The sequence below is a fragment of the Salmo trutta genome, chromosome 14 (genome assembly GCF_901001165.1).
Source record: "Salmo trutta chromosome 14, fSalTru1.1, whole genome shotgun sequence".
Taxonomy (NCBI): domain Eukaryota; kingdom Metazoa; phylum Chordata; class Actinopteri; order Salmoniformes; family Salmonidae; genus Salmo; species Salmo trutta.
The window spans coordinates 28746324-28890502 of NC_042970.1; the positions used below are offsets into that span (position 1 = coordinate 28746324).

At 41.9% G+C, this 144179-nt stretch overlaps 4 protein-coding genes across 12 annotated transcripts in view; 2 read left to right on the forward strand and 2 right to left on the reverse strand.

The window, feature by feature from the left end:
• Positions 1-30091: 30091 nt before the first annotated feature.
• Positions 30092-89504, reverse strand: LOC115207741 (paired box protein Pax-7). Of its 8 annotated transcripts, none has more exons than XM_029775191.1 (9): positions 89003-89504; positions 87424-87659; positions 86786-86915; positions 86424-86552; positions 62730-62917; positions 49343-49508; positions 48545-48738; positions 31903-32152; positions 30092-30751 (listed from the first exon to the last, which is right to left on the reverse strand). In XM_029775191.1, exons 1-9 carry the CDS (start codon positions 89085-89087, stop codon positions 30636-30638), a joined length of 1494 nt encoding a protein of 497 aa, XP_029631051.1. In that variant the 5' UTR covers positions 89088-89504; the 3' UTR covers positions 30092-30635. The 8 variants fall into 8 exon arrangements, with proteins under 8 accessions (XP_029631051.1, XP_029631050.1, XP_029631047.1 ...); XM_029775190.1 differs by having other exon boundaries at positions 62730-62929; XM_029775187.1 differs by having other exon boundaries at positions 87424-87698.
• Positions 89505-105625: 16121 nt separating this feature from the next.
• On the forward strand, positions 105626-107733 carry LOC115207743 (28S ribosomal protein S16, mitochondrial). The gene is made up of 3 exons (XM_029775192.1): positions 105626-105776; positions 106576-106842; positions 107051-107733. Exons 1-3 carry the CDS (start codon positions 105725-105727, stop codon positions 107170-107172), a joined length of 441 nt encoding a protein of 146 aa, XP_029631052.1. The 5' UTR covers positions 105626-105724; the 3' UTR covers positions 107173-107733.
• Positions 107734-134350: 26617 nt separating this feature from the next.
• LOC115207745 (mucin-3B-like) lies at positions 134351-137859 on the forward strand. Its single transcript, XM_029775196.1, has 6 exons — positions 134351-134574; positions 134740-134905; positions 136641-136799; positions 136933-137003; positions 137105-137217; positions 137492-137859. Exons 1-5 carry the CDS (start codon positions 134499-134501, stop codon positions 137212-137214), a joined length of 582 nt encoding a protein of 193 aa, XP_029631056.1. The 5' UTR covers positions 134351-134498; the 3' UTR covers positions 137215-137217; positions 137492-137859.
• Positions 137860-139870: 2011 nt separating this feature from the next.
• LOC115207744 (ERBB receptor feedback inhibitor 1) overlaps positions 139871-144179 on the reverse strand; it is a 9997-nt gene continuing 5688 nt past the window's right edge. For both annotated transcript variants that reach the window (XM_029775193.1, XM_029775195.1), the window contains 2 exons: positions 143659-143741; positions 139871-142999 (listed from right to left, as the gene is read on the reverse strand). In XM_029775193.1, coding sequence (XP_029631053.1) covers positions 141852-142999; positions 143659-143741 — 1231 coding nt within the window. In that variant the 3' untranslated portion in view covers positions 139871-141851. The remainder of the gene's footprint in view (positions 143000-143658; positions 143742-144179) is intronic.

Genomic DNA, 144179 nt, shown 5'->3' on the forward strand with positions numbered 1-144179 from the left:
CAAAACAGTGGGACTGGGATCTTGTAAATGTTGTCATATTAGATAAGTGTTACATGTGAGATTCCTTTGATTATACACAAGGGAAGGTGCAGGCCTATGAAAAGGGAAGAGCCAGTGTTGATGGAGAGCCGTGTACAGGACAGGACAGGTGAACCATGCAGCTGCTGCTTCCTCTGTCACTCCCCAAAAACACAGCATGACCGATCAGGGCATGGCTCTCACACACAGCAGCCCACTTTTCACACGATAGCTATCTCAGGCCACGTTACGCACATCTCTAAGTTGGCTCACGCTGTGGGTTGGGTAATGTAATTTACTGTAGACCCCCAGTCTATGCGCTACAGACATATGGTGACTATCAATGTTCTCCCTTCTTCAATACAAAACCCCAAAATTATGGTCTGTTTCAGGTCCTTTCCCCTCCTCAAGCTTTTTGCCTTTTACCTTAGTCACGCTAGTGTGGATTCACACGCCAGCAAGGCCCACGGTGTGTGGAGGAAAGGCCAAATTCTGTTAATACTTGGCTAAGCTTACATGTTCATTCACACTTGATTATATGGAAAAGCCGATGCTTCTAAATGTTGATTGAAGTATATTGGTAAGGCAGAGAAACAGAGGCCTCAATTCACTCCCTCTTCTTATTTCTTATCATATCCACAGAGCGTAAAGAACTACACTAAAGATTGACTGTATGATCATTTGGATCACGCTAAAGTATGATACATACAGTGAACTCCAAAAGTATTGGGTCAGTGACACATTTTTTGTTTGTTTTGGCTCTGTACTCCAGCACTTTGGATTTGAAATAATACGTAATACAATGACTATGAGATTAAAGTGCACACTGTCAGCTTTCATTGGAGGGTATTTTCATCCATCTCGGGTGAATCGTTTAGAAATTACGGATAATCCTGAATGAATCGTGAATAATGATAATTGAGAAAGTTATACAAGCATAAATATCATACCCCTCTCCGACTCATCATTACTCACAATTCATTCAGGACTATTCGTAATCATGGTCGCAGCGACATTAATGTAGAAGTGTTTTGAAACATATTCTATTATTATTTACAATAAATGTGACTCCAAAATGACACAATGCATTATTTACCATTCATTTGTATTGGGCACAAAATAATCTGAAACACAACCAAAACAAACTGCAAATGCATCCAACAAGTTTGTAGAGTCACAAGCTTGATGTAATCATTGCGTACCTGGAATATGGGACCAAATACTAAACTTTTTACTACTTTAATACACATATAAGTACATTTTTCCCAATTCTTTTGGTCTCCTAAAATGTTGGGACTATGTTCAAAGAGTTCTGCACATTTTACACAGTTCACCCGATATGGATGAAAATACCCTCAAATTAAAGATTATAGTCTGCCATTTAACCACAATTCAAAGTCCTGGAGTACAGAGCCAAAACAACAAAAAATGTGTCACTGTCCAATTACTTTTGGAGATAACTGTATTACCTCATTGAGTAGCATCCCACTGGGTAAAAACTGATTGAATCAACGTTGCTTCCACGTCATTTCATAAAAAAAATGAAATATGATGATATTGAATCAACGTAGAAAACTGATTAGATTTGAAAAAAGTTATCAACGTAGCGGAATGTTGTCTTTTTTTCACCCAAATGTTCACCTAAATCCAATGATTTGAAATGTTTTGTTGATTTAACGTTGAATTCACGTTAGTTGACAACTCGACCAAATGTAAATCAAAACTAGATGTTGAACTGACGTCTGTTCCCAGTGAGATGGCTGTGTGTAAGCTGGTTCTACAAATAACAATTGGGTCAGGTACCCCAGCTATTATTGATAAGGGCTGAAATTTGGAGGTAAAATATTGTTTCTTACTTTCTTTGTATTTGGAAATAATTGTCCTCAACCAGGGGCTTTGTGCAAGCGAAGAGGCATGCAGGTTTATTCTATTTTTACCAGTATAAACCTTGTAGATTAACATAGTTTACCTGTCCCTGGTATGCTTTTGCCATTCTATCCACTAACTCCAGCTCAAATTAACCGCATTCCTCACATTTAATCCCACACTTTTTATAGTAAATGTGACTTCAATGTCTAAAACATTTCCAAACAATTTTCCCTCAACAACTTCTCAAAACTAGCATGAAAATATTTTCCTGAAATGAATGCTCTTTTTATTATTGTTGGAATGGACACTTTCAGCTTGGAGTGTAATTTTTCTGGCATTTGGATATAAACTACCTATGGACAGATACAGTGGTATCTTAATTATGTCAGTTTTTTTCTTTCTATTCACATACTTTTGATTTCCACTTAAAAGAGAAAGGTGATATATTCCTATGATTGGAAATGTTCAATGCCTCTTCTTGAAGGGGGTGCGCTGTCCTGTGCAGATAAGGCTGGGCATGCGAGATGTGCCTGTCTGAAATGAAACCCTGACAAACAGAAGAGCGCTGTCTTCCCAGACACAGTGGGAGAGGATGAGGCTGGGATGGAAGCCTTTGAGAGCAGTGCCTTTAATATCTGCACTGCTGTAACATCAGTAAAGTGACATTTCGGCAGCACCATCGAGATCCAACGGTGGCCATGCTGCTCCCACAATCAATTATCCATGCATAACATCCTGCCAGTGTGCGGACATGAATCAGTCCAGGACCAGGCCTCTCCTCCGCCTTGATTCACAAGAAAAGAGATGGGGCCTTTCATTCGACCCCCAAGAAAAGAGAAAAACACTCTGTTTGCTGATAAGAGGGAGGAGAGAACTTGCGGATAGACCTAAATCATTTTGGGATTATTCAGTGATGGTCAATGTGATTGCTTCATCAATGGTGCAATCTGATGGGCACTGGAATAATAATGACTATAAATGGAAGGAAGATATTCTTCATATGGCTCAATAAGGTATTTCCTGAAAAAACGGATAACTACACAGATAAGAAAACATGTTACAATAGGGAGTTCTCAACAAAAACAAATACATAGATTGTTGCTATAGATAGAATGTACAGATAGTTTCAAAATGTGGCCCTTTTCCATCTCTGCTATTTCACTTTTCACTTCAAAATGTAGTGTATTTAGGGCTCTAAATGAACATTTTGGTGCTACCAATTTTAAAAAGTTAGGAGCACCAGAAAATAACATGTTTTAACTTCCACTGAGATACAGTATTGCCTATATGAATTCTAGCTACTTCTGAAGCACATGATGTGCCCTAGAAAGTAATATATAACCATGTAAATACAAAAATATTTATACAAATACCTGTCATTGAAATTAAAAAGTAATTTGTGGAATATTAGGATTCTACATGATGTGAAAGCACTATTTTCCTATTGAGATGCATTACTATGGAAAACTGTACACTGTCCTTTAGAATGTGTGTGATGATGACGTGCAAGAGAGCTGTCTACGAGGGAGTTTGATTCAAATGAACCACGGTGCACCGGTCTATGGCCCATGACGTGAAGGCAAAAGAGGTGAGGGAGGAGTGCCTTTCTCAAATGGAACAGTAGGCCTAATCTGTGCCGCTCGTTCATGTTGTTAACAAGGCAGGATGGTGTATCGTTCAGAAATTATTTCAATTTCAACATATATGTTCACATTTTCAAACTAGTTTTCATTGGGAAGGTAGATGAATAATTATCTGGGTGATTTATTTTAGAGACACACTTGTGCTCCCATATAACAATTCCAGGTCGCACAGCAAAATGGTGGCACTTTAGAGCCCTGAGTGTACTGCTTTAGTGTCTTCCATGTATAACTATACAATTATTTGTCTTAAAACTGTGAGGTGTTTATTTGTTTATTAGGATCCCCATTAGCTTTTGCAGAGGCAGCAGCTGTTCTTCCTGGGTTCCACAAAAAAACACAAAACATGACAAGGACAGTCACATACATTTAAAATACTACGATATACAAACAATACAAACATTTTGTTTTATATAATAATACAAACAATACAACAACAAAAAAGAATGTGTCTGTGTGTGCTTGTGTTTGTTTGTGTGTGTCCCCTCACTGTCCCCGCCATTCAATGAGATGTTGTGTAGTGAGGTGTACAGTATAGGAGTGGGAGTGATACTTTTATAGTCACAGTAGGCCTATATGGATGTTTAGGTAATGAGTTGTGTTACAGTGTGTACCACGTGCAGCTGTGTGGTGTACATTGTTTTCAGTGATGAGCAGTAGTTCATCAGAAGCCAAGCCGGCTGTAAAATTTCCAGCATTGTATAGTACTGCGAGGACTCAGACTCTGCAATCAGTCAGCCAGCCAGCCCTGCTGTTTTTGACAAACAGAACCACTCCACTTCCCTCCACCATTTCATTTCCATCTGTATGCTATCACTGGGCTGTCAGCGGCCGGATTGGCCTGTAGTTCGCAGGATGAAAGGGGGGAGATCCTGTTGAGTGAACAATCTTGCCAGTTTACAGAAGAGAGTGGATGTTGACTTGATAGGCTGTGGGTTGGTTGCACACAGATTTGGGATTCATGGGCAATCCCATAGTCCCTTTAAGTCTGGACGTGTGAATGTGAAATCAATGGTACATCCATACAACAGTTTGTTTGCTGGGCTCTGAGACGCTTTGAGATGAAAATAAAAGTCATGGATCTTCACCTTAAGGCTTGAGGACATGGAAGAGAGAACCTTAACATAGCATTTAAGCATTGAATATTCCGTTCTCTCCAACAATATGTGGAATTTTCCTGTACTATTTAAATCTTTCTGTATTTTATAAAACAATACAATTAAACTAATAATTGTATACTTTTTTTGTTTATGGTTGTTGGCATAAAAGTAGGCTATACATGTAAAGTGGACCTCAGACAATACAACATACAGTGCATTCGGAAAGTATTCAGACCCCTTGACCTTTTCCACATTTTGTTATGTTACAGCCTTATTCTAAAATGGCCCCATAACGACAAAGCAAAAACAATTTTTTTGAAAGTTTTGCTAATTTATAACAAATAAAAAACAGAAATACCTTATTTACACAAGTATTCAGACCCTTTGCTATGAGACTCGAAATTGAGCTCAGGTGCATCCTGTTTCCATTGATCATCCTTGAGATGTTTCTACAACTTGATTGGAGTCCACCTGTAGTAAATTCAAGTGATTGGACATGTCAATGTGTGTACAGTACAGCCGTCTAGTTTTGCTAAGGCTCCCCATATTATGCTGCTGTTTACTTTATATGCAAAGTAGGTCTGCAGTCTGTTGTGCTCCATGATCCCTGTTTAAAGTACTTTACTCTGAACATAACCCAAAGTGGCAGCAGCAGGATCAAGGCCAGGAGCGAGGTGGCTCTCTGTAATGTATAATACACTTAACTACTCTCCCTATTGATTGTCTGCATTATCTGCAAACAAACAGGAGGCAACGCAAATAGGGATGCTACTTTTCATTACAGTTAAACAGTGACAACATCAGAACAAGTCTTTCATTACTGTGTAAGTGGCCCTCCCATTCACATCAAGGTGTAAGCAGAACAGAATTGATGACTACTTACAGTGGTTATATTATTTTTTGAAACTTAGTTGTACTGCATTTAACTGCAATTGAATATCAATAGAGGTGGGGGGATCAGTATACTGAAATCTGACTCATGAAATCTGAATTATGAATATATATGTTGACTGTTAAGACGGATACATTTAACCTTCCACCACACCCTCCACAACACTGCCTTAAGCCCAGTACGGGCCTCTTTCTTCCCAGAGTGCACCAGTGCAGACCCAGGCCCTCTCCAGCCAGCAGTCCATGCCACAGCAAAGCGCTTGGAGGAGAGCATTATTAAATTGGCTCTGTGTAGGGCCTCCAGGTAGCTCCCAAGACCAGACGCAGAGAGAGTGGGAGGGGGCTGTTTAGTTGCTTATTATTAAGATGGATGGAGACTTAAGCCCCAATACGGAGCTTCAGCTCTTTTTCCCAGACAGGGGCCCTTTTCCCTTTTCCCCATTTCTCTCTCTCTCTCTCTCTCTCTCTCTTTCTCTCTCTCTCTCTCTCTCTCTCTCTCTCTCTCTCTCTCTCTCTCTCTCTCTCTCTCTCTCTCTGTCTCTCTGTCTCTCTCTCTGTCTGTCTCTCTGTTTCTCGCTTCACCCAGCCCGCAGCAGGCCTATATCAAAACCCTGGCCGCTCACTCACAGACATGCAGCACAAGCCCACATATTCTTTTTTTCACTTGGCTCAGCTTTCGCCCTCTCAAAATACAGAGCCTGCATGCTGGAATTCTACAATTTCCTTTATCTTCCGTTATTATCATCAACAAGCCTATTTGTAGTTGGCTCAACCAATAATCAATGATAGTCATTAATAATCATTAATAATCATTACCACTGGAAAGCAGTGGGACAAATTACTAGAAAAACTTTGTGTGTGCGTGCGTGCGTGCCTTTATGTTGCGCATACATATGCGTATCTGCATCTGTCTGTGAATGTATGTGTGGGCTGAAGTGTGTCCCACCCAAGGTTTAGGAATAAGAGGAAAATGTGCAACAACAAAAGGAGTAATGGTTACACCTCGAGCAGCTCACACACTTTCTCACAGTTGTGTATATTGGAGCCAGCTGTCCCTTGATGACATAACTTCCTCCTCCAGCTGTAATGGTACAGTGACAGTAACATGTGTAGGCTTGCTTTTACACTGACACTGGAACACACAACATCTGCTCTCAACAAAGGAAATGAAATCAGGAAGAAAGACCCACAAACCCCCAAATATCACTTAACTCTGGCTACCAATGTTAACCTCACACCTTTCTGAAACTCTCCACCACCTCAACAGTAGAACATCACAGATGGGACTATTATGAATTGAGCAACTTAACAGGCATTCGTACAAAGGTGCTTTCTATGAGGTGCTACATGCTTTAAAGGTATAGTACCTTCATACTAATCTTGGCACCCAGAACCAAATCTTGTATGCTGACTGGCCAGCTAGTTGATTCATATGTTACGAGAGGCTACCTTTACACTGACAGTACTGGACCTGTAAAAAGTATGTAGGCACCTCAGAGAAAGTTCTGTCTCGAAGAATGCCTCTCAACTTTCTTGTTTCAAAATGGTCTCATCTGCCTGTAGGGCTGTGCTGTGTCAAACCCCTGTTGTCACAACTGCAAAGCTATACCCACCTGGCATGGCATCACTCCTACTTCTGTCTCAAACATGTGGGAAATACAGAGCTGGCACTGGGCATTGAGAGAGAGAGAGAGAGAGAGAGAGAGAAAGAGAGAGAGAGAGAGAGAGAGAGAGAGAGAGAGAGAGAAAGAGGAGAGAGGAGAGAGAGAGAGAGAGAGGAGAGAGAGAGAGAGAGAGAGAGAGAGAGGGAGAGAGAGAGAGAGAAAGAGAAAGAGAGGCAATGGAGGGAAGAATGGAGGGAGTAGAGTGGAGAGAAAGAGAGAGGGAGAGAGAGAGAGAAAGAGAAAGAGAGGCGATGGAGGGAAGAATGGAGGGAGTAGAGTGGAGAGAGAGAGAGAGAGAGAGAGAGAGGAGAGAGAGGGAGAGAGAGAGAGAGAGAGAGAGAGAGAGAGAGGGAGGGAAGGAAGAATGGAGGGAGTAGAGTGGAGAGACCCAGCTGTTGTGCTGTCAGAACCCTGGGAAAATCTTCCCTCTCTCTCTCGTCTTGCCATGCAGGTCCAAATACTGTAGTTTTTCATGTATAGTGAACAGTAACACCTCCCTACTACACCAGCCTGAATACTTCCTAACACCCATGTTAACAGGCGGAGAACAAGGGAGAGGAGGGACATGGCAGTTCTCTCCTCGTTGCCAAAATGGCTATCTCATATAATTGGCAATGGTTGCATGTGAAGTACTGTAATACCACAGATAACTTTTAATGGCCTGGGTAAAATATAAATAAAATAAACAACAACACAATAATATTTATCCATGATTCAATCCAAATGTGTGACATAAGCTTTCAGTTAACTGAAAATTATGGTTTATTGCAATATACTGATAAAAATAATGTTCAATGTTGTAGCATTACAAATCTCTCCTAAGGTTTTCTAAGGTGCAAAGCAGGGGGGGCAAAATATTATATACAGGCTTCTCAATTTCATTCATGTTTCATTGAATAAAACAAACACTCGAGACACTCGATCTACTTCTGTCCCTAACGTCTGAAATGAGACTTTATGTATCATACCAACAGCATCTCGGTTCCACCAATAATCCTGCAAATGAAATCGATTTCCCCTCTCGCTCTTCCAATTCTGATCACAGCTGGGTTTCCCATATGGTTTTAATGGGGTGGAGCAGCCAGCTCTGATCTAAAGCCGGGGTATTCTGGGCACATCACTACATCAAATCCCACTGTAATTACCTTCATGTAAACACAGGGCCCTCTCCTACACAATATAGGTTTGAATAAATGGAATTTGTGGCCATTGTCTTGATGGTAAAATAAATCTTGAAAATTGTTTGATGCAGTTTGTAACATACTGTTGCAATGTGCAATATTCACTTGGATTAAGGTAGACCACCAACCACGATTTGTGCTGGCAAGGCATGCCTTGAGAAAGCTAAAAAACAAGCAGTAAAAAATCTTTGTGAGTCCTGTAAATTCCAATTATAGAGATGTAAATGCAATTGGTTTAGTTTTTTGCTTGACATGAAATTCTTCAAATCGGAGGTGAAACTAATTTTCTCCATAAAGATAGGTTAGCCATGGGATCTTTCCAATGAGTTTTTGTGTGTATTTTGAGCCCAATGTTGGCACAGTGAATGAAATGTTTTTTTGTTGTAACATTGGTCAGTTTATATTAGATTAGGCTGGCTAACGTACAGCTATTGTTTGAGTGGCCTCAGGCACCAGTGGAGAAAAATCACTAAATATGTGGAGGGTGAGACTATATCCCATCTCTATCCCATCATCCCACCATCCCACCATCCCATCCATCCCATCATCCCATCATCCCACCATCCCACCATCCCATCCATCCCACCATCCCACCATCCCACCATCCCACCATGCCATCATCCCATCATCCCACCATCCCACCATCCCATCATCCCACCATCCCACCATCCCTCCATCCCACCATCCCACCATCCCATCCATCCCACCATCCCATCATCCCACCATCCCACCATCCCACTATCCCATCATCCCACCATCCCATCATCCCACCATCCCACCATCCCTCCATCCCACCATCCCACCATCCCATCCATCCCACCATCCCATCATCCCACCATCCCATCCATCCCACCATCCCATCATCCCATCATCCCACCATCCCATCCATCCCACCATCCCACCATCCCACTATCCCATCCATCCCACCATCCCACTATCCCATCCATCCCATCCATCCCACCATCCCACCATCCCACCATCCCATCCATCCCATCCACCCCATCCATCCCATCCACCCCATCCACCCCATCCACCCCATCCATCCCACCATCCCACCATCCCACCATCCCATCCATCCCATCCATCCCATCCATCCCACTATCCCATCCATCCCACCATCCCACCATCCCATCTATCCCATCCATCCCACCATCCCATCCATCCCATCCATCCCACCATCCCACCATCCCACCATCCCACCATCCCATCCATCCCATCCATCCCACCATCCCACCATCCCACCATCCCATCATCCCACCATCCCATCCATCCCACCATCCCATCATCCCACCATCCCATCCATCCCACCATCCCATCCATCCCATCCATCCCACCATCCCACCATCCCACCATCCCACCATCCCACCATCCCATCCATCCCACCATCCCATCATCCCATCCATCCCATCCATCCCACCATCCCACCATCCCACCATCCCACCATCCCATCCATCCCACCATCCCACCATCCCATCCATCCCATCCATCCCACCATCCCACCATCCCACCATCCCATCCATCCCATCCATCCCACCATCCCACCATCCCACCATCCCACCATCCCACCATCCCATCCATCCCACCATCCCACCATCCCACCATCCCATCCATCCCACCATCCCATCCATCCCATCCATCCCACCATCCCACCATCCCACCATCCCACCATCCTATCCATCCCACCATCCCATCCATCCCACCATCCCATCCATCCCACCATCCCATCCATCCCATCCATCCCACCATCCCACCATCCCATCCATCCCACCATCCCTCCATCCCATCCATCCATCCCTCCATCCCATCCATCCCATCCATCCCACCATCCCACCATCCCATCCATCCCACCATCCCATCCATCCCACCATCCCATCCATCCCACCATCCCATCCATCCCATCCATCCCACCATCCCATCCATCCCACCATCCCATCCATCCCACCATCCCTCCATCCCATCCATCCCTCCATCCCATCCATCCCACCATCCCACCATCCCACCATCCCACCATCCCATCCATCCCATCCATCCCACCATCCCACCATCCCACCATCCCACCATCCCATCCATCCCACCATCCCATCATCCCACCATCCCATCCATCCCACCATCCCATCCATCCCATCCATCCCACCATCCCACCATCCCACCATCCCACCATCCCATCCATCCCACCATCCCATCCATCCCATCCATCCCACCATCCCACCATCCCACCATCCCATCCATCCCATCCATCCCACCATCCCATCCATCCCACCATCCCATCCATCCCACCATCCCATCCATCCCATCCATCCCACCATCCCACCATCCCATCCATCCCACCATCCCTCCATCCCATCCATCCCTCCATCCCATCCATCCCATCCATCCCACCATCCCACCATCCCATCCATCCCACCATCCCACCATGCCATCATCCCATCCATCCCACCATCCCATCCATCCCATCCATCCCACCATCCCACCATCCCATCCATCCCACCATCCCTCCATCCCATCCATCCCTCCATCCCATCCATCCCATCCATCCCACCATCCCACCATCCCATCCATCCCACCATCCCATCCATCCCACCATCCCACCATGCCATCATCCCATCCATCCCACCATCCTATCCATCCCACCATCCCATCCATCCCACCATCCCATCCATCCCATCCATCCCACCATCCCATCCATCCCACCATCCCATCCATCCCACCATCCCTCCATCCCACCATCCCATCCATCCCACCATCCCTCCATCCCATCCATCCCTCCATCCCATCCATCCCACCATCCCAACCGTCTCTGTCTCTCCAGCAGGTGGGGGTGGTCATGCACTACGCAACAGGACCACGGTGGCTAATCTGCATCTTGAAATGACGACTTCCTCTGTCTGTCACACTAACTTACTGGAAGAGAGATGAGTTGGTTCATTTCAGGTACTGTAATTTAAACAAACTGAATAGGCCAAATATTTGAGTCTGAATTATTCAAAAGTCTGAATTATTCAATAGAGTCCTGACCTTTTTTTCATCACTTCCATGGCCATTCTATTCACCGTAGGTTAGTGTTTCTGTATTTGAGACGGAAAATATTCTTACGGCTAATGTGAGTGTTGCAGCGAGAGAGATAAAGAGAGAGAGAGTTTGTGAGTGCATGCATGCGTTTCACCTGCAGTATATCTTTGCAGTCTTGTCCGTAGTAAAGTGTCTGACCTGGTCTTCTGCTCCGGGGTCTCAGGTGTGTGTTATCTCTGTCTGAGCCCCTGGGAACAAACCATCCACAGATATGCCTGTCAGTCAGCCCAGCCAGGGTTGAACTGCCTTGTAAATGACTCACTAAACAGCCCTACACTGGATTCTGCATTTGGAGGAAAATCAATTATTTTACACCCCCCCCATACATTTCACAGTCCATTTGGAGCATGCTAGGCCCAATTACACCCCAGCAGAAAGACCAGTTTTTATACCATTCCCACAATGACCACCATCTAGCAGCGCCAGACGGAGCACTGCTAATGCCCACGTTACTAACCTTTGGGCCAATGAGGAGCGTGCTAATGCCCTGGTTACCAACACTTTAGCCACACAATGGACACAGCAGTGGAGAGCACTGGACAGCGCTGCCTCATGCCGCTCGTCCGCTGTAGTGTCTTGGGGCTGGGAGGTGATCGCCCCGTGTCCAGTGGCGGTGTGCGAACGGCGTTGACGCTTTGACAGGCCTAATGAAAGCTGATTACCAGGAGGCATCTATTAATTTGTCACTAATCATGACAAAGAGAGTTGCTGGCTAACAGCTGTGAAATGGCAGCCGCCGCAAGGAAATGAGGCAGGGGGAAAGGCCGGGGACGAGGGGTTAGGGCCTGCGCCGTCATCACCGCCTGCCATTGTGTGTGCTCGCTCAGAGCTTAGCTACAGGTAACTCAGTAAGCGAACACGCAGGGGACTTTATACCAGGTCTTTGTGAGGGACCATCCTGGAGGATTCTAGACGGCTGGGGAGAGAAAGAGAGGGGATCGGTTTGCATGGCCTGAGTAGGAGCTCTTATGATCCAGGTGAGAAGCTGACTGTAACAGGTTTAAGCCCTCCTCCTTTATCTGCTGAGAGTAAGGGATTTGTCATGGACTCCGTTCTCAACTGAATGTACTGAGGAAGCCAGTCAGTGTGGAGTGTGAGGTAGAAGACTGACCTTTGGGCAGAAGGTTAGAGGGCTACTGTTAAGAACCACATGTTGAGTCAAAGCTTCTTATGGGCAATTCATTAACCTCAGAAGAAGATGCTTAAATTAATTTCCTAATATCCAGAATTGAATAATGATGTAAATTAGGATTGTGCCTGACAATAAAAAAGAAATATCTCGGCCTACATATCCCATGAACGGTATATATAGACATCACCAAGTGCTAAGTAGCATGTTAATGGAGTTATTAAATTCATACATGCTGAAGTGTGTGTTTAATAAGTCTCCAAGTCTATGCTCGACTCTCCTAGCGACCAGACCACTCATACAGAACATTTTCCCATCCCTCATTCACAGATGCACTGCAGTTTGGTGTTCAGGGGAGGTCTCCTCACATAAGCCTAAATCAACTGCCTGGCTAGTGGCTAATGTGGTTTATAGGACCGTAGGGAAGCCCTTTTCCATGGCTGTCATTTAAGGCCTGCGATCTTACAACACACAGAGCGTTTAACCAACACTGAGCATTTCTCATTCTCCTCCTGATCTTCTTATTGTGCCTGTTGGCCAAGTAGAGAAGAGTTGGCCAAGCCATTGGCTCCTCTCTCTCTCTCTCTCACACACACACACACACCCACACACACACACACACACACACACACACACACACACACACACACACACACACACACACACACACACACCCACACACACACACACACACACACACACACGCAGACACGCACGCACACACGCACGCACGCACACACGCACGCACACGCACACACACGCACACGCACATACACACACATAAACACACACTCACCGCTAAATACACTCATGGTCCCGGGCACAGCAGAGGGGAGGGGGTGGATAACCCCCCCTGGCAGAGACTGGCAGCCACAGCACAGAGCACAGTTACCTTCCATTATGGGCATAATTAGGGACCTGGGGTGCCAGGCTGCTGAAAAGAGGCTTTTGAAGTTGTCCCCTCTTAGTGTAGCGAGGGAGGGTGGGAATCCCATACCAGGAGGAAATCACTCCCAAGTGCTACAACATCTGAGAGTGTTGGAAACATCCTCCCACATTTAGGTAGGAGTAAGAGACGTGCATAAATAGTATTTAGCCTTGGGAGTTATTTTACTGTAAGGCTACATATTACAGTAACAAAATTATGTTTGAGCCAGAAGGTGTTAATAATTGTATGACCAATCGGCAATCCTTCTATTACGCCACAGTTATCTCTTTCGCTTTGGACAATTACTTGTATGTACCAACATACCTGTAATGGTAACACACCTACAATAAATACCGTTTTTTAAATCGCTTTGGTGCTATTTTCAGTACAAAACTGGTCACAATTCAAAACCTGTCATCGTGCATTCCTTTGGATTGTAAACATCTCTCACCATACAACTATTGATTAAAAATATAAGTTTATTCTGAAATGTAATGAGAACATTGGTTTACTCACCAAAACACAACTTAATTATATATTTTCAATTTAGTAGTTTTAACTACCAGTTCATCCAATAGCAAACAATGCAAGATACGTGTTTCAAATCGCCCTTAGAAGTGCTGAAAGTAATATGCTACAGTACTGTAAATTACAGTAGAGTTTTCACAATACCCAATACACTTACATTACCCATCAAAATGTACAGAAAATCTATCATTTCCGTAATACTGTATCTATCCAATGTGTAATCAAAGGTGTGATCAATGAACACGTCCTCTACAATCATTCATGCAAAAAAAGACATTAGATTTTTCAGATAATTGCTACATAGGTGTACTGTATGTAATCAAATGTAAGAAATTAAATGAAACAAATTAAATCAATGAAAACAAACATAATGTTTAGCACGCATTCATTTGCATCAAGCCTGTCTTGAGCATTTGGCCATACATTTTCATCCACATCACAGTGAATATCCTCATTCATGCATCGCGGGAAAAAGCTTTTGACATGGCGAATCCAAGCTTGACATTGGTCTGCGTTGATGTCATCGCATGCCTCATCCATGGCCAGAAGGAGGGTGGCACGCTCATGGGGATGGCGATATTAGGGGGCAGAAAATAAAATATGGGGGCAGAATCAGGGATGGGCCCGAAACAATGCCTGAACCATCTATGCATGGTGGATGTTATTCCTGGCCCTCATCATTTCCACCAGTCCTGCTGGTCGGTCAGCACACCACCACAGCCACCACCATGGGGTATAATATATCATACTGTAAGAATACTGTAACATGTTTGGTCAAATTGCATGCATTACAAAATGTAATTTACTGTAAATGTAATGGTAAAGCATAGTGCATATTCTTGGCGAAATGTTCTCATGATCGAATTGACATGGTCAACTACGATGGCCTGGACTTCATCAGACAGTTCCCTGCCGTCTGCCTCCCGCTCTCTGATGTCCACTTCTTTGACGGGGCCCGTGCCCACCTCTTTGAACTCTTTGATGGGGCCCATGCCTACCTCTTTGACCTCTCTGACGGGCCCCTTGTCCACAAGCTCTTTGAGTTCTTCCTCTCCCTTGCTGTCTATCCTGCTCCATGTTGAAAGAAATGTCAAGTTTCCATACCCCCCCTTTTATATGGTGACCAATTGTGGTTACCACTATGTGAAATGAATTAGACATTTTTTATTTTATTTTAACCTTTATTTAACTAGGCAAGTCTGTTAAGAACAAATTCTTATTTACAATGACGGCCTACACTGGCCAAAACCTGGGCCAATTGTGGGCCGCCCTATGGGACTCCCAATCACGTCTGGTTGTGATACAGCCTGCTAGTCATAACAAGTAGTCATTATTAATGGTTATCATGTATTATACATGTAATTTAGATTTTTATACTTTACAAACAAACATTTTATTTCTGTAGTTCTCAAAATCCATACACAGTAGACAAACCAGTTTAAATATATAGGTTCACCAGGTTTAACACTGATTAGGTTTAGTGAAAAAAGTTATTGTGATATTTTGTGTGTTGTACTTAGTCAATTGCATATGTGCTTAAAGTTTTGAAAAAACAGTCTTTTTGATGATCTGTTTTTAGTTTTGTACTAAGTATTGTGAACATTTTACCACATACCTATTAAAATAGTACCAAAGCAATAAAAAAAACTGTAATATGACTTTTGTTTTGGATTTAATTTGACAGGTTATTTTGCAAAGTACCTTTATTTGTACTTTTATTCTCTATACTGTATACTGTATCAGCGTACCTTTTATAGAAGGTGTTTGGAGGGCCATACATGGATATGATGGTGTAAGAATATGTAGAAAATAAATACACAACACAGAGACAGAGGACGAGAAGCTGAGCGTACCTGTGTGTTTTACAGAAGGTGTTTGGAGGGCCATACATGAATATGATGGCCAGGCCTGCCCTACAGTATTCCATGCATGTCTGCATGTTAGGCAAGACAGGATGTTGATAATATTCTAACTTAAGTGGGTTATCTGATAATCATATGTTCACGTTAACAATCTCATCCTAATCTCTCCCTGGTAGTATTTCAAATAGTTGCAATTACCAGATAATCTACTCTAAGAAATTATGTTTCCTTCAGTGGTCTTATAACATTCTTCAATTAGCAACTCTTAGGTAGGAGTCTTCTTGATTCATCCTAAACTTGATTTAACAAATTAGTGCTTTCCAGAAATACTTCATGTAGACAGTCTCAGAGCCAGAAAATATGAAATAGCTGGGGAGGAGAGTGCAGAGCTGGGCTGTAATATGACAAACAAGGCAGAACATTTGGTTTGGCGTCATATGAATTAATCAGTCAAAATGGCAGACATGTTGAGCAAACAGTAATTTGAGTCTCTGCTGAGACGCTGATGGGGCCACTGATTTAATTAGAGGGCCCTTAAGACTCAACCAACAGGTCTTCTAGGCTGGGAGGGCCGGGGAGGGGACAACAATATGCAGCTGGCTATCAGGGGAACCTAATGCAGACTGACAGGCGAGGAGCACCATACTGTATGTTCCAGGACACTCGCTGCATATCACTTATTATATGATTGTTGATAGCAGCAGGAGCTGCATATCACTTATTATATGATTGTTGATAGCAGCAGGAGCTGCATATCACTTATTATATGATTGTTGATAGCAGCAGGAGCTGCATATCACTTATTATATGATTGTTGATAGCAGCAGGAGCTGCATATCGCTTATTATATGATTGTTGATAGCAGCAGGAGCTGCATATCACTTATTATATGATTGTTGATAGCAGCAGGAGCTGCATATGCTTTACCATTTTAAATGAAATAACATTGGGCTTAATTATGAATTCATTACTGGTTCATATCATGAAATGATAAATAAAACACATAATGATGTATTGGTGAATAAAGACTGCCCAGTGGGTACACCAAGTCAATTAAATGTCCAAATGGGGGTAATATTTGGTAGAGAAGTTGATCAATGATATTTCAACCTTTATCTACCCGCTCAAAAAGACAGCCAGAAGTTTGTTGAATTCCCAATGCAACTATGTATGCTTTCAACCGTCTACTATAAAAGCACAACCAAAGTGGAAAAACAATGTCTGATTTTTGGTTTAGCTGTTACCTGACTGTGTTACCACTGCTTTCAACTATTTACAACTTAATGTATTATCACAGTGCTTCATATAATAGCACAACCAAATGACCTGGATTGCGGTTGAGATTACATTAAAAGTACATAGTGCAAGTGATCAATGCCATTTGAGATTCTGCACAGATTATTCTAAGAAATTGTGAAGATCTTTGTGAAGCTCTCCACAGACCTGTGACATTTGCATGCTATCTTGAACATGCACTCTTTCTATGATGACATTAGAATATGTGTATAGTCACTGTAGGCTAACCTGTGGCCATGGATGTGTTACTCATTTTAAGGTTGAATAAATACTGTGACATTAGTATGTAAAATAGTCTTAACTTTAGGCTATTTACTTTCTTACAAAAGTAATATTGAATTGTGTTTGGTTATTAATGCAACCAAATATAAACATTTAAAGGATATCTAATGCTTGGATCGTTTCATCTGAGCCACTGGCTTAATCCTATTCTTTAACTGTAATGTTGGTTTAGTTGGAGACTTGAATCCAACCTATCATTTGTTAATAGGCTATTTACTCTATTGCAAAAGTGATATTAAACTGTGTTTGGTTGTCAACGCAACCAAATATCAACATTTGAAGGAGATATATACTGTGCCCTTGACTTAAATTCCAGTTTGTCTTCAAAGTAATAATTCATTTTTTATAACCTTTATTTAACTATGCAATTCAGTTAAGAACAAATTCTTATTTTCAATGTCAGCTTTGGAACAGTGAGTTAGCTGCCTTGTTCAGTGGCAGAATGACAGATGTCTACATTGTCACCTCGGGGATTTGATCTTGCGGTTACTAGTCCAATGCTCTAACCACTAGGCTACCTGCCACACATTTTATCTGAAGTGCATTTCAAGTTTGATTTGATTTAGTCCTATTCTTTCACTTATATTTTTGGTTCAGATGGAGACATGAATCCAAGTTATTAATTATTAACTTGAAAATGAAAAGTATAATCAAACAAAGCTTGAAACCCTAGGCCCATATCTATTGTCCAGTTTTAGTTTAACCCTGGGTTCAATTGAAACAAAAACTGTTGATGACTTTGCAAATGCTATTTAGGCCCAAATAGCATAATTTATGATAGATCACTTATAAGGTATGGTTACATTTCATTTGCTCTGTTAAACATACCCTTAAGAATGACTTTGATAGCAACAGGGAATACATTTAGTCATATCCGCGGGAAGTAGGGGTGCTGAGGGTGCTGCAGCAAGACTTAACAAGTCACATAATAAGTTGCATGGACTCACTCTGTGTGCAATAATAGTGTTTAACATGATTTTTGAATGACTACCTCATCTCTGTACCCCACACATACAATTCATTATCTGTAAGTTTCCTCAGTCAAGCAGTGAATTTCAAACACAGTTCAACCACAAAGACCAAGGAGGTTTTCCAATACCTCACAAAGGAGGGTAGATGGGTAAACAAAAACAAAAAAACAGACATTGAATATCCCTTAGAGCATGGGAAAGTTATTAATTATACTTTGTGTGGTGTATCAATACATCCAGTCACTACAAAGATGCAGGCGTCCTTCCTAACTTAGTTTCCGGAGAGGAAGGAAACCGTTCAGGGATTTCACAGTTACAGAGTTTAACAGTTACAGAGTTTAATGGCTGTGATAGGAGAAAACTGAGGATGGATCAACAACATTGTAGTTATGCCACAATACTAACTAATTACAGAGTGAAAGGAAGGAAGACAATACAGAAGACAAGACAATACAAAAAGTCAGAGTAGCCATTTGATTAGCTGTTCAGGAGTCTTATGGCTTGGGGGTAGAAGCTGTTAAGAAGCCTTTTTGGCCTAGACTTGGCACTCTGGTACTGCTTGCCGTGCGGTAGCAGAGAGAACAATCTATGACTGATATTGTACAATCTAGGTGTACAAAGCTCTTAGAAACTTACTCAGAAAGACTCACAGCTGTAATCGCAACCAATGGGGTTTCTAACATGTATTGACTCAGGGATGTGAATACTTATGTAAATTAGATATTTCTGTACTTCATTGTCAACAAATGTACAAACATTTATAAAAACACGTTTTCACTTTGTCATTATAGGTTATTGTATGTAGATGGGTGAGATTTTTATTTTACTTAATTCATTTTGAATTCAGGCTGTAACACATACGTCAAGGGGTGTGAATACTTTCTGAAGGCACTGTGTCTGTGTATTGTCCATTACTTCATTTCTGTTATGTCTCATTGATTATTTCCACAGGTCATGTCCACTTTTGACATTATTTCACCGTTTTTATAAGAAAACAATCATGTAATGCAGCTTTGGATAGAGAACTTGATCTGGTGCAACATTTCCCTTTTACTGATGTGGGTAATATTTGTTATCAGATTCTACAATATCTGCATTCTACTGTTTTCTGAAAATGTATTCAAATTGCATTCACTAGCTGTGAGGATGTCAAGCGTCCGTCAGAAGATAATAATAACATGGCCCGATGCACCATTTCTCTTAAGTGCACCTTAAAAGACTCTAAAGCACCGTTACCATGGCAGCCACACAGCTTTCTCAATGCAGCACTGCTTGTGTAACAGAAGTTGGAGTAGGCATTTAACAGTCTTAATTAGATCATTACAATAGCATACATCCTGGCTGCTGCGAAACACTGGGCCAGGAGGCCTACTTACATAAGTTAATGACAAGTGCACCAGTTTATTGACACATTGTTATAACCTGTGAAGAAAAGATTTGGTGATAAAAATGTCACAATACACATCTTAAATAAATCTAAAAAGTGCCTGATGAATCTTTAGTAATAAAGTATTTTGATATACTACATGATGGAGGTAGTTATGTGCCATTTGTAGGTTATACTTTATATCACTGTGCATATTGACGTTGGATTGTCAAATGATGGAATGTTGTGTGATGAGGTGGGTTGGGGGACAGGGGGGAAAGACGGTATTCATCTTTGGGGGGGGGGTTCTCTGGTGCTGCCCTTCTCATTCAAAAGAGGAGGCTCTCCTCCCATGCTAAGTTCGCAGAGTCCAATTTTCAGTTAATATGGAGGTCGTGACAGCGGGTGCACAGGGCCTGGTAGGACATAATGGCTATGGGATTGTAAATATTAGTTTTAGAGAGACACAAATGGGGGGCAGGCGGAGGTAAATTTCCATTGAATATGTGCCGGCATCACTGGAGGCCCTAGTGCAGCGGAATAGATTTTCCATTTTCTAGTGTGTCACATTAGATTTTCAGAGGTGCTTGGTGGCAGGTACATGTCATTAGTAACACTTTAGCGCGGTAATGAACCTTTTTATTTATCCGGTGCTTCTCTCATGAATGAATAAGGAACCGCTCTCCAGCTGTGCCCAGTCGGGAGCAGTGAGGAGCAGACAGGGGGAGGCAGAGAGACAGCCAGGGCCAGGAAACCAGAGGAGAGGAGAGGACAGACAGAGGGAGGCAGAGAGACAGCCAGGGCCGGGAAACCAGAGGAGAGGAGAGGAGAGGACAGACAGAGGGAGGCAGAGAGACAGCCAGGGCCAGGAAACCAGAGGAGAGGAGAGGACAGACAGAGGGAGGCAGAGAGACAGCCAGGGCCGGGAAACCAGAGGAGAGGAGAGGACAGACAGAGGGAGGCAGAGAGACAGCCAGGGCCGGGAAACCAGAGGAGAGGAGAGGAGAGGACAGACAGAGGGAGGCAGAGAGACAGCCAGGGCCGGGAAACCAGAGGAGAGGAGAGGACAGACAGAGGGAGGCAGAGAGACAGCCAGGGCCGGGAAACCAGAGGAGAGGAGAGGACAGACAGAGGGAGGCAGAGAGACAGCCAGGGCCGGGAAACCAGAGGAGGGGAGAGGACAGACAGAGGGAGGCAGAGAGACAGCCAGGGCCGGGAAACCAGAGGAGAGGAGAGGACAGACAGAGGGAGGCAGAGAGACAGCCAGGGTAGGGCTGGGAAACCAGAGGAGAGGAGAGGACAGACAGAGGGAGGCAGAGAGACAGCCAGGGCCGGGAAACCAGAGGAGAGGAGAGGACAGACAGAGGGAGGCAGAGAGACAGCCAGGGCCGGGAAACCAGAGGAGAGGAGAGGACAGACAGAGGGAGGCAGAGAGACAGCCAGGGCCGGGAAACCAGAGGAGAGGAGAGGACAGACAGAGGGAGGCAGAGAGACAGCCAGGGTAGGGCTGGGAAACCAGAGGAGAGGAGAGGACAGACAGAGGGAGGCAGAGAGACAGCCAGGGCCGGGAAACCAGAGGAGAGGAGAGGACAGACAGGGGGAGGCAGAGAGACAGCCAGGGCCGGGAAACCAGAGGAGAGGAGAGGACAGACAGGGGGAGGCAGAGAGACAGCCAGGGCCGGGAAACCAGAGGAGAGGAGAGGACAGCCAGAGGGGCAGAGGGCTCTTGGGACTTGTGAGGTGGGTTGAACAGTCATCACACACACACACACACACACACACACACACACACACACACACACACACACACACACACACACACACATACACACACACACACACTCTCTCCTCACCTCTGTTCCCTGGGGTGCTGATCTGACACTCTATTTGCACACTTTCCCCCCTCCTTCATGAACCTGACAGCCACTTAGCAATACATTACTCAGAGGAGCTCAAACCCAGAGGCTGGGTAACCAAACTGTCATCATCGTCTCTGTGTTCATTCACAAAACTGACACATGAAGCACATTCACACTCAAAACAGATAACATACATTTTTATAATTATAACATACAAATTCTTACATTTTGATTTAATGTTTTTTATTTCTTATTATTGTTTATATTACAGACATAGAAAAAGACACATTTTTTGATGCCCAGGAGCTGTGACATTGAGAAGTGATACAGCTACACCTTCGCTGATACGGCGGGTCTTTAAAGCAACGCGTCAGTCTAACTCTCAATTAGACTCTGGCTGTGCTGAGTGGGGCTTGTAGCTTTCCACCTGTGGGGTCAGTTTGTCAGTAGCTGTGATTGTAAGTCAGTTCCTGTCCCTCTAGTGTTTTTTTGCGGGATCAGAGGGCAGTTGGGTGCCAGTGTCTCAGGTGTGTGCCCCTGTACCACTCTCTCTCTAAACACCCTGTCCTGCCCAGTCTAGCTTGGTGAAGAGATCAGAGTGGCGTCCACTGGCGTGGTCAGGGTTCCATGTCTCCCCCAGCATCCTCACTGTTCATTTCCCTTCCATCTTGAGTGTGAAATTGCTGCCGGTGCGGCGCTGACCCCAGCATTAAGAGGTCAACTATTTCAATCTGATGTGTGCCTTTCTGGCTGAGGGAGTCTAAGAGATGGAGGGGAAAAGGAGAGAAGGATGGAGAAAAAGGTGATCACTGTCTGAGCCTGGACTGGCCAGGGAGGGGAAGGACAGAATTTATTTTCAAGTGAACTTCTCTAGGGCTGGGGTCTTCCACCCTATCCTACAAATAGGGAACAATAGCCTTGATTGACCACAGTGGAGCCATCACTTACTTCCACATCCAAGTAAGTTTGAGAACACATTATAATCTACAGCAACAACCTAGGAAATAGTTATAGGGGAGAGGAAGGGGGATGATTAGAAGCTGGGGATGATTAGGTGGTCATGATGGTCAGATTGGGAATTTAGCCAGAACACCAGGATTAACTCTTACCATAAGTGCAATGGGATCTTTAGTGATCACAGAGAGTCTGGTCAGCCATTTAACATCCCATCTGAAAGACGGCACCCTATACAGGGCAATGTCCCCAATCACTGCACTGGGGCACTGGGATAATTTTTTATACCGGAGGAAAGAGTGCTTCCTACTGGCCCTCCAACACCACTTCCAACAGCATCTGGTCTCCCATCCAGGACCAACCCTAATTAGCTTCTGAGGCAATCCATCAGTGGGATGCAGGGTGGTATGCTGCTGGCTGAAAGATGTACCACAACGGTCTGCAAAAATTAAACCCTGGCTCTCACTACCATCTAAATAATAACACTCAGTCTGCAACATACAATGCCCAGTTGTATAGGGATTTTCTTTTACAAATAAAATCATAAACTTTGTTTCTCAACTTCTTAATCTATTCTCAATTGAACGCTCAATCTTTGTATGAATCCTGTAAGAAAGCACTTATATGATACAAACATCATAACAGTCTAAGGTCTTGTCTCATATTTCCCATGGGTTAGACTTTCATCCCCCCCTCTCTCTTTCTCTCTATTTTCCTCCCCAGACCACTTCCAGCACCACTGCCCAAATAAGGTGCTTGTTCCATGCAACACCCTCCTCTCTCAAGAATCTCTTGAGTTCAGAATCTACCGAAACTTTGGATCTCAAACACAAAACATATTTTATTCAAAGGGTGTCCGTAATCACAAATAAACAGCATTTGTGGCAATGAACGCAGAGCAGAGCTGGAGGAGAGAGAGAGAGAGAGAGAGAGAGAGAGGAGCCTATCTCATGCAGGAGCAGATAGCTAGTAGATATGATTCCCTTGATAAGGAGCCGTAATTTGGCTTTTAGAGATAGCTCCGGGGGCCGCTGTGCAGAGCCACACCACTGACTTACTGTGTACCCATGTGTGTATGTTTTTATCTCTGGTGTTGAAGAGCTTTTCATCTCTGATGATTTTCTCTCTTTTTTATGTATTTCCCCCAGAAGGTGAGATCACAAACCCACAGAAGGCAGAGTTGCATGTTTTAAAGCGATGGACAAAATACAAATATTTCAAAATGTATTTCATGGTAATTATGTCAAGTTTCATGGCCCTGGCACAGTACTGAGGCACAGCCTCGATGCCTTAATTTGTATAGAAATTGTAATCATTTGTTCATTTCAAGGTGAAAATTGCATTTTTTAATTTAAATTGTATCCTGCGTGATAGGCTATTATCTAGAAAAATTGTCTCTGTCTATGGCGGTCTGTGCCCAGGCGTCACGCCTGTTAGGAGCCCACTTCTCCTGAGAAAGGACTTATGTATATATCTCCTGACTGAATGAACCGAGTTTGTTCTTTACTTAGGGGCCGCCACTGTCTGCACTCATTTCCATTTTTGTTATTAATATTAATTAGTCTGAGAGCACAGCACAGATTTGAAATGTAAATCAAGCTGGGCTTCACAGTGATTTTATCTCACTCTCTTAGATTTACAACTTCACTTGGCCTTTTTTTCTCCCTCATCTCCCTTTCAAACTCCTTCAGGGGGGAGGTGTGTGTGTGTGTGTGTGTGTGTGTGTGTGTGTGTGTGTGTGTGTGTGTGTGTGTGTGTGTGTGCGTGCGTGCGTGCGTGCGTGCGTGTGTGTGTGTGTGTGTGTGTAGGCGGGGGGATCCTAGAGGTGTCGAGCAGAAAGCTGCGGCTCAGGTACACAGCCTATGCTGGAATAATTACAGGATTTGGGGGATTATTATACTGTAAGTGCATTCATGGCGACAGCTGGGAGCTTTTTTAGTCCATATGACACATAAGCTCAAAGAATAAAACCCTGTCTTCCTAAAGCCTGTCTTAATCATTCCTCAGCATGTACATACACACTGCTTTGAACCCCTGCAGAGAATACTATTAGAATACTATTAGCATATTCCAGATTCATCACTTATCATTGTGGAGTTTTTAAATGCCCCCCAACGTCTTATTACTATATATTTGGATGATGTTTTGATGATTATTTTGGTCCCATAAACTTTTTGAGTTATTACAGGCAGAAGGTTTCCTCATGAGGGAGAACTCTCACTGGTTGTTTCCTTCCTACCTTCCCTCCTCATTCTCCACGCCTCTCAATCGCCCACTCTTCAATTGCAGGTCTTACATTACAGCATGGCCAAGGTCCTCAATAAGATCTGAATCACAGCCTTTATGACTCACTCTGGAAGTGTGTGGCTGGCTGGTTGGCTGTACTGTAGCACTGACTTCTCCATCTGTCCATCCCTGCCTCCTGAGTGATAGGGCCCCTTGGTCTTCTCTCTCCACTCTGAGGCTCAGGAGTTTCATTTCCATCCCTGTGATCTAAACAAACCCATTACCTCCAGCAGCCACGTAGCTCTGCACCAGGCAGAACACAAGCCCTGGGCCCAGGACTGACTCGCTGAATGACTGACACAGCCCAGAGCTAAGCCACCGTGGCACACCGCACAGCCACCTTCAATGGCCCTACGTCCGTATAGGAGAGCTATATAGACAGGCCCTCTGCACTTTATCTAAACCATTCCAGAGAGGCGAGGGGAATCGGCTCTTGTGGGCTCTGTTTATCCCCTGCTCCTGTAGTCAATCAATTAGGGGATCAAAGGAGGAGAAGAGTGAAGTGTCACAAAGCTGCACCCATACACCGCTGGCTGGGGCTGCCACCTCGACCCTCGTCCCTGTCTGAGTGACAGCAGCCCAGAGGAAAACAACAGTCCCAGGCTGGGGCTTCAGGACCACGTCAGACCAGAGAGGACAACTAGAACACATGCATGGGTTTGATCTGGACATCCACACACACTTTAGAAGGATCGGGTTTACCATGACACACTGAGGAAAGATCCTGATCACAATACACATTGGAACAATGTCAGGACAAAGCCACAAAGGTCCGTTGGCATATATGACAATTAGGGTTGGTGTCAGTTCTTTTAAAAAATCAACACAACAATACAGTTTTGTAGTGAATTGGAATGAACAAAAACAATAAAGTATGGAACAGTTTCAACAGCCAATTATTGCAGAATATCAAAGAACATGCAGTAACAACAACCACCAGTATTTCATATCTCAAATCATAGCACCATTTTCTCACACAACTCTTTTCAATCCAATTACATTAGATGATTTTAGATTTTAACAAATTCTATCAGATCATTTAAAACATAATTTCCAATTCCTCTACCAATTCCTTCAATTCTCTCACTTCAGAGTCAAACTCTTTTTCTGAAATAGATTTTGAAATGGACAATATTTGGTCCCAATGACATACCATTATTTATACCTTATTTACTGTGCAGAAATCTCCAAGCTGATACACTGTTAGCGTTTGAAATAATATTTTGTTGATGTGTAACACTTACTTTTTATTGTTTGATGACAACCAAGATATGAAGGATAAGTATGTGTTTTAATTGCAAATAAATAAATAAAATACACAGGATTCCTGCTGAGTATAAATACCTGTAGAATTCCTCAATTCGTCATCCATTGCATCATTAATTTCATGGTTTGCATAAATGACAGTATGATGTATTATAAATAAGTAGGCAATTGTATGCTGTATTTCTAAAAAACGAAATCACTTTGATCAGTAGGATCATTTAAGTACACTGCAACTGCTTTACCCAGATGAGATGTTAATGCCTTTGGGAAAAAGTATAGTGGACAGTTCATTTTCAATCAATATAATAAACGTGTTGTATAAGAGAGTTTGATGTAGTGTTTGCACTGCCAGTTAGAGATCACATATTACCCCGGGAGACAAAGGTTCAATCCCAGAGTTCATCACTTTACTCACTACAGTATGTCCCTCTCATTGCCCCTGTCATTCACTTCCCATCTGTCTCCATCAATACAACTATATAATACATTACGGTAATGGACTGCTGAAATTTGTAAGTGTTTTAAAATGAATGTATTTCATTGTGGACATACCTAAAGTGCTATCCCCATGCCATTTAACAGTGGGAATGGTAAGAGGAGCTTTGCTACTGTAATATACAGCACAGATGACAGTCCCAATGTCACACTGGACGGATTCCTCAATGCTCGTAGCATACCACTGAGATTTGCTGTGACTGTGTGCAAACATTAACAGACACCATTCCAGAGCACATGGGCCCTAGCCAGACCCAGACAGACAGACAGACAGACAGCTGGAGAGGAGATCATTGCTGGACAATGTACAGAATGAATGACTTCCTACAGCTGTGCTCTGCAACAGTCCTGTGCAGCTCCCCCAGCGTGCACCTCTTTCTGGGACTGCTCAGCTCTCTCTTGCTCTCTCTCTCAGACAATGCTCACTGTGATGGAAACAGACGTGTTCCCTGAAGCTCATAGAATGTAATACACATGTGCGCGTGTCCATTTATGCACACGTGTGTACTACACTACACAGAGCAAGTGGGCATTGTAGGGAAAAGAGAGGTGAAAAGTTCAGATGAATCCCATCAGGCTGAATACTCATGATACACATTTTTCTTACATAAAAAATGACTATTTTGACTGATACACATTTTTCTTACATAACAAATGACTACTATGACTGATTTGGACTCTATGTGACTTTATATTGTATTATTGTATTTTGATAGGAAACCTCAAAAAGGACAAAGCACAGCGCTGGATCTGTTTTAGAGCTTTAATTGATAACAGTTACGCCAGTGTTACAGTAAACACACCAACAGGCTGAAGGTAGTAAATACCAATACAAGTTCCCACTACTCTAATACTTCATACAGCAGAATAAATTATACCATGGTAATATCCACACATGCGGAACAGGAAGGGAATAAAGAAAAACACAGATGCCATAAAGCAAGTAAATAGGTTAGGGGTCAGAGGGAAGGTGGGGAGAGGAAGAGTCATAATGATTTAAATATCCAAATGTCGATTAACGCAGGTTTTAGAAATGGATTTGATACACTAAAAGCATTTAAAAAAAACTTTTTTTTTTATATACACAATAATGGGGCATTTTTTAAACAGATATTTTAGACCAGCTGGGTTCAGTGCTTCAGAGTCATTACTTTCAGTGAGGCGTTCTCCACTGGAGCCTGGCTGTACACACACATAGCCAGAGAACACACTGGTCGGTCCACCGTTCTATTCTGACTCCTTTCCCTGACAGGAGAGGTCACCATCCTTCATGGCATCAAAGCTGTGCTGCTGAGCCCCTCGACAATGTTTCACACTGAGAGGTCAGAGGTCAGATAGATATGTATGGTCCATGGTAAGGTCTGCACTCAGATCATGAGTCCATAAGATCAAGTGCTGGAATACACCTTCCAATGCTCCTGGCTGCACAGGTGTGGCATAATAGGCTCCATCTGGTCACCATCAAAACGCATTGGTCCGAGACTCTCTCTCTCTGTCTACTAACTTAAATCCACTCAGTTGAGTTTCAACCTCTTTTATACAATTATTAAACTGAGGAAATTTATTGGAATTTTTTCCTAATTTAATATACAGAATTCCTTACTTAGCTGGGCGCAAACACTGCATTTTGTTGAAAGAAACCAATACAATATAACACAACCAAAAACAACAGAAGGAAACCAGTAAATAAAAAAGACACTGACTTCCGCAGATCTCTTGCCTTAACTACCACTGAACATTGTTCTTGTTTTAGTATAAAACATACTTTTTATAATCAAACAATTCACAATCTACCCGTCTACTGTATCATGTCCATGTATATGCGACTAAGGACCAAATCCTGACTTGAAATATGCATACTTAACTCACTCCAACTTTTGCCAAACAATCACACACTGATGTCAATGGGAGTTATGCACACGTATCTCAAGTTAGAATTCAGCCCAAAATAGATTGTGTCAAAAGTCAACTATGAGTGCTACACAAATGTTTCATATTTGCTATTCTAAAAAAATGGTTTGTTTTAGTACATTTCTGTGAGTGTGTCGGTCAAAGCAGGACTAGGAGGGGGGCGTATCCAGTCAAGGCCAGAGAGGGGGCCAGCCAGGGCTGTTACCTGTGCCCTTTCACAATTGACTGGATTATTTAATTTGCCAAAGTGCATGTGACTGGCACAGCTTGTGTACTCTTAATCTCATCATGAGCAGAAAAGGAATGTGACTGAGTTATTCAACCATCCTGGAGGAATGTTTCACAGGAATGCGGACTTGGTCCAAACCAAAGTGGTAAACAGCTGCATGTGCCTTTAGAAAATGTCTTAATTACCCTAAGAGAATATAAAAGGTGGCTGGTAATGAGAACGGTCATTTTGAATTAGCTTTGACAGTAAGTTTGTGTCATTTAATCTCCTTTACTCTCTTAAAGTCACATAGAGTTCTGTGGTGGATGGGGTTTGGGGGATAGGGGGTTTAGTCCTCATTGGCAAGGTCCATATTTCTAAACAAAAAACATGAATTTCCCCCAATCCTGTTTTTACAAACAATGCCCTCCTCCCCATGAAGTACAGCTAAGGATGGGATAGATGTTGGGAGGGGGGAAGCCATTGGCCGCCAAACCGCTGCCAATTCCCAGTAGAATCCGCCCAGCCAGACTTCCCACAGAGTGGCCAAGTTCTTTAGGAATGTCAAGTTGTATATGAAAGTGAGAAGGTCAAAACGCTTACTAAGATTAGAGCTCAGGGAACAGGCAGAGGAACAGCAGTCTGGGAAACAATCAGGTATTGTATACTATGATAAAAATACTATAGTATTCACTTTAGGGTTTTTGTGGACTTTACTGTAGCATCTACTGTAACATTTACTGAAGTATACTGTAGGAATTACAGATAACTATAGTACTGTAGTAAGAAAAAAAGTATATACTATATGAATAAATGTTGTGTTTTTGGGAACTGTAGTATACTGTATAGTTTAGAAGTGGAAGCTTTCTCCTTGTAGGTAGGTAGGTAGGTGGATCTGGGGTCTGAGCAGTAGTTCAGAGAGTCTGCTCTCTTCTATAACCTGTAGGGGACATAACATATGTTCTATACTTGGCATGTAGGTTTTCACTTATGGGTGGCACAAATTACGATGTGGGGGGTTGGATGGGCAGGGCATATGCAAATTAAATACTGTAGTTTTTACTAAAGTTAAAAAAGTGTAGTGATTTTGCAGACTGTAGTGTTTTTCCTGACATTACTGTAGTATATACTACAAATTTTTTTCAGATAATACTGTAGTATCTCCAATAGTGTTCTACAGTATACTACAACATTCTATAGTAAGTACTACACATGGTCGAGGGATACTACAGTGTGTAGTATAGTATTCTACAGTATACTACAATTTACTATAGAATTTGACAGTAAGTACTGTATTATTCTATAGTAAACTGTAGTATTTTCTCATGTGGGAGCTTTTCTCTCTGACTGGGCCGCCACACGCATGAACATATGCACACACACACACACACACACAGACACACTCTGCACCACACTACACTGTATCCCCTCAGTCATCTGCTAGCATTTCACACTGACACTAAAAAGAGGCATGAAGGGAATAAAAAACAAAATCACATGAATCATAATCATAACAGCAATAATAATATAAACAATATTGATATAAAACAAGAGGGATTATCATTTGAATGACATTGGCTTAGTGAACTACTATAAACAACAAGGTCAATGTACATTTGGAAATGGCTCTGAGTGTGGACTGGACTGCAGCCAGGGGGCGTGTTCTCCATGCTGGCTGGAGCCAATGTCTCTGGGATGTCTGGACAGAGCCAATCAGGGGTGAGGATGGCACAGGGGAGGGGCAGAGCCAAGGTTTACACAGCCTGACTGCCTGCTGGGTGGGGGGCAGCAGTAGGGTGGTGCATGTACTGTAGGGGGGTGTTGAGTTTAGACTGGGTGGAGCCAGGCGGAGGCTGGGTGTTTCAGTAGGCCTGTCCCGTCTCCACCTGCAGCAGTCCCAGGACAGCAGAGTGGTCTCCCAGCTTCATCCTCCTCTGGGTGGACAGACTCACATTCTTAGCCAGGTAGTCCACTGCAGCTGTAGAGAACAGACACACAAAGAGTCACACATTTGCATGTGAGGGATACACACACACACACTCACACACATAAACACACACTCACACACAACACACGGCCAACCCTTATGTCCTTGTTGGTCACTGTTGTTCATTTCATTTCATCTCTCTGTTTCTGACTCTGTTCTAAATGAGTTCTGACAGAACCAAGTGGAGTAAAATGAGAAATAATTTGAAAACAAAACAATCTCTTTCCCATGCCATGTTTGAGGTTGGCATAGACTTGGCACGGGCATGTGCCACCTCATAGTGTCTCCATGCTGTCACTCAGCATGGTCCCAGGGTGTATTGTGTATGCCAGTCTTCATTACACTTGGCATCTCTGATTTCATGCCCTCCACACTTCCCTTCCCCGATCATTTTCATCAGTAGACAGCAGCTCTCTCTTCTCTCCTCCATTCATTAGCCAGCCACTGTGCTCAATCACTGTCTTAATTAACCACAGATCAGATCACATCCACACGGCCATCAGTCTCTCTGCTCTGCAAGCTGGCTGCAGATAACACTACTGTCACACACACACACACACACATAAACAAACACGCACAGGTATACACATGGGACCAAAGGAGGCTGGCTGGGGAAGTGTGCTACAGTTTACCCCTTATGAAGGGTTGTGACAGCATCAGTCAATAATTATGCTAATCTAATAGATCAGCCTGTTTCCTGCCCCGAGGTGTGTGTGTGTGTGTGTTTGTGTGTGTGTGTGTGTGAGATAGAAAGAGAGAGAAAGGGGTGGCTAAGAGGACAGTGTGGCCCCTCAGGGTGTGTTAGTGCCTTTGAAGTGGCCCTCTCCTCATTCCCAGCCAAGCAGAGTAGAGCATAGTGTGACTAAGCTAGGCAGCACCGAATGGGAATCAGAGGCCTTTATCAGGAGCACGTGTCTGCTCTGACAGACCAGGAGTCAAAGGTCAAGGGGCAGCCCGGCCTGGGAGGTGGTGGTGGCAGCACCATTTCCTCTAACTACCACTGGTCCCATGTAATATGAGATGGAAGACATGCAGGAGACTTGGAAGGAGGTCAGATGGGAAAGGCAAAAGACATCCACTCATATACAAACACACACACTCACTTTCTCACATTCACACATAAACGCAGATGCAGTACTTACTCTGTCCATACTGGCTGTACTGGTATCCGGCGGTGACGGGGTCCACACTGTAGCTGGTGGCGCTGTAGGTGGGGGGGCAGTAGGACTGGGAGGAAGCCAGGCTGTCCACCCCCTTGATGGAGTCAGAGCGCTGGCTGCAGCTGGCTGAGATGGGGTTGGAGGACTCCAGGCTGCCATGGAGGGGGGAGATGGAGAAGTCATGCTGGGACTGGGAGGGCACCGCGTTGGGGTTACTCAGGATGCTCATCACCTGGGGAGGGGAGAGGGGAGACAGAGGGGGAGTTAGAAAGGCTGAGGTCCTAAATAACACATGGATGAGATTGAGTGACTGCACTATTGAGTTGTACAGAGGCATCTTAAAAAACTGGCTTTTAACGTTGAAACATGGACCAACAAAAAAAGGGAAAAAAAGGAAAGTGGCGAGGGATGGGGATGTAGATGTAGGGAGATGGGGTGAGAGAGGGAGATGGGGTGAGAGAGGGAGATGGGGTGAGAGAGGGAGATGGGGTGAGAGAGGGAGATGGGGTGAGAGAGGGAGATGGGGTGAGAGAGGGAGATGGGTGAGAGAGGGAGATGGGGTGAGAGAGGTAGATGGGGTGAGAGAGGGAGATGGGGTGAGAGAGGGAGATGGGGTGAGAGAGGGAGATGGGGTGAGAGAGGGAGATGGGGTGAGAGAGGGAGATGGGTGAGAGAGGGAGATGGGGTGAGAGAGGGAGATGGGGTGAGAGAGGGAGATGGGGTGAGAGAGGGAGATGGGGTGAGAGAGGGAGATGGGTGAGAGAGGGAGATGGGGTGAGAGAGGGAGATGGGTGAGAGAGGGAGATGGGGTGAGAGAGGGAGATGGGGTGAGAGAGGGAGATGGGTGAGAGAGGGAGATGGGTGAGAGAGGGAGATGGGGTGAGAGAGGGAGATGGGGTGAGAGAGGGAGATGGGGTGAGAGAGGGAGATGGGGTGAGGGAGGGAGATGGGGTGAGGGAGGGAGATGGGGTGAGAGAGGGAGATGGGGTGAGAGAGGGAGATGGGGTGAGAGAGGGAGATGGGGTGAGAGAGGGAGATGGGTGAGAGAGGGAGATGGGGTGAGAGAGGGAGATGGGGTGAGGGAGGGAGATGGGGTGAGGGAGGGAGATGGGGTGAGGGAGGGAGATGGGGTGAGAGAGGGAGATGGGGTGAGAGAGGGAGATGGGGTGAGGGAGGGAGATGGGGTGAGAGAGGGAGATGGGGTGAGGGAGGGAGGGAGGGAGATGGGGTGAGGGAGGGAGATGGGGTGAGGGAGGGAGATGGGGTGAGAGAGGGAGATGGGGTGAGGGAGGGAGATGGGGTGAGAGAGGGAGATGGGGTGAGGGAGGGAGGGAGGGAGATGGGGTGAGGGAGGGAGATGGGGTGAGGGAGGGAGATGGGGTGAGGGAGGGAGATGGGGTGAGGGAGGGAGATGGGGTGAGAGAGGGGAAGAAACAGAAAGACTGTTCTATTAGTGTTGCCAGTGAGTTCAGCGTTAAATGCAGGGACAGTGTGGGGACAGTGTGGGGACAGTATGGGGACAGTGTGGGGACAGTGTGGGGACAGTATGGGGACAGTGTGGGGACAGTATGGGGACAGTGTGGGGACAGTATGGGGACAGTGTGGGGACAGTGTGGGGACAGTATGGGGACAGTGTGGGGACAGTGTGGGGACAGTGTGGGGACAGTATGGTGACAGTATGGGGACACTGTGGGGACAGAAGGGTCTTAGGGTGATAATAGAGCCACTGACAGACAGGCCCTGTATGTCCCAGAGCCTGGGGGCTGGAGGAGGCCTGAGGCCTACATCACAACAAGCACTGAGGGACTCCCTAATCCCCAGCCCCTAGCCTAGCCATCTCATGAATAGTAATGAAGTTGGAAGTAGTAAACGATCCTCTTAGATCAGATCCCCACAGAAATAGTCTCCACTAGCCTCACTGAAGGGCCTACTGCTAGTATGAGTTAGGGTTATGGCTAGGGTAAGTATTAGGAGTGTTATTTATACAGCATGAGTGCATTTATTTCAATACTCTGTAATCTCATCTAATATACAATGATGAGTTTTTTATTTTTTATTTTATTTATTTCACCTTTATTTAACCAGGTAGGCAAGTTGAGAACAAGTTCTCATTTACAATTGCGACCTGGCCAAGATAAAGCAAAGCAGTTCGACAACATACAAAAACACAGAGTTACACATGGAGTAAAACAACATACAATCAATGATACAGTAGAAAAAAATAAGACTATATACAATGTGAGCAAATGATGTGAGATAATGGAGGTAAAGGCAAAAAAATGCCATGGTGGCAAAGTAAATAAAGTATAGCAAGAAAAACACTGGAATGGTAGATTTGTAGTTTGAAGAAAGATTAAAGTTCAAATATAAATAATATGGTGCAAAGGAGCAAAATAAATAAAATAAATAAATACAGTAGGGGAAGAGGTAGTAGTTTGGGCTAAATTAAAGATGGGCTATGTACAGGTGCAGAGATCTGTGAGCTGCTCTGACAGCTGGTGCTTAAAGCTAGTGAGGGAGATAAGTTAACAGATAATACACTTGTGGTATGGATATGATTATCTCCATTAGACTGGAGGCACAGACCATCGCCACAATGCAGATGGAGGTTTCTACTGAGCTTCTGGCCTAAACTGAAATGTTAGAATTGGACTATAATGTCCCTTTTATAAAACTAGAAAGGGCCGGGGAGATTGTGAATGGGGGAGAATGGTCCCACACATGCTTCCTCCCCAACATCAGGTTCACGTTGTGTCTCGTTACGCTGGGCTGGCCTTTGGCGCTTTGGCTGCTAAACCAATTAGCCCATCATGGAGGTGGTTAAACACACACACACACACACACACACACACACACACACACACACACACACACACACACACACACACACACACACACACACACACACACACACACACACACACACACACAAAAGGTTTAAACACAGTTCACAGAGCCGATGCTGTGGTGCAAAATATCCTACAGAAGGACAGGGCTCCAGTCAATCTCCAGAGTGGACATCCAAGCAACCTTTATACTGTAGAACCTCTTCACCGCATACATACGCAGCCCCACTGCTCAGCAATACAGCCAGACACACACACCGGATAGGGAAAATGTATCTTATTCCACAAATTAATCCTATTCTGCAAAAACTGTCTCTGAGGAAATATGAAGCACTTGAGGCACATCAGAGACATAAAGGCTGGTTAGTGATTTCCTCATGTTAATTCTATCAGGATGGAAACCCCCACCATCCACCAGCCACACAACTTATTCAGACAGAACATGTGACATGTATCCATAAGAGGGAGATTTATGGCTCTCTGCATGCAGGACACATGGGACGCTCTCTCCCATGTGGACTGGAGCTGGAAAACAGACTCCTTCTCAGTGTGGAACCTCCTATACCCTGCTGTGCTGGGCTGTGCTGTACTGTGCTGTGCTGTGCTGGGCTGTGTTGTGGTGTACTGTGCTGTGCTGGTCATGTGACTGGGTGTGAGGAAGTGCTAGTTGGGGGTCCAGGGAGACAGCTGGAGGGGGTGGTGCCAGATATAGTCATCAGTTAATTGAAGCTTGATTACATCGCTTCCTTATTTAAACATGAAATAATAAAACGGCCAGCAATCAGGGGCTGTGCTAAATTGAGCCTAATTACTATTCATAGATTTCACCAGTTCCTCAACAGAGATGGCCACTTTTCATGGACAATGTTATAATTTCATTTTTTCCCCAAGATTGCAAAAAAGTTTGTAAAAAAGAAAGTATTGTCTGGACGGTTGTATCCTTGAGATGCCCTTCCTAAAATGGTTCTGAAGGTTTTGGTTAACTGATGCTGGAGGGGGGAAAGGTAAGCTCCTCGATTGAGCCTGGGTTCATATTAGCTATCTGTAATGTCCTACTGCTTTCACACAGCTAAATAAAAATCAATGCCATTTCACCACTTCCCCCTATTATCTGATGTGGGTAGAGATATGGCTGATGCTGAGTATCAGCTGCAGGGTGTAAAACACACCCTCAACAGGCCTTTAGACCTGCTCTGCTCCAGAACAACACCACTCAATACACACTTAACACCCTCACTCCCTTTCAGAACAGTCCTCCACTACACCCCTTCCTCCCTCTCCCTCTGTCTCTCCGTACAGCGTCCTCAGTGTTCGTTTGTTGTTTGACTTTGTGCTAGGGCTGTTGGAGGAGATAATGTGAGCCAGGACCAGTTTAAAGGACACTGCTCCAGGGCGTCCCCTGCCTCTCTCTATACAGATAGATTACTTTATAAATAATAATAAAAAACTAATTAATTCTCTCAACTTCTGAGCCCTCCAGCCCTGCGGCAGAGTGAACAGGGGACTGTAAGTTGATACAATGTCAATCCTTTCAGAAAAATAAATTGAGCATTTGCAACACAAAAATACATTCTTTTATACCCTGCTAATTTCCTTAACAGTCAAATTATATTTTTTTGTCTACTTAAATGTTTGACGAGCCTTTGCTCTTTGTTGGATTTGCTTCCTGAATAAAATAACTTGACTTACTGTGAGGAAGTTGACTGACTGAGAAAGCGGAAGGCAATATTTTCAAAAATGGAAAAAAGTGCATCATTTTCTTACATACAATACTCGCTAAATTCCCTACAGTGACATATTCAAGCCACATTTTCAAAGAGATGCCTTACGTCACAATGTTGTTTATTAACCTTTATTTTCACTATATATGGTCATGTAATGTGCTATGCTCATCTTAATCCTTGAATGACCACATCAGGTCAGCGTGCACCTCACTGCTCACCCAGTGACACGCACTAGTGATGGAAATGTTCACTATACTTTTTTTCATGTTCACAAAAATATTTCAGAGACAAAGTTTTTGCATCTGAAAGAAAGTGATACAGCATAAGGAAAATAAAAAAGAGAGTATATAGATATAAAGAGAGGGGGAAGGAAAGAGGAGAGAGAAGAGAGAAGAGAGAAAGAGAGAGTGAGAGTGTGAGAGAGAGGCTTTGGGAAGTACAAAGACTCCTGTAGGACTGAGTTGGCCTGAGGGCCAGCCTGCCTGGAGAGCTGATAGGACAGCCCTGTGTTCCATTCTCGGCGCCAGCGCCCTCGCCAACACACCCCACTCCACAAACACTTCTCTTAATCTGCGCAAGACTGGATTAGCTCCCCTGTCACCGATAGCTCCCGTTCTGCCCAAATCAAATGCCCCCAAGACATACCTTTAAGTTCGGTAGAGGTCACTGGGGCAGAGAGGAGAAAATAAGCACTCCAAATGTCTGGAAGTTATCTGAGCGGCGCAGAATAACATCGCGCACCTTGGCAGATCTGCCTGGCTGATACACACACCTCAGCTGGGAATGACTTAAGATCAGGGATGACGATGACACCAAATTTGGGTAGATGGTTTTTTTCAATGTCAGTCCTGGGGTGTGATTACAGAGAGTAAATGTTGAATTTACTGACCTATAAGTTAAGAAGTATGAGTACACTGAATGGTATTTCTTGGTTGATTGGAAATAATTCAAACTTGCGCAACGGCTAAAATTGGGTGCAATATTCCATATAAAATATTGAATATTTACAAATTATTTCTGAGAACTGATAAAAAAACATGTGATGCACATATTACTCAAAATCTAGTGGAAACATTTTACTGATACTGTACATTGAAGAATGCAGGGTAAAATTATTATGCACAAATCAAATAAACAACAGCATCAATTTCTTCATTTTGAAAACAACTAGGAAAGAGAATTAAAAAAGAAAAGATGAAGGAGTTTTTCTAAAGAGTCAATGGAGCAGTGCAACCCCAAGTCCACCCACCCTCCCCTCAGCCCTCCTTCTCACATGAGAGGAACAGCCCAGCGGGCACTAAGGCCCCTCATCTGAGCAGACATAATGACTATTTAAAAATAACAGCGATTGCATAAATTGAATTAGAGCGTTTTGGTCACGGTGGAGGTGATGGCAGTGGTAGGGGAGCTGTGTGGGGCCACGCCGCAGACTGACGTGAGGGTGGCAGGCAGCAGATGACGGGCCCTGGCCTATGAGTCAGTGCATTAATTGGCCGCAGCACGTTAATCAAAAGTGAAAAGTGTCTTCCGCCACCAATGCTATGGGACGAGGAGAGACAGAGACAGGATGAAGAGAGGGTGAGAGGGAGGATGGGAACTGCAGAGAGAGAAATAGGTTTTTGAAGCATGTGGGTTGTGGGTTGTACAGGTGGAGGGGGGGGTTAATTGTGTTCAATTAAGTGCCTGATTGGCACTGACAGAATCTGGGCATTGACAAGCTAGGCACAGATGAGGACGATTAGCGGGCATTGGAACAAGCTGTCACTTCTCACAACATGTTAGCCATACTACCACAGTGTCCCCCAGTCTCTCAACTCTGCTCTCTAACACCTCTCCCCACAAACACTGAGCTGCACTATTTTATCTAACAGCTAAACTCGAGACCTAAACACACACAATATCAAATGAAATTCCACATGATCTTAAAAAAATACTAATTCCGAAATGTTTCATAAAATGTAATTGGAGAATAATAGTTTTGACAAAATGCATTTTCTTCCCTGACTCCTTCCCCGGCCCCCACCCGTCTTCTCTAACCCTGTGTTCAATGGAGCACAGCTGCCTGCTACTAGCCAGAGAAAGGTCTCCCTCCCTCCTAAACATCCAACAGTGCGTGCAGGGCCCCTCACTAAACAGAGGTTAATATGCCGTCTATTGGGCTGCAATTGGAGAACGTGTGGGGAGCAATCCTCTATTCTCTGCTAGTGATATGCTTGAGTTACTGTGGGATGGATTCAGCCACCAGGAACAAGAGCAACCCCCTCCAATACGCAAACACACACACGCACACGCACACACACACACACACACACACACACACACACAGCAACTCTCCTCACCTCGCACCACCGTCTCTGCCAAATTAAACGGCAGATTTTCTGATTCCAGCAAAGTGGTTTCAGTGAGGCAGGGCTGTGTGTATGAGGGAGGGTGCAGCTCGGAGAGGACAGAGAGGCGTATCGGGGAGCGGGGAAGTCGGAGGGAGCTGGGGGGGGTTTGTTTGCTAAAAACAGCAGGGGCCAGGCCTAGTGAAAAATGTCAGGTCAAATTGTTCTTGACAGTGTTAATGTTTGCACCTCATAGCCATAATTACATGTAAATAAATAGTGAAATAGCTCTCAGCTGGAGACTGAGAGGAGTGGGCTGCAGCTCCAGACAACCAGCTGGGGACCAAACCACATCACACATTCTCATTTTACTGACCCACGAGAAAGAGGAAGAGAGAGCAAGGGAGAAAGAGAGGGAGAGGAAGAGCGAGAGAGAGAGCGAGTGAGAGAGTGAGTGAGAGAGAGAAAGAGAGAGAGTGAGCGAGAGATAGAGAGAGAGAGAAACATTCTATGTCATGATTACAGACATATCTTAAGTAACAAAATTATATTTTTGTTTTTAGCTTGAAAAGAATATGCTTTAATGTCCAAGGTTATCAGAACAATGTTCTAAAGATGCTGTAAAATATAACACTGAGCAATACTGGGCTCCATTTCACTTTGGTGGGAAGCTGAGATATGTGGGTGGTGTGTTGGATTAGGTCTATCTCTCCACTGTGCACCATAGGGTTAGACTGGGGGAGGGGGAGGGGAGGGGAGGGGGAGGGGAGGGGAGGGGGAGGGGGAGGGGAGCAACAGGGATAGTGTGCCAATGAAGGACTCAGAAAGAGAGAGAGGAAGAAAGAGAAAGAGAGGAAGGGAGAGAGAGAGAGAGAGAGATGACCAGAGAGGTATTAATCACGTCCATGCACCTGTCAGAGTGGCATCTGGAACTAACAGGAAACACATGCAGCCAGACAACATCCCAAACCTCCAGACGGACAGCTAGCAGGGCAGGTTGACTGCAGCCCTGCCCTGCTGCGACTCTGCCACCCCTGACCCCTCCCACAGAGGTCACACTGCGCATGCCTCACACACCACACACTTCACCTGCCTCCTTTCCTGCCCCAACAAATGGAAGGTATGAGACTGCATAATACTAATAATAAATAATAATAATAATTATAATAACAAATAAAATATTGATGATGATGATGATGCCGATAATAATAATGATAATCATAATAATCATAATAATAAGTAGAGGAAGCAAAAAACATTGTCAAGCGATGGAAAATAATGCAACAAATCTATGGAATAAAAACGTCTTGAGCATGTTTCACAGTGTACGCCTGTGTGTAATTGGTATTCAAGATAGGATTGATGTATGTGCCTATACTTTAATAAAGGCAATACCATTCTCAATCTTATAGGCATTTTGTCTGCGTGGGACACACAGCATGTGAATCAGTCTCAGTCATTTCCTACTTAAATCTTCTAGGATTTACTGAAATGTATATTGGCTGCCTCTGCAAGATAAATGTAAATCGCATTCCCTTATATTTACTATTTATCAGGATGCAGCAGCTCACTTTCTGCAGGAAATATCTTTTACCCGCACACAAACACCATTGCATTTAAATAGCATTTTTATTGTCGCCATAGCCTTTCATCTGGGCGTGGGGAGTAGAGCTGCCTCACCAGGGGGAGAGAGAGTGACGGAGAGAAAGAGAGAGTGAGGGAGAGAGACAGCCAGAGAGCGAGAGAGAGCGAGAGAGAGAGACCTATTAGCAGGAGTTGCAACAAAAAAAAGAAGGGGGACAGTTTGGTAGGTGAAAAATAGATAAAAACCACATCCAGAGATATTTATGTTAAACAAGAAGGCAAAGAGCGTATTGGTTTAACTTAGCTGTTCTAGTGGGGTTAGAGGTTGAGCTATAGAGAACACAGGCATGGAACCAACCACAGAGAGCCCACTAACTGGTTAAGAAATCTAAAGCCTGTTTAGTAAAAACTTTTGCCCTTGCATCATTTAACATACTCACACTAAAGGCACCTAAAACCCTATTCAATCTTGGCAGACAATAAAAATGCTATTTAAATTAGATACATATAGTCAAAAGCCCCATATTGCCAATGTGGGTATGTTTGTGACACCAGCAATCCTTTCCTCTGAGTTCAGAAGTGTTAAACAGGCAGCAAGCCCTAATAATCTATGCAGAAACATATAGCCAGTGGATATGATTTACACTCCCTTGATTTTCTTGGCAGCTGCCAAGAGCAGGTCTTATTTGTTGTATTTTTTTTGAAAGCCACTTATATATTTTTTTATACTTGCCAAATTGAAACAGTATTTGTTTTAATGGAAGTTCTAATTAACGTCTATGTATTCCCCCTCTTGCTCTGCGAGAAGCTGAGCTATGAATGCAGGCTATGTGTTCATCCCCTTTGATTAGTTGTCAGTAGAGCTTGCCAGCTGACATGGTGCCCGGTGTGAGGCTTAATGCCCAACTTTTAATAATGTGGGGGACTACATGAATCTCCCTCTCTCATTGGTATTCAGGTGCAGGATGTGTTGTTAGAAGTCAGAGAGGGGGGAGGAATAGAGCCAGAGCCTCTAGATTGTTCCTATATTTTCCCTCTCCCTCTCTCTCCCTCTTTTTGGCAACGACTAGTGTTGGTGTCTTAAATAGAATTCATCCCGTTTTTTAAAGAAGCGTCAGTGCTCGCTAATGGAAGAGAAGAGCGGCAGCGGCAGTTTGGAGTCTCCCCTGGCTTATCTATGTCAGACAGTTGTGGGGAGTCGCTAGCGAGGCGAGCATAGCGTGGTGTCAGCGTGCGTGGTGCGGTGCAGAGCAGCGCGGGTAGCCAGGCAGGCCTGGGGACAAGGATCAAAGGGAGGCAGGGGTGAGAGCAGCTCTGCCTGTCTCTGATCCCCTGTGTGTGTGTGTGTGTGTGTGTGTGTGTGTGTGTGTGTGTGTGTGTGTGTGTGTGTGTGTGTGTGTGTGTGTGTGTGTGTGTGTGTGTGTGTGTGTGTGTGTGTGTGTGTGTGTGTGTGTGTGTGTGTGTGTAGGCCCAGCCCACTTCCACAGCACCACAGGCTCTCCTAACACATGGCATCCATGGTCCCTCGCACTCCAAAACACACATCCCTTCCAGGACAGAGAAAAATGGAGAGCTAACTTACTACCATGATTTATTATCCAACATCCAGCACCAGTCAAAAGTTTGGACACGCCTACTCATTCCAAGGTTTTTCTTATTTTCTATTTTCTACATTGTAGATTAATAGTGAAGACATCAAAACTATGAAATAACATATATGTTATGTAGTAACCAAAAAGAGTTTAAACAAATCAAAATATATTTTATATTTGAGATTCCTCAAAGTAGCCACCCATTGCCTTGATGACAACTTTGCACACGCTTGGCATTCTCTCAACCAGCTTCATGAGGTAGTCACTTGGAATGCATTTCAGTTAACAGGTGTGCCTTCTTAAAAGTTAATTTGTGCAATTTCTTTCCTTCTTAATGTGTTTGACCCAATCAGTTGTGTTGTGACAAGGTAGGGGTGGTATACAGAAAAACCACATCCATATTATGGCAAGAACAGCTCAAATAAGCAAAGAGAAATGACAGTCCATCATTACTTCATGAAGGTCAGTCAATATGGAAAATGTCAAGAACTTTGAAAGTTTCTTCAAGTGTAGTCGCAAAAACCATCAAGCGCTATGATGAAACTGGCTCTCATGAGAACCACGACAGGAAAGAAAGGCCCAGAGTTAACTCTGCTGCAGAGGATAAGTTCATACCAGTCTCAGAAATTGCAGCCCAAGTAACACACACATCTCAACATTAACTGAGTCCAAATTTGGGATTTCTGGTTCCTACCTCTGTGTCTTTGTGAGACGCAGAGTGAACGGATGATCTCCGCATGTGTGGTTCCCACCGTGAAGCAGGGCGGAGGAGGTGTGATAGTGTCGGGGAGCTTTGCTGGTGACACTGTCAGTGATTTATTTAGAATTCAAGGCAGACTTAACAGCATTCGGCAACAATATGCCATCCCATCTGGTTTGCGCTTAGTGGGACTATTATTTGTTTTTCAACAGGACATTGACCCAACACACCTTCAGGCTGTGTAAGGGCTATTTGACCAAAAAGGAGAGCGATGGAGTGCTGCATCAGATGACCTGGCCCCACAATCACCCAACCTCAACCCAAGTGAGATGGTTTGGGATGAGTTGGGCCGCAGAATGAAGGAAAATCAGCCAACAAGTGCTCAGCATATGTGGGAACTCCTTGAAGACTGTTGGATAAGCATTCCAGGTGAAGCTGGTTGAGAGAATGCCAAGAATGTGCAAAGCTGTTATCAAGGCAAAAGGTGGCTACTTTGAAGAATCTCAAATATAAAATATATTTAGATTTGTTTAACACTTTTTTGGTTACTACATGATTCCATATGTGCTATTTCATAGTTCTGATGTCTTCACTATTATTCTACAATGTAGAAAATAGTAAAATAAAGAAAAACCCTGGAATGAGTAGGTGTGTCCAAAACTTTGACTGGTACTGTAGGTTATTTTTTTCAAGCTATTGCTCAGACTCCTTCCTAACACATAGAAGCCTTGAATTTTATGTCATGTTTAATAGTTTTCCTTTGCCCTAATCAGTCCTCTTGTGTGTGGACCTGTTTGATCCATTGCAGGTTTAATCAAAAAGGTCCAATATGTCTATTCATCATTTATTCACAGTAATAATTGTTGGAGGTACAGAAATGTGGTTTTAAGATGTGCTGTGATCAACAGCCCAGTACACCTGAGTGTGGGTGATAGACTGACTTGTAGCAGTATTTTCCTACATGGATTTATGTTATTTCACTCTGAGACAATGCATCGTGTCCCTCTGTATGTTATCCTCAACTTCAATATCCCTGGGATTTGTCTAAAAACATTGCAATGTTTGTATTTCATTACAGAGGGCTTCTTCCCTTGTAAGGTTTGAACACAAACTCTAACTCTAGCTCTTGGTACTGCTGGAGCCTCATGAGCAGCAGTTGTTTTCTCCCCTCTCCCAGCAGGTGTCCCTGTCATGCAATAAAGAGGAATTTAGCCAAAACGGCTGCCAAAGAACACATCTCCCAAGAATAACTAGGGCTTCAAAGGCTTATTTGAAGATAGTGGCCATAGAGTTGTATATGACCTGACATTGTTTCTGGGGAGGATGTAGACCACCTCAGCTTTGGATATGTTTCCTTTTACAGTGCTGCTGTTTCACCATGCCATAACCAGGTACAGCAGGCTCTGTAAATACAATGCAACTACCTGTGCTTAAAATGTGGAACAGATAAACAGTTCGAACTTGGAACAATTAGAACAAATGCAAGGCTACATTTTATTAGGACAAATGTACAATTGTATTTATTGTGCTCTAAGTAATTTCGTTTTTAAGGAATGGAGAGCAGAGAGAAGGGCATGTGTCGAGCTAAATTGTTGTTAATAAGTTCTTCAATCGCATGCCTTAACTATTTGCCCAATGACTTCCTGGTAATTAAGGCACTGTAAAAGGAATCCCAACAGAAGCTTTCGTCACAGCATGGAAAACTTGGTTACGGAGACAAAAGCACAGATTTGGATATTTATCTTGAAACAACTAGTTGTTTATATGTCACTATCCAGGTTTCCATCCAACAGTTTTATGCAAGTAATGTAGATGACAAATAAAAATAATCTTGCCCTTTTTTCCATAATAATAATCTGATCAGGTGCTCTCTAGCCAACAGTGTGCAGATGGAGCTGTTGGCTAGAGAGCACGTGCTAATAGAAGAGTATACACACTTGCTATATAACGCAAAAAATGTTGTGAGTTGAAAATGCGATGGAAACCAATTTAACTTGCATTTTTTATTAGATCCATGGGAATTTAAACGCAAAAGGTATTATTTGTGCACTTCGTCATCACGAACAGTTTTCATCTGCTACAATTTAATTTGAGGGAAAATGCTGATTTTTAGATATAAATGATTTAAGAATATTCACCAATTGGATGGAAACCTAGCTATTGTGGGCATTTAGGGTCATTTAGACTTCAAAAATATAATGTTTCAGAAATTAGTTTGGGAAATATTTGTTGTGAAAGAAATCCTATCAGGCCTTCAAACCAAAAGAGTGCCAGTTGATTGACACACACAAATATTTCTCCATCAAAAAAGCAATAATAATGTTTTCAGCCACTGCTGATATTTCTGCTCCCTGCCTCCACCTCATACTCCTGGCCTTTCCTCTATCCAACACCTGCTGTGACACTAGATGAAACAGGACCAACACAACATCTCTGTGCTCATACCTCTAGCCCAGCCAAGCACAGCTTAACCCACCTCCCCACCCCTGACATAGCTAGCGCCTCTCTCTCGCAAACCAACCAAATTTATATCCCACACGACAACAACCCCAGTGCATGTGCGGATGGCTTTTCCAGTGGCTGTAATGGGAAAATGTGCGCTGTCGGGAAAGGTTATGGGATTGGGATGGGTGCGAGGACCTGTCGGCAATGCTGAACGCAGCAGGATTCCATTATAAACTTGGCAGTTGGCCACCGCAGCCCATTTACTGGGAATCACAGAATTTTTGTCAATCTTTACCAGTAACGGGTAGCCCATCAATACCAGACACTAGAGAAAATAGCTCACACATACCAACACACAGGCATATCTCTTCCGGACAGATGCTGTCTGAAAAACCACAATATAAAATTCTCATTTCCATCACGATGGAGAGTCTATTTGTATAGTTTTCCATTACATAGAGGAGAGGAAGACAGGATAGTGAAAACATACAGTATATAAACAACCTAATAAAAATCCCAGTCTCAATCTATGTCAAACTAAATCTATGTCAACAACAAATCTCTAACATTCCAGATGAGTTGCCTGAATGAACTGGACACGACATCTGTTTAACTACAGATAGATAGAGTTAGACAGGCTGAGTTGTGTGTTTGTATGTGTGTGTGGTAGTAGGTGCGTTTGTTTGTGTGTGTGTGAGTGAGTGTGTGTATGTGTGTGTGTATGTGTGTGAGCACCTACTACAGCAGCAGGACATTGAGGGAGTGTGAACTCTGATTCCTCTGTCAGAGAACATCCATCTCTCCACAGTGAAAGAGTGATAGAAAAGCCACATGTTTTCCTGTTTTAAACATCACTGCTACATACTATTTACTTTACCACAAATATGACAACTAATACAATACATTAACTCACATTTAGCTTAAAATTAACTACCAAAAAAATATTTTCTTCTGGTTCAATATTTAAAAAAATTCAGACCCACTTTATAGACTAATTGAATATTGAAAATCCTGTTTCTACGATTATCCAAGGTCCTAATCCCCAGTGCTAAACAGGAAACATGTATTATCCAAACACATAGTGGAATGCCTAGGAAGAAAGGGAGAGAGCTGCTGTATCGTCAGCCCGTATTAAGTACTGGAGAGCCATTAATGGAAAAAGCATTCCATGTTCCTGGTGTTTTCTGCAGGTCTGCAGTGAGAGCATTAGCACTTAAAGCCCCTGTGCCATGATTAACAATCAAACACGCTGTGAGCCTCCATGTTATCCTCCGACGCTCCAGCAGGAGAGAAAATCTCTGTTTTGTCACCAAAATCCTTAATTATTTATTCTCTGAAGAAAGAGGGGTAATACCAAGAATGTTTCCAATCTGCTTTGAGAAATATTTGAAGAAGAAAAAAATCCTAATAAAACACGTCTGAACGAGGGGGTAATTGTGGACAAATGCAGCATTGAAATTCATTTTCAACTCTTTACACACCATTTCAATCTTATTTTCTGCTTGTTAACCACATCTTATTGGTGAGGGTGGGCAAGACTGGCCAGTATTGATGGGTAATTGTGTATAATTCACTTCTCAGACACGATTTACATCAATACAAATGTTTTTCCATTCTGTGCTACTTAAGGCTCAACCCCTTCCATAGAGTAGTGGTTTAAATGCTTATTAATGGAGGTGCCCAAAGAGGATAACATGGAATCCCCAGTTTTTCAGAAACACACCAAACACACGTTTGTTTTACTATCCTTTTAGGGACAAAACAATTGGTTCCCATTAAAAATCCTATTTTTACTAACCCCTAACTCTAACCCTAACCCTAAACTTTAACCCTAACCTTAACCGCTAACCGCTAACCTAACTCCTAACCCTAACCCTAACTCCTAACCCTAAACATAACCCCTAAGCCTAAAATTGCCTTTTTCCTTGTGGGGACTGGCGAAATGTGCCCACAAATGTTCCTTGTTTTACTATCTTTGTGAGGATTTCTGGTCCCCACAAGGATATTAAAACCAAACACACACACACACACACACTCACACACACTCACACACACACACACACACACACACACACACACACACACACACACACACCCACACACACACACACACACACACACAGGGGCAAAGCAATTGCATTTTATATGACAGAAGAGGATTGCTCGGTTAGAGGGGAATCTAATGCCTCCTATTGATTCAAACCCCAATTAGGACAGCAGCGCATCTAATTACTCTGCCTAATGCTCCACAGTGTTTTCACTGTGTGTGGAGGGCCGAGCAGAGAGGAGAGGAGAGGAGGGAAGGGGAAGCAGCATGACTGGGAGGGTTAGGAGGCCATGGAGGGCAGCAGAGTAGCCCTACACAGCCACCCATATATTCACAGCCCCTCCTCTACAAGCCTACTGTAGCTCTGTAGCTACAGATAGACCCAGTCCAGGCTGGGAGCTGAAGAACAGTGGTACAAGATGAATGGAATAACATAGTACTAAGACATACCAACTCCAAACAATTACTTGAAGAAGATTAAGCGCCTACATTTCTAAGCTTTAGCTAATTATTTCATTCACATGTGTTTCTCATGTTCTGAGTAAGATTTTGGTGTCCCAGGAAAGTGGAAACTGCTGTTTTGGAGCAGATGTGCCTCTATCAAGATTAATTTTAATTTGTTGATGTTAATCCAATTGTTTTAAAATTGTAGCAATTTACATGAGCCAATGAAAACCCAGAGCTTTAGAAGCTAGAAGAAAAGACCATGAATCGACATACAGTATTACTTATTAGTTGCTTTTGGTTCAGCAAATTGCAATTATATACATCATTTAAACCTTGGGTCATTGAATCATTTAAATGGTCAGATGGTAATACCATGTCTATATCAGATTTTTTGTTGTTGTAAAAATTTAACTTTATGTAGCTTACAGCAAAGCCTCAGGAAGTGAGGGTGCTGAGGGTGCTGCAACACCCCCTGATAAAAATAAAGAAATACAATTTTAAGTGAAAAAATTATGAAAATAACAATATACCACAAAATTTGTGAACTGGGCCTTTATTAGTCCTGTATTAGTGGAGATAAATACTCCTCAGCACCCCAACCCAAAACATCTTCCCACGGCCATGGCTTATGGTACACATCAATTATTGTTACTGCTTGGATAACCTAAACTACTAAAATGTATGGATTTTTTTCACCCATTATTTTCACACTGCACAGAACACCGGAAGAATTATCAATGTGAATTATCACTGTGAATCATTGTAATGTTTGTTTATGTGTCAATTAATCCAGTAAGGGAAGGGTTGCCAACTGCCGATTTTATAGACAAAGAAAATGTAATTCGATCATTCATTCATCAAAAGAGGTGATACGGAAGAAATAGGGAGACGTGCCCTTGGCCTTGAACTGACCTGTGGGGAGAGGCCATTGCTGACGGGGTTCATGTGATTGCTGGCTGCTGATTGGCTCATGAAGCTGTCTGAGTAGCTGGAGAAGCTGTGGCGATTGGACGAGAGGCCGTAGGCGGAGCTGCCGTCAGAGAGTCCTCCCTGGTGCATTGAGGACGGAGGCAGGGGCTGGGGCCGATGCAGCGTACTGCTGCCATCTGAACCAATAACAACAACACTGAGTGAGGATGTGAGCCAAGAGAACCACAACCAAATACACTGCACACATAAAGTTCAGCCTTGTTCACAACCCTGAAAAATTATTTACACACCCCAGCCTTTAGAGACTTATGTCCCAAAACTAACCACTAAAAGAGATACAAATGTTGTATTACAAAAATGCTCAAAAATGAATTTAAAATTGTAATGTTTTAGTGGCTTGTGCCTCAGACACCATGTGACTCTTTTTCATGTGCTTTATGTAGGTTAGAAATATTCTGCTCATGTAATTGGTAGCAAACTCCGTCAAAACCTTAGGCTGTTTCCCTGTCATCATGTAACAAAGACTTGGCTGTATGCTTAACAACTGCCTGTATGAATCCTATATGTAGCATATAACTGCTATATGATATAATATTCTGCTAAATGTCTAGCAGATATACCTTACATATTTGTAGCTCAAGTGCTACCTAGATTAGATGAAAACACAACCATATATACAAACATTTGAGCCTGAAACATAGCCTCTGGAATAAGCAGATGTGGAGGCTTGTGTGTGAGTGTGTGCGAATGTGTGTGTGCATGCGTGTGTACGGGTCTTACCCTGTGACAGTGTAGTGCCGGGGTATGAGGACTCAGGTAGCTGGTAGGTAGGTAGGCTGGGCATCCCTGTGGGCGGGAAGCCTCCAGGTAACAGGTGGTTGAAGGCAGCCAGCTGATTGGCTCCTGCCTGCTTGCGCCATCTGGCCCTTCTGTTGCTGAACCACACCTGGAGGGAAAAACACAGATGAGGACGATGGAGAGGACAAACTACAGAACGAGAAAGAGAGAGAGAGAGAGAGAGAGGAGAGAGAGAGAGAGAGAGAGAGAGAGAGAGAGAGAGAGAAAGAGAGGTACTTCCCCTCAGGTTTGCTCCTCTATGATAAACCGTCTGTAAGAGCTAAGCACTCTCTCTCAGCAACCCCTAGGTTGTGCATACTAGAATATCCATTCTCTTCCATTCATTCTAACACCATTCATCTATTACCAAATCGATATATGATTCTCAGAATACTCCAAATGAATTTACTGTGTGGTCCTGCCAGCTGTGATTCATCTGCCTGTTGCTGTGAGAAGTGGTGGTGGTGGTGGTGGAGAAGCTAGCTAGTCCCTGTGGGAGCCGGAGCCAGAGCCAGAGTCGGTATGGAGGCTCAGTGGTCTGTCCCTGTTTTTCTTCTTAAGTGGCTGAAGCTGTGATCTGTGTCAACAGGCTGCCCTAAGCCCTCTTCAGAGGGAAGAAGTCATTAAGGGGTCAGAGGTAGGGGCCACAAGCAGCAGCATCAGACATCTCAAGTATGTTTGTGAACCTATTAGACACTTGGAGGGAGGCCATAAAGAATGCCACTACAACAGTACACACACACTCTTACTCTCTCTCTCTCTTTATCTCTGTCTCTTTATCTCTCTCTCTTTTAATCAGATACATGCAATTGCAAATATATACCAAGTGAATTATTTCAATTATATTATAAAAGGTGGATGGATTTAGCAGTTTATTTGTAATCGACAAAAACCATAAATACATATTCCTTTGCACAGTCTAGCATGTAAATAGCTCATCCTGTAGATCTTAGTCTTCTTAAGATATCTAAATCAAATGTAGAGTTGTACCGAAATGCACACAAAATGTCCATCCCCATTATCAACTTTCAACCACGAATGCACAATGTCAACTCCCTGAATGGGAGAGACTAAAGAGGCTCCTTTTAAACTGCAGTGATTTACACATTTTAAAAAGGCTTCTGCTTCAACAAAACATGAATATAATCAGGCCTTTTGAAAAGAGCAGCCATACAGCCAGCAACCTGTTCCATTTAACCAAGACAAGGCCTGGGCCCAGTATGTGCTAAAGGTTGAAGGACACTGATCTATGCCTCGCACTGGCAATTCATCAGAGTTTAATACACTGTCAGTGCAGTTCATCTGCTGTTGTGTTTCAAACGGCCTGGCCTATTGTGAAGCCAGATGAAAGGATTGGACAAAAGGGCTTCCATACGCCAGGCAGAACACTGGGCACAAAGAGGGGGCGTCCCTTTTAAACAGCTCTTAAAGAGCCTAACTTTCAAGGGAGTAACACAGGGACACACTCACTGCTATTGGGGCCTCTCCTTCTCCTGAACACAAACATATGCTACACATAAACTCACATACACAGAGATCTCTCAATCACAAAAAGAGAGATCTCGGTTTGAATTGTGTGTTATACTACAGAGTCAACGCACTGTATCTCTTAGGCCTTAATCATGTCTGCATCTAGTTTCAATTTCATCAAGAGCGTCTCGTGATAAAAAAGTGAGACTGAGATGTCAAAATACCCCACTGTACAAGCACTCGCAAGAATCAAGCCTCACAACTTCTAACTCTAACCCCAACCAACAGGGAGCCTCTTCTGGAAGCAGATCATTTCCTCACACTTTCCATTCAACAAACAACCTCTTCCAGACCAAATAAAGCACTGCGAGGGCTCAGGGCTCTCCTAGTGCCCCCACTGATATGGCTGCTATTGGGATGTAGTGGAGCGTGGTGCTGGTTCTGAGCTGGAGCTGCTGATTTCCCGCTGGGCCCAGACAAACAGCTGCCTGCTTCCCGGGATTGGCATGGGGATACACCCCTTCCTTCCAGAGACGCCCAATCACCTGGCCCTGCATTGCCACCCTCACCTCTGACCTCTGAAGCACACCCCACCCCTCTTTAAACTTGCTTATTTTTATGTCAGCCAAGCCACAGGCAGGAGGTGTTCCATCATGCCATATACAAAACACACAGAAATGCTTTTGCCACTTTCTCTTGTTCCTTCACTTCACTTTTCTCTTTCTAATACTCTGTTTTGTTCTCTCTTTTTCCATCTTGCTCTCTCACCAAAACACATTACCAAACTCTTGTCATATGAAATCCTCAGATACATAATTCACACAATTTCCTGATAGAATGTCCCTCCCCTCCTCGTCAGTATATAATGACATAATAGGATGTAGTTCAGAGTGGTGTATGGAGATGTCTCAACATCTCACTCCCTGCCCTGTGGTCTCCATAGCCACCCTTCTACCTTAATGAGAGGGCAGCCTGGGAAGAGTATCTGTCTAAGTGAATTTAATCTGAGGCTTTGAACGAGCCCGCCGCGACGCCGATCTACTCAAGTCAACTAAAATGCCAAAGGCTGCAGCCCTATCGAGTTAAAGCTGGCAAACATTGGGCCCAATGTGCCCAGGTCAATACCGTATTGTTGGGCGAGAGGGGGTCATGCGTCACTGCTGCTTTAGAAGAGATGGAATGTTTTACTTCAGCAGCCATGGGTTTTACAAAGACATTTGGAAGTAAGCATTTAAATATTTGTTATTTGAAAAGACAAGTCGTTAAATATTGGAATGTATTTGAAAAAACTCAAATACACTGACTCAAATATACTCCCATGCATTTAACCCAGGTATTTGAAAATACTCAAATAGTAGACTATTTAAAGACAATTATTTGAAAATACTTCCAATAGAGGTAGTTGATTTGGGCCACATTATTTGAAAATACTCAAATACACAGAAAATGTAGGGACAGATCAACATTGACTGGGGAGGATGGGCTGGTCCAACTCCAGGTGTCATAAAAAATTCTATAAAAATTCACATGACCCTCCCCTTGTACTGAAAAATATACACCCTCCCCCATAGAATGAACTCAAAATAATGTTTAGGACCAAAAATAACAATAACTGTAGCGACCATGTGTTTATAAACGTGGATATCGACTTCGCCACTTCAGCATGCTTTTGTGGCACAGTCGCTGTCACGCAGGGCTACGGGCCAGAAGGTTGAGGGTTTGCTGACCACAACAGACAAGCTCACTCTCCCTGCCTGTTTCAATACACTACGATCAGAGCCGGCTGCAGACAATGATGAGGTAGGGGGGGAATCAGATTCTCAACATGTTGATGCTATATTGATAATTATTTCAAATATACGCAACGAATACCCCTCCAACAGGTTTCTGTGCCAAAGCACCACACAACCAATAAACAAAGCATACCAACTTCAGGCCCGTCAATATCATGGTTTGTGTTTTCAACACCACAATAAATAGACTATGTCAATCTCCACAAACAGAAACGACATCTCTCCCTACCTTTTAGGCTTCTCCAGTATCAAAGGCTTGGCTTGACAATCTCTGAATGTCATTAAAGTTTTTAGTGTTTTGTAACAGATGTCTCTTTCCATTCATCAATTGGCCGCTGCACAATTTGGATTGATTGATTGATTTTATTTGTCAGTTAAAAAATACACATATACTCAAATAACTTTTTAAGTGACCGGGATTGTACAATAAAGTCAGGGACTTATTTCCATTGTGGCCCCTATTTTTACATAAATACAATTACATAGATACAGACACATTACAGATACGAAAAAATGCTCAACCTCCAGATGAGTACGAGGGGAGAGTTTAAGTACAATTCATACAAGCTTGTTTGGCTGGTAGCGTATACTTTAGATGTTTGGGGCTGCTGGTGAACCATGATGTGCAGGCATAATCAAAGTGACGCTGGACTAGCACACTTGCCAGAGTCTATAGGGTGTCTATAGCTAGGTTTCCATCCAATTGGCGACAGATTTTCATGTGAATATCATGTAAACAATATGCCATTTCAGAGTTTCCTTTAGGAAAATTTGGCGCTAGACAACATGACAGGGAAGATTTTAATTTCCCGTACATTTGAGAAATGTAACGGACATCCATATGCATTCAGATCTGACCTTGGGCAACCAGCGCCATCAAAAACGAGGCATGTTGGCCAAATGAGACACATTTACATGTCCTTAAAAACAGCTATAACAAATTACAAAAACACTATTCTTTGTGTGTCGGTGTGTAGCATATGCAAAACTATAGCAAATTTATTTTTTTGTTTTTTATGCTACAATAATTGTCCACCTCACAGTTCAGCTGTAGGAGAGTCGGGAACTGAATGCATCAGGGCATTGCAAGCATAGGCCTATATGGCCTATATGATATGAATATTTTAATATACACTACCGTTCAAAAGTTTGGGGTCACCTAGAAATGTCCTTGTTTTTGAAAGAAAAGCACATTTTTTGTCCATTAAAATAACATCAAATTGATCAGAAATACAGTGTAGACATTGTTAATGTTGTAAATGACTATTGATGGAATATCTACATAGGCGTACAGCGGCCCATTATCAGCAACCATCACTCCTGTGTACCAATGGCACGTTGTGTTAGCTAATCCTAATGCATCATTTTAAAAGGCTAATTGATCATTATAAAACCCTTTTGCAATTATGTTAGCACAGCTGAAAACTGTTGTTCTGATTAAATAAGCAATAAAACTGGCCTTCTTTAGACTAGTTGAGTATCTGGAGCATCAGCATTTGTGGATTCGATTACAGGCTCAAAATGGCCAGAAACAAAGACCTTTCTTCTGAAACTCGTCAGTCTATATTTGTTCTGAGAAATGAAGGCTATTCCATGTGAGAAATTGCCAAGAAACTGAAGATCTCATACAACGCTGTTTACTACTCCCTTCACAGAACAGCGCAAACTGGCTCTAACCAGAATAGAAAGAGGAGTGTGAGGACCCGGTGCACAACTGAGCAAAAGGACAAGTACATTAGAGTGTCTAGTTTGAGAAACAGACGCCTCACAAGTCCTCAACTGGCAGCTTCATTAAATAGTACCCGCAAAACACCAGTCTCAACGTCAACAGTGAAGAGGCGACTCCGGGATGCTGGTCTTCTAGGCAATTTTCTATCTAAATATTTTGTATAAAGATAAGCATTATATTGTCAGATTATAGGAGTAACTCTGGCAGGCCTGAAACATTCTTCCTCACCTCAAGTTGAACTGTCGTAGTCAGTTGTTGCGCTGGGGCGGACTGCCTTCATATCATAGCCATGCAGTAGTTAAAACTTATGAATAGCCACACCATAACAAACCTTCAGAAACATTTTTTAAAACTTTATTAGGGTAATATCAAAAGTAAGTCAGGTCATTGTTTATAGGGAAAATACGAGCAGATGAGTGAATGTAAACCAGGGAAAAAATGCACTACCCTCCCCTGTGCCCAATAAAAACCACATGAAATTCCCAAAGCAAAATATTAAGTTTGACAACCCTCCCCTATTTTGGACCACCCTCCCCCCAGTGAATTTAGATCTGTCCGTAAGTATTTAAAAAACAAATACCAAAATATACATGTATTTCAATCCAGGTCTGTTAGGCAGGCATGCGTCAGACACACACACACGCACGCACGCACGCACACACACACACACACACACACACACACACACACACACACACACACACACACACACACACACACACACACACACACACACACACACACACAGCCTGCAGCTGAGGAGGATTTGAAGCTGTACTCTGGAACCCGATCACAAAGTCACCTTGGATGACAGATTCTCCTCTGCTCTCCCCAATCCGGTTTAATTCCTCTACACTACAGAGAGAGAGAGCTTCATCCCTCCTCCATGTCTCCCTCCATATGTACCTCAAAGTCTGCATCTACAGCATCCATGTCAGTCCTGTTTTGTTTTGTCAGTGTAAGAGGTTTGCTGGTTGCCTGGCTTCCTCTATACTGGGGCTAACATGGACTCTATGTGTGAATCCCTGCAAGATACTGGAGGAAGTTGGAGGGTGGGGGAGGGTAGAAAACCTGGGGAATCACCACATCTCCTAGGACTAGAGCTTACTGGAGCCTGGGAGACAAAAAGAGACCCGCTTTAAAGCGGTTGAGCTACTGAGCTGAGCTGAGCACAGACATGAAGGGGGTGGCAGGGACTGTAGTGGGGGCTGGGGGACATGAAGGTTGGAACGAATGTCAGGCAAGTTGAAGGTCCTGAAAACATGTCCCCGGGTCTACTGAAGTGAAGGTGGGGAGAGATAGGTGTCAACAACAGTTGCTTTGATGTGGCATATACATATCCTTTAATATAATATCTTATCTGAGAGAGTGGCATTTGCCTGGGTCTGTATTCCACCGTTTCCCTTGGTCTCACTCAATAATAAACATAACACAATGGAATCTACAGAGCTGAGGATCTGATTCGGTAATCACTGATCCTCGATAACACTAACACAACACTGCATGACATTACATTGCATTCAAACCCTTTCCAAAATGTCCTTTGTCTCAAATAGAATCTAATCGTCTTCATTTAATTTCAGACAATCGTGAAGAGCGTTTTTGAAAGGGAGTTATTGTAAGAATGGTATGTTTCTTAAGCCAACGGTGCCACATGTACACATTCTACAAAGTGAACAATACGCCACAAAAACAAGGACGAACCCTCCTTCTCATGTATCTTCAATGGCGCACTCCACAAACACACAACGAACACAGTAGTGCAAAGAGGCGAAACAACATAGAAATCCTCATTGGTTTTATACCACGTACTACCCACCCTCACTAGCTCTTGCTGTTTCTCTCTATGCCTGCCTGCCTCGCTGCCTGCCAGACTGGCACTATGCTAATTAGAGTAGCCGGGAGTGTGAATTTGAGAGGAGAGTGGGATTAGCTCGATAACTATCAGGAATACAGAGGGACTGAAGGAAAGTCATTTCATTTCTAATAATAAGAAACTGTTAGAACATTCACACAGATGCATTGCAACAATTTCTCCTCCACAATCTACATAACCCCTATTTATTCCTTTATGGAACCGACATAAAACCAGACTGGTGGAAACATTGATGACTGTTGGGTTGGGTGGGCTCTGCCATTGTTACTCCTGAATCCTACTATGCCGTTCTCTCCTGCCATTGGTAATCACCCAGCGGGACAACAACCTAGTAAATCTCTATTTAATCTCTATTTCACATCTCTATAGCATCATTATGTTTATCCTAAACTAAATGAAAGGAATAAACACTCAGTGGCCAGTTAGCATTAGGTACACCCATCTAGTTCCGGGTCGGACCCTCCTTTGCCTCCAGAACAGCCTGAAATCTTCAGGGCATGGATTCTACAAGGGGTGGTGTTCAAACGTTGATCAGTTGGTATCAAGGGACCTAAACGTGTGCCAGGAAAACATTCCCCACAACATTACACCACTGCCGTCTCCCTGAACTGCAGGCAGGATGGGGCCATGGACTCATGCTGCTTACGCTAAATCCTGACTCTGTCATCAGAATGACACAACAGGAACCAGGATTCTTCGGACCAGGCAATGTTTTTCCACTCCTCTGTTGTCCAGTGTTGGTGATCGCCTGCCCACTGGAGCTGCTTCTTCTTGTTTTTAGCTGACAGGAGTGGAACCCGGTGTGGTCATCTGCTGCAATAGCCCATCTGTGACAAGAACCAATGAGTTGTGTGTTCCGAGATGCCGTTCTGCACACCACTGTTATACTGCACCGTTATTTGTCTGTTTGTGGCCCACCTGTTAGCTTGCACGATTCTTGCCATTCTCCTTCGACCTCTCATCAACGAGCTGTTTTTGCCCACAGAACTGCAGCTGATTAGATGTTTTTTGCTTGTCACGCCATTCTCAGTAAACCCTAGACATTGTCGTGCGTGAAAAGCCCAGCAGGCCGGAAGTTTCTGAGATACTGGAACCGGCGCTCCTGGCACCGACGATCATACCACGCTCAAAGTCGCTTAGGTCACCAGTTTGGCCCATTCTAATGTTCAATTGAACAGTAACTGAATGCCTCTATGCCTGTCTGCCTGAGTTATATATTTATATATAAAAGTATGTGGACACCTGCTTGTCGAACATCTCATTCCAAAATCATGGGCATTAATATGGAGTTGGTCCCTTTTTTGCTGCTATAAAGCCTCCACTCTTCTGGGAAGGCTTTCCACTAGATGTTGGAACATTGCTGCGGGGACTTGCTTCCATTAAGCAACAAGAGCATTAGTGAGATTGGGCACTGATGTTGGGCGATTAGGTCTGGCTCCCTGACGGCATTACAATTCATCGCAAAGGTGTTTGATGGGGTTGAGGTCAGGGCCCTCTGCAGGCCAGTCAAATTCTTCCACACCGATCTCTACAAACAATTTCTGTATTGACCTCGCTTTGTGCATGGGGGCACTGTCATGCTGAAATGGGAAAGGGTCTTCCCCAAACTGTTGCCACAAAGTTGGAAGCACAGAATCGTCTGGAATGTCATTGTATGCTATAGAATTAAGATTTCTCTTCCCTGGAACTAAGGGGCCTATTCCGAATCATGAAAAACAGCCCGAGACCATTATTACTCCTCCACCAAACTTTACAGTTGGCACTATGCATTGGGGCAGGTAGCGTTCTCCTGGCATCTGCCTAACCCAGATTTGTCCATTGGACTCCAGAGAATGTTTCCACTGCTCCAGAGTCCAATGGTGGCGAGTTTTATACCACTCCAGCCGACGCTTGGCATTGCACATGGTGATCTTAGGTTTGTGTGTGGCTGTTTTGCCATGAAAACCCATTTCATGAAGCCCCTAATGAACAGTTCTTGTGCTGATGTTGCTTCCAGAGTCAGTTTGGAACTCGGTAGTGAGTGTTTCAACCGACCACAGACGATTTTTATGCGCTACGTGTTTCAGCACTTGGCGGTCCCATTCTGTGAGCTTGCGTGGCCTACCACTTCGCAGCTGAGCCGAAGTTGCTCATAGAAGTTGACCGGGGCAGCTCTAACAGGGCAGAAATTTGACAAACTGACTTGTTAGAAAGGTGGCATCCTATGACACTGTCACGTTGAAAGTCACTGAGCTCTTCAGTAAGGCCATTCTATTGCCAATGTTTGTCTATGGAGATTGCATGGCTGTGTGCTCGATTTTATACACCTGTCAGCAATGGGTGTGGCTGAAATAGCCAAATCCACAAATTTGAAGGGGTGTCCACATACTTTTGCATATATATATATATATATATATATATAATAGAGTGTCAATAATATATCCTGTGGCACTATAAATTTGGGGCGGCAGCGTAGCCTAGTGGTTAGAGCATTGGACTAGTAACCGCAAGGTTGCAAGTTTCAATCCCCGAGCTGACAAGGTACAAATCTGTCATTCTGCCCCTGAACAAGGCAGTTAACCCACTGTTCCTAGGCCGTCATTGAAAATAAGAATTTGTTCTTAACTAACTTGCCTAGTTAAATAAAGGTAAATATGAGGAAGTGCTGGGATCTCTACTTTTTTCAGTCTCTCCACAGAGGCCTCAGAGATCAGAGAGAGGGCACCACAGAGACAAACAAAGCAGGATCCTCTTCTCTCTGTGTTGCGGTTGGCATCAGACGCCTACCACACTCTCCAGTTAGAGGAAAACGTCTTGCCAAATTGATTTCTACGCTGCATAAAAGGCTACGCTTATACCTTATTAGATTCCTCTAACTATAATAGCTACATCTAGAATGTTTATTGGGAATGAAAGGGGATCTATGTGTCAGATTTGCTAAGCGCCGCTCAGATGAGCCTTCTCAGCAGAGGTGGGAACCTCAGCCTAAACAGAAGAGAATGTAATTCATTTCAAGTGTGAGGAGGAGAGGATTTACACTGATATACAGCATTAAGACCCAGCCTCTGAACTCCCTCCCTCTGTTCTCTGCCCTCCCTCCCTCCCTCTCCTTCCTTCCCTCCCTCCCTCCCTCCCTCCCTCCCTCCCTCCCTCCCTCCCTCCCTCCCTCCCTCGCTCAACAGCAAACCCCCCATCCACCTGGCCCATACCTCTGAAGGATAGACACAAGTGACGCTCTTTTCTGTTCTTAATACTCCACTGCCTGGTCTAGTTCGGAATGAGTGTTTTATTTCAGATGCAGAATGGGCAGCACAGAGAGTGGGGCGCTCAGATCAGGAGACAGCTAGCTAGCTTTATAGGGACAGGTAGCCTGGAACTAATGGCTGTGAGATATGGATCAGATCCCGTAATTTGTCAGTTGGGGTGATAAAACAGTAGCGGTTCCGGGGGGGCTGCTGGTAGCTGTGTTTTAGGGGGTGGTGGGCCTGATGAAGATGGATGAGATAGTGTGATTCAAGATGGCAGGCAGGGTCGGGGAGAGGAGGGGGTTTGGGTTAGCTGAGTTTATAGGGCAGTGAGTTTGGGCTGTGGAGTCACCAGTAAACCATACACTTGTCACTTCTCGTTAAACCAGGAGACCTCTTGAGCACCATTCCACATAATAACTCTCAGCTTGGTGTGGGCCCATATACCCTCACAGCCAATAGCAATATTACTATGTGTCCCTGCAGTGTAAACCACAAACACTGGTTAACAGATTATTACAATAACAACTAACAGGGTAAGCCGTAACCACAAATCCTACTGAAGAAGAGATGGATCTTTAAGATCCTACAACACTGCCCCTCTGCTTAGGGTTTCTGACTCACCCCTACTGCCTTCTTAGCCTCCCCACTCGCTGACATCTGGAAGATGCGTCATTGCAGCTGTGCTGGAGCAGGTTGGCTCTCGGGCCAAAGGTCCTTCTGTCCAGCCCAGAGATTGGCCATTTGGGCACCTATGTGAAACCCCAGCTGGCTGACATCTTCAAAAAACATGGACACTAAAACTGTCAAGTTCACACAACAAAATCCAGCCTTTGGCCCCATGTCTTTTTCAATGTATTGATTCAATTGGGAGCAGTTTTAGAGAAGAGGCTTTACCGTTTCTCTTATATCATCATGTCTGCAGTGGTCAGTGTGGCCAATTAGGATGTGTCTGAGTACTTCAGCAGGCTGACGAGGAGCAGGGTAAGTCCCTGGTGCGCAGATGCAATGGGGTAGTGCTTTGGTAAAGCCAATGAAAAAACCACACGACTCTTGAAAAAGAAACAATTGTACAATGGGCTCCATAGTCCATCCTAAATCCTCCTCCCAACTCACTTGCCAAACCACTGAGCAACATTGAAGACTGATATCCATTATTTACTTCCAGAGTCAGTTTCTTGGGGTGACCTTCTCAGAAAATTAAGTTTGAGTTGACCTTAGGAGACTTTAAAAGCGTTTTAGAATTAGATTATGAGGAAAACTGCATTAACAAATTATATCCATGACTCAAATACCTCAGGTTTTCACATGACATAATTTAGCTCTATTATCTTGCAGGAGTTTCCTTTCAGTTTTCAACCATGTATTTTTTCTTTGCGTTTAGACTTCAAATTACCATCAGTTTCCATAAATACTCTAGAGGCAAATGCTTGAAGAGATTCTCTCTGAAATTGAAATGTAATTGACCTACAAATATGGCTGTGAAGTGCCTGGAACATGAACAAGACAGAGGACTCTCTGTGCTCTCTAGCCCACATGACACTCTGCCTGCTCAACCAATCAGAGACAGGTTTGCTGGATCTTTTCTTCTACAATCATAATGAGCTTCACAAGGAATTCAGCTCCACTCTACAAGGTCTAATATTGATGCTACATTTAAACAAATTTAACAAAATGGATAGCATTGTAAATACAAAGCATTTTAACCCATCTGTCATAACTCAGAATCGATGAGACATGCATGTATATTCCAGATGTATTTCATGAGACCGCCAATACACTGTAATGGAGGACAATCTTCAGAAAAAGTGATTCATCAAATAATAACTGAAAGACCTTCCCACTTCCCTTTCCAAGTTTCCCTCATAAGTATATTTGAAACATTCTAAAACGCAATATATCGCAAGAAAATACACATGAAATAAATCTCTCAGCATCATCCTGAGTGCTGCATCAACCATTTTGGCATACACCTTTCTGTTTTGAGGGTTTGCTAGACAGACAAAGACATGTGTGGAATCAGTTACCCCTAACCGCATGTTAGGAGTGTGAGGAACAGTTAGCGCGCAGGGTGGTTCAGAGTTTGGGAGGTTTAGGGGGAGTGAGCGAGGGGTTGTGGTAAGAGGAGAGGGTTGCCCCTGCCCTTTTTTTACTAACATCTGATTGATTAATGTTGTTGTCAGGGCATGGGGTCCCTGGAGAGGATGAGAGACCCTATGTGATATGCACAGGGTTTTACAGGCAGAGGCATGCTTGAAAGTGATAGGAGAGAGATCCTGGCCAAAGGCCGAAATGAGAAATCCATCAGGAATGCATTTCTTCTCTCTCTCTCTCTCTCTCTCTCTCTCTCTCTCTCTCTCACACACACACACTCTCTCTCTCTCTCTTTCTTTTCTCCCTCTCTCTTTCTCTTCTAACTCCAGAACAGCTGCCGCTATAACTCTACTGTATTTTCCTTCAGTGTTACATAAAACCAAATGGTACACAAGCTGTCAGGCAGGTTCTGGAGTAGAGTCTTGGGTGTGAAGAAAATGGAGAATCCCCTGTCAAGGCCTTCTTAGAACAGATGAGAACTCACAGATAGCAGTGAACTCACAGAGGTGAGGTGAGGGGGTAGAAATATGGGTAAAAAAGAACTGCACTGGGATGAATAAATATATCACCGCCATGGGTGACAGACGGCAGCAGGAGACCAAGAAGAGTATAAATGGAAAAATAAGAATATAAAATAAGGTCCAATTGGGCATGACATGGGTGCATTCAAATGTATTTATGCAAATACATTGGCAGCATTTTTTACTCCAAAATGATGTTATGGCAAATGGATGGCTTCGATTTCAGTGAAGTGGGATGAATCGGAAATCTTTTTAGGTAAAAAAACCCTATCTATCTAAACCACATTATAGTCAGCTGGAAGCATATTGCATTAAGGATGCCAAATACACCTTTCCCGATACAAGTAGTTTGTCTTACATTTGATGAGCTAATAGGGAACATAGCCTACTGATAAACTGTTCCTGAAAAAAATTACTTGTAAAGCATTAAGTCCAAACGTATCTAAAATAGCTCTGTAAACTCCATTAACTCAGATTTGGTTAGATGTAAAACTATACCAGGATATTACAACTAATATGTCAATGTACAGGTAAATAGTGTTTTACATCAGTGTCATAAACACCTGGATAATTCTCAGCAGCCATGACAGAGTATGTGTTGATTGTTTGTGTGTCTAACTAACCTGTACGCGGGCCTCAGTGAGCTTGGTCCTCTGGGCCAGCTCTTCCCTGGTGTAGATGTCTGGGTAGTGTGTCCTCTCAAAGGCCTTCTCCAGCTCCTCCAGCTGCTCGGCTGTGAAGGTGGTGCGGCTTCGACGCTGCTTCCTCTTCAGGGGAAGGTCCGGCTCCGACTCCACGTCTGAACCCTCGTCTGTACGATTACCTGGGCCAATGGGGAGGGAGGGAGAGGCCAGCTCAGTTAATATTAGGATTACACTTAAATAATACAGTGGAAATTAGCAACAATGAAAAGGAAGTCCATTTTATTGGTTATTCATCTCTTCGGTTGTCTGTGTTACCCACACGCCTCTGTTCAGACAGAAATTAGTCACATAGTTGATTAACCGATGTCATTGAAAAGGCAATAGAAAGTATGGGTGAAACCCTGAAATGGTCCATACAAGCCACGTTCTGTAATTTGGGGGCAGAACCACTCCAGAGGCTATGTTGTTTGCTAGAATCATATTATTGAGGGGGAGAGGCTGCAAAGAGGATTCAAATGACAGCTTTCCCTCTCTCTGAGCACAACAGAGCAAATATTATCTTAATCTGTGGATATTTATACAGAATATAAGAGGCCTGATACCCAATCCTGCCTGAGAGAGAGAGGGAGAGGCCCCAGAGGGCTGCAGAGGGCTGCAGGCGGTAGGGGGGAGGAGGGGGTGCTGGGTGGAAGGGTTAATCTACCCAGGCCACCTTGCGGTTCCTCACCACACTATTCTCTCACAATGGCCCAGGGCACACTGCTGTTTAAAAAAACAGCACAGACAGAATATACAGAACATAACAACAATATCGCGCCAGAACCATTCAATCCCATATTCTGTGTTTCCATGATGCTGCTGTCAATAAATGAATTACAATATATCTTACAATACTTTTAGGCATTCAGCTAAGCTGCTGCATTTTTGCTTGAGGAATATAGATACTGCACAAAGCCATCCAATCCAGGCCAAGAGGAATGTTTCTGACAGTGAATATGTATTACCACAGCGCATTACCATTATAACTGAATTTAGGAAATTGCATCATTTTCACCTCCTCTGCATGTCTATTCAAACTACATGGCCCTTTTCATTTCCTGTTATAAAATTCATATTTTCACAAATGTGCTCAATGAGACATTGACAAGCCAGTGTGACTAGCCAGTGTTGCTCCAGGCCTTGTTGGATTGCATCAGACATGTACAGTCCAGAAGGAGTGAAGGATAGAGACCAAAACATGAGCGATATAGAAGTAGAGAGTTTGTTAAGAGCTCATTGTCCTTTACAGAAACCCTTTCTACCCATATAATGACAACCATAATGGTCTCCTGAAAGTTAGCCCAGGTGAACCCCCTGCATTAGCTATGGGCACAACTAAACTCAGTTTAACAAAGCCCTCTAGAATGTTTCAACATACCACATGGACAAACTGAAGCCAAATAGCCTCAAAATAACAACTGTGAGAATAAAAGAGCAACCAAATCTGTCTGGGTCTCAAGGCCGGCTCTGGAGTTTAATTAAACAAGGAATTATGGGATTATATGGAGACTATCATTACAGGCCACTCGATGAGTCTTCTGAGAACGTCTTTTTGTCGCCCTGAGCTCACGCTCAACGATTCTCTGCGGATTACATGCGGCCGCAGGACATGAGGCCGCATTCATTAAAATCAATTATTTTGTCTTACCCCTTTTAAGAAAGATTGATTCTCCAACACTGGCTACCACTATTGCAGAGAATACCCTTGAACATACAAAGTTGAATATGTACATATATGGCATATCCCTTTGTTGGTTTTCATGAGGATGTGCAGAGCGATTTGCAGCTAACTCGCCATGACAACACTTGAGACCGGCACAGCGGTCCATAGATCACTTTCCAAAGTCACCTCTGTGTCCTACGGGGGGACGAGAGGGGCGAGGGGGGAACAGGGGGACAGAGGGGATGGCTGCTCAACGACGACGTAGAATTCTACTTGAGTTATTTTCTTTTGCTCATATTTCTCTTCCTTTGTTTATCTATGTGAGGGGGTTAAGAAGTGCATGTGTGACATATAGGCTAACCGCTATGTCCAAAATTCCAAAACAAAATCATCCCCCTATATTCCGATGTAAGCATTTTGCAAAGGATTTACAAACAAACTGCATGGCAAACAAGACTAATGAGTATGTACTGCCACCTGTCACTGAGCCCTGGTTACAGTGACATATGTGTCATGGCACACACAGCCAACACGTCTGTTTGTGTGCACGAACTACAAGCAGCAGGCAGCACGCTCTGGGTGAAGGTCAACAGCCCTTTCAGTAATGAGTTTGGGAAACAGGGATGTGAGAAGCAAACCTCATCTCTATCCAGAGCACATTCTGCCGAACGGGATGCCAAGATTCATCAACAACACTGGGGCTCCCACATGTACCAAAATCGGTTGTGACAGAAACAGAATTTCGGTCAAACATATGGTTCCTCTCAGAGTTGCATGGCTGTCTGGTTAACGCATTTTACTGTAACTGCACTTTTGGCCACCCTATGAAACCCTTCAGCAGACAACACTATCTACATACACATATTTTATGACACTGGATGGATTACACAGTATCCAAATCTTTTTATTTAAATGGTTGTTTGATATTTATGGATGCGATGCCTCTCAGCCTAAATTATGGAAGAATAAACACTTACTATCTGTTTCCAAGACAACAAAGCTTTTGAATTTGAATAACACATGTCTTCTTCTTGGTTTACAAATCTGTCAATGTTGATAAAGGACAAAACGGTGGATGATTAGCCTACTACCTTGGAATAAACTCAATCCCTGTGGGCATCGAGGTCAGTTCTCTAACACTTCTCGCTGCTTTGAAACAATAAGGTAAATCCTGATTAGACCTGGGTATAACGCCTCGGCTGTAATTCCATTGGAAGGTTCTGGGGATATTGATAAAGCACTCGTGCCTCGCCTCATCAGTTATAATAGCAATTAGAGACTAATTATGTAGCAAACATCCAGTGGGCATGATTAGACAGCCATGTATCCTCCACCAGGGCCCTCTGAGGGCCTACTCAATATTGATTTAAAAATACAGCTTTGTTTAAACAGAAATTAACCAGGTATTGACCACATCTTCTAAATTAAAAATGTTTTGTTTACGATTCAATTAACCTTTATGGACACAAAAAGGAAAACAAGTAAACATATTATACCAAAAGAGCAAATTGTTTTACTAACAGACTTCAATTGAATATCATTACCAATGAATGGAACCATATGTTTCCTAAAGAGATTGTTTTAGCACTCTGTTACATCTGAGAATCAAAATCATTGCTTTTTCACAAAGCACTGCTATTTCTAATAATATCCAGTCAGACAGAATGTCAACTCAAGTCAGAACACAACCAACAACAGGGGTCTTGTCTCTGAGAAGCTTAGCAGTTGGTTAATAGTTTAGCGGTGAGTTTAGCGTGAGGTTTAAAGACGGTCCTCCCTCTCTCCTGATGCCCCTCATTGCTGACCCCATGGTCAGCTCAGAGCTCAGACTGCAGGCAGATGGAATACTCATTACCCCGACCCCTCCAAACCCCCTCCCCGGCCAGCCCGCCAACCCCATGGACTGTATCCTCTCTTCCTCCCATCCTCCTTCTGAGGAGCCCCTACTCTCTCTGTTCTCCCTAGGAGAGAAGCTCAGGTAATATGGCATAGATGGACTGGTGTCCAAGGCTGTAGAGTCAATAAAGACTGCTGGGGTCCAGAGATCCACAAGAACATTGTGCTACAATAACGTCAAGCCCTACAATAGCAGAGACAACATACAATCAGAGTCCAGAAAATGATCACACAAAAAAGCATCTAAGCTACACTCCAACACCATCAGCTCCAACTGATCACCCCAACACTACAACACAGAAGGCTTCTAGCAACTGATCACCACAACACTACAACACAGGAGGCTTCTAGCAACTGATCACCACAACACTACAACACAGGAGGCTTCTAGCAACTGATAACCACACCACTACAACACAGGAGGTTACTAGCAACTGATCACCACAACACTACAACACAGGAGGCTTCTAGCAACTGATCACCACAACACTACAACACAGGAGGCTACTAGCAACTGATCACCACAACACTACAACACAGGAGGCTTCTAGCAACTGATCACCACAACACTACAACACAGGAGGCTTCTAGCAACTGATCACCACAACACTACAACACAGGAGGCTACAAGCAACTGATCACCACAACACTACAACAACAGGAGGCTACTAGCAACTGATCACCACAACAACACAGGAGGCTACTAGCAACTGATCACCACAACACTACAACACAGGAGGCTACTAGCAACTGATCATCACAACACTACAACACAGGAGGCTACAAGCAACTGATCACCACAACAACACAGGAGGCTACTAGCAACTGATCATCACAACACTACAAAACAGGAGGCTACAAGCAACTGATCACCACAACAACACAGGAGGCTACTAGCAACTGATCACCACAACACTACAACACAGGAGGCTACAAGCAACTGATCACCACAACACTACAACACAGGAGGCTACAAGCAACTGATCATCACAACACTACAACACAGGAGGCTACAAGCAACACTTCCACATGATAGCAACAACAACAAAAAACAACGCCAAGATGTCTAATATGGTCAAATATTAACCAATATAATCACATCAATGTCAGTAAATATTTAGGTCAAATATAGAAAATATAGATCAGAAATGGATACTTGGACTACACATATAAAACCTGTGAGGTATTTAAGGATAACAAGTGATAAAGAAGCCTCCATGATGACATGAAGGGAAGCATCATTCCTTGTCTCTCAGATTAACTCTGAGTCAGTATTAGCTCAACAACACTATGGTGTGTATCCCTAACCCTGTCCCATGAAGGCTGTTTTTCATACCGGAACCAATGGCCTCAATATCAGCTGTACCTTTGCAAACTACCCAAGACAGAGGGACAAAAACAGACAGGGCTCTGGCAGTGAAGCATTAGCTCATAATGGCTCATTTTGAAAAGCATATTAGTTCCAGCATAATTACAATCAGGCCTCACGCTCAGTGTTCTGCAGGCATTCACAGGACCAGCCTCAGAGCACCCAGTCACACCAGTTGACTGTGACTGACAGCACATTTTGTTTATTGATCGTTTTTTTCCTTCATTCCCACAGGACAAAAATAACAGCCCATCTTTTCTTTCTATTTATGTTTACTTGTTTATTTTGTGCATGCCTTTTGTCGTAGTTGATGTTGCAATTATACTTTTTGTCAGTCGGAGGGGAGGAATATCAAAAGGCCTAATTATGCAAACAGGCCCTGTGATAAGCAGCAAACGCCTGGATTGGGATCTGCTATCTCTGACATCCATCTGTCTCTGTGCTGTCTCCTGCTCCAGGCCTGAATTTAAACATCTCTTCCTGTCCCCAGGATTGCATGAGATTCAACCCCACGTACTGGAGAGGGATGTTTTCGGGGGCGGGGATCATGCAGCAACATCAAATAGCTGACAACTTCCCAATTTGCATTTTTCAGAGAATGAGGCGGCATTTGTCTGTGTGTCCCTCAGTGTTTGCCAAGTTAGGAGAGCCATAGGAGATTATTCAGTTGTGTTACTGAAGGATGGATTTAACATAGAAACCTTATAGTACTCCATTAAAATAAACCTTATAGTACTGCATTAAAACAAACCTTATAGTACTGCATTAAAACAAACCTTATAGTACTGCATTAAAACAAACCATATAGCACTGCATTAAAACAAACCTTATAGTACTGCATTAAAACAAACCTTATAGTACTGCATTAAAACAAACCTTATAGTACTGCATTAAAACAAACCATATAGTACTGCATTAAAACAAACCTTATAGTACTGCATTAAAACAAACCTTATAGTACTGCATTAAAACAAACCTTATAGTACTGCATTAAAACAAATCTTATAGTACTGCATTAAAACACACCATATAGTACTGCATTAAAACAAACCACATAGTACTGCATTAAAACAAACCATATAGTACTGCATTAAAACAAACCATATAGTACTGCATTAAAACAAACCATATAGCACTGCATTAAAACAAACCTTATAGTACTGCATTAAAACAAACCATATAGTACTGCATTAAAACAAACCATATAGTACTGCATTAAAACAAACCATATAGTACTGCATTAAAACAAACCATATAGTAATCCATGAAAACAAGGGACATGAGTAACTATACACTCAGATAGACAATGAGCCAGAGACTGAAATTAAAACATCAATGTTTAATTTAGCAGAATTCTTCAAAAATAATCTAATCTGTTAGTTACCTAGGTCGCCAACCAAAAAACATCTTCAACGTGAGAATATGACAAGGAGAATACGATTATATAGCAAGGATGTACCTCCCTAATGTTAATATGCTGAAATCAATTTGAATCATCATCATCTCCCTGGGTACCAGTGACCTTCTCAGAGCCTGGCTTGGCATTTATCACTAACTGAATCTGCAGATGAACAACCTCTAGTATGGCTACTGTTATCTGCTTGCAATAAACAAAAGTAACTTGTGTCTACTGTAAATGAAAACATTTGAGTCACAGTATTGCACAATTTAGATTATAAGTGTGGTTGAGAGTCCACAACAATGGACTCTCAAACAAGCCCTGACTGTATACATTTTCTTAAATTACATCACATTGAACTTCCCCTCCTCTCTCAAACGTACAAATCAGTTCTGTCCACTGATTAACAAGTGTCTAAGGACCAAAGGCAGTTGTCTCCCGAGAGTCTCACCAGTAAGTATGAAAATAACCACCTCACCAGCGTGCATCTCACACCACGTCAGCACTATGATCTAGAGGACCATACACTCTTAGAAAAAAAGGTGTTATCTTTGGCTGTCCTCATAGGAGAACCCTTTTTGACTCCAGGTATAATACTTTTGGGTTCCATTCAACAGACTGTTCTACATGGAACCCAGAAGGGTTCTACCTGGAACCAAAAAGAGTTTTACATGGAAACAAAAAAGGGCTCTCCTATGGGGACAGCAGAAGAACCCTTTTGGAACCTTTTTGGAGAGACTAAAAAACAGCTTCTACCTCAAGGCCATCAGACTGTTAAATAGCCATCACTAGCCAGCTACCACTCGGCTACTCAACCCTGCACCTTAGAGGCTGCTGCTCTATGTACATAGACATGGAATCACTGGTCACTTTAATAATGGAACACTAGTCACTTTAATAAGGTTTACATACTGCTTTACTCATCTCATATGTATATACTGTATTCTACTATATTTTAGTCAATTTAGATGTGTGTATTGTTGTGAATTGTTAGATACCACTGCACTGCTGTAGCTAGAAACACAAGCAATAACATCTGCAAAATATGTGTATGTGACCAATACAATTTGATTTGATTTCTATGAGTGTAACGTTTCCCTATGGCCCCCCTCCTCCTTCATTTGGAATGAAACCTGAGCCTCCCATCCAACCAGAAATACAACCTTAGACTGTTTTCTTGTGTCTCATTGCCACTGTCAAAATGAGTCTCTTTTCCCTCTGATCAACATACCAAAGGACAATTCTGATAGTTTACTTTGCTCTGCTCTGTGATAGAATCACATTCCTGCAAAAGAGGAGAAAAAGGCAAGGGGAGGAAGAAAGATGGGAGGCTCTATAATCTTTGGCTCTCACAACAAACAATTAGCACCCTTTTCTTTATTTGAGGTCGGGCAAGAAATGTCGAAGGGAGGAGAACGAAGAGAAGAGAGGGAGAAGCAGCGAAGAAAAGCGCTACTCTTTTATGGTTCTTGTCATATGGATGAAGGCGCGGCGCGTCCATGAGAGCGCTCGCTCACCTTCAACAACAGGGCGTCCACTGGGCCTCCCGGTCCTTTCAGCAAAGAGAAACAGACTCCTTAGGGGGCCATTAGAGCATGAATAGAGGCCTGACAGCCCTGTGCAGCTACGCGGGGCATCCATAAACGCTGACATATTGACTCCCCAGGCCTCTGCTCTGCTCTCTCTGCCTGAGTGTGAAACCGTGAAGGGCTTGAAGGGTGGGATTCTTCTTTTTTATGCATACATTCTACCGGTTGGACGTGGGATATTACTAACAATATGATTGTATTACTTTCAGAAACAACTTCTTATTGTGTAAGAGAAAATACTGTTACTCAGAAAGCGCGTAAACTGGTATATTCATACCTTTATAAAACGTAAGATTTCACTTTCGTTACATTGTTGCTATTTGTACAAAGGCAAACTTGACAGAAAAAGTTATTGTAGTTGGAGTATTTCTTCACTCTTTGTCAAAACAGGGAAAGCAAAAATGTATATTCTTTCAATTCTGATGGATGTTTTGGAAGGTTTTCACAAACAAGTCTGATTTAAATGATACAACTTTAACTTGGAACTGACTAATGACTAAAAACTTTAAGTGCCAGGAGTAAAATGCACTCTCCCATTACAGCTGTATCCTTCTCTCTGCCGACTGAGCCCAGCTTCACTTTCCAATGGAAAGTCATTTCCTGGGCTAGGATCCCTGCTAATTGAGGTCACAGTAAAAGTAATGAAATTAAGAAGCAGCGCAGAGCAAATGGAGTCCACAGGGTCCCCGCCAACTGGCAATGGAACTAGAGCCCCAGTCCCCAACAAACGCTCCAGAACATACCCAGGAAATCACACAGTAACTCAGGGCTATGAGTGGAGGTCTCCGCGAGGAACAAATCATTTTCTCAACAAAGCCAAGGAGAGATTACTTTACACAGAATAGGAATGCACAGTGGACAATTTTTCATGCCCCAGGGAAGTTTCCTAATTTTCTGGACAATGCCAGGCCGTAAACATTTTTCATTGTGCAGAAGTTTTTATGGTGCCGGGGACAGCTGAAAGAGAATTTTTGATCACAGTCAATGTGAGTGCAAATTCACCAAACATAATATCCATAATCCATAAACAACGTCCATCATTTTAAAACATGTTGGCAGTCTTGTAGGGTAGTCCCGTGTGGCTCAGTTGGTAGAGCATGGTGTTTGCAATGCCAGGGTTGTGGGTTCGTATTCCCACAGGGGACCAGTACGGAGAAAAAAAATGTATGAAATGTATGCATTCACTACTGTAAGTCGCTCTGGATAAGAGCGTCTGCTAAATGACTAAAATGTAAATGTTGTTTGAGGGACATACCACTACACCACACACCATCAATCTGACCATAACTACCTAATGGTCCCTGGGGGTTAACCCGTATACTAATGATGCCTCTATTACAACACACATGGGACCCAGCAACCCCAAGGCCTAATTAGGGTAGATAAACAGTTCATGATGCTGGGCATGATTCTGTCACTAGATTACTGAGGTCATAACCTATGTGAACAAATAAATAAACAAACAAAACAAAAATGTATTGTGCCAACAGGTAAAAGAGAGACCATCCCAAGGATATTATAAGCAAGAATTAAAGAAGTGACATTTCTTCTTTCATTCACTCTCTCATTTTCAGATTCAGTGAATTCAAACTGAACACACACTAGTGTATTTCCAAATAGTTCTGATGATCCAAAAATATATTGATATTTCATGTTTGGAGGGTTGGATGGGGACATCAGTAAGTCGTCACAGTGGTTGATATTAACATCTGAGTTCTGTACTCCATATTGGGGCTTTACAATGTAACGGAGAAGCAAAGCTTTTGAAATGAGAGAACATATTCCCCAAGGAGAGAATGACAGAGGATGCAGAAATAAGCCCATTAGTTGAAAATGGAGGACCAGGCTCCATTTGAAGTTGTTATTTTGCAGGCTGGAACGGCAGCTCCACCCCACCGTTTCAACTCTCCATAACATTTTAACTGGGTGGAAAAAAACACATTTCTGATTTGCAACACTTACCGGAACATGTTTATTGTCTTTGTGCGTGTCAAAAAATGTCCACATGGACAATTAAAACAAATGAAGATTGCAGTTGCAAGGCAGATTAGGAGCATAAAATGGGAAATGTTCTGGCCCTAAGTAGCATAGGCTAATGGTGATTTTTAAACTAGCAGACCATGGTCAATGTCTCTCATTCATCACTAAGAGAGCTGGGCACACTGCTCTAAACGTAATTACTGTTGCACATTATGGAGGCTATTCCTGTATTGTAATAAAATTAGCCAGAAATGCTTGTTGTCTTTTCTAATGCCACTCCGTGGTAACCAGCAGATTGGTGTAATGCAACGCACTGTCCTGATCTGTGTCCGCTGTCAAACACAGACAATTCTGCCAGCCAAGGCGAATCAGAAGAAACAAAGTTTTATGTAAATTCTGAGGAACTGAACATCTACTGAACATTTATCATTTACTGAGGACACAACCAAGGACGCCAGATAGCCTGCTGTACTGTATTAATTCATATGTCATATGCATTCATCATTACTCTAGCCACTCTCTCAATTCTACTGTTTGTCAAAATAATAACGGCTTAATCCCCCAGGAAAATGTATTTGTGCCAGTCGTTCCAGTTATTACACTGTTTGTCTTCCTATGTTGTTATGACTATATAGGAAAGGCATGGGAGTCATGTGATGGTCTGCACTACATGTTTTCCTCAGCAGCACAAACCGTCTGCATAAACAGTCTACATAACAGACCACACAGTAGAAACTAAATCCCTCAAAAAACAAGACTCCAAAATTGGTTTAAAATAAAGTTTAAAATAAAAAACAACATATATTTCAATATGTTCAACTGAGTGAGACAATGTATGGACTAGCAGTGAATATAGAGTCAAATGACATGACTCTGAATCACAAACAAACAATAGCAAAACTAGATAAACACAGTAAATATTATCTGAGGTGTAATATATGAGGAGATTTCTAGGTATTCAACAAATCTAGCTCATATTTTAAGCACAAGTATAGATCTATGGATGGCCTTGAGTGGGAAAGTTGAAAGCTGCTTGTTTTACTGGCGCAGTCCTGTAATGTATGCACTCTATAAAACACTGGTAACAGCACTGGTAATGAAGCAGAAACCAATAGGAGAGTTACAGAGACAGGTGTTTTGTCTAATGGGATCATAAATACTTAATAGTACTGTCTTTTATCTGATGGAAGCCATCATATGGCTGAAATCAAAGAGGCCATTGCATGCTTAGGCTCGGCTCATGATCTGTAAGGCCGTCATAGACACACTATAAAAACAGAGACCGACAAATTACAATGACTGCGTTTACAGATTCATGGACCATTGGAAAGGTTACTGGTTCGAATCCTCGAGCCGGCAAGGTGGGAAAAATCTACTATTCTCTCCTTGATCAAGGCAGTTAACCCAGTCCCCCCCACCACACCTCTCTGACTCTGGGGTTATATGCGGAAGACACATTTCATAGGGCAGTGCTACTAGGACTAATATGTCCTCACCAGGGGCTACTCCCCGCTGTTTTGTGATCTCTCAATACCCTGAACGCCTACCACCAGTTTATTGCTAGCTAACTCTATGATGGGTATTCCATGACAACAACCCCCAATGTCTCAGGAGGTCATTGGGTGAGTTAATGTGTGTTTGTTTATTGCTGCCAATGGTGAGGGCTTAGCCAAGGATGCGTTTGCAGCAACTTCCCAAAGAGTTTTTCTCCAGGGGGTTGTTTGTGTTGACTTATCATTACCGCAGGATCAACGAATCGCACCCAACAAACACCACAACTACCGGGTCCTCCTGGGAGTTGTGGAGTACATGCTACACACACCACACAGGTATAACAACCCTCTATGTTCTATTTGTTTTTCAAGAGACCTGGAAGAGGGTGTCAAGGGGACATCTCAAACCAAACAATTAAATGAGATTGTTGTCTCTTCCAAAAACAAATACTACAGGTCTCCTACTACTGAAACCTTTCCAACTAATCTCCACCACTGAGGAGAACCCGTGTCTCTTCTGGTGGCATGGCCTAGAATCAGCAGTGAGTGAGAAATAAATGGGCTTTAAAAAACATTGCTTTTCTTGTCAAGACAGATACCCACTCAAGAGCGGCAACAGTCCAAATGTCAACTCATTCCCTTTCCAATCCCTCTCATGTGTTTAAAGCGACACCTCTGTCTCTGTCTAATGAGAGAGAAGGGCTGTGGTCCCCAAGGGCCAGTGGTCCTGTCATCACTGAATGCTGCTTTCCTCTGGACAGCCCAGTGATTGTCCACTATCAGCGTTAATACCCTCCAACCAGGATTCATTACAGCTCTAAATCTATGAATGAACTAGCCACGGGCTGAAGCAAAGCAACCATTAACAAAGCACTGGCCACAAAATAAATAGGTCTCCAAGGACTCCAGACTAAATTGGATTGCCAATACGAACCAAACCACAGACGTTTGAGAAGTTGAGAAAAACAATAGAAGAGAGAGAAATACCCCAGAGCCCATCATGACTCCACTTGGTAAACTAACACAGTATTGATTGTCTCGTTTTTTGTTTGTTTAGAAAAGCCTCATCCCTGCTAATAGCTGTCTGAGAGTTTAATCTCTCCCTTGTCCTCCCCCTCTCCTCTCCTCCCCTCCCCACTCCCTTTATGCGTCTCCTTTCACTGGGCCTCACATAGTTTGGGTTCAGTGTGGCGCTGTGGCTAGAGTACGGGGCATTGGACTGGGGTGCGATTGTGTTGCTAATGTTGACACCTGCCAGATCAGGCCGGGGCTGTTTGGGGCCCTGCGCTCTACGAGCTGGATGCTCCCCCTCTTTAGCCAGATTAAGTATGGGTCGCTGGGGTCACAAATCACAGGACTCCCTCTGATGTTGGGAGGCAGAGAGGCAGAGAACCAGAGACTGACGGGGCTAAAGAGAAGGGCTGGCCAGAGAAAGAGAGTGAAAGATAGAGAGAGGGATAGAAAGTGACACACCTTTCTCTAATGAAAGGAATGGGAATAACGTGTCTAGATGTATACAACAAGGTTGTTGAGCTATTTCTTCAAATATGACAGTAAATCAAAAGCTCCTCAGTAGTCTACTGTCAACTTTTTAAGAACATTAACAGCGTTCCAGACAGAAGATAAACTAAATATTGCTTTCCACCAGAGCAAAGACAGAAAATAAACGTTTTAAACACAGCTAAAACACAGCTAACCAGCGCATTGCTTCCCACTTCGTCTGTCTGAGATAAAACTGCTAGCTGATCTATTTTTTACAGAGGAAATAAGAAAATAAATAAATGTAGCGTATTAGATTGTCTTACCATTACTCTATGTTGCAATTTCCTTACAGAACTGACCGAGGAATGGGAAAATGCACTGGTGTTTTCTCCTGGAAGAAGGACAATCGTCAATTTGTCATATTAAGTTGAATGAATTTTAATAATGTTTTTCTTCATGTCAACTGGCTGTTACGTGTAGTATATCTAAGTGTAGAGGGAGAAAATCCCCCTGGCCATGACAGTCAATGCCTGCCCAGATCATTCTCCCCCTGCCTCTTCTCTGCAGATGAACATTAATGCAGGAAAGGAGAGATCTGAGCTGCAGAAGAAGAACCCTCTCCTTTTAAACTGTTGCTGTCCAGCCTGATCGTGTCAGTTTGAAGGCCCCATTCAAAAGTATTCATGCATCTGCCTTTGAGGCACAATGGCAGCTAGTTTATAAACTGTCTGCCCTGGAGCCCAAAGGCTTTAGTTCTTATTGTTTTCAGCCCCTTAATAAACTTTTTGGAGGAGTTCATCAACTCGCCTGAATAGCCTATGCAGCTAGTCTCAAGATAGAAAATAACAGAAGGTTCTTTTCTCCTCCCTCTTCTTTCTCTCTTCCTTCTAGTGTCCATTCGTCTGACAATGGAGAGACTAGGCTGTCAGACATCAGAAGGGGTTTAGTCCCAATAAAAGAAAAAAGGTATTCAATTAAAAGAAAAAATGCTTTCAAAAAGGGCATGGAGACAATTGAATTTCGACTGCTTCTAAACCAAAGAGAGGATGATTTAGTATATTTTTCAATGGAAAAAACACAAAACTATACTCAAAAGACAAACACACATACACAAACGTAGATAATATATTAGTCTCGTGGGGCCTGATCAGTCATGAAATAGCCTACACTTGATTTTTTAAATAACAATTTTGTAAACACACTAGGAATAGCAAAACATTTGTTTTTTTAGATACAGTACCAGTCAAACGTTTGGACACACCTACTCATTGCAGGATTTGTCTTTATTTTTACTATTTTCTATATTGTAGAATAACAGTGAAGACATCAAACATATGAAATAACACATAAGGAATCATGTAGTAACCAAAAAAGTGCCTGCCTGGTACTCAGCCCTCTATTGTCGCTCTAATCACTCTGACATCAATGCAAATGTAATCGAAAATCTAATCAAACACTTCATGAGAGCCCATGAGCTCATATTGGGCAACATTTCTATAGGCTATGCAATTACATGAGAAAACAGAGTCATGGCCTCTACTAAAAAGAGAAGGATCCCATCAGTATTCTATAGACTAGGCCTACTATATTTATTTCTCAACTTTCCTAATATTAAGAAAATTCCTTATCTTTACAACAGGAATATAGCCTACCTGGCTGACATGAAAATGAACCACGGGAAAAGCGTCCTCCATTTGCAATTTAAGTGCATAGATTACTTGTTTTTTTTTAACGCTGCCCCTGTTGTGACAGGTGCATGATAATGGTCCATTCTAAATCAAAACAAATTTCACACATACAGCACCAGTCAAAGGCTTGGACACACCTGCTCATTCCAGGGTTTTTCTTTATTTTTACTATTTTCTACATTGTAGAATAATAGTGAAGACATCAAAACTATTAAATAACACATATGGAATCATGTAGTAACCAAAAAAGTGTTAAACAAATCAAAATATATGTTATATTAGAGATTCTTCAAAGTAGCCACCCTTTGCCTTGATGACAGCTTTGCACACTCTTGGCATTCTCTCAACCAGCTTCATGAGGTTGTCACCTGTAATGCATTTCAATTAACAGGTGTGTCTTCTTAAAAGTTAATTTGTGGAATTTCTTTCCTTCTTAATGCGTTTGAGCTTATCAGTTGTGTTGTGACAAGGTATGGGTGGTATACAGAAGATAGCCCTACTTGGTAAAAGACCAAGTCCATATTATGGCAAGAACAGGTCAAATAAGCAAAGAGAAATGACAGTCCATCATCACTTTAAGACATGAAGGTCAGTTAATACAGAAAATGTCAAGAACTTTGAACGTTTCTTCAAGTGCAGTCACAAAAACCATCAGGCGCTCTGATGAAACTGGCTACCGTGAGGACCGCCACAGGAAAGGAAGACCCAGAGTTACCTCTGCTGCAGAGGATAAGTTAATTAGTGTTACCAGGCTCAGAAATTGCAGCCCAAATAAATGCTTCACAGAGTTCAAGTAACAGACACATCTCAACATCAACTGTTCAGAGGAGACTGTGTGAATCAGGCCTTCGTGGTCGAATTGCTGCAAAGAAACCACAACTAAGGGACACCAATAATAATAAGAGACTTGCTTGGGCCAAGAAACATGAGCAATGGACATTAGATTGATGGAAATCTGTCCTTTGGTTTGATGACTCCAAATTTGAGATTTTTGGTTCCAACCGCTGTGTCTTTGTGAGACGCAGAGTAGGTGAACAGGTGATCTCCGCATGTGTGATTCCCACCATGAAGCATGGAGGAGGAGGTGTGATGGTGTGGAGGTGACACTGTCTGTGATTAATTTAGAATTCAAGGCACACTTAACCAGCAATGATACCACAGCATTCTGCAGCGATACGTCATCCCATCTGGTTTGCGCTTAGTGGGACTACCATTTGTTTTTCAACAGGACAATGACCCAAAATACACCTCCAGGCTGTGTAAGGGTTATTTTACCAAGAAGGAGAGTGATGGAGTGCTGCATCAGATGACCTGGCCTCCACAATCCCATGACCTCAACCCAATTGAGATGGTTTGGGATGAGTTGGACTACAGAGTGAAGGAAAAGCAGCCAACAAGTGCCCAGCATATGTGGGACTCCTGTTGGAAAAGCATTCCAGGTGAAGCTGGTTGAGAGAATGCCAAGAGTGTGGAAAGCTGTCATCAAGGCAAAGGGTGGCTACTTTGAAGAATAAAATATATTTTGATTTGTTAAACATTTTTTTGGTTACTACATGATTCCGTATGTTTTATTTCATAGTTTTGATGTCTTCACTAATATTCTACAATGTAGAAAATAGTAAATAATAAAGAAAAACTCTTGAATGAGTAGGTGTGTCCAAACTTTTGACTGGTACTTTATATTTTTTGGTTTAAAAATAGAAAAATTCTATCACAGGTTAGAAAAACGTTTAAACATATGTTTGGGGTTTTAATATCTCTAGGACATCAGTTAGACGGGAAGCACACATCATGGGGATGCTATAAAATGTAATATTGGCTGTAAGCCATTAACCCACTGTTATACCTTTTAAACTGTGTAAAAAAAATTGCTAACTTTCAAGACGTTAATAGATGTCTATTCTAATGAATGTAATACCTAATTAGCACGCTCTGCCAAAGTCCATGCGCCGGCTGCCTTGTATAGCCCGCTGGATGGCCATATAATTGACACAGTAGCGGGAAAAGCCTGGAGAAAAAAGACTCTCCTTCGAGCAATCCAATTCCAAGCGTCCTCATGCTCATCCCCCTCTACGTCTCCTCAAAAAGGCTCGAAAGCCGTATTTGCTGGCCCTGACCAACCACCTACTGTTTCCCACCGATACACTTGAACGTTTAAACGCCCTGATTAGATCTGACAAGTTCAACGAGTTGGTTTCAGAAAAGGAAAAGCTGGTCAAGTTATGATTTCCGAGTCAGACTCACAGGGGATCCCTAGCTTACCCCTGTCAGCCTCGCTCTGTCGCCTCAGTCTCCACCAAACGGAAAGCTAAGGATGGCACAGAGGCATGCAACGACAAATACGATTATTGCTAATTAATAATGGATACCTTTAATCATAATAACAATCATAAAAAAAGAACAACAAGAAGAAGAAGATATATAATGATAATAACCATAAATAATTCAAACATAATACTGTGAGTTTACGCAATGCATTGCTCAACATTAGCTCAGGAAGAGAAAACGAACCAAATCTTTAGACCAAATATATTTCCTTTCCCCCCCCACCCTTTAATATTTCATGGGTAACGTTGCTGAAATCAAACCGTGTTATAACAAGCTGTTATATATTATAAGAATCCGTCATCATAATCACACAACTGCTAAAAACTACAAAAAGCTCAACCTAACCTGTAGGCCTTCTTGCACAGCAGCCGATAGGTCAACTGAAACCGGTGCTTTATTACAGAGGAGGCTTTGTTGGAGACAAATTATTGGAAAAGTTTGCTGAAAGAATTAAGATACCTTGAGTACCTGGGGCCCTCTCCCTGGGATACTAAGATGAATTACAGGGGAAACCGCAATGAGTTGGATTTGTAGGGGCCCCTGCACCCGTCAAATACCTGCACAGCGGTGTATAAATCAGCCATGCTGAAGTTAAATGGGGGCAAAAATGTAACTAAAATATGACATGCAGCATTGTGGGGACTAGTTTGGGAAAGTTTGGGATGAGTTACTTGTCGTATAATGTTATAAAATCGATTATTTCATTATTGTACTATAAGGAGATGGTCGATAGAGGGTAATCGATAGTCTATAGGCCTACGTGTGTAGAATACATGCAGCCCACTTGTTGCAATAAGCAAACTGAAGCGTTACAGGCAATATAGAACAAAGTAACATTTTACTAAAAAATAACAATTTCTATCTGTTTTCCATTATGTCATAATTATGTTGGAACAATAAGGTATCGATAAAGAATTGCACAAAAATAGGACTTGACTCAATATGTCTGCAGCACCTTATCATCAGCATTGAACATGTGATAGGGTCACCAAACATTCTAGTAAAAAATGGCTAAATACGACACAGACAGAAATGATAAGAACATCCTGCACACTGCTGCTATGAGCGGGGCCTTCAGGGATATACTTTCGTCATAATTTGGACCGTATGTCTTGGCCCGGAAATCGGTTCTGTGACTCCCATGCCCACTAAATACCGTGGTGCTAACAAGACGCCTTCAAAATATTGACCACATTAGGGAAATGGGAAATGAGTTAGTCTACAACAGATTAAACAGATAATCGTCATCATTATCAACAACGACGACGACAACATGCATGGATTAAAACTTCCGGAAATCTTTTAACTATAAAACAGTATAGGACAATATTTTAATATTTCTCAAGCATGAAATGTTAACCTTGAAATGATACTATTGTATCCAATAACAATGTATGATCGTAACCCTAAATGAGACGGGAAATTGAATCCTTTTAAAGTTATTAAGCAGGAAAGGATTATGAACTCGTCTTTATAAATGAGATAAAAATCCCCATGCCTTCGTCTGTACACTTCTCAATGTCCCCTAAGTAGCTGGAGAGGAAAGATTGTCCCTTATGGAGAATCCCACATTACAAGAGATCGAAAAACCATTATCCTAAGAAGTGTGCGCATGATAGGACGTGTCCCACGTGACAAGCAGTGCTTTAATTAATAGACCGGCAGGCTTGAAAGCGCAGTCTGCAGTGATGAACTCCCCCACTGGGCACAGACGTCAATTTAACGTATATTCTACGTTAGTTCAACGTAATTGAATTTCAATGACGTGGAAATAACGTTGATTCAACCAGTGGGACCATTGTGTTTGAGCCGTCACAATAATGTTTCTGATAAGCAAAAGGTTGGAATTCCAAAAGCTTCTCCATTTCTTCCAGTTAGCTGCCCTCGCCTAGGCTACGATCTATATTCCCTTGCTCTCTCTTGTCTCTTTTTAACATGACTGCGGAAAACGAAAATCCTGCACACAACACATTCGGGGTCCTCCTCAAATTCACAGGTCGCCAAAAACATTGGGTATAATTGCGCGTTAATGCTCCTCCCGAGGAGAGAACGAATCGAGACCTAATCGTTCAAAGGTTGTCTGTATAAATGGCCATCTATCCGTTTAACGTGTCCCATCGGTTGACTTGTGGTTGTTTGGAAATAATGCCAGGGGCTCTCCAGATGCCATTCCATTCCGCCATTGCTCAGCTTGTTTCAAGTTTCACGAGGGAAGACAAATGCAAACCATGACATAAATCACTATGTGTACAGATACAAATACGAAGAGTAAAAATAGTGGCGGCTAAATTATTAAAGGGGTCCATGTACTGTTAATTTAGGCTTGTAAACCATGACCCCTGCTAAATTTCGTTCACTGTCGAAGAAATCGGCTTCGGTGCAAACGATTGAACATAAATTAGAAAGGATTGTGTTTTAGAGAGCGCGGATTCTATCTTAGCCTGCCAGTGGTTGAATTGATTTACGCGTATTGAGACTCAAAATTCAGTGTCCTGTCAAAATCAAGAAAAAGCTTTCCTAACAACCTGTTTAAATTCCAATTAGGAAAAACGGTGGTTGGTTTGGGTAATTTGATTGCAGTGGAGGCTGCTGAGGGCAGGATGGCTCATAATAATGCCTGGAACGGAGTTAATGGAATGGCATCAAACACATGGTTTCCATTCCACTAATTTTGCTCCAGCCATTACCACGAGCCGGTCCTCCCCAATTAAGGTGCCACCAACCTCCTGTGTTTGATTGGTTCCAGGATTAAAACATGGTCTTTATCATGATTTTGACTGTCCATTTCCATAAAATAGCAAATTACACGCTACAATAATATACGCTAGTATTAAATTAATTGACATTATTTGACAAGATTTGGTAGGCTATAATTGATTTGAAATATTTTCAAAAGATTCTAAATAATGCACTTTCTTATAGGCTACTAGTTGCAATTAATATATTGGTTAGAATCTGAAATTATTATTATTAGGCCAATTATTAATTATATGATTATTATAATCTATTTTGTTATCAATAATATCATAATCGATATTATGATTAGCTGTAGCGAGGGCTTTAAGCTTTTGCCCCCTCTGTGTGCAAGAAATCCACCAATGTACATTCCAGTGAAATGTGTCGAGAGCGGGCTGCGGGGAAAGGGGAGGTTAATCCGAGTTTAATGCAGTGAAGCACATCGCAGGGTCTGGGCTATGATGGGTATGTTATCTCTGCCCAACATTTGGGTATCCCTCTATTTCAACCCAGCCAAATAGCTGGAAGAAAGTGCAGATGGAGTTACTCTCAATGCCCGAGGAAAAATAATAGCTAAATAACTTCCCCATACTTTCACTAAATCTCTCTCATACGCTAGCCTATTCCAGATGGATTTGTTTGAAGTGGGTTCTCGCTTCATTCCCCTGTCCTTCTCATTCAGCACGGCTTTAGACCCCGAAATATTGCTACATTATATTTCCGTAGACATAGAGTGTGTGTGTGTGTGTGTGTGCGTGCGTGTGTGTGTGTGTGCGTGTGTGTGTGTGTGTGTGTGTGTGTGTGTGTGTGTGTGTGTGTGTGTGTGTGTGTGTGTGTGTGTGTGTGTGTGTGTGTGTGTGTGTGTGTGTGTGCGTGTGTGTGTAGAACACACTAATTGTAATACTTATTTATTTAGGTCTTTACATATTTTAACTTGTTTTGTTTGTTTGTCATTTCAAAAAGGCTACACATTTTATGTTATCTCATAGACAATGTGATTCTTTTCTGTCCCTTTGTATATAACATCCTTGTTCTTAATCGGCACCCATGGTCATTTAATTGAATATGCACAGAGAAAGCGAGCCCGGAGCCTCGGATTGCCTGACACCACAGTGGCTCTCCGATGCTCTCTCTCATTATCCCTTCCCAACGCCCAGAAAGCCAGTCTGGCCTCTGTTTGATTAGATTGAGAACCTCAGGTAATCCGACGATTTTCTGAAGTGTCCATTGCCTCCACCTCGCCAATTCATGCTGGCTACAGAGGACCGTATGTTGGTTTAGTAATTGCAGATGGTCCCTTTTAAAAGAACGGTTTCATTCTTTCCCTGGCGGTCTGACCAGTCATCCACAAACAATATATCCAAGACTGAGAACATGCACGTTTGGCGTTTTATGGAACCCCTTCACCCCGTTGTTCGCCTATTGAGACTCGGCACCGTCATCGCAGCCCCTCACTATCACTCTGCCTTATCGAAGATGGCAGGTGGATGCTCTTTAATTGTGGAAAGCATATATGGATGGATATTCTTATCAAAATTAGATAATGAGCCTGCGTTCCGTTTACAAACGTGGAAGTGCAGTACAACTTTGTAAAATCTCCACAGACCATGGTGATCTAGCTCCATACCCTTATTTAGCCTTAGCCTATTGCAACTTGCTTGAAATGTTACAGAGGGGAAAAATCTGTGATGTAAAACTAAAATAAATGAATACACAAATAAATAAACAAATAAATACATGTAATACATGTAAAGATATCTGAAGTAAACCAGAAATCTCATGAATGTGTGCCCAGGGTGAGCCACTGTGAGCCCCGCTCAGAGATGAAAGTGGAAATAAATAAAAGGCTAAATTTAATCTGCTTTAAAACCCTTCAACACAACGTTTGTGCTTCAAACTCAGAGAGTGAGGGGCTGATTGGGGATAAATACATTTCTTACCATGCCTGCAAGCTATTACACCCCACTCCAACACAGCTGCCTATTCAACAGACACCGTTTCCATTAGACCTACTTGCTCTAATAAGTCTTAACGTTATTAAATGCAATTTGGATGGTAAACTGCATTAGGGAGAAGACGAATCTTTGTATGAATTAAAAAGCACATTTGGTGTTCTGAGTTAACCTATTGAGGACAGATCTGACGCGATCAATTCCAACATTCTGATGTGACACTGTTGCAAGCGAAATCATATCTCCGAATGAATAAATCAGAATGCAGGCCGATTCAATTGTTCGATGTAAAACGTGGTAAACGGACTCCTGTTTTTTATTCGTGTGTAAAGCATCGAATAAGAATGATACAAATGATCAGAAAAAATAGCAATAAGATTAAGATTGCACTGAAACATTCGGCAACAGTTCACCTTGGATTGCGACATGATAACATCTCTTCGAAATCAGAGACCGACATTTTACAATGGGTCAATTTGTCTGAAGTTTTAAGCATATCTGTTTACAAACGGAAAGACCAACATTTTTCCATGATTAAGCACACCATACAGAGCTAAAAAACACAATGGTCCGACCTCTAAATGAATAAATGGACACAAGCCATAAAAAAAAGAAAGAACCGTTTTGCACCATCAAATGCGCTTTCTCCTCCAACAGACTATTCCGTAATATTACAAAACTATCTACCAGCGGGGTGTACTGAATTATTCATTTCCCTTTATATCTACCCTGCCCTTTGTCCACACTTTTTTTATCTCTCTCTCTTTGCGGGTTTTTGAATGAGAATGGACTGACCCTTTTTGCTGCCCTGCTTTCTAGGATTTACCTTTGTACCTTGGAATCTTCACTTTAGAAAAGCGTCAATGGACGAGAGAGGTTGTGCGACTGAAGTTCATCTTCAAGTTTGAAGAAGTTTGGCAGTGTCTTTTATGGGGAAAAGCTTTTTGTGAACTCTTATCTAAACCCTATTCAAGGATGTTTGATCATCTTAAAGGGCGACCTTTGTCTCTTTCAGGAAAGGTTTGTATAAGCACTGTGATTTCTCTCTCTCCCTATAGGCTACTCCACGACAGAGCGCGCACTGACAAGTGGCACAATAGCACGAACCTACTAACTGAATGAAATGTTTCGTATAGGCTTATATAAAAATACAAATTAACAATGAATCTGAGTTATCTTAAAAGACTAGCTAAATAAATCAATAATGTCATGCATCCCTATTACCTAATGTTAGAAATAACATATTCACATTAAGAGTTTGTTTGTTTGAAAAATGTGTATTACAAACTAGTTAATGTGTGCATGCCTTAATATAATTGCCACGAGTATTAGATGAATATGGCTGCAGAGAAGTTTCCCTCTTCGTCTCAGTTTAACTGACAAGTGATGTAGCGCCTCTAACTGACTGTGATTGTCAAATGGGTCAACTGTCAGCTGTCGTTTAGGGGATCGTTAAAAGAGCGCGAGAGGAATTTGTCACATAAATAATTGAATAATTGAGTAAGGACTGGCTGGGACTTAAAAGCAGGAATGAATGCACCAATCTGTGAGAGGCTCTTCAGATTTACAGTAAATGTATAAGAATTTCCCAAGAAATATATAGGAAAAAACATTTAAATAAATTGTTGACCTAGTTGAAAACGATAAAAGATGATACAAATTAACAAGTGTAATAACTTAACCTCCAAATAATAATGTAATAATAATTAGTTGTATAATAGGAATAGGATCTACTAAAGTGTAGTAATAATAACAATAACAATAATAATAACAATAATAACAACAATAATAATAATTAGTTGTATAATAGGAATAGGATCTACTAAAGTGTAGTAATAATAACAATAACAATAATAATAACAATAATAACAACAATAATAATAATTATCGTTGTTGATGATGTTGCTATTGCAATAATGAATCATGGGCCTAATAGAGAATTATTGTGTGTGTATATGCTACCGTAGATTGTATTTTTGTTTAATACCACAAATATTAATGACACGATTTAGTCACAATTTCTAGCAAAATAAACGGACGTTTTTCTTTGTTGGCCTACCTTTATCGCCGAGAATGCCATCGATGCTATGCTTTGTTTTCTTTTCCCCGTCTTCGTCCTTCTTATCACTGTCGTCGTCGTCATCTTTCTTGCCGAATCGCGCCCTCAGAACTCGGCTGATGGAACTCACTGAAAACAAAACAAGCCTTGGATTACATTGAAGTCCTAGTAATTTTGTGTATACATGAATTATATATTTCTTGAAATTTATAGATTCATGTCAAGACATGGTGAACAATTCTGAAGTCACAAAAATAGAAGTAAAATAAATAAAAACTGCATTCCAAATGTGCGCATACCAGACTATAGTCTTACAGTAATCACCATAAGAAGGAAAAGTTGCTTACCAGATGAAGCCTCACCTGAAGGAACAGTGCTTCTGTCGCACACCCCGTCCTTCAGCAGCTTGTCCCGGATCTCCCAACTGAACATCCCGGGGTTTTCTCGCTTGTACTCTTCAATCCGCTTCTCCACGTCCGGAGTTGCTACCTGCTGTGGGTTTGACAATGTACAACGGCCAAACACAGAGAGGGGAAAGTCGAAGCAATTTTTAAGTCACATGAAGAACATGATCTTGTAATGTATATGGATACAAATACACATAACAAAGCTGATATATAGACTGGTTTCCCTGGGGGGGAGTTTGAAATGGAGGCACATGCCTTCTTTCGACATTACAAACCAAGGCCTATAGACGACTTCCTGATTGTAGGCCTAGTGACTTTTTTTGTTATCGAGTTGTAGGCCTATGGTTCATGTCTTCATAGGCTACCTCACAAATCATACCCACACAAAACTGCACGTATTTACTCTATGCAATACCTATAATCATAACTTCTAGACTATAGGCCTAACTAATGTTACTATGTTGAAAATGTTGCCTCATGCATGCAGGTGCGTAGAAGAAGAAGAAGAAGAAGACAGACACACGGATGGAAGGTCAAGGTGTATCTGAAGTTTGTCGATTGTGAAATAATGTAGAGACTAGTCCTCCACTCACCCTGGGCTTGCTGCCTCCTATAGCCCCGGGACGAATCGAACCGGTTTCCTGGTACCGACAGAGGATTTTGGAGACGCAACCATGGGAAACTCGTAGCTGTCGCGAGATTACGCAGGGTCGGATGCCGTGGTGTGCCATCTCTACTATCTTGTGTCGGATATGATTTGGCAGCGGCCTCCCGTTGATGAACACTCCACCGAGCTGGTTAACCCGACCTTGGCCCAGGGGGGTTGATACTGTTCCACAATAAACATATTCAGGTCCTGCATATTGTCCTGATGATATTGATATTGTTAAAGTTTAATGCGAAAGAGATCAAGTTAGACAACAATGCAATGACAAAGAGGGCAACGTGAAAATAGGCTTAGGATAAACAATTAAATATATGAAATTGGTTTGATGCTATATAATTCATTGATATCTTACTGAAAGTTATTTCACATAGACAATAATTTAAATCAAAATGAGTTGTCCAAGGCCTGTATAGTTCTTGACAATCAAATGCAATCAATTCAGATAGGCTACTCACATTCGCCTATCATAATGATAATTACAAAATTATAATATTAATAATAATCATTGTCGTCGTCTCAACCATGATAATAATACATTAATAATAATTGTATGGACGTGCCGAATAGCATTGACGTTTATGATAATATACCATAATGTAGGCACTTTCCAAACATATCCCACAGCCCATCCATTCTCACTAGAGAACGCAGACAAACTCATTCCCAGTCAGCCTGGCTGGCAGGATGTATAATTAGAGCCATAGAGCACTTGAGCATCCAATTTCGCATTCAAGAGGCACTAAAGAGTGTGACACTTTCCACCTTGATTATTCCTAGTCATGCTGTACAAATATTGATGTGATCCTTTGAGCCATCTCTTTGCTGTGTATTTTACTTCCATTTGTAGCAGCAGGATACTTCAACAAATCCTGGAGCGTCAGTAACTTGCAAGCTACGTGGTTTTGTGTATTTTCGTTAAAAGCTCTTGAGCACGAACGAACTCGCTGTGACTGGGAACGATTCCCATAAATACATGAAAATACAAATTGCTATTTTTCCGCGCATATGCTAAGATATTTTTTTGTATTTCCTCGCATAGTTTATCATTTAACTGATACAATTATCTTAGCAACAATGTCACCATTGGTTTGGTAACTTTTCAATAAGGAGGATAGGTCTATTACGCATTAAAAATTAAATGAAGTCAAATATTGATCATCCATATTGTCATTGAACATTTGCATAAAGTAAAAATGATAAATTATACTTTAAAAGTAGTCCTATACTTCTAAAATCAACATGTAGGCCTGTCAAGCAATGTTAGCCTGTCTACTCTGATATATAAAACAACAATTGCAATGTCCTTGTAGGTGTAAATAAATAGACAAATCGAAAACACAATTGCCTCATATTTCACAAAGATGAGCTACAAAAAAATTAAAACACAATTCCCTAATATTTCCTAATATTTTACAAAGATGAGCTATAACCTGCCTTCAAGCTGACGAGTTTGTTTTTCTTACAACTCTCTAGAAAGATTTTCCAAATAAGAAAATATGACATACCTTCCAAAGGGAATCCGGTGCGGGGGTAGTTCTGGCCTGGCGCAGGGCGCATCATTCGAGGCACTGTTCCTGGTAAAGTAGCCATTCTAGCTACTGGAGAAACACCTAGTGGGCACTGGTACCAAATTCTTACTCGCGCAAAGTCCAGACAAGAAAATGTAGGTCTTTGCGGATAGGATGTAACGAAATGTCTTCTCTCAAAAGGATAAAAAAATCGAACTATAAATCGTAGTCCCAGACAGAGAAACTCGTAAATACTAAAACCCCTCCAACATAAAAAGTGGTGATGTTAGTCATGCAGAGAAACGCCGGGGTAAAAGAAGACCCCAATAGTGAGGAGGTTTGTGGTGTGTAAAGGGAGGGGATACACCTTGCACTCGAATGTGTAAATGGGCAAAGGTTATTTAAGTCTTTGCCTTGATATACTTAGTGGTCAACAGCTAGTTTTCATAACGTCTGCTTGCTGGTTGAAAGTGTAAGTGGCCAACTTTGGCGCATGTTGTAGGAGGAGACAGAAGAGCCCGCCGATAGGCTCGACGGGCTTTCTTTTATTCATAATGGGAGAGTGGGTATAGCCACGGACCTGCCGACCAATCACACAATGGCATAGGACGTAAAGCACACATTTCGTTTTGAATTCATTGCATCACTACCTTTACTTTACAAAACAAAGAAAGTAAACTAAACAGATGTGATAGTAATCCTTGTACCTGAATAAAAAACGACTCCTTTGCTCTGTCCACACGTGAATCAATCGTTCAGAAGATGTGTGAATGTTATGAATACATATCTACATGTGTGTATGTAGGCTACATCAATATTCATAAAAGCACATTTTATGTTTGTGTATATCTATGTGTGTGTGTGTGTGTGTGTGTGTGTGTGTCTGTGTGTGTGTGTGTGTTAGGTTGTGTTTGTGTGTGTCTAGAAGACAGACGTTAGTAGCCTAAATTCCAGGATGAAATGATTTCTTCAGGTCAACTTTTTATAACATCAGACAATGATTTGAGGTGTAACATTATAGGAAAAAGACTACATTTAAAGGGCAAGGAAGGTTAAAGTTCACTAAATATTAGGCCTTCTCCAAAAGCAACTCTATTCCCTCGCGCATCGCTACCCACATTACCATGGGGATGGATTGGACCTTTAAGTTGAGGGACCGAGGTGTCTTAGCAAGCTTGAAGAAATCTGGCACAGCGGGCTATGACGCCGGACCACACCAATAAGCTGCATTCATTTATTGAAAGGGAACTTTGCCCTCATAAATCGTAGAAAGGGGCCCAACAAGCGAAACGTAAGTGGCCTAACTGTGAGTTGCAAAGCATGCAATGACCAATAATCGGGATTAGTAAAGGCCTATCTGGTATATATCTGTTTCAACGACTTTTCAATTGCATATTTAAGTAATTGTAATTTAATGAATTGAAACAATTGTCTGACGGGAAATTGTATGTACAACGCACTCAAACAATAGAAATGGAATATAATATAAATAAATATAAATAAAGTCTTCAAAAAAGTGAACTTACAGAGATGTAGGCTATTAGAGGTGATTTCTACTAAAAGTAGCTCACAGGAATGTATAATTCAAAATCATAATCTGACGTAGAGCTTACATTTTTAAAGACACGTTTTTGACATTTTTGCAAAGGCTAATTCAGTATGATCTACTAGATATCAATGTTCTCTGCTGCAGATGACACCTGTGGCTAGCCTAGGTTCCACGGACATCCGTGGAATTCAATAGCACAATATAGGTTAAGAAATGTCATTTTGGATGTTAACATTTTAACTTTCATTAGGCCTAAAATTGCGTGTCAAGAATGTCAAATCGTTTTAGTAATACGTGCAAGCTTATTGGTATAGCCTAGCACCCATTGTGGTAGTATAACAACAGGTAGGCATAAAGAACATTTACAAGAGGGATCTTTCGAATAGCAATAGCTTAAAGCCAATTGTAATAAAATGAATAGGTTAAAACTATTACATTCTTAAGTAAGAAAGAGTTGCGTGTGTCAACTCTGTGGGCCTGCCGTGCATAGAAAATTGTGTGACAATCGCCGTGGAAAACACTCCTGGTGGAAGGCAATTTCACAAATAATTTTTGCAACAATTAGGGAGTGTGGAGGGGTGAAATGGCGATTTCACATGCAGATGCGCCGGTGGGGAGGACCTGGTACCCTGCCGAATAGCTACGACTCTCACTCTCCCGCTTTGGTTTGCTTCACATGGGATAAAAAGGCACAAAGAGCCCGCCTCACCCTCCTGGGAAGACTCACCGAGCATTAAGTCAAGCATCAATCACTTGAAAACCAAACAAAGCGTTTTCCAGAAAAACATTCTTTAGATGGAAACTTCGGCAGCGCCTCTACAAGGTCTGGGTATCTCCTCTCTCTCTCCCTCTCTCTCTCTCGATAAAGAGATGTCTGTAAATCAACTTCCCTCAAGTGTGTATTTTGAACCTCTGGATAATGTAAGGCAGCTTCAGTATGTTTTTTACTTAAAGTGTCATTTCAAGTTTGTGTCTTTGCTTTTTTGAAATTCCTGTAAAATAATATGGAACATTTTAATTGTAGAACTATAAAATCAATAAAATCAACAAAATGTGAACATTCACATTTTGTTCCATCTTAACTTTGGCTTTCTTTAGTGTGGTCCTAAATCAAATGCAAAAAAAAAAAAAAATGCTGATGACAATGATGATAATAATAATGATTCATATTATTTAAAACAATGTTACAGATAATATAGTTTTAACAATGTGAATATCAACACTATCAGGCAATATCTTTTATACAATTGTGTGTTTTGTCTGTTCCACTTGCTTTTAGGTTTCCAATAGGGGCTATGTAAAAATTACACGACTACCCTGCCGAAATAACCAGCCATGCATTATCACTCAATACATTTATTTGCGATCCACAACCACAATTCAGCCACATGACTAAAATTGAGAGTTCTCATGAAATATTATTTTCTAAACTCGTGGCATACCATGACACCAAAAGACTTGAGACTTTTTTTTAGGTGAGTGAAAATTAAGCATTGTGCGCTATATCATTTACACAATCGTTGTATTCTCGTTTTGGCTGCATGATCAGTTCAATACTTTTAGGCGCGTGATGGCTCAATGAGGTGCGCTCTGTCCGCTAGTGGGCGACGATGTCGTCACTTTACAACACCTCTCTATGTGCTCTTATATTCACAAGGTAAACGAATGGCTGATGAAAGTACAGCAAACTACTACATGCAGGATCATTTCTGGTGAGCCTTTCTGTCTGAGGGGGATACTGGGTATTTGTCCAGATGTCTCATTGTGACCTTTGACAGTTGATTGACAGGGTCCTCCAGGTTATACATCATGTTTACCATCAGGGCTCCTCACATCCAGCCCCTCTCTCTGCATCTGATTCCAAGAAGGGACTGTCACTTGTTCTTTTTCAAATTCACAAGCCAGAGAACACTTCTCATTTTATCATATTGTCTCCAATCTTATCTTGATCAGTGGTTTGTTCTTCAAACACTTTGCTACATAGCCTCATTATTTGTGACATGGCAATTACCCAAGTTTCTTTTTAGCTCATAGGTGAATACTGCTGTTTCTCTGCAAGGCATCCTATCTCCCTCCTTCATCAACTCATAGTGTGCCTTGTACAATATTTAGCTATTCATGTTGGAAGTACACAAAGAAAACCTTTGGTGAGAGGCATTGCCTATTTAACCATTATCTTTCTGAACAAAGTCAAGTATTGCATGAATAAAGCTTTACTTAATCTTGTGGGGTTACCGTCTGCTAGTATTCATTTCCAAGTGTTACTTCCCTAAGATATGACTATTTTCCCCGTGCAGTTCTCTCTTTCATATAAACGTCTATCTCCAGCACAAATATGGAACGCTTATCATTTTGTTGGTGTGAAAATGTGTATATTACTGAATTGTAACAAATTGTACACTGTATAGTGTACACTACCCACTGCAAAGTAATATATTTGCAACATAAAACAAAATTGGTTACTGACAACCAATTCAACTATTTCCCACTAAGAAAAATTGCAAATCTTGGGTCCTTTACCAATGTCCAAAACTTGAAAAACATAAGATATACTGTTAACCAGTAATCATAGAGCTTCTTGTTATTTTACACTCTCTTATAAGAAAAGACCCCTTCATACTACAAAGCACTATTTGTTTCTCTCTGGAGTCTCTGACTTCTCACGCAGCTTGTGGGCTCCACTTTGCATGCACTGTTTCTTTAATTTTGAGCTATACTTGATGTATCTGAAAATGATCATGTTGAAGAAAAACACAACAATGTTATTTCTAAAATATGTCATGTTCATATAGAGGTGATAGAACAGTAGAGCGGTCTCTATCTCTCCTCTGTGGCCTGGACTGTGTTCAGACAGGTGTTACTGCTGCAGAGCACTGGCAGGAGACCCAGGCGCAGGAGACCCAGGCGCAGGAGACCCAGGCGCAGGAGACCCAGGCGCAGGAGACCCAGGCGCAGGAGACCCAGGCGCAGGAGACCCAGGCTCAGGAGACCCAGGCGCAGGAGACCCAGGCTCAGGAGACCCAGGCGCAGGAGACCCAGGCGCAGGAGACCCAGGCTCAGGAGACCCAGGCGCAGGAGACCCAGGCGCAGGAGACCCAGGCTCAGGAGACCCAGGCTCAGGAGACCCAGGCTCAGGAGACCCAGGCTCAGGAGACGGCCCTCCCACTCCCAGAGAACGTAACGTGGTTCTGCAGCTCTGACACTGTGACGCTGTCTGCTCTGCATGTCCAGTGGAATCTTGTTAACTTGCTGAGGCATGTTCACATCTGCTCGGAATTATCCAAATGTTTTATTGCTTCCTTATGGGAATTATTTGATCAGGATGCGGAGAGAAAGCGTATATATAAAACAGTCTTGTAAGAGGGAAGCAGAGCTGCTTTCTAAACTTTGTGCTTTCATTAATCAGAGGGTGCTGCTCAGAGATGCTCATCTCATTAGTACAGACAGACAGACACGGGCTCCAGGGAGACACTGGACAATGTCAATGTCAAAATCAAAAGCACATCATAAGGGGGAGGGGATGAGGCCCACAAGATAGACATGACCATGACAGATTGGAGTGGAGGGCAGGTGAACTCCATCACTATCCCCCAAGAGGAGAGGAGAGAGAAGTGGGGGAGTGGAGGTGACATCAGTCAGGCAGCAAGTGTCCCCAGCTGGATGGGTGGGTGGGGGATGAAGGGGGTGGAGGGTGATCCATGGCAGCGTGGGTGACATCCTGTCACTGCACATTATTGCATGAATCCTGTTGTCGTATCATAACATAACAAGCTCACTGGATTGGTATACAGTAGACATGTCACTGGTAGTAGACAGAAGCATTGGAAATGAAGAGCCTGCCCAACTAGTTTGTTTTAGGCCATTTGAACGTGGGAAATAGTTGGGTGTTCCTATCTGTGTGTGTAAGGTGTGGGATGTCAACATCCTGCCACTGAGAAAGAGAGGAATAGCTGTCCTTTATTCTCACTAAACAACCTACAGAGGCACAAACAAGCTGATCCTGGCATAGCCAAAAGTCCTTATCGCCTTGTGGCAGAGCCTACCTGTCCTCTTCAGTTAAGCTGCCCTAGTATCGCTCTACTGTCAAATATAACTCCACTTCAAATAGCCCCTCCAGTTAGAGTCTGTGTGTGTTTTGTTTGTGTACAGGGCCTTCGGAAAGTGGAGCCTTGGACAGGGAGGTAACCAAGAACCCGATGGTCACTCTGATAGAGCTCTAGAGTTCCTCCGTAGAGATGGGAGAACCTTCCAGAAGGACAGCCATCTCTGCAGCACTCCACCAATCAGGCCTTCATGGTAGAGTGGCCAGATGGAAGCCACTCCTCAGTAAAAGACACATGACAGCCTGCTTGGAGTTTGCCAAAAGCCACCTAAAGACTCTCAGACCATGAGAAACAAGATTCTCTGGTCTGATGAAACCAGGCCTGAATGCCAAGCGTCACGTCTGGAGAAAACCTGGCACCATCCCTACGGTGAAGCATGGTGGTGGCAGCATCATGCTGTGGGGATGTGTTTCAGTGGCAGGGACTGGGAGACTAGTCAGGGTCAAGGCAAAGATGAACAGAGCAAAGTACAGAGAGATCCTTGATGAAAACCTGCTCCAGAGCACTCAGGACCTCAAACTGGGGCGAAGATTCAACTTCCAACAGGACAACGACCCTAAGCACACAGCCAAGACAACATAGGAGTGGCTTTGGGACAAGTCTCTGAATGTCGTTGAGTTGCCCAGCCAGAGCCCGGACTTGAATCCGATCTACAGTGAGGGAGAAAAGTATTTGATCCCCTGCTGATTTTGTACGTTTTCCCACTGACAAAGACATTTTCAGTCTATAATTTTAATGGTAGGTTTATTTGAACAGTGAGAGACAGAAAAACAACAAAGAAATCCAGAAAAACGCATGTCAAATATGTTATAAATTGATTTGCATTTTAATGAGGGAAATAAGTATTTGACCCCCTCTCAATCAGAAAGATTTCTGCCTCCCAGGTGTCTTTTATACAGGTAACGAGCTGAGATTAGGAGCACACTCTTAAAGCGAGTGCTCCTAATCTCAGTTTGTTACCTGTATAAAAGACACCTGTCCACAGAAGCAATCAATCAATCAGATTCCAAACTCTCCACCATGGCCAAGACCAAATAGCTCTCCAAGGATGTCAGGGACAAGATTGTAGACCTACACAAGGCTGGAATGGGCTACAAGACCATCGTCAAGCAGCTTGGTGAGAAGGTGACAACAGTTGGTGTGATTATTTGCAAATGGAAGAAACACAAAATAACTGTCAATCTCCCTCGGCCTGGGGCTCCATACAAGATCTCACCTCGTGGAGTTGCAATGATCATGAGAACGGCGAGGAATCAGCCCAGAACTACACAGGAGGATCTTGTCAATGATCTCAAGGCAGCTGGGACCATAGTCACCAAGAAAACAATTGGTAACACACTACGTCGTGAAGGATTGAAATCCCAAAACACCCAAAACAAGACCTAAAACACACGGCCAAGGCAACAAAGGAGTGGCTCAAGAAGAAGCATATTAAGGTCCTGGAGTGGCCTAGCCAGTCTCCAGACCTTAATCCCATAGAAAATCTGTGGAGGGAGCAAAAGGTGCGAGTTGCCAAACGTCAGCCTCGAAACCTTAATGACTTGGAGAAGATCTGCAAAGAGGAGTGGGACAAAATCCCTCCTGAGATGTGTGCAAACCTGGTGGCCAACTACAAGAAACGTCTGACCTCTGTGATTGCCAACAAGGGTTTTGCCACCAAGTACTAAGTCATGTTTTGCAGAGGGGTCAAATACTTATTTCCCTCATTAAAATGCAAATCATTTTATAACATTTTTGACATGCGTTTTTCTGGATTTATTTGTTGTTATTCTGTCTCTCACTGTTCAGACAAACCTACCATTAAAATTATAGACTGATCATTTCTTTGTCAGTGGGCAAAAGTACAAAATCAGCAGGGGATCAAATACTTTTTTCCCTCACTGTAACATCTCTGGAGAGACCTGAAAAAAGCTGTGCAGCAACGCTCCCCATCCAACCTGATAGAGCTTGAGAGGATTTGCAGAGAAGAATGAGAGAAACTCATGTATAGTAGTGCCAAGCTTGTAGTGTCATAGCCAAGAAGACTTGAGGCTGTAATTGCATCCAAAGGTGCTAAAACAAAGTACTGAGTAAAGGGTCAGAGTACTTATAAATTAGCCAACAATTCTAAAAACCTGTTTTTGCTTTGTCATTATGGGGTATTGTGTGTAGATTGATGAGGAAATGTTTTTTAATACATTTTAGAATAAGGCTGTAACGTAACGAAACGTGGAAAAAGTCAAGGGGCCTGAATACTTTCCAAATGCTCTGTATGTATAGTGTTGTGGAGGTATCATGCCTGTTCCCCATAGATCTGCAAAGAAAGGTATTTTACCATAAACTATTTAATTGCATATATCCAATTATTTGATGATTTGCATCACACCATCACACGAGCATTAAGATAACAGGTAAATAAATAAACAAGTCCTGGCTGTTCCTGCTGTGTGTTGAGTAGGAGGACAGCCTGTAGAGCCATTCAGATAACAACCCAGTTGGTTTGTCTGTCAGAGGAGGACCATGTCAGTCTAAGTGTTTTGTTTGTTGTATCACTGAAAGCCTAATTGAAGATAACTTATGGAAGCATCAAACATTGAGCAGATATGACCTTATTTTAATAGTGACGCAGGTTTGTATATGAGTAAACAATCATTTTATGATTGAAAACACATTCCGGAATCTTGACCTAGACCATATATTGTATATATTTAAAGTGTTATTCCATTATCACCATTTCATTTCTTCTCTAAAGAGGCCATCAATTAATTATAATTGCCAAGTAAGAGTTAGTTTATTAAAGTTATATTACTGCTAAAACACAAAGTAAAGATCAGAGCAAGCATGAGATTTCATTCCGAGAGCATGTGAGCATGAATATTTCAAACAATATTTCTGTGACTAATTTAAGTGGAAATCTAAAACCTATTTGATTAATTTCTCTTGGTTGATGTCTGATAAATTCCACTAAATCCCTTTGCATATTAACACAAGAGACGTATACTCAGTGTACAAAACTTTAGGATCACTTGCCCTTCCATGACATAGACTGACCAGGTGAATCCAGGTGAACGCTATGATCCCTTATTGACGTCACTTGTTAAATCCAATTCAATCAGTGTAGATGAAGGGGAGGAGACAGGCTAAAACATGTTTGAGCCTTGAGACAGTTGATACATGGATTGTGTCTGTGTGCCATTCAGAGTGTGAATGGGCAAGACAAAATATTGAAGTGCCTTTTAAAGGGGTATGGTAGTAGGTTCCAGGCGTAATGAGTTGAGCCAAGAACTGCAAAGATGCTGGGTTTTTCACACTCAAGCATTGGAGTCAACATGGGCCAGCATCACTGAGGAACGCTTTCAACACCTTGTAGAGTCCATGCCCCAATGAATTGAGGCTGTTCTGAGGGCAGAAGAGGATGCAACTCAGTATTAGGAAGGTGTTCCTAATGTTTTGTAAACTCAGTGTACATCCTGAGTGGTTTTTGTATTAGCTAATTAATACGTTGTATAATTTGAAAATCTAATCAAACTCCACTTCCCTCTCACCACAGTGTGTAACCTGCTGTAGTGGTCAACTAAGCTAATTGTCCACATTGTCCATACCTCTTAGGTGTCAGTAAGCTCCAGTATGACAACAGTGACAAACAAGCAACAATCTATAAACCAAAATGATGTGCTCCATGTACCACATTGTGAATATAGTGTACAGTTCAACAAATAGACGTGTGCGTGTGCGTGTGCATGTCTGTGTGTGTCTGTGTAAGTGCATGTGATGTGTGTGTACAATATGTGAAAGAACCCCATGCTGTGGCACCATGCTCTGATGTGCATGCCAAATCCTCTCGTCCTTTCTCAAAATCAACCAGCCTTGCTCCGCAGCCCTCCCCTCGTCCAGCAGATATTTGTGGACCCTGGGATGGTGAGCAGGTCATGACCCCTGACCCCTGAGGAGAAGTCACAGTGAGTGGACTGTGTTCCCCAAACATAATCCCTTTAACAAGCTGTGACTATGCAGACCAGCTACTGATCAGCTACTGTCTGCACCACTCCAGACTACAGGCACATCTCAGACTGAAGCAGATTAAACTAAAGGGACCATCATGTTCGTCATAGCCTTCACAAACCAATGGAGCTCTCATTCACCTCCTGGATAATGGAGGTTTCTGTTTTGCCAATGCTCTTTAAAGTGTTATCTGTTCTTTTCATGCCTTTGTGCTTAAGTACATGTTTCTAAAATATTTGTCTCAAAGATGTGCTGCATGTACACCAGAAGACATCAGAAGGCCATGTGACCATGTCCATTTACAAATGGTCTAATAAAGATGTTGATGCTGTTGCATCCATTTAGCATTATCTGCTCGACAGTCAGAGGCAACAACAAACTCCTAGCAGCATGTGATGGACTAGTCGTGTTTTGCTCTTAATCAGTTAAGGAAGCCTCTCTTTGAAAAAGCCAATGGAAGAAAGCAAGTCCTTTGTTTAATGAAGATGAAAGTAACAGCTTCCATTTTGCATGCTGACACAATTAGTCTCACTGAATCCATCTGAGAGATCATTCTGTGGAAAAATACATAATTTGATCCTCAACATGTGAGAGCCAAAGTTCCCCTGTGTCTGTCTCTGTTGGGCCCATGGGTCTGTAGAGGGTGATGGCACCACTGTAGCTGGACAGAGACAATTAAAACAGCAGGGGACTGAGTCAGACTCAAGACTTTGAAATGAACTGATGAGATGGTCTGACATTTATTGATGTGGGGAGTTATTGATTAAACATGTATAGAAGTTCTACAGGGTGGAGGAGTTTTGGTTATGACAGGGATTCTTTCTAATGAGACTAACTTAACCTTCAGGTCTCGGCCATATATAGAGAGACGTGGATTTGGATCTGAATACTTCTCGAGTAAAGTTATGAAAATATGGAACCTCACAAATTTGACTATGTTCCAAAAGAATAATGATCTATTTCTGTCCTTTTCCATAGAAGATGATGTCCTGATTCAGTAGTGCACAAACTTAGAGAAAATCTAATGGAATCGTATTGCAAACAGAGCGGCAGGTAGCCTAGTGGTTAAGAGGTTTGGGCCAGTAACCGAAAGCCGACTGGTGAAAATTCTGTTGATGTGCCCTTGAGCAAGGCACTTAAACCCTAATTGCTCATGTAAGTTGCTCTGGATAAGAACGTAAATGACTAAAATGTAACTCTAAAATGTCTTGTAAATCACACTGAAGACAATGTGGTGGTTTCTGTCAAGATGTGAAACGCAAATGTTAGCAGAACAGACAATCTAATTGGCGTCATGGGAGAGTGTGGAGCTTCATCTGGCCTCCTTGGCACCCCCTCTCCTCAATAATCTGCCTGATAAAATGCATATTTGGCAAAGAAATTCTGGTTAAAACATTATCCCATTGAATGTGTGAAACTGGCTTACTGGTCCTATGCGGAGTTCACCCACCTCTCTGTTTTCTGAGTCGGCATGGGCTGTTCACTCTTTATGGGAGACCACTTACTCATGTCTTTTCATCAAGCCCAATGTCTGGTCCAATCCACCGGAGGGACCTTTCAGTCTTAGCTATATTTTAGCTTGGGTATATTTTACAGTTAACTGCATTTACACACTGTGTTATTTGCAGCCATTATCAGCTTTTAAAACATGATCATAATTTCTTTAGGTGGACAAATTCTATCGCGATATATACATGCATTTCATTATTCTATCGCGATATATACATGCATTTCATTATTCTATCGCGATATATACATGCATTTCATTTAAGGCCTTGTCTTAAAGTGATCCTTTCTACCTCTTTCCTGGTACATTATCTGGTCATCTGAGCGCCTCTAACTGAACAGTCACAGACGATTATAGCAGGAACAACTCGTCTTGGTGTCCCAAAGAGCATGGGGTCCTCATGAGAGTATCAGCTACCAATGGAATCAATGTCAGTGTTCAGTTAATCACGCACTGCAGATTCACCATGTAAGATGCATTTTGCTTGCTCGCAAACTGTGAAAAGTGCCTATTCATTTAAAAAAAATTGCACAGAAAAGTGGTCAGTGTAATTATGACGTTGTTGCCCTGAATACCATCTCTAGTCCTTTAATGGCCGTCTACAACTGCACATGACTGGGCCTCTTGGATTGCAAATTAACTGGTTAACCAAATGATCTAACGTGCATCATTTTGGGTTATGTACTTTAGAAGTACACATTTGTTGAATAATATTCAAACCAAAATGCATGTGTGGTCGTGTCTCAGACAATATCTAAATAATAACCAAACAATAACATGCTATCCAGTCACTAGGTGTAAAATAATGATATTAATATGATGGAAATGCACATAAATAAGAGACATTAATAACATTACAACTAAATACAGAATAATCTATTCCACAAAAAGATAATATCCAAAAGCTAATTCAATGGACGACAATGGGTGACTTTGTAGTTTTGTACCATGTAATGATGATTAGTGGTGGAAAAAGTACCCAATTGTCATACCTGAGTTAAAGTTAAGATACCTTAATAGAAAATGACTCAAGTAAAAGTGAAAGTCACCCAGTAAAATACTACTTGAGTAAAAGTCTAAAAGTATTTGGTTTTAAATATACTTAAATATCAAAAGAAAATGTAAAAGTAAAAGTATTAATCATTTCAAATTCCTTATATTAAGCAAACCAGAATGCACAATTGTTTGTGTTTTTTTAAATTTAAGTAAGGATAGCCAGGGGCATACGCCAACACTCACACATAATTCAGAAACAAAGCATTTGTGTTCAGTGAGTCGCCAGATCAGAGGCAGTAGAGATGACCAGGGATGTTCTCTTGATAAGTGCGTGAATTGGACCATTTTCCTGTCCTGCTAAACATTCAAAATGTAACGAGTACTTCTGGGTGTCAGGGAAAATGTATTGAGTAAAAAGTACATAATTTTCTTTAGGAATATAGTGAAGTAAAAGTTGTAAAAAATATAAACAGTAAAGTAAAGTACAGATACCCCAAAAAACGACTTAATTAGTACTTTAAAGCATTTTTACTTCAGTACTTTACACCACTGATGATGACATGATCCCACTGGGAACAGACTTCAGTTCAACGTCTAGTTTTGATTTACATTTGGTTGAGGTCACTAAGGTGAATTCAACATGAAAACAACAAACATATCACAAAGTTATTGGATTTGTGAAGTTGGGTGAAAAAAAGACAACATTCCCTTACATTGATTACTTTTTGCAAATCAGTTTCCAGGTTGATTTATTCTCTTCACATTGCGCTTTTTTGTTGGAATGACTTGAGAAAGAAAATACGTTGATTGAACCAGTGTTTGCCAAGTGGGATCGACATGTAGATCTCTCTGTCGAAAATATATCCTCAACATTATTCTCTTTTTTTCTATAAATTGTGTATGAAGGATGAGAAAATGACAAACATGTTCACATAAGCAAAACAGTTTTCTTTCAAATTTCTGTGACCGAGTAGGCCACACAGTAATAACGGACCGTATAACAGTACAGGAGTCACTGCTGTGTCTTTTGGACATAGAAGTAACTGCCAAAATTAAGGAAACACTTGAGTAAATGATGCTTAGGGTGATGTATAAAAATGCCCAGTTGCCCATTATTTTGGCTACCATGGGTAGAAGAAATCTCAGTTCCTTGGAAAGAGGGGTCTCAAAGGATTATAGGGGGTTTAAAGGGTGTGCATGTGGTAGGTTATGTCTGTAGCAAATTGAGTTACAAAACAACGATGCATCTGCTAAAATCAACTATAATTCGGAGGACAAAATGTCTAGTTTTTGGTAAAGTGTCTTATTTTAAATACATTTGACATTTTCGCTCGAATTTGGTACATTTTCACCCCAAATTTTTACTGAAATGCGTCTGGATTAAATCCTCAGGTCACTAGTTGCCTCCTGAGTGGTGCAGTGGTCTAAAGCATCACAGTGCTTGAGGCGTCACTACAGCTCCGGGTTCAATCCCAGGCTGAGGCAGCACACAATTGGCCCAGCGTCATCCGGGTTAGGGGAGGGTTTGGCCGGCTGAGATTTCCTTGTGGTGGACCTGCAAACTGACTTCAGTCGCCAGCTGGACAGTGTTTCCTTAGACACATTGGTGTGGCTGGCTTCCAGGTTAAGAAAGCAGTGTGTTAACGAGCAGAACGGCTTGGCAGGGTTGTGTTTCAGAGGACACATGCCTCTCAACCCTTGCCTCTCCCAAGTCTGTAGGGGAGTTGCAGCAATGGGACAAGACTGCAACTACCAACTGGGGGTGGGTAATAAAAAAAATTGCAGCACACTTAAAAACTATTTATCATTACTTATTTGAATAAAACACAAAATATGTTGCTGTAGTTTATCCATAAATCATGAAAACTGTATCTATACTAGTTGAAGTTTACATTAAACTGATATTTATTAAGTACAAACATAGTATCTGTGGACATCTGTCTCATTACTCAATTTCCTGTAAACATTCCAATCAGTTGTTAAATACAATTTTATTCACCCACGATGCAGTTTAGTACATTTAGTACATTTGAGCACAAGTTTAGTAGATTATATGCCTTCAGAATGAGGTTCTTATTCTCAAACACCCCTTTCAACACACTTGGCCTTCTCCTTCCGAAACAGCTAAAGAGCTCAAATCAAGTCAGATTTAATTTTAAGATAATTGTATAATTTAATTTGAAATATAACATTTTTCAGTGTTATGTTAAACTCAGGCCTTTTCATTAGTAGAGCAAAGTTCAAACATTTTACAAATATAAATTTGTTTATTACGGTTTGGACTTCGAAAACTGTTACGTAATGAGAATTGTGTGAAAATTTTGCTAAAATGCATAATATCTGATCAATAAACATAATACAAATTATGAAATCGATTAGTACAGATCCTGATCTCAGTGATTCAAGAGGAAATATTTTGAAAAATAACAATTGAGATGTTTTTTGTTGTTGACAGTTTGGTGAGAATTACGTGTGTGTCACCAGAGGCGTATCCCATGAAGCAAGCTAGATCTACTTAGGGTTGTCTAAAGCTAACCAGCTTCAGTTAGCTTCACATTCCAGCTCAGGCTTCATCCATACTACGACGGTGGATATTGCTCGTCTGCCTGCCGCGAGCTCTAGCAGGCTTGTAACTCGAACGCTGAACTCTTCATTGAGGCAATGCTGAAACATCAATCTATGGTCATGTCAGTGCCACATTTTCATTTGTGACAAAATCAAAATGAAAGAAAAGTGATCTTGCAAATTCATCAGACTATGGCTGAAATAGGCTTTTAGAGGTGCCGTCAATTTTTTTTACTTTTTTTTAACTTATCCTTAAATCCGACTTTGGTGTGCTTATGAATGTACAACCGCAAGCACCTTTTCCCACTCCTGTCGATACAATTATTTTAGTATGTCATACAAAAGTGTTTCTGTGCACATGGCCACCGTAAGATGTTTTAATGTGTGGGTGCTGAGGAGTATTTTTCTCCGCTCATTCAGGGGTAACTAATTTTATCAGGGGGTGCTGCAACACGACTACATCCTGCTGCTATGACTGCGAATTAAGTTTAAAAAGGATTTCTGTCCTTACTAAATGTATAATGTGATATATTTTAACATTACACATTTTTAACACACAAAAAAACTTTTCATGAATAAAATATTTTATCAGTCATCTTTCTCAAATGAAGGGGATGATGACGCAATCTTTGCAAGAGGGATGGAATCTGATTTCATTGGTCCTCAACTCGTGGCTCAGTATTTAATTCAGGGTAAGTGGAGTTAGCCTGCCTCAGAGCAGGTTAGTTCTGAAGGATTCGTTGCTATAGAAATTTACCTGGCAAAAAGGTGAGCCACTTTCGTATGACTGGTTATCCTGAGTTGAACTCAGAGTTGACCAGAGTTACCTTGCTAACTCCTCAAACCTGCTTAGTAGGATACCCCTCAGATCTCAACCCAATTGAACACTGATGGTAGATTCTGGAGCGGCGCCCAAGGCTGCGTTTTCCACCAGCATCAACAAAACACCAAATGATGGAATTTATCATGGTTGAACGGTGTCACATCCCTCCAAGAGCTCCAGACACTTGTAGAATCTATGCCAAGGGGCATTGAAGCTGTTCTGGCGGCCCGTAGTTGCCCAACGCCCAATTAAGACTGTTGGTGTTTCCTTTATTTTGGCAGTTACCTGTATGTAGTATCTGTTATCAAATATAACTATGTGTTCATTCAGAGACTCAGGGCTGAGTCTGACCCCTCAGAGAAACCACGTGTTTGTCACACACACAGGAACAGCATCTCTCCACAACAGGAGTGTGAAATCACCATGTTCCAACAGCGACGGAGTGGGGCTCCCAAAGGGAACAAATATCAGTGCACCCGGTGTACATCATGCAAAGCACTGAACCCTCTATTCATGGGTCACTCTCAGGAAATCAATGTTTCTATCCTGCTGTTGCGGTTGCTGGAACGAGAGTATAACTTGTGTAATCATCTAAAGACATCTAGAATGAGAAGAGATCTGCATTGGTCTGACTTTTAAATGAAAATCAAATCGAGGCATTAACCACCTTTTTGAACATCTTTTATAATTGCAATCCATCACAAATAATTACACATACATTTTCCTTTACTCAAATAAATACAGTATACTTTTAGAGTCTCTGTTTCATTTTACCAGACCTGATAGCCTACTACAATTCAACAAATGTATGTATTTTCAATCGTTAATGCCTGAAAAATAACTGAACATTACATTAGATGGGCAAAATACATTTTTAAATCAATATGTATTGATTTTGATACACATCCTGGGCCATGATGTTTCTATAAAAAAATATATTAGACGTTTGTGGCTGTATCTTAAATCCATAAAAACTATCATAAGTGTAAAGTGTACAACTTTAAATGTAAAAATGTCCTTATCCTCGTGTTTATAACGCCCTTCAAGAGCTCGGACAGTGCAGCGTAGTCCACTTGCGCCATCTGGTGGACAGCAACAAAAATGAGAGGAAACGCTTCAAGGAACATCACTTCCTGTTTAAAAATGGCTGCGCAAGTACGGCATTATGTAATATACAAAACGTTATTGAGCTTTTATGTATTTGTTTGACCTCTTTTGCAGCGTATACCGAAACATGGTCCGTCTATGTAAGTATGATCCGGTTGCTATTTAGCTAACACTGTCAACATGGGCTAGCTAGTAAGCAGGAGTGGTACTAGTAAGCCGATACGTTAGCCCGATGTTGCTGTAACGTTACTGTGTAGTTAGCTAGGCTAGCCTCAGTGATTGGTATAGCTAACGTTAGATAACACTATGATATTTCTAATAAGTAGCCAAATGTCCCTTTCATGGAATTCAAAACAGATACTTAGCTACATCATAGCTAGGAATTATGTTACGTTATGGGATGGTATGCAAGTCTTTAGGTAGGTAGCTTTCGGTCCAGGGATAGGGTTATAGCTAGCTAATTAGTATTCTCTTGGTTACTTTGACAAAAAAATAGTAATTGACGCGCTAATGATTTATTGTCCAGACGTGAAATACTGTTGGATGATTTTCACATTGATTTCTCATTATGATTAAACCGAGTTCCAGCATGTTTTACCGTGGTTGTTGTGAAGTTATCCAGTTTCGAGTATATTGTTGATACTGATGCGTTGTGCGGCCTGACGTTTTCCATAAACATTTCATGAATCCCTAACTAACTCGCCTAAGCACCTGGTAACGTTCACACTATTTACATGACAAACTGACTGTGAATTGACGTCAGACGGACCCTAGTGATGAAAATGACTTACCAACCAAACAACTAATGACAGTTTTTCACACTGATTCTTTTTAGAGAAAACATCCCATTTCAAATGCTGTTCTAAATAAAATCAAATCTATGCATTGTACCTTTCTTATAAAACAATACATTCAGATTTCGTTGTATTATTCTTACAGCATCCTTCCTACTGAAGACATACCATGGAGGACACATTGTCATCAGATTGGCAATGGCTGGCCACAAACAGTCTAACAGACCTTTCTACCGGATTGTGTCAGCTTACAACAAGCGAGCACGAGACAGTAAATACATAGAACAGCTAGGCTCTTATGACCCCCTGCCAAACATCTACAATGAGAAACTGGTCAGTTTCAACTCTGACAGGATCAAGTACTGGATGGGCTGTGGTGCACATCCAACGAAGCCTGTGGCCAAACTTCTAGGTGTGTTCTGTCTACACTCACCCTGAAAACACACACTTTCCAGCTTTATTGAAACAACCAATGTAAGGCCTACATCATGCAAAATACACTAAATCACAGGTTAATAAACTAACTTTTAACTACTCAATACCTCCACTAAAGTCTCAATGCTACCTTGGAATCTATGTGGTCTAAGTTACTGTCATCCCTCCCATCTCTGTTCCTGTAGGACTTGCTGGGTTCTTCCCCCTGCATCCCATGACAGTAACAGAGGCAGAGCGTCGCAGGGCCCTGGCAGAACGAGCAGAACGAGCAGCTCCGGAGGAGGTAGATAAGCAGCAGGAACTATGAGCTGCAGTGTTGGAATGTGTGAGACTGTCAAGCGTAGCAGGATGTGTGCAATGTGCACGAAGGACAGCCATATATGCCATTCCCCTCCCAAAAGGCTGACTGTTCCCAGTGAAAACCTTTGTTCTATGTGTAACTATGAATATTCAGAAGCAGTGCTTTTCCTACAGCTTTTCTTATGTAACCAGTGTGCAGTGTATTCACATCTTTATAGCAATACATTTGTTTAATAAACAGTTTCTTGTGGTTCAAGTTATAAATTACCATTGTGTTTGGGATACTTTCAATGTTTCCAAATCATACCTTTTTTAGAGTGACATTTGCTAAATGCCACTTTGCTCAATGAATGTTTTGAATACTGTTTTCAGAAAGTAGGGGATTTTGTAATAGCTCAGTCGCTTATCAATTGATGATCAAAGCAAGTATTTAATTTTTTTTCCGTTTATGGTTTGGCTGTGTTTACAGATATTCCACTACTGACATGTTTCCAAGGTAAAACAAATATGAATGTTGCGTAATGTTAAAAGGCCCCTGTGGTAAATCAATAAACTGTTTGATGCAATATTTAAGTTCCTCTAAGAGTAATGCAATAGGTGGGTGGGTATGTTGACAGGATCTACAATGATTTAACTTCCTCTCTTTTGTTCAATGTCATATTTATTGTCTACCATCCCTAGAACTTTCTTGGTGAAACTATCTTAATGGACAGTTCTTGGTGACACTTCAAATACTTTAACACAAGTATTTTAATGCATTACATTCTCAAATGGCAAGAGACTGCTGTTCCAACAAGGAAAGTAAAGCATTTGTATCAAGTTTCAAGTGCTTATTGTCACATGTACAGTGAAATGCCTTTCTTGCTTGCTCTTTCCCAACAATGCAGTAATCAATGTCAGTAGTACAATAAAAAAACAAAGTGAAGTAGAACAAAAATACATGAGAAACAGAAGAACACAAGTAAGTAAGCTATATACAGGGTATATAATTCCAATGTGCAGGGAGTGGTAGGGTTAGATATGTATAGGGGTAAGGGGACTAGGCATCAGGATATAGGATAAACAGAGTAGCAGCAGCGTACAGTGCATTCAGAAAGTATTCAGACCCCTTGAATTTTTCAAAATGCTGTTACGTTATGGCCTTATTCTAAAATGGGTTAAATAAAACATTTACCTCATCGGTCTACACACAATACCCCATAATGACAAAGCGAAAACAGGTTTTTAGAAATGTTTGTAAAAATATTAAAATACAGAAATACCTTATTTACATAAGTATTCAGACCCTTTGCTTTGAGATTCGAAATTGAGCTCAGGTGCATCCTGTTTCCATTGATCATCCTTGAGATGTTTCTACAACTTGATTGGAGTCCACCTGTGGTACATTTAATTGATTGGACATGATTTGAAAAGGAACACACCTTTATATAAGGTCCCACAGTTGACAGTGCATGTCAGATCAAAAACCAAGCCATGAGGATGAAGGAATTGTTCGTAGAGCGCAGAGACAGGATTGTGTAGAGGCACAGATCTGGGGAAGGGTACCAAACAATTTCTGCAGCATTGAAGGTCCCCAAGAACACAGTGGCCATCATTCTTAAATGTAAGAAGTTTGGATCCACCAAGACTCTTCCTGAGCTGGCCGTCCAGCCAAATTGAGCAATCGGGGTAGAAAGGCCTTGGTCAGGGAGGTGACAAAGAACCTGATGGTCACCGACAGAGCTCCAGAGTTCGTCTGTGGAGATGGGAGAAACTTCCAGAAGGACAACCATCTCTGCAGCACTCCACCAATCAGGCCTTTATGGTAGAGCGGCCACTCCTCAGTAAAAGGCACATGACAGCCCGCTTGGAGTTTGCCAAAAGGCACCTAAAGGACTCAGAATATTTGAGAAAAAAGATTCTCTGGTCTGATGAAACCAAGATTGGCCTGAATGCCAAGCGTCACCTCTGGAGGAAATCTGTCACCATCCCTATGGTGAAGCATGGTGGTGGCAGCATCATGCTGTGGGGATGTTTTTCAGCGGCAGGGACTGGGAGACTAGTCAGGATCGAGGGAAAGATGAACGGAGCAAAGTACAGAGATCCTTGATGAAAACTTGCTTCAAAATCTGCTCCCTAAGCACACAGCCAAGACAAAGCAGGAGTGGCTTTGGGACAAGTCTCTGAATATCCTTGAGTGGTCCAGCCAGAGCCCAGACTTGAACCCGGTTGAACATTTCTGGAGAGACCTGAAAATAGCTGTGCAGCAACGCTCCCCATCCAACCTGACAGAGCTTGAGAGGATCTGCAGAGAAGATTTGGAAAAACTCTCCAAATACAGGTGTGCCAAGCTTGTAGCGTCATACCCAAGAAGACTCGAGGTTGTAATCGGTGCCAAAGGTGCTTCAACAAAGCACTGAGTAAAGGGTCTGAATACTTATGGAAATGTGGTATTTCAGTAAAAAATGTCTAAACCTGTTTTTGCTTTGTCATTCTGGGATATTGTGTGTAGATTGATTAGGGAAAAAAACAATTTCATCCATTTTAGAATAAGGCTTTAACTTAACAAAATGTGTAAAAAGTCAAGGGGTCTGAATACTTTCCGAATGCACTGTATATGATGATTGCATATGAGTGTGTGTGTAGAGTCGGTATGAATATCTGTGTGTGTGAGCAAATGAAGTGTGTGTGTTGGAGTGTCAGTGTCCGTAAGTGTGCAGAGTGTGCATAGAGGGAGTGTGTGTCGATATCACATAATTGATATTGATCCATAGATATCTGGTGTGTTCATGGTGGACTAAACAGTATGTTGCAAATCTTAAGAACGCACCTGAACAATCACCTGACCATGAAAAGACGAGGAAGTCATTCAGAATTTCAGCGTAACCAAATGTGTTTTTTATTTACTGTGGCAGGTTCATAGCCTCAATCAGATGTTTGGATGTGTGACTGCTCTTGATCAAGAGATATGCTTGTTTAAACTGGATCAAATTGTATTTGTCACTTGTCGAATACTTACAAGCCCCTAACCAACAATGCAGTTGAAAAAATATGAATAAGAAATAAAAGGAACAAGTAATTAAAGAGCAGCAGTAAAATAACAATAGCAAGACTTTACACAGGGGGGTACCGGTACAGAGTCAATGGGCGGGGGCACCGGTTAGTCGAGGTAGTATGTACATGTAGGTAGAGTTATTAAGGTGACTATGCATAGATAATAACAGAGTAGCAGCGGCGTAAAAGGGGGGGGGGGGGGGCAATGCAAATAGTCTGGGTAGCCATTTGATTCGATGTTCAGGAGTCTTATGGCTTGGGGGTAGAAGCTGTTTAGAAGCCTCTTGGACCTAGACTTGGCGCTCCGGTACTGCTTGCCGTGCGGAAGCAGAGAGAACAGTATATGACTAGGGTGGCTGGAGTCTTTGACAATTTTTAGGGCCTTCCTCTGATACCGCATGGTATAGAGGTCCTGGATGGCAGGAAGCTTGGCCCCAGTGATGTACTGGGCCGTACGCACTACCCTCTGTAGTGCCTTGCTGTCGGAGGCCGAGCAGTTGCTATGCCAGGCAGTGATGCAACCAGTCAGGATGCTCTCGATGGTGCAGCTGTAGAACCTTTTGAGGATCTGAGGACCCATGCCAAATCTTTTCAGTCTCCTGAGGGGAATAGATTTTGTCGTGCCCTCTTCACGACTGTCTTGATGTGCTTGGACCATGTTAGTTTGTTGGTGATGTGGACACCAAGGAACTTGAAGCTCTCAACCTGCTCCACTACAGCCCCGTCGATGAGAATGGGGGCATGCTCGGTCGTCCTTTTCCTGTAGTCCACAATCATCTCCTTTGTCTTGATCACGTTGAGGGAGAGGTTGTTGTCCTGGCACCACACGGCCAGGTCTCTGACCTCCTCCCTGTTGTCGGTGATCAGGCCTACCACTATTGTGTCATTGGCAAACTTAATGATGGTGTTGTAATCAGTAACTAGATTTCCATCCAATTGGAGACAGATTTCCATGCAAATATAAAAAAATCAGCATAAAGAAAATATGTACATTTTCCCACCATTGGTGTGCTTCCACCAAACGGACTTGTTGAGTGTGTAATGCCAGTGGTGACCCGTCATTTGCAAACATTTCTGAAAACCTGTTTTTGCTTTGTCATTATGGGGTGTTGTGTGTAGATTGATGACAATGTTTATTTAATACAATGTTTATTTATTTAATACATTTTAGAATAAGGCTCCACATAACAAAATGTGGAAAAAGTCAAGGGGTCTGAATACTTTCTGAATGCACTGTATATCGTAGCTTTGATTGGACTGATGTGTCAACATCATACTTTCAATCTTAGCTAGCAAGCTAGACAAGCAGTCATCATCATGAATCAAGTCGACAATCTACTGGCAAATCCTTGTCATATGAAGAGAAATTATAGATAAAACATATCGGTGCTCATCAGCCATTGGACATAAACATTACACAACAAGTTGGAAATCACAAATTCAACAGAGTGGTTTGGAAGGAATTAGTGGCTAACTATAAGCTTTGCAAAGCAATCACCAGCCTGCTATTCAGTGGAGTGGGTGTGATGTCCAAGTCTGGGTTTAAGGGTCTCTTTTCCAAGCTGAAAGGATAAACATTCACATGTCACACCAACATATCGGAATTGGTCGATATTAGTAAAAATGGCAACATCGGTATCGGCCGATGTCTAAACGCCCCGATGTGCAAAACCGATGTCAAAGCTGATGTGCATACCTATATAATGTAGGTACATGACGTAATGACGCCACGTAAAATGTTATGCTATACGTGCAACACAGCATTCCTAAACTAGCCCACGTCTGCTGTGTGGATCGAGCAGTCAAGCAGTCATTTGAAAGAGTAACAAAATTTCATTGAGACAACTCAAAGGCGAAATCCATTAAAGCCAAAATAATGGAATTCATTGCCCTTGACAATCAACTGTTCTCTGTCGTGGGTGACGTTGGCTTTTGTCGACTGGTCGAGCACCGGTACACACTACCAAGTGCCTATTTTTCAGATGTTGCTCTACCGGAGTTACACAGTAATAGCGTCACTGCTATTAGCTTCACGACATACATACTATGGAACACCGTTTGGGTCTTTGCGTGTCAAAAAAGATACAGTACCTTGTGAGTAAGTATTAGCTTGGTTGCCACTTGTTGTTCACCAATTGAAATTGAACGTCAGTTCATGAAAATAAATAGCTAGCCAGCTATATAACCCTGTTGCCCAAAGCTAATGTTATAAGCAGCCTCACTAGCCACAAGTTAGCCAAAATAAGGATTAGGCACAATTGTGGAATTTGCAGGTTGCCTTCAAAATAAAAGTATGTTATTGACAGTAATGCAAATGAATACAAATATTAGAATTATGCCATACCTTTATTTTGAAGGCTAACCTCAAAGTCCACTATTGTGGTTAATCCTTATTGTGGCTAGCCTCACATAGATAACTGTTTTATAAATTAGGGTTACTTTAGATGATGACACCTAGCTATATAGTTAGCTAGCTAACTACAGTGAGGGAAAAAAGTATTTGATCCCCTGCTGATTTTGTACGTTTGCCCACTGACAAAGAAATGATCAGTCTATAATTTTAATGGTAGGTTTATTTGAACAGTGAGAGACAGAATAACAACAAAAAAATCCTGTAACGGTTGTCGTCTGGAATGGAGGACCAAAACACAGCAGGAATGTGGATGCTCATCTTGTAGTTTATTTTAAACAAAGAAAACACCAAAATGAAGAACGAACGATCAACAAAACAGTCTTGTCAGGCTCACACACGCAAACAAGAAGCAATCTCCCACAAACACATACCCATATATAGGACTCCCAATCAGAGGCAACGAGAAAACACCTGCCTCCAATTGAGAGTCCAACCCCAATAAACCCAGACATAGAAATACAAAAGACCAGAGACCACATAGAAATACAAACATAGAACATTACCCAAAAACCCGGAAATAATAAATCAAACGCCCTACTAAATAAACCACCACCCCGAACCACATAAAACAAATACCCTCTGCCACGTCCTGACCAAACTACAATAACAAATAACCCTTATACTGGTCAGGACGTGACAAATCCAGAAAAATGCATGTCAAAAATGTTATAAATTGATTAATGATGGTTATAAGTGCATATAGTTAATAGCATACCCACATGCTATATTAAATTTAAGGGAATTAAAAAGTCCCAATAACTTCCGTAACCTTGATACACATTTTGTGTTTACATAGTCACAGCCCTTGTCAATTCAAAGATTATATTTATTTTGTTTGAACAGTTTACAAACATTTAAATACTGATAAGTGACAGTATCGTTCCCTAGCCACCTAACACTGGTAAGTAATACAGGTGATATTTACTTTAGATGGCTTGAAAGCTTTCAAGAGGTTTCAGGTGGAACAAGGCAAATAAATACCAGATATCCCATCCACATTATCGCACAACTATCAGTGATTGTTTTGTGTAGAACTACTGTAAATAAGGCTTTATCAATTCCTTAACATTGGAGCTTGCAGGAAACCCTGTGTTGGTTATTTATAATCCAGCAGGTGTGATAATTTAGTGGATTTTTTGTTTTCAAAGATTGTGCTTTTGGTATACATGATGAATTAAGATTTCTACATTGATCTGGATTTGTGGACTAAGATTTTCAACTTGATTGTTGTCTACACATTAACTGATTTTAACACCAGTGAATACTAAAGCACAGTTAGCAACAGCCTGAGGAATTTCTCAAAGCATACACTTTTGTATAAAAATAAGTGCAAGGAAACAGGGACAATATCCCAAAGAAAAATCTTATTTTGGAAATGGTGTTTGAATTGCCTTTTTGAAAATACTTTTTGAATCTTTAATGAACCCACTTCTCCTCTTTCAAACTATCTAACCCACTGGGCACACAGTGGTGGAATCAAAGTTGTTTCCACGTCATTTAATAGACGTTGAATTGACGTCTGTGCCCAGTGGCATTATTCTTAAGTCTCTTTATTGACAAATCTGAATCTGGCCCCCACTCTTTGTACTACCTATACTGACCTTTCTTACGGAAATAGATGTAGAGGGTGTGACTAAATGGCAAGGAGCTCCAAGATGAGGAAGTCCAAGCCAAAACCATTTACATTTGCTTAGGGTGTGCACTGAATTAATACCTAACTCAGCCAACTACTTGGTAGCCTATTGCTTATGACACTTACAATAGACCTCTAACTGATTTATAAATCAGTGTCAAAACACAATTGCAATACAATTGCAGTGGATAAAACATTACTGCCTGCGTTCAGAGTATTACTGCCTGCGTTCAGAGTATTACTGCCTGCGTTCAGAGTATTACTGCCTGCGTTCAGAGTATTACTGCAGCATTGAGATTGAAGCGTTTGGGAAACCCTGTGGGAAATATTTCAAAGGCTCACTTCAAAACTACTCAGGCTTCAAACAATCAACTGGACGGTGGCTGACCTTTTCTAAATATCTCTTGACTGAGAGACTATTACAAGATCGAAAATATGTGGGGCATCCTGAGACACATAGTAGGGAAAAGGCTTTTATCATACTCCATAATCCTTACCATCATAATGATAAGTATATTTGTCACAATAGGTAAGTTCATGCATTTCGTACATGAAAAAATAACTGCTTTACCTTATGAAACAAAATATTAACATTGACAATGCTAATGTGGAGATAAAAAGTAGAGTAATGTAAATATTGAAAACATAAAAAATATTATACTTTGAAAATATGGAATAATCTATCTGAGCCATTCATGCGTATTTTCTATGGCTGCTGCCAGTAACTAACAGAAGTGAAATGTTTATCCTTCGTCAGATTGAAGCCTGTTTTATTTGATGATTTTACATCAAGCATTAATTTAATAGTTATGTTATTACTTCATGTCTCATAATCAATTTGACACAGATCGTTAATATGATGCTTACTGAGCAGTGAACACTACACATACAATTATTTATAACCTGTATGCTGAAAAGAGACAAATATGCAAAATAAAATATCAAAAGAGCACATTATTTAATTAAGAAATTAATTTTCATTAAAGTTACTTTCTCCTAAATACACCGCTCAGCTGAGAATTTAGTTATATTGGTAGGTACAGAGTAAATGCAGTGTTAGTACACATTGCAACAAAATATTAGCGTTTTTTGTCTTTACATATTCATATGCATTAGATTTGTAATTCAGAATTCATAAAGTTTAAATGTTAATTTGGAATATTTAGGAATGTTGAAATGTAACAAATGTAAAAATTCTACAGAGAAATTGTGAAAACATATTTTCTTTACATTTTTTACCAGATCAATATTCAAAAAGACAAGCTCACTCAGATTCCACAGGGAAGAATCTTGGGACATTTGGGAAAAAGAATGGAACGAAACAGTCAATAAATCATTTTACAATCATTGGGAATGAATTATCTCGTTCTATAAACCTTTCAAAAAAAAACTCAAATCAACCTAAAATGTATAATCACCGGAAATATCCTTCAATACCATCAACAACTGCAAACCCCAATGAATCGGAAGTGACAAGTGAATTGGAAACATCCCCCTCTACTGTTATTACACAACAAGATGTAACTCCAACACAAACCCAAAGCACACCAATTCCTACCTCAATTGAGTCTGGACAATCCACGGTGGACAATTCTTCAAAGAACACAACTACTAAACATGGTTCCACAAGATCAAGCCAATCTTCAGAGGAAAGTACAAATGCGTCCCTAGCGTCATCATTCACAGCTACAAAATCTACAAAGACAACTGAATCAGTGACAAAGAACACTGAGTTTTCCACAACAGAGGAGCGGCCATCACCAACATTTACCATTTCAACCTCCAACACAAACCTTATCACCTCCACATTAACCAATGAATCAAACATGTCTAGAATGACAGCTAGTCCTCAAGACACTTCAAAAGATCTAAGTGAGGAAATGACAGAAAGGACAGTCCAAGTCACACACTCCACATCTTCTGGAGACCTCTTGTCAACAACAATGCCACCCACAAGTGACGTGACACAATCAGAGGTTTCACTGAACACTCAAGAAACATTTTTAACATCTAAAAACATTGAACTTGGCTCCACCAGAGGTCAGGAAATCATAACTGCAATACCAACACAAAGCACTTCAGTCCCTGACTCGATGGAGTTTCATACAACTAAACAAATGAGTTCAACCACCAACATATTGTCAACATCAGGTATGTCACAATCCACCTTGAAAATATATTCAATTCAGAGGACTACAAAAGAACATGGTTCCACAAGCCATCCTTCAATGGAAAGTACAGCTGTGGTCTCAACTGCAGAAGATCATATTTCTACACTATTCACAACTAAAAACTCTCAACTACAAACTGCAGAAGAAAACCTTTCCACATCATTCACAACTACAAATTCTACAAAGACAATGGAATCAGTGACGTCCTCCTCCAGTACAGACACAACATTCCAATCTCTTATTACAACAGAAAACGGAACTGCAACGCAAACCCAAAGCACATCAATCCCCACCTCAATGGTGTCTCACAGGACTCAACATACGAGTCCAAACAACAATAGATTGTCAACATCAAGTATGTCACAATCAACTTTGGAAATATCTTCAACAGAGATGACAAGTGAAGACATTGGGTCCACAAGTACAAGGCAAACTTCAATGGATATTACAGATATGGTCTCACCCCCAGAAGGTAATCTGTCCACACCATTCACAACTACAAACTCTCCGAAGACAACTGAATCATTGAAGTCCCCCTCCACTACACATATAACATCCTCCCCTGTTATTACAGAACAAGACGTAACTGTAAATCAAACCCAAAGCACAAACATCACTAGCCCAATGGAGTCTCAAACAACTGAGTACAACAGTCCAACCACCAACATATTGTCAACATTGGGTAAGTCACATTCCACTTTGGAAATGTCTTCAACTGAGATGGCTACTGGAGAACACGGGTCAACAAGAACAAGCCAATCGTCATTGGAAAGTACTGCTTTGGTCTCATCTGCAGAAGAAAATCTTTACACATCATTCACAACTTCAAATTCTACAAAGACAATGGAATCAGTGACGTCCTCCTCCACTACAGACACAACATTCCAATCTCTTATTACAACAGAAAACGGAACTGCAATGCAAACCCAAAGCACATCAATCGCCACCTCAATGGAGTCTCACAGGACTCAACATACGAGTCCAACAAACATTAGATTGTCAACATCAAGTATGTCACAATCAACTTTGGAAATATCTTCAACAGAGATGACAAGTGAAGACATTGGGTCCACAAGTACAAGGCAAACTTCAATGGATATTACAGATATGGTCTCAACCCCAGAAGGTAATCTGTCCACACCATTCACAACTACAAACTCTCCGAAGACAACTGAATCATTGAAGTCCCCCTCCACTACACATATAACATCCTCCCCTGTTATTACAGGACAAGACGTAACTGTAAATCAAACCCAAAGCACATCAATCCCTACCTCAATGGAGTCTCAAACAACTCAAGACACCAGTCCAGCAACCAACAAATTGTCAACTTCAGGAATGTCACAATCCACTTCGGAGATGTCTTCAATTGAGATGTCTACTAAAGAACATGGTTCCACAAGCCATCATTCAATGGAAAGTACAGCTGTGGTCTCAACTGCAGAAGATCATATTTCTACACTATTCACAACTACAAACTCTCCAAAGACAACTGAATCATTGAAGTCACCCTCCACTACACATATAACATCCTTACCTGTTGTTACAAGACAAGACGTAACTGTAAATCAAACCCAAAGCACAAACATCACTAGCCCAATGGAGTCTCAAAACACTGAGTACAACAGTCCAACCACCAACATATTGTCAACATTGGGTATGTCACAATCCACTTTGGAAATGTCTTCAACTGAGATGGCTACTGGAGAACACAGGTCAACAAGAACAAGCCAATCGTCATTGGAAAGTACTGCTTTGGTCTCATCTGCAGAAGAAAATCTTTCCACATCATTCACAACTTCAAATTCTACAAAGACAATGGAATTGGTGACGTCCTCCTCCACTACAGACACAACATTCCAATCGCCTATTACAACAGAAAACGGAACTGCAACGCAAACACAAAGCACATCAATCCCCACCTCAATGGTGTCTCACAGGACTCAACATACGAGTCCAAACAACAATAGATTGTCAACATCAAGTATGTCACAATCAACTTTGGAAATATCTTCAACAGATATGACAAGTGAAGACATTGGGTCCACAAGTACAAGGCAAACTTCAATGGATATTACAGATATGGTCTCAACCCCAGAAGGTAATCTGTCCACACCATTCACAACTACAAACTCTCCGAAGACAACTGAATCATTGAAGTCCCCCTCCACTCCACATATAACATCCTCCCCTGTTATTACAGGACAAGACGTAACTGTAAATCAAACCCAAAGCACATCAATCCCTACCTCAATGGAGTCTCAAACAACTCAAGACACCAGTCCAGCAACCAACAAATTGTCAACTTCAGGAATGTCACAATCCACTTCGGAGATGTCTTCAATTGAGATGTCTACTAAAGAACATGGTTCCACAAGCCATCCTTCAATGGAAAGTACAGCTGTGGTCTCAACTGCAGAAGATCATATTTCTACACTATTCACAACTACAAACTCTCCAAAGACAACTGAATCATTGAAGTCACCCTCCACTACACATATAACATCCTTACCTGTTGTTACAAGACAAGACGTAACTGTAAATCAAACCCAAAGCACAAACATCACTAGCCCAATGGAGTCTCAAAACACTGAGTACAACAGTCCAACCACCAACATATTGTCAACATTGGGTATGTCACAATCCACTTTGGAAATGTCTTCAACTGAGATGGCTACTGGAGAACACGGGTCAACAAGAACAAGCCAATCGTCATTGGAAAGTACTGCTTTGGTCTCATCTGCAGAAGAAAATCTTTCCACATCATTCACAACTTCAAATTCTACAAAGACAATGGAATCGGTGACGTCCTCCTCCACTACAGACATAACATTCCAATCTCCTATTACAACAGAAAACGGAACTGCAACGCAAACCCAAAGCACATCAATCCCCACCTCAATGGTGTCTCACAGGACTCAACATACGAGTCCAAACAACAATAGATTGTCAACATCAAGTATGTCACAATCAACTTTGGAAATATCTTCAACAGAGATGACAAGTGAAGACATTGGGTCCACAAGTACAAGGCAAACTTCAATGGATATTACAGATATGGTCTCAACCCCAGAAGGTAATCTGTCCACACCATTCACAACTACAAACTCTCCGAAGACAACTGAATCATTGAAGTCCCCCTCCACTCCACATATAACATCCTCCCCTGTTATTACAGGACAAGACGTAACTGTAAATCAAACCCAAAGCACATCAATCCCTACCTCAATGGCGTCTCAAACAACTCAAGACACCAGTCCAGCAACCAACAAATTGTCAACTTCAGGAATGTCACAATCCACTTCGGAGATGTCTTCAATTGAGATGTCTACTAAAGAACATGGTTCCACAAGCCATCCTTCAATGGAAAGTACAGCTGTGGTCTCAACTGCAGAAGATCATATTTCTACACTATTCACAACTACAAACTCTCCAAAGACAACTGAATCATTGAAGTCACCCTCCACTACACATATAACATCCTTACCTGTTGTTACAAGACAAGACGTAACTGTAAATCAAACCCAAAGCACAAACATCACTAGCCCAATGGAGTCTCAAAACACTGAGTACAACAGTCCAACCACCAACATATTGTCAACATTGGGTATGTCACAATCCACTTTGGAAATGTCTTCAACTGAGATGGCTACTGGAGAACACGGGTCAACAAGAACAAGCCAATCGTCATTGGAAAGTACTGCTTTGGTCTCATCTGCAGAAGAAAATCTTTCCACATCATTCACAACTTCAAATTCTACAAAGACAATGGAATCGGTGACGTCCTCCTCCACTACAGACACAACATTCCAATCTCCTATTACAACAGAAAACGGAACTGCAACACAAACCCAAAGCACATCAATCGCCACCTCAATGGAGTCTCACAGGACTCAACATACGAGTCCAACAAACATTAGATTGTCAACATCAAGTATGTCACAATCAACTTTGGAAATATCTTCAACAGAGATGACAAGTGAAGACATTGGGTCCACAAGTACAAGGCAAACTTCAATGGATATTACAGATATGGTCTCAACCCCAGAAGGTAATCTGTCCACACCATTCACAACTACAAACTCTCCGAAGACAACTGAATCATTGAAGTCCCCCTCCACTACACATATAACATCCTCCCCTGTTATTACAGGACAAGACGTAACTGTAAATCAAACCCAAAGCACATCAATCCCTACCTCAATGGAGTCTCAAACAACTCAAGACACCAGTCCAGCAACCAACAAATTGTCAACTTCAGGAATGTCACAATCCACTTCGGAGATGTCTTCAATTGAGATGTCTACTAAAGAACATGGTTCCACAAGCCATCATTCAATGGAAAGTACAGCTGTGGTCTCAACTGCAGAAGATCATATTTCTACACTATTCACAACTACAAACTCTCCAAAGACAACTGAATCATTGAAGTCACCCTCCACTACACATATAACATCCTTACCTGTTGTTACAAGACAAGACGTAACTGTAAATCAAACCCAAAGCACAAACATCACTAGCCCAATGGAGTCTCAAAACACTGAGTACAACAGTCCAACCACCAACATATTGTCAACATTGGGTATGTCACAATCCACTTTGGAAATGTCTTCAACTGAGATGGCTACTGGAGAACACGGGTCAACAAGAACAAGCCAATCGTCATTGGAAAGTACTGCTTTGGTCTCATCTGCAGAAGAAAATCTTTCCACATCATTCACAACTTCAAATTCTACAAAGACAATGGAATCGGTGACGTCCTCCTCCACTACAGACACAACATTCCAATCTCCTATTACAACAGAAAACGGAACTGCAACGCAAACCCAAAGCACATCAATCCCCACCTCAATGGTGTCTCACAGGACTCAACATACGAGTCCAAACAACAATAGATTGTCAACATCAAGTATGTCACAATCAACTTTGGAAATATCTTCAACAGATATGACAAGTGAAGACATTGGGTCCACAAGTACAAGGCAAACTTCAATGGATATTACAGATATGGTCTCAACCCCAGAAGGTAATCTGTCCACACCATTCACAACTACAAACTCTCCGAAGACAACTGAATCATTGAAGTCCCCCTCCACTACACATATAACATCCTCCCCTGTTATTACAGGACAAGACGTAACTGTAAATCAAACCCAAAGCACATCAATCCCTACCTCAATGGCGTCTCAAACAACTCAAGACACCAGTCCAGCAACCAACAAATTGTCAACTTCAGGAATGTCACAATCCACTTCGGAGATGTCTTCAATTGAGATGTCTACTAAAGAACATGGTTCCACAAGCCATCCTTCAATGGAAAGTACAGCTGTGGTCTCAACTGCAGAAGATCATATTTCTACACTATTCACAACTACAAACTCTCCAAAGACAACTGAATCATTGAAGTCACCCTCCACTACACATATAACATCCTTACCTGTTGTTACAAGACACGACGTAACTGTAAATCAAACCCAAAGCACAAACATCACTAGCCCAATGGAGTCTCAAAACACTGAGTACAACAGTCCAACCACCAACATATTGTCAACATTGGGTATGTCACAATCCACTTTGGAAATGTCTTCAACTGAGATGGCTACTGGAGAACATGGGTCAACAAGAACAAGCCAATCGTCATTGGAAAGTACTGCTTTGGTCTCATCTGCAGAAGAAAATCTTTCCACATCATTCACAACTTCAAATTCTACAAAGACAATGGAATCGGTGACGTCCTCCTCCACTACAGACACAACATTCCAATCTCCTATTACAACAGAAAACGGAACTGCAACACAAACCCAAAGCACATCAATCGCCACCTCAATGGAGTCTCACAGGACTCAACATACGAGTCCAACAAACATTAGATTGTCAACATCAAGTATGTCACAATCAACTTTGGAAATATCTTCAACAGAGATGACAAGTGAAGACATTGGGTCCACAAGTACAAGGCAAACTTCAATGGATATTACAGATATGGTCTCAACCCCAGAAGGTAATCTGTCCACACCATTCACAACTACAAACTCTCCGAAGACAACTGAATCATTGAAGTCCCCCTCCACTCCACATATAACATCCTCCCCTGTTATTACAGGACAAGACGTAACTGTAAATCAAACCCAAAGCACATCAATCCCTACCTCAATGGCGTCTCAAACAACTCAAGACACCAGTCCAGCAACCAACAAATTGTCAACTTCAGGAATGTCACAATCCACTTCGGAGATGTCTTCAATTGAGATGTCTACTAAAGAACATGGTTCCACAAGCCATCCTTCAATGGAAAGTACAGCTGTGGTCTCAACTGCAGAAGATCATATTTCTACACTATTCACAACTACAAACTCTCCAAAGACAACTGAATCATTGAAGTCACCCTCCACTACACATATAACATCCTTACCTGTTGTTACAAGACACGACGTAACTGTAAATCAAACCCAAAGCACAAACATCACTAGCCCAATGGAGTCTCAAACAACTGAGTACAACAGTCCAACCACCAACATATTGTCAACATTGGGTATGTCACAATCCACTTTGGAAATGTCTTCAACTGAGATGGCTACTGGAGAACACGGGTCAACAAGAACAAGCCAATCGTCATTGGAAAGTACTGCTTTGGTCTCATCTGCAGAAGAAAATCTTTCCACATCATTCACACCTTCAAATTCTACAAAGACAATGGAATCAGTGACGTCCTCCTCCACTACAGACACAACATTCCAATCTCTTATTACAACAGAAAACGGAACTGCAACGCAAACCCAAAGCACATCAATCCCCACCTCAATCGAGTCTCACAGGACTCAACATACGAGTCCAACAAACAGTAGATTGTCAACATCAAGTATGTCACAATCAACTTTGGAAATATCTTCAACAGAGATGACAAGTGAAGACATTGGGTCCACAAGTACAAGGCAAACTTCAATGGATATTACAGATATGGTCTCAACCCCAGAAGGTAATCTGTCCACACCATTCACAACTACAAACTCTCCGAAGACAACTGAATCATTGAAGTCCCCCTCCACTACACATATAACATCCTCCCCTGTTATTACAGAACAAGACGTAACTGTAAATCAAACCCAAAGCACATCAATCCCTACCTCAATGGCGTCTCAAACAACTCAAGACACCAGTCCAGCAATCATCAAATTGTCAACTTCAGGAATGTCACAATCCACTTCGGAGATGTCTTCAATTGAGATGTCTACTAAAGAACATGGTTCCACAAGCCATCATTCAATGGAAAGTACAGCTGTGGTCTCAACTGCAGAAGATCATATTTCTACACTATTCACAACTACAAACTCTCCAAAGACAACTGAATCATTGAAGTCACCCTCCACTACACATATAACATCCTTACCTGTTATTACAAGACAAGACGTAACTGTAAATCAAACCCAAAGCACAAACATCACTAGCCCAATGGAGTCTCAAACAACAGAGTACAACAGTCCAACCACCAACATATTGTCAACATTGGGTATGTCACATTCCACTTTGGAAATGTCTTCAACTGAGATGGCTACTGGAGAACACGGGTCAACAAGAACAAGCCAATCGTCATTGGAAAGTACTGCTTTGGTCTCATCTGCAGAAGAAAATCTTTCCACATCATTCACAACTTCAAATTCTACAAAGACAATGGAATCAGTGACGTCCTCCTCCACTACAGACACAACATTCCAATCTCTTATTACAACAGAAAACGGAACTGCAACGCAAACCCAAAGCACATCAATCCCCACCTCAATGGAGTCTCACAGGACTCAACATACGAGTCCAACAAACATTAGATTGTCAACATCAAGTATGTCACAATCAACTTTGGAAATATCTTCAACAGAGATGACAAGTGAAGACATTGGGTCCACAAGTACAAGGCAAACTTCAATGGATATTACAGATATGGTCTCAACCCCAGAAGGTAATCTGTCCACACCATTCACAACTACAAACTCTCCGAAGACAACTGAATCATTGAAGTCCCCCTCCACTACACATATAACATCCTCCCCTGTTATTACAGGACAAGACGTAACTGTAAATCAAACCCAAAGCACATCAATCCCTACCTCAATGGAGTCTCAAACAACTCAAGACACCAGTCCAGCAACCAACAAATTGTCAACTTCAGGAATGTCACAATCCACTTCGGAGATGTCTTCAATTGAGATGTCTACTAAAGAACATGGTTCCACAAGCCATCCTTCAATGGAAAGTACAGCTGTGGTCTCAACTGCAGAAGATCATATTTCTACACTATTCACAACTACAAACTCTCCAAAGACAACTGAATCATTGAAGTCACCCTCCACTACACATATAACATCCTTACCTGTTGTTACAAGACAAGACGTAACTGTAAATCAAACCCAAAGCACAAACATCACTAGCCCAATGGAGTCTCAAAACACTGAGTACAACAGTCCAACCACCAACATATTGTCAACATTGGGTATGTCACAATCCACTTTGGAAATGTCTTCAACTGAGATGGCTACTGGAGAACACGGGTCAACAAGAACAAGCCAATCGTCATTGGAAAGTACTGCTTTGGTCTCATCTGCAGAAGAAAATCTTTCCACATCATTCACAACTTCAAATTCTACAAAGACAATGGAATCGGTGACGTCCTCCTCCACTACAGACATAACATTCCAATCTCCTATTACAACAGAAAACGGAACTGCAACGCAAACCCAAAGCACATCAATCCCCACCTCAATGGTGTCTCACAGGACTCAACATACGAGTCCAAACAACAATAGATTGTCAACATCAAGTATGTCACAATCAACTTTGGAAATATCTTCAACAGAGATGACAAGTGAAGACATTGGGTCCACAAGTACAAGGCAAACTTCAATGGATATTACAGATATGGTCTCAACCCCAGAAGGTAATCTGTCCACACCATTCACAACTACAAACTCTCCGAAGACAACTGAATCATTGAAGTCCCCCTCCACTCCACATATAACATCCTCCCCTGTTATTACAGGACAAGACGTAACTGTAAATCAAACCCAAAGCACATCAATCCCTACCTCAATGGCGTCTCAAACAACTCAAGACACCAGTCCAGCAACCAACAAATTGTCAACTTCAGGAATGTCACAATCCACTTCGGAGATGTCTTCAATTGAGATGTCTACTAAAGAACATGGTTCCACAAGCCATCCTTCAATGGAAAGTACAGCTGTGGTCTCAACTGCAGAAGATCATATTTCTACACTATTCACAACTACAAACTCTCCAAAGACAACTGAATCATTGAAGTCACCCTCCACTACACATATAACATCCTTACCTGTTGTTACAAGACAAGACGTAACTGTAAATCAAACCCAAAGCACAAACATCACTAGCCCAATGGAGTCTCAAAACACTGAGTACAACAGTCCAACCACCAACATATTGTCAACATTGGGTATGTCACAATCCACTTTGGAAATGTCTTCAACTGAGATGGCTACTGGAGAACACGGGTCAACAAGAACAAGCCAATCGTCATTGGAAAGTACTGCTTTGGTCTCATCTGCAGAAGAAAATCTTTCCACATCATTCACAACTTCAAATTCTACAAAGACAATGGAATCGGTGACGTCCTCCTCCACTACAGACACAACATTCCAATCTCCTATTACAACAGAAAACGGAACTGCAACACAAACCCAAAGCACATCAATCGCCACCTCAATGGAGTCTCACAGGACTCAACATACGAGTCCAACAAACATTAGATTGTCAACATCAAGTATGTCACAATCAACTTTGGAAATATCTTCAACAGAGATGACAAGTGAAGACATTGGGTCCACAAGTACAAGGCAAACTTCAATGGATATTACAGATATGGTCTCAACCCCAGAAGGTAATCTGTCCACACCATTCACAACTACAAACTCTCCGAAGACAACTGAATCATTGAAGTCCCCCTCCACTACACATATAACATCCTCCCCTGTTATTACAGGACAAGACGTAACTGTAAATCAAACCCAAAGCACATCAATCCCTACCTCAATGGAGTCTCAAACAACTCAAGACACCAGTCCAGCAACCAACAAATTGTCAACTTCAGGAATGTCACAATCCACTTCGGAGATGTCTTCAATTGAGATGTCTACTAAAGAACATGGTTCCACAAGCCATCATTCAATGGAAAGTACAGCTGTGGTCTCAACTGCAGAAGATCATATTTCTACACTATTCACAACTACAAACTCTCCAAAGACAACTGAATCATTGAAGTCACCCTCCACTACACATATAACATCCTTACCTGTTGTTACAAGACAAGACGTAACTGTAAATCAAACCCAAAGCACAAACATCACTAGCCCAATGGAGTCTCAAAACACTGAGTACAACAGTCCAACCACCAACATATTGTCAACATTGGGTATGTCACAATCCACTTTGGAAATGTCTTCAACTGAGATGGCTACTGGAGAACACGGGTCAACAAGAACAAGCCAATCGTCATTGGAAAGTACTGCTTTGGTCTCATCTGCAGAAGAAAATCTTTCCACATCATTCACAACTTCAAATTCTACAAAGACAATGGAATCGGTGACGTCCTCCTCCACTACAGACACAACATTCCAATCTCCTATTACAACAGAAAACGGAACTGCAACGCAAACCCAAAGCACATCAATCCCCACCTCAATGGTGTCTCACAGGACTCAACATACGAGTCCAAACAACAATAGATTGTCAACATCAAGTATGTCACAATCAACTTTGGAAATATCTTCAACAGATATGACAAGTGAAGACATTGGGTCCACAAGTACAAGGCAAACTTCAATGGATATTACAGATATGGTCTCAACCCCAGAAGGTAATCTGTCCACACCATTCACAACTACAAACTCTCCGAAGACAACTGAATCATTGAAGTCCCCCTCCACTACACATATAACATCCTCCCCTGTTATTACAGGACAAGACGTAACTGTAAATCAAACCCAAAGCACATCAATCCCTACCTCAATGGCGTCTCAAACAACTCAAGACACCAGTCCAGCAACCAACAAATTGTCAACTTCAGGAATGTCACAATCCACTTCGGAGATGTCTTCAATTGAGATGTCTACTAAAGAACATGGTTCCACAAGCCATCCTTCAATGGAAAGTACAGCTGTGGTCTCAACTGCAGAAGATCATATTTCTACACTATTCACAACTACAAACTCTCCAAAGACAACTGAATCATTGAAGTCACCCTCCACTACACATATAACATCCTTACCTGTTGTTACAAGACACGACGTAACTGTAAATCAAACCCAAAGCACAAACATCACTAGCCCAATGGAGTCTCAAAACACTGAGTACAACAGTCCAACCACCAACATATTGTCAACATTGGGTATGTCACAATCCACTTTGGAAATGTCTTCAACTGAGATGGCTACTGGAGAACATGGGTCAACAAGAACAAGCCAATCGTCATTGGAAAGTACTGCTTTGGTCTCATCTGCAGAAGAAAATCTTTCCACATCATTCACAACTTCAAATTCTACAAAGACAATGGAATCGGTGACGTCCTCCTCCACTACAGACACAACATTCCAATCTCCTATTACAACAGAAAACGGAACTGCAACACAAACCCAAAGCACATCAATCGCCACCTCAATGGAGTCTCACAGGACTCAACATACGAGTCCAACAAACATTAGATTGTCAACATCAAGTATGTCACAATCAACTTTGGAAATATCTTCAACAGAGATGACAAGTGAAGACATTGGGTCCACAAGTACAAGGCAAACTTCAATGGATATTACAGATATGGTCTCAACCCCAGAAGGTAATCTGTCCACACCATTCACAACTACAAACTCTCCGAAGACAACTGAATCATTGAAGTCCCCCTCCACTCCACATATAACATCCTCCCCTGTTATTACAGGACAAGACGTAACTGTAAATCAAACCCAAAGCACATCAATCCCTACCTCAATGGCGTCTCAAACAACTCAAGACACCAGTCCAGCAACCAACAAATTGTCAACTTCAGGAATGTCACAATCCACTTCGGAGATGTCTTCAATTGAGATGTCTACTAAAGAACATGGTTCCACAAGCCATCCTTCAATGGAAAGTACAGCTGTGGTCTCAACTGCAGAAGATCATATTTCTACACTATTCACAACTACAAACTCTCCAAAGACAACTGAATCATTGAAGTCACCCTCCACTACACATATAACATCCTTACCTGTTGTTACAAGACACGACGTAACTGTAAATCAAACCCAAAGCACAAACATCACTAGCCCAATGGAGTCTCAAACAACTGAGTACAACAGTCCAACCACCAACATATTGTCAACATTGGGTATGTCACAATCCACTTTGGAAATGTCTTCAACTGAGATGGCTACTGGAGAACACGGGTCAACAAGAACAAGCCAATCGTCATTGGAAAGTACTGCTTTGGTCTCATCTGCAGAAGAAAATCTTTCCACATCATTCACACCTTCAAATTCTACAAAGACAATGGAATCAGTGACGTCCTCCTCCACTACAGACACAACATTCCAATCTCTTATTACAACAGAAAACGGAACTGCAACGCAAACCCAAAGCACATCAATCCCCACCTCAATGGAGTCTCACAGGACTCAACATACGAGTCCAACAAACATTAGATTGTCAACATCAAGTATGTCACAATCAACTTTGGAAATATCTTCAACAGAGATGACAAGTGAAGACATTGGGTCCACAAGTACAAGGCAAACTTCAATGGATATTACAGATATGGTCTCAACCCCAGAAGGTAATCTGTCCACACCATTCACAACTACAAACTCTCCGAAGACAACTGAATCATTGAAGTCCCCCTCCACTACACATATAACATCCTCCCCTGTTATTACAGAACAAGACGTAACTGTAAATCAAACCCAAAGCACATCAATCCCTACCTCAATGGCGTCTCAAACAACTCAAGACACCAGTCCAGCAATCATCAAATTGTCAACTTCAGGAATGTCACAATCCACTTCGGAGATGTCTTCAATTGAGATGTCTACTAAAGAACATGGTTCCACAAGCCATCATTCAATGGAAAGTACAGCTGTGGTCTCAACTGCAGAAGATCATATTTCTACACTATTCACAACTACAAACTCTCCAAAGACAACTGAATCATTGAAGTCACCCTCCACTACACATATAACATCCTTACCTGTTGTTACAAGACAAGACGTAACTGTAAATCAAACCCAAAGCACAAACATCACTAGCCCAATGGAGTCTCAAACAACAGAGTACAACAGTCCAACCACCAACATATTGTCAACATTGGGTATGTCACATTCCACTTTGGAAATGTCTTCAACTGAGATGGCTACTGGAGAACACGGGTCAACAAGAACAAGCCAATCGTCATTGGAAAGTACTGCTTTGGTCTCATCTGCAGAAGAAAATCTTTCCACATCATTCACAACTTCAAATTCTACAAAGACAATGGAATCAGTGACGTCCTCCTCCACTACAGACACAACATTCCAATCTCTTATTACAACAGAAAACGGAACTGCAACGCAAACCCAAAGCACATCAATCCCCACCTCAATGGAGTCTCACAGGACTCAACATACGAGTCCAACAAACATTAGATTGTCAACATCAAGTATGTCACAATCAACTTTGGAAATATCTTCAACAGAGATGACAAGTGAAGACATTGGGTCCACAAGTACAAGGCAAACTTCAATGGATATTACAGATATGGTCTCAACCCCAGAAGGTAATCTGTCCACACCATTCACAACTACAAACTCTCCGAAGACAACTGAATCATTGAAGTCCCCCTCCACTACACATATAACATCCTCCCCTGTTATTACAGGACAAGACGTAACTGTAAATCAAACCCAAAGCACATCAATCCCTACCTCAATGGAGTCTCAAACAACTCAAGACACCAGTCCAGCAACCAACAAATTGTCAACTTCAGGAATGTCACAATCCACTTCGGAGATGTCTTCAATTGAGATGTCTACTAAAGAACATGGTTCCACAAGCCATCCTTCAATGGAAAGTACAGCTGTGGTCTCAACTGCAGAAGATCATATTTCTACACTATTCACAACTACAAACTCTCCAAAGACAACTGAATCATTGAAGTCACCCTCCACTACACATATAACATCCTTACCTGTTGATACAAGACACGACGTAACTGTAAATCAAACCCAAAGCACAAACATCACTAGCCCAATGGAGTCTCAAACAACTGAGTACAACAGTCCAACCACCAACATATTGTCAACATTGGGTATGTCACAATCCACTTTGGAAATGTCTTCAACTGAGATGGCTACTGGAGAACATGGGTCAACAAGAACAAGCCAATCGTCATTGGAAAGTACTGCTTTGGTCTCATCTGCAGAAGAAAATCTTTCCACATCATTCACACCTTCAAATTCTACAAAGACAATGGAATCAGTGACGTCCTCCTCCACTACAGACACAACATTCCAATCTCTTATTACAACAGAAAACGGAACTGCAACGCAAACCCAAAGCACATCAATCCCCCCATCAATGGAGTCTCACAGGACTCAACATACGAGTCCAACAAACAGTAGATTGTCAACATCAAGTATGTCACAATCAACTTTGGAAATATCTTCAACAGAGATGACAAGTGAAGACATTGGGTCCACAAGTACAAGGCAAACTTCAATGGATATTACAGATATGGTCTCAACCCCAGAAGGTAATCTGTCCACACCATTCACAACTACAAACTCTCCGAAGACAACTGAATCATTGAAGTCCCCCTCCACTACACATATAACATCCTCCCCTGTTATTACAGAACAAGACGTAACTGTAAATCAAACCCAAAGCACATCAATCCCTACCTCAATGGCGTCTCAAACAACTCAAGACACCAGTCCAGCAATCATCAAATTGTCAACTTCAGGAATGTCACAATCCACTTCGGAGATGTCTTCAATTGAGATGTCTACTAAAGAACATGGTTCCACAAGCCATCATTCAATGGAAAGTACAGCTGTGGTCTCAACTGCAGAAGATCATATTTCTACACTATTCACAACTACAAACTCTCCAAAGACAACTGAATCATTGAAGTCACCCTCCACTACACATATAACATCCTTACCTGTTATTACAAGACAAGACGTAACTGTAAATCAAACCCAAAGCACAAACATCACTAGCCCAATGGAGTCTCAAACAACAGAGTACAACAGTCCAACCACCAACATATTGTCAACATTGGGTATGTCACATTCCACTTTGGAAATGTCTTCAACTGAGATGGCTACTGGAGAACACGGGTCAACAAGAACAAGCCAATCGTCATTGGAAAGTACTGCTTTGGTCTCATCTGCAGAAGAAAATCTTTCCACATCATTCACAACTTCAAATTCTACAAAGACAATGGAATCAGTGACGTCCTCCTCCACTACAGACACAACATTCCAATCTCTTATTACAACAGAAAACGGAACTGCAACGCAAACCCAAAGCACATCAATCCCCACCTCAATGGAGTCTCACAGGACTCAACATACGAGTCCAACAAACATTAGATTGTCAACATCAAGTATGTCACAATCAACTTTGGAAATATCTTCAACAGAGATGACAAGTGAAGACATTGGGTCCACAAGTACAAGGCAAACTTCAATGGATATTACAGATATGGTCTCAACCCCAGAAGGTAATCTGTCCACAACATTCACAACTACAAACTCTCCGAAGACAACTGAATCATTGAAGTCCCCCTCCACTACACATATAACATCCTCCCCTGTTATTACAGGACAAGACGTAACTGTAAATCAAACCCAAAGCACATCAATCCCTACCTCAATGGAGTCTCAAACAACTCAAGACACCAGTCCAGCAACCAACAAATTGTCAACTTCAGGAATGTCACAATCCACTTCGGAGATGTCTTCAATTGAGATGTCTACTAAAGAACATGGTTCCACAAGCCATCCTTCAATGGAAAGTACAGCTGTGGTCTCAACTGCAGAAGATCATATTTCTACACTATTCACAACTACAAACTCTCCAAAGACAACTGAATCATTGAAGTCACCCTCCACTACACATATAACATCCTTACCTGTTGTTACAAGACAAGACGTAACTGTAACTCAAACCCAAAGCAGTTCCATCATTACTCCAACGGAGTCTCAAACTGAATACACCAGTCCAACCACCAACATATTGTCAACATCAGGCATGTTGCAAACCACTGTTGACATTTCTTCCACTCAGGCAACCACTGAAAATGGTCTTTCCACACCATTCACAACTACACACTTGAAAAAGACAAGTGAATCAGCATTTTCCACCTCCACTTTAGAGACAATGATTCCAGGTTCGACCACAGAAAGGAGACCGTCAACGCAAAGCGAGACAGTGACCACAATTGTGCATACACAGGCAGACAGTCAGTCAACACCAGCCCACAGTTCAACCTCAAATGTTTTCCTTACTTCATTCACAACAAGATCTACAACTCATCAATGTAATGAAGAAGACTGTCAGTGTCATGGTGCTCCTTGTTTTTTCAATGACAATCTTGGCTTATGTCAATGCCATTGCTCTGACTCCACCTTTGGAGATTTGTGTATTTATGGAATCAATGTCATCACAGTTTCCTTGGGTGAGTTTTCCTTTTCATTATAATTTCTTACTAAAGCCTCTACATGACTAGTAAAAAATATATTGGTCAATGTTGTTTAACAAGTAAAGCTGAATGTCACCTCTGCATTAACTAAATGTTTCATCATGAATGATTGATGCTATCATGAACCCATACATGTGTGGTTTTAACTTGACATAAAAGAACGAGACCTTTTTCACCAATGGTAGACCCATTAAACTTAGGGCTTGATTCAATCCGTGTCGAAATGTAAAGGTAATTTCTGATTGACAATACTTTGCCTTGCTACCCATCCACATCACTCCGGCCAACTGATGTTTCTTATTCACAATGACATAATCAACTTTCCACGATGACGTTATCAACTTTGATACTCTGACTAGTTAGATTTGTTAGAGACAATGCAATGATTTCTAGGATGGCAGTTTCAGACTGAATATGTGTAGCGATCGATAGAGCAGCGGAATTAAATTCAGTATGAGTTGTCAGGCAAGCATTTACCATGAATGCAGTCACTGCAAAAGCAGGAAGGAACATGGTCTTTCAATTTTTATCATCCTATAGCGCTGAACTTTGGCGATACGGATTGAATCAAGCCCTTCTTCAATGCCCTGAATTTACTAATGACAAAACAGGATTCTTTGTATGTTTGTACTTACATAGGCATGCATTTCTTTGCAGATAAGGCAGTACCAACCAGAAAGGCAAATGTCTCTTTGAGGATTATGAGGGAATTTGAGCCTGAGTATGAAAATATGAACTCCAGCAAGTCCCAAATATTAATCAAAACTTTGATTAAGGAGGTATGCAATATGTTTTTTAATGTTGTGTGATTTTGTAAAAACATTATTCATAAATGTTTAATGGTACAGTAATATATTTGAACAACTTAATACTAACGCAATAAGGTATCATTTGTTACTGAATAAAGAAGTAGTTACAATAACACAGGCCTAAAATGGCTACCTGATATACCATTTTGACAGGATCAGAGTGAAATATATCAAATGTATATTTTTTCTTTCTGTTTTTCAGCTTAGTGCTCTCTGCAGGAGAGCAGATCCACAAAATTTTAAAGATGTTAAAGTCATTAATCTAAAGTAGGTTATTATATTTTCAAAACTCAAACATCTAAGAAGCGTAATTAAACAAACATGAATAAAATACACTTAAATACTGCAAATCAAATTCCTATTATAGTAATCAACTGTTGAATTCTTGAAATGTGATTTATGTCTATTCTTCTAGACCTGGAAGTATTGTTGCAGAGAGCATAGTGGAATACACCTATCCCAACAATGCATCCCAAATTGATTTCCTCAACAATGAACTGGAACCCACACTTTGGAATATCTTGAACAACACAGATAACCTAATGAACATCAGTCAAGCATTTGAAAATGTGCGAATCCAGATTACCAACATTACCTTCCAACCGACGGAAATAAGGAGTAAGTAATGTGTGGCAATTAAAAATATGTATCATGCGTAATGTTTTTTTGTATTTGTAAATTGTAAATAGTTTCATTTTGTTTGAAAACCTTTTAAAATCAAACTTTTATTGAATTTAGTAGAGATATGAGAGTAATTTTGATGGGGAATTGTTTTCTAATCAGATATCGCAGATTTGAGGCCATTTGTGGCCTGTCGTCTGGGTTTTGCCAACTACACAGAAGAGCTCTCTGATGGCAGCTGGAAGTGTGTGGGGCCTTGTAAACAGTATCCAGACTACTGTCATAGACACGGAGAATGCTTTAATGTTCAAAGTGGACCTATTTGTCTGTAAGACCCTATTTGTTTTCAGAATTTATTCAATCTGATAAAGTGCATTCGGAAAGTATTCAAACCCCTTTACTTTTTCCACATTTTGTTACATTACAACCTTATTCTAAAATGGATTCAATTGTTTTTTTCCCTCATCAAACTACACACAATACCTCATGATAAAGCAAAAACTCAGTTTTTTTTAAATGTTTGCAAAAAAAGGTAATATCACATTTACATAAGTATTCAGACCCTTTACTTAGTACTTTATTGAAGCATATTTGGCAGCGATTACAGCCTTAAGTCTTCTTGGGTCTTTAAAAAAAAAAAAATTAAGTCAGTTAAGAACAAATTCTTATTTACAATGACAGCCTGACACAAGCTTGGCACACCTGCATTCTTCTCTGCAGATCCTCTCAAGCTCTGTCAGGTTGGATGTTCGATCGGTTTTAAGTCCAGGCTCTGGCTGGGACACTAAAGGACATTCAGAGACTTGTCCCGAAGCCACTCTTGCGTTGGCTTAGCTGTGTGCTTAGGGTCGTTGTCCTGTTGGAAGGTGAACCTTCACCCCAGTCTGAGGTCCTGAGCACTCTGGAGCAGGTTTTTATCAAGGATCTCGCTGTACTTTGCTCCGTTCATCTTTGCCTCGATCCTGACTAGTCTCCCAGTCCCTGCCGCTGAAAAACATCCCCACAGCATGATGCTGCCACCACCATGCTTCACCGTAGGGATGGTGCCAGGTTTCCTCCAGACGTGACGCTTGGCATTCAGGCCAGGAGTTCAATCTTGGTTTCATCAGACCAGAGAATCTTGTTTCTCATGGTCAGAGTCTTTAGGTGTCTTTTGGCAAACTACAAGCGGGCTGTCATGTGCCTTTTACTGAGGAGTGGCTTCGGTCTGGCCACTCTACCATGAAGGCCTGATTGGTGGAGTGCTGCAGAGATGGTTGTCCTTCTGGAAGGTTCTCCCATCTCCACAGAGTAACTCTAGAGCTCTGTCAGAGTGACCATTGGGTTCTTGGTCAAGGCCTTCTCCCCTGATTGATCTAGGAAGAGTCTTGGTGGTGCTAAACTTCTTACATTTAAGAATGATAGAGGCCACTGTGTTCTTGGGGACCTTCAATGCTGCAGAAATGTTTTGGTACCCTTCCCCAGATCTGTGCCTTGACACAATCCTATCTCGGAGCTCAATGGACAACTCCTTCGACCTCATGACTTGGTTTTTGCTCTGACGTCAACTGTGGGACCTTATATAGACAGGTGTGTGCATTTCCAAATGATGTCCAATCAATTGAATTTACCACAAGTGGACTCCAAACAAGTTGTAGAAACGTCTCATGGATGATCAATGGAAACAGGATGCACCTGAGCTCAATTTCGAGACTCATAGCAAAGGTTCTGAAAACGTATGTAAATAAGGTATTTCTGTTTTTTTATTTATAGTACATTTCTAAAAATGTCTAAAAACCTGTTTTGCTTTGTCAATACTGGGTATTGTATGTAGATTGCTGAGGACTTTTTGTTTGTATCCATTTTAGAATAAGGCTGTAACATACACTTGGAAAACGTCAAGGGGTCTAAATAATTACCCAAGGCACTGTATGTACTGTATGTAGTGCTGGGATTTTGGTACATGTTAAGTTGTGTTACACAATGTTACAAAGTAATTTCAGTTAATTAAATGTAACCAAATTAAATGTTGAAACATAAATGCTGAAGCAGTATGCATCATAACCCCTCACTGTTTGACAAAGGTGCTATGAGTCTTCCCTGGAGCAGTATCATGGACCCCAGTGTGAGCGCTTCCGCAGGGGAAGAGGTTTCTATGCTGCACTCTTTGGTGCGCTGGGGGCAGGCATCCTCCTCGTACTTGTTCTCATCGTGGTTATCGTGGTCCTGCGAAGGGGACGTTGGTGGGTATCATAACATAACACAGGCATATTCTTGTATGCCATGCAAATGATTGCTTGATTTGAAGTAAATCAGATGCAATCTGTGTAAGGAATATAATTTTATGGTTTAAAAAATGTTGTTTTTATAACTCAGGAACATTGACAAGCCACCTGCCAGAAGACTGATGTCTCTCAATGAGGACTTTTTTGACTTCACACAAAGAGGTATGCTCATCTCAGCCTCTATGTCCCAATGACTGACAACCAGAATATTATACTTTCTATAATATATTCCCAACACTCATTTGTTTTCATGTTGATTTTAGACCTCGGTCCTTACCATGGCAGTTCACCAGTCTACACAAACACTGATTTAATTGACGAAGGCTGCCCAGGAGTATTCAGCCTGCATCTTGAAAATGTGGACACAACATAAAATGTGAGTACATTTACAGTCATTATACTGTAATTTCATATTTGTCATATCTTACAATCTTTGCTATGAATGAAAAATTACATCTAGTAATGAGTGGCAGTAAATATAAAGTATAGTATCTACACTAAAACATCACACCTCTCTATATGCTATAATAACAAGTATTTACATGTAATTACTTTCACAGTCTAGAGTACCAGCTGTTTACGATTCTCTATTTTAATGAATACTAATATTGACATTTTAAGTGATATGATTATCCAACATGTTTTCTCAGGTGAAGACCCAATGGCCAACAATAATAGATTTTCTTCAAAATAACACAGAATAAAGTATTCAAGCTACCTAAAATGTTTGCTCAGTTACCACAAATAATTATTCTTTATCATTTGCATAATCATTGTGAATCAAATTATTTTTGTACTGCAGCTATTTTACTGGAATTCAGAAGCATAAGGCTACACACTACTGTCATTTGAGGACTTGATAAATAGAATGAGATCTAGATGAACAATTTCCTGGCATTAAAGACTACCCTGTATGATTGTTAGATGTCTGTTGACTAAGTGTAATATGTAACTTCTGGGCTTTGGGTTCACATATATATTTTAATTTGACAAATATTTCAATAAACGGTGAGACGAATTATCTGCGTCCTTTTCTTCCATTATTCACATCTTTAAATGGAATGCAATATTTTCATATTTATCTAATATCATGTGGCAATTACAACCTATGTGCGCTAGGGGGCGCACACATCCTTTTTTCCAACGACAACTGCATGTGCTTTCAGAAAGTTAGGGAAGAGCATCAATAATAAAATAACAGTATAACAAAGAACACAAATAAAAACAGTTTTCTCTTGAAACGTGTTGACAATAATGTCATGCAACAGGTTCAGTTCATATCATGCAATATTCAGTTGCATGACATTTAGCGTTATTGCCAATGTTTGAAGAGCTGTTGCTGTTGCCTGTTGGTTAGAGCGTTGGGCCAGTAACTGAAAGGTTGCTGGATTGAATCCCTGATCTGACAAGGTAAAAATCTGTTGTTCTGCCCCTGAGCAAGGCAGTTAACCCAGTGTTCCCTGGGTGCTGAAGATGTGGATGTTAATTATAGCAGCCACCCGCACCTTTGATTCAGAGATGCATTCAGTTGTACAACTGACAGGTATCCCCCTTTCCCTTTAATTCACTCGGGGCATTACTGCTGATAGCCTACAGAGTACTGGAAGTAGAGGGACAGGTAGCATTTTGTGCCAGTAATGCCAATGTGATGCATTCTCTGGGCTCTTATACTGTATCCAACCTGAGCCATTATTCAAGCTGGTATTTCACTCTGTCTTTTTATCTTTTGATTCCTGTTTATTCCTTTGATCATGTTGTTTCAGTTTTGTATAGACATAGATGAAAGTCTATGATTCAAACATGACAGTTTTTGTATCTAAAACACTACAACATTCGATGGACCCTTTTTAAATCAATGATGTTTTATTTGACCCCTCCCTCTCCCCCACATCGATAGAAAACAGCCATGTTGTTGTCTCTTCCACAGACTATAACCAGACATGTATGATCTTGCTGCAGACTTATTAGAGGACATTCAGACATTGCAACCACACTGCAATATTTGTCACAGACATCTGCAGGCGAAACCACAAAGGTTATATATATATATTTATTATTTGAACAATAGCAGCCATAAAAAGTGGGAGATTGTTCCATTGGGTACATCTCCCACTTTGTCAGCCTTGAGGTAGAACATGGTTCTGAAAATGAACACTGACATTTCCATTCCCTGTGTGCATGTTCCTGTCGTGTTTCTGTTTGTGTGATGTTTCTTGTGGTTAATGTCAGTTTTTCTTGCATGAATTCACAAATGCGTCGCACAGACCAGATTCATTATTGCTCTTTGTTTCGTCTTGATTTTGTGTACTTGCGCTTTACTGTCCCCATTTGGGACCACCATTTAAATAGATAGCCCTTGTCACCATCTGTTGCCATGGCCACCGTCCATGCTGTTGCCTAGCAGCTCACCTGAGCGAGAGCCAGGTGAAAGAGCTGGCAGGTGGCCTAGATCACACTGCTGCCTTTTGTTCCTCACAGAGGACACAGCACCATCACCATCAATAGACCCTAATACTAAATACCTACAGCAAAAAGGAATGGTAATTTATGAGCTACCCTTTCCAGGGACAATAACGAATGTACTGTATAAGAATAACGTTGAGCAGGTGACCACACCCTATACTGGATTTGGCTAATGATTTCAGTCCTGCTCTGTGTGCATAGCTGTCCTGTACTATAAAAATGAGTAACTGCACTGACAAATCTTTTCAAATAAGATAACTTTTCCAGTCATCATTCAAGCTATGGACTCGGTGAAACAAGGCAACATGAAGACCTGAGGAACCAGGTTACCTGGCCTCTGAGTTGCTCAACAGGTAACCAGGGGGAGAGTCATACTTACAACCAGGAAGGGGAAGGTAATGTATACCTGTCTGTCTGAATAAGTCGCTCTGCTGTGTGTTTGGACTGCAGCCAGCTGTAATGAGGCACTGCATGAGGGTGTGGGTGGGGGTGATAAAACAGGCCAAACAGCTGAATCAGAGTTCATCTCACACCATTCAACAAACAGAGTACAGAACAAAGGCCGATTCATAAATAAGTCATTTTATTTTTCCCTTTAAAAGACTGATACATTGATCAAATATTCATAATGAATAGTGTATTTATGTTAAATAAACACAGCATAATGTTCTTTACTCCCAGTGCATTTGTTTCACCACAGCAGATAATGTCAATTATTCTCGATGAACTAGTCTTCATTTGATTTCATTGTTTCCGATAAGACATGGGAATAGGTTAAGATTAAATAACATATCAGTGTACAATGTAAACAATGTATTATACATTAAATATAAAACGACATGGCCTCTACTAGGTTTGTTTTCCCTTTGAGGGAAAATGTACTTAAGTGACCATTTGACTGTAGAGCTAATCTGCTATCCAATTCGACCTTGTTTTATATCCAGGGTTACTTCGATGCACTTGCTAAATTTACTATGTCATCATTATGGTTCTTGAATAATCTATTACAATAAAATCCATATCATTTCCTGGCCGCCAGCAGCCAAAGTCTCCGGACCACACCCACTGCAATCATGTCAGGCAGGAATGCATTAGCAGAACAGGAAAGTCCGTTTCAGGTAGGTAAGCCCCACACAGTCAAGCGTAATATGTCTATGTTATCAGGTGAGCCCAATGTCTCTGGGATCAACGATCACTTGGTGTAGTCGAAATAATGTCAAATGAAAGGTCCGGTCATTCTGTTTATAATTCTGAAATATGGTAAATGAACTATGGTAAGTGTAGTAGTGGTTTGGATTTTAATACACTTCATATGTTCACTGAGGGCGTTTCAGAAATATTTGGCAACGTTTCAGTTTTAATTTAAGTGTTTCAATTAAAATTATTTTAGGATTACGTTCCACAAGGTTTTTGGGTATATATTGATTTGTATTGTCATTGGGAGGTAGTATTGAAGACAGTTAGTGACAGACAATGACTCACAGCTTGACCAGCTACTGAGCTGCCCAAACAGTAAGAAAATCATACATTCACATATGTTCAACAGGCACATTTTTGTGCAACACAAATGACCTGGACACTGAAAGTAGCATAAGGGTTAGGGAGGATTCTCTTTACGACTGTATTTGGCAGCAGTGCTGAAAACAGGCAGAGAACAGTAACAAATATTGTTAACCTAGTTTTCTACAATATGGTAGAAAAGTCACACAAAATCAGCAGGGAAAACACAAACACAGTTGCACCACACGCACACACGCCTAACACAAAGTACAAACTGCACTAGACATTCCACTGGAGATTGGAATAATGGTATGCCTCTCTCCCACTGGTACAGAGTGTACGTCCAGTGAGGGGAACACAGAAATACACTTCCATTCATAAACATAGTGGCCTGAGTAAGACTGAAATATCAACAAGGCAGGAAACATATGTGCATTCCTATATTCATGCTTATACATAATAGGAGTTAGAGTGGGGATGTGGGTGGAGAATCCTTCATAAAGTGTTTCAATACATTGGCCTCTTCTTTAGACTTCATATATGCAATACGAGATAATGATTGCTTTACTGACCCTTTGTCCCCAAGTTCTGAGACACAAAAGCAATATCAAAAACACAACATACAACTCACAAAACATCCTATACATGTGACACACACACACACAACACTGAGAACTTGAGGCAGCTTATACGCTAACTGCACCACTGTATCAGAAAAACATTTACATATACTCGATGTACTAAAATATTAAATCACATAAAAAAAGAAAACTCTAAAAATGGTTACATATTACCCACACACTCAATAGTTAGAGACAACATTTAGATCATGCATCTTTGTTGTAGTTGCAGTTCCTAAAGTCCCAGTAACTGTAAATGGTATGTGAAATACCCTATGTTTGTAGAATAGCGAGGTAAAAACTACCAACGTCGTCAGTGTTAAAGCAGCAGTAAGTGTTTGAAGGCCTCAGTGTCCTGAGGCACTGTGTCCCCAGTGATTGATTGCGCGTGTCCACTGGAGTCCTTCCCTAATTTGTCTCCTCCGGGTCAAACTATATCCACCTGTACTTTCCTCTTGGTCTGACAATCCCATTCTGGGTCTGAAGCCCCTCTACTGCGGCCTGCCGGGCAGTCCACATCCTGGAGTATCTTCTCCGGGTAAGGTTTGTCCAGGTTGGCCGGCCGCTGTGGGAGCAGGAAGTAGTGTGTGGTGCTGGCCTTCCTGCCGTTCTCCATGACAGGCAGGATGCAGGGAGACCCCTCACTGTTCTGCCTCTGTAAACCCCAGCTCACGTACTTAGGGTCTGGGGCAAAGCTCTGCGTGGGAGGCATAACACCGTTAAGGTACGAGGGGAGGCTCTTGGGACTGGGGGTACGGGAGCTTCCTTGAGACAACAAAGGGTCCCTGGGGGGCACCTTGGGGGGCTTGTCCTCGTCACTATATGCCCCAGAGGACACCTCGGCTGACCAGCGGCGGTAGTCTGCAGTCTTGATGGGCCGTGGGGGGATGGGCACGCGGGGAGGCACCATTGGTTTGTCCATGCCCTGAGTGTGGCGGTGGTGACAGGGCAGGCGCAGCGACGTGGGCTTGTTGAAGGAGCCAGCAGGGCCGGAGTGAGAGCGCCGCAGCTTCCTCTGGGCTCGGTCCTGCTGTCTGGGACACACTGGCTGCTGCTCTGCTTGCTCCCGCACCTCCCGCTCCAATCTCTGTTGCTGTTCCTGTTGCTCGTGCTGTTGCCGCTGTTGTTCCTGTACCCGCTGCTTCTCTTTCTGTTCCTGTTGTCTTTGCTGCCCCGCAGGTCCCTCAAAGTAGGCATAGTTAATCTGCCCACAGCCCCTGAAGCTCCTGCGGCTGGGGGCTCCATAGCGAAAGGCAGAGGGTTTGGGGTGACACTGCTCAGGCACCAAGCAGCGTCGGTCATCTGAACTGGTGAAGAACTCCACCTCATTGTCCATGGCCTGGTCAGGGGAAAGGTCTGCCCGCCCAGGGAGAGGAGGCAGGGGTTTGGCCCCCCGGCTAGGTGTGTGGGGGGGACTGCAGTGTTCATACACAGACAACCTCTGGAAGGAAGGGACCACCTGGTCATCCTCAGCAGGGCTGGGGGTGGAGGGCTCAGTGCTGGATGACAGGGACAGATGAGTGGGACGGGACTTCTTTGGGGGTAACCACTGTGCACCAGGGCTATGTTTCTGTCCTGCAGGGAGAAGGTGGTTAGAAAACCAATTCAATCAAAATATCGGGATTTGGTAACTACCAGAGAAAGTTACAACCATAGTGCACCACTAATGAACTTTAGCCAGGCTCCTAGCAGGGTCTCTAGGTTAAAAGGTTCCTGAAAGTGTGGAGGTCAGAGAGACACACCTTAATTACTGGAAAGCACATCTCCTCTCATCGTTTTGTTCAAATCAAAGTTTATTGGTCACATGCACACGGTACAGTGAAATACTTACTTGCTAACGCTCCTCAACAATGCAGTACAATAACATCAGTCAAGAATCAAATGCCAAATACAAAAGTAAAAAAAGAACAAGTAGTAATAAAAAGTATAAGAAAAGAGTAATAACAACTAGCATAAGAAGTATGTACATAATATACAGTATGATTGATTGGTTGGTTAAACATTCCCCAGGATATACTTCAAGCAGATCCTGGGAAGCCAGCATTCTGGCTCTCTATTCTTATAGAAACAAGAAAACCTCCCAGTAAACATCAACCAGTTGGCTCGGAGACATGGTATTAAATCCCTCCTTGTAAGGCTGTGTATAAGGCAGAGGGCAAAAGGAAGGATTGTGGGTGTAAGTGGTGGTTGGTAACATAGAAATAGAATCTACAGTGGCTGGGTCCAGTACTTACTCTCAGAATTGAGCGATGGTGGCACCTGCTGCTGAAATCGAAAGTTGTATTCTGTTGGTGCTGGATCCATACTGAAGTACAAGCTGTAAAAAGGTATGATGCACATAGTTGAGTAATTGTCCCAGATACTGTACATGTAGTTATAGCAATTCCAACCATCCCTGCAGGAATACCCTTAGTAAAATATAGATGTGGTTAAGGGGTTAATCGAACGCAGACCGCTTTATTGACCCGATTGGCTCACATTCAACAAATCTGATCTAACAAAGTGGATATTCGTATTGTAATAGGCCCACAATGTGGTTACTTAAGTCCGATTTTTATATATCTGCCTGTGTCGCTGCATAAAGAAGTTGTCCCTTTTCAGGTTTAGAAGAAGTGACTGCTAAATGTTAACTCCCGTTTGTAAAGCTGGTTAGCATACAGAAATCGGTGGTGGTAGTCAAAATCGTTTCTAAGGGTAATGCAGTTGATTGGTGAAGATGACATAAACATGTGTTGGGGTTAACATCCATACAAGT

Coding starts and splice junctions, on each gene's coding strand:
- LOC115207741 (XM_029775184.1), bottom strand. CDS start 89,087: ATGGCTACTTTACCAGGAACAGTGCCTCGAATGATGCGCCCTGCGCCA. Junction 62,930..86,423: donor TGGCATTCTCGGCGATAAAG/GTAGGCCAACAA, acceptor CCATTGGCCCAG/GTAATCGTACAGACGAGGGT. Junction 30,752..31,902: donor GTACAGCCAGTATGGACAGA/GTAAGTACTGCA, acceptor TGTTCTCTACAG/CTGCAGTGGACTACCTGGCT.
- LOC115207743 (XM_029775192.1), top strand. CDS start 105,725: ATGTATTTGTTTGACCTCTTTTGCAGCGTATACCGAAACATGGTCCGT. Junction 105,777..106,575: donor CCGAAACATGGTCCGTCTAT/GTAAGTATGATC, acceptor TTATTCTTACAG/CATCCTTCCTACTGAAGACA. Junction 106,843..107,050: donor GCCTGTGGCCAAACTTCTAG/GTGTGTTCTGTC, acceptor CTGTTCCTGTAG/GACTTGCTGGGTTCTTCCCC.
- LOC115207745 (XM_029775196.1), top strand. CDS start 134,499: ATGAACATCAGTCAAGCATTTGAAAATGTGCGAATCCAGATTACCAAC. Junction 134,575..134,739: donor CCAACCGACGGAAATAAGGA/GTAAGTAATGTG, acceptor TTTTCTAATCAG/ATATCGCAGATTTGAGGCCA. Junction 137,004..137,104: donor TTTTGACTTCACACAAAGAG/GTATGCTCATCT, acceptor TGTTGATTTTAG/ACCTCGGTCCTTACCATGGC.